Genomic DNA, 144,179 nt, shown 5'->3' on the forward strand with positions numbered 1-144,179 from the left:
TGGATAATTATTTTAAGACCTGAAATACTTCTTATTTATTTTCATTTGAGGTTTTTTCCTGAATGTTTATTATTTTAAGGGGTGTATATTGAATATTTCAATCTTGTTGCAGCTTCCAGCAAACCGTATTAAAGGAATATTTGTTCAGATTTAAAATGCGTGATTTTAAACTGTATTTAAACCTGGAGATACTCAGAAAGTTTAGGTTAAGAAAAAAACGAAACATAGAAAAGTTATGTAAAATAAATAAAATTTTATTAAATTAATTTGATTTTAATAAAGTTATGTAAAAACAAATTCAATGATTTTTCATAATTTCATGGTAATTAATGGTAACTAATCAAATACATGCAAAAGAAGAACATACCAAATACCAATTCTTAAAGAAAAATAATTCTGTTTTGACCCCACTATGCACTATTATTTTTTATTATAGCATGCAAGGTTAGCAGTTGTATGCACACTTTGTTGCAGGTAAATGACAGGGTTTGGTAAAGTGCTGGCCAGCCGATGCAGTGCGTAGGGCCTGGAGTCCACGGCGACGAAAACATGAACGGGGCGGGGGAGCAGGTCGACATCCTGTCCTCCAACTGCTTGGTAAAAGAGCGCTGGAAAGTGGTAAGTGTGTGTCTGTATTTAGGTGGGATTGTGTTTGTGGAATAAAGATGCCCAAATTATCTGTTGCCTTTGCAGCCTCATCGCACAGGACAAAACGGTCCACATATGACAACGGATGCTTTCAAATCAACTCAGTCTGGCTTCTCTCCAAAATGCGCCCAAACCATTTGGTTGTTGGCCAGTTCATAGCATTTCTCCTTCAAGCAGATGTCCTTAGAAATGATTTGTGGCTCTTTTACTGTAATAATATCTTTGATGGGGATAGTAGCGGTCCTTAAAACAGAGTCTGGCTTATCAGTGACTGGCTTAAACTTAATTATTTCAGAACTCATGTGACAAAGCATGTTTAAACCAAGATTAATCAATATGCTTAGTTTATGCTACTAGAACTGAATTGCTTGGAATTTAATTAAATCTTTCATGTTAAATAATATGTTTTGTGATTAGAGTGGCTGAAGTAACTCATGTCAAACAAATCGTGCCAGAAAATCCTCAAAAGCTGTTTAGGACTACGGGACTTTCTCAGATTTTAGATGATGTTTATTTATGATGATGTACAGTATGATCTTGAAGATTCTGGTCAAACTTTATATTAGGTGGCCTTAACTACTATGTACTTATATCAAAAATAAGTACAATGTACTTATTGTGGTCATATTGTGTTGCAAAACACTTTTGCTGCCATTGAGGTGGGATATCGGTAAGGTTAGGGACAGGTTTGGTGGTATAGGTTTAAGGGTGGGTTAAGGTGTAAGGGGTGGGACAACAGTGTAATTATAAATGTAATTACAGAAATTAATTACAGCTGTAACTACATATAGGTATTTTTAAAAAAATATGTTCAATGTAAATACAGGTATGTACACAATAAGTACATTGTATCATATTATTAATTTAAATGGAAGTACGTAGTAGTTAAGGCCACATAATATAAAGTGGGACAAAGATTCTTTATTGGCGTCTGTTTCAATGAAGAACTTTCCATTGCACAGAAGTTTCTCTATGTTGAATAAAGGTTTTTTGGATTATTAAAATGTTCTTCACGTTAAGAAAAAAATGGTTCTTTCAAGAACTGATTACTGAAAGGTTCTTTGGAGATCCCAAAATGGTTCTTTTATATCATCACTGCGAAAACCCCCTTTTGGAGCTATTTTTAACAGTATAGATTGTGCAAAACCAGCTCTGAGTGGAAAGCATGTGGAATAGATGACACACGGGTTAAATCAATGCTCTGCCATCACTGACCTTGCTATTGTTTGTGTATTCAGCTGAAGAAGATTGGGGGAGGAGGGTTCGGGGAGATCTATGAGGCCTATGACCTGTTGACACGAGAGAATGTGGCTCTTAAGGTGGAATCTGCCCAACAACCAAAACAAGTGCTAAAGATGGAGGTTGCTGTGCTAAAGAAACTACAAGGTGAGGAGATGGAGAGGATGCAGATATATTTAGTGTCTTTTAGCATTCTTACAATTCGATGCTGATACACTACCGTTCAAAAGTTTGGGTTAGTAAGATCAAAAGTGAATCCTTAAAAAATGTAATCATGGTTTCCATAAATAAATTAAGCAGCACATCTGTTTTCAACATTGATAATAATAATAAAAAAATAAACTCACAGAAATCAGAATATTAGAATGATTTCTGAAGGACCAGACCAGAGAAATGACAGCTGAAAATTCAACTTTGCCATTTCCATATTTGTAATAATTTCACAGTATTGATTACTGTTTATTCTGTATTTCTAATCAAATAAATGCAGCATTGTTGGGCATAAGAGACAAAAAATGTACAGACTCTTCAAACTTTTGAATGATGTACAGTACATATTTCATATTTGTCTTGACATAATGAGGCAGCAAGCAGTATGGTGTATGTGTAACAGTTTGTCTGTTAATATGACCACCATAATCTTTTTTTTTGGATGTGCTCATATGAAACACACACAAAGATGCACTGTGACTTTCATGCCTGTCATGGCAGTTTGCCTCAGCTGTAGTTCAGACATACCACTGGGAGTCTGTAAGGGTAATGAGCGTGAAGATCTGAAGAGAAGTGGGATTTCTCTCTCCGTCTCTTTTTTGCTGCTCTCTTGCTCTCTCATGTCTTCATAACCTTCATGAAGGACATGCTGGAAATGCTTGCTGAAATGTGCGAGAGTGTGTGTATCGCATATCCATGCAGAAAGGAAAATGTCAGCTGTAATAAATGGGACTTATAAGTAATATCTATGACATTACTGCTTTTATTTCTTGTGCAGGAAAGAATCATGTTTGCAAATTTACTGGATGTGGAAGAAATGACAAGTTCAATTACGTTGTCATGCAGCTGCAGGTACAGTATTTTTATTTGTGTTTTTATGCATATTTGTGTGTGTGCGTGCGCGCGTGTGTGTGTGTGTGTGTGTGTGTGTGTGTGAAATCTGAGTCTTTCTTTCTGTAGGGAAGGAATCTCGCTGATCTCAGAAGGAGTCAGCCTAGAGGGACGTTCAGTATGAGCACGACTCTACGGTTGGGGAAACAGATTCTGGAGTCCATTGAAGCCATTCACTCTGTGGGCTTCCTGCACCGAGACATTAAACCTGTATGTCAAACTGTTGGTGATATGATGTCTTCTCTTTCCCAATCCGATTACCTGGCTCCTGTCAGCTGATCCTGGTTTCTCTCCCATCCTTAGTCTAATTTTGCCATGGGTCGATTGCCGTCTACCTGTAGAAAATGTTACATGCTGGACTTTGGTTTGGCACGACAGTATACTAATACGAATGGGGAGGTGCGGCCTGTAAGTATTGCTTTTGCTTTGTTTTCTGATACAGTCTTTTCCCTTCTTTATATTCTCTCAATTACAATTACTGTTTGTTTCATTTATTTCATATTAATGGAAATTGCCTAACAAGCAGCATTTTTCACATTTCTGTTTTGTGCGTGTGCAGATTTTATATATAGTTGTGATGTTTTGTTTCAAAAGTTATTTCTAGGGATGTACTGATATTAAAATTCTGACCAGCTGTGTGTGTGTGTGTGTGTATATATATATATATATATATATATATATATATATATATATATATATATATATGTATGTATAATAACAATGTTTTTAAATTTGTTTTATTAAGATTTTAAGTAAATATTATGTACATTAGCAACAAAGATCATGTAAAAGCATTGGAAATTACAACAATTAATAAGGGCCAATAATCAATATGGTACCAAAGTATCATGCATTCCTGTTTATTTGATTATTTTTCATTATTTGCCTTTTACTGATGAATTTTATTATTTGTGTGTTTGAATTCATTTTTATGTTTTGTTTTCTCAGTTTTGTTTTGCAGTTGTTTTGGCTCTCATGTTGAATCGCATGCTCCCCCGCCAAAGATGTTTGTCCCTGTTACCATAGCGACAGTCATATTGTGAGTTTTCCAAAATCTTGAAAAGATTCCTTCCTTACCCTCTAAAGGCTCTCAGAAATGACCCACTCTTCCCTAATGGTTGTGCCCTAAATACTAAATCCTGAAGCACAGCCCCTTTGGACATATTCTCACCCATGCCGTACTGTCCCATACCTACATCCTCCTCTATGTAAGAGTGTCCCTGTATGTGTGGGTAAATTAATTGTGCTCAATCAGTCTAGGAATCCCAAAAGAAGTAAAAAGGTCATAAAAAAGTTTCTAAAGCATACAGAACTCCTGTCGCGCCAACCTCCCTTATATTTCCCTCTCATGTTTGCTTTGTTTTGATAATGTGTTTACTTATTCCACCCTAAAAGTCTAAAATGAAAGTGATATGAATTCTTATTATGAGTCTCTTTTAAATGTTCTGCTTTAGCCCAGGACGGTGGCTGGGTTCAGAGGGACAGTGCGCTATGCTTCCATTAACGCTCATAAAAACAAGGTAAGTGTAGTCTTAAGCTTCAAAGAGAACACCTACAGACTGCACGCAATCCTTTCACTGATTGTCTAAAGCGTATTACGCACAAAATTTGGTGAGCACTGGCTGCATTTGGCAGTTTGATTCTGATTTATTGGCATTAATGAATCTTAAGTGGGTGATTCTTGGCCAGAATTAGCTACATTAAGAACCATTTTTTAACAAGAGCACAGTTTTTAAAAATGTTTACTCTTTTTAACAGGAAATGGGTCGTCATGATGATTTGTGGTCATTGTTTTATATGCTGGTGGAGTTCACTGTTGGACAATTACCATGGCGTAAGATAAAAGATAAGGTAAGACACTTGTATCACACTCACATTAGCCAGTCACTATGAACATAATGGAACTGAAATGAGTGAATTAATCCTCATTGTACTCAGTCTTAAGAGCTTTTGTTTTAAATATTTAAAGCTTTCTGGGTTGTTTTTGCTGTTAATTGTGTTCGTAATGTGCATCTGATGAACAGGAGCAGGTGGGACAGATTAAAGAGCGCTACGAGCACAGGATGCTGTTGAAACACATGCCTGCTGAGTTTCATATCTTCTATGACCATGTGCTGGATTTAGATTACTACACCAAACCTGATTATCAGGTAAACCATTAATTTTTCAACAAGAATGAATTAACTTCATCAAAAGTGACAGTAAAGACATGTATAAAATGATAAAAAAAAAGTTTTATTTCAAATAAATGCCGTTTCCTTAAGCTGTTCTTTTTCAACAAAAACTAAAAAAAAATGTATGTTGGCTTTCACAAAAAATATTAAGCAGCATAACGGTTTTCAACACTGATACTAATAAGAAATGTAAATTTCTGAAGACCGGAGTAATGGCAGGTGAAAATTCCACTTTGCCATCACAGGAATAAATTACATTTTACAATAAAATAAAACAGAAAACAGCTATTTTAAAATGGCAATTATGCCACAATATAACTGTTTTTACAGTTTTTTTAATCAAATAAATGAAACCTTGTTGTGCATAAAAGACCCTAAACTTTTGAACGACAAAGTAAATAGTTTAAAAATTTGTACTTGAGATATAAAATGTATATATATAAATATATTTGTTTATTTTATGCAACTATTTTGAGTTAAAAAATTATTTTCTTTCTTCCTTCTTCCTTTCTCTGGTCTAGTTGCTAATGTCAGTATTTGAGAACAGCATGAAAGAGAGGTTGATAACAGAAAACGAGCCTTATGACTGGGAAAAATCTGGAACAGATACGGCCCTCCCCACCAGCACACACACGCCACCACAACAAAACACACGGCAAACTGCTGCCATTGTGGGGTAAGAATATGTACACGTACTCTTACAACAGTGTCAGACCATTTGCACAGTGAAATGGGATTCTAGACTCTGAAATTACTCTGGAGTGACTTTGAAAAGACTCTGATGTGGTGCTGCTATGGCTTTGAACTGTCTTTCTCAGGATGGTGAATGTGACACCGTTACCTGGTGAATTGCCGAGGGAAAACACTGATGATGTTCTGCAAGACGAACACCTGAGTGACCAAGAGAACGCTCCACCTGCTTTGATACCCAGCAGGCCTAGCGAACCTGCTCCAGCCCCACCTGCTGGTGAAGGATGGGATGAAACTGACTTCAACCGTAACAAACTCAGGATCAGCATCAGTAAGGTATCATTTTTAATATATTATGCCAAATTATTCACATACATTTTTTATGTCTAATTAGTATAAAAACATTATTTTTGATCAGTTGAGTGTTTAATACTGCTGGTCTTCTCAGACGCAAGTAGCAGCAGAGGATGGGGAGGAGCCTGCAGGAGGAGGGAGGTCTGTTTCCCCGGCGAGGGGGGGGGGAGCAGACGCTCAGGCCCGCCCTCCAAGGTACCGGAGAGTCAACAGCCCAGAATCTGACCGCCTGTCTGCTGCAGAGGATAGAGGAGATGCCTTAGATAAACGGTGAGGAGAGCATGTGCTTGAAAATGTATCGCTCTGTTCTTCTGGCTGACATTTAGCTTTTCTAAAGGTCATTTGACCACATGTGTCTTGTTAGTGAGTAGAGCATGCAAAAGTGGCTTTCTGATAAGAAAACATGTAAAGTTTCTGTTTTGTACTACAGCATTTTGCTCTGGCATTTTGGATGGCTTCTGTGAATTTAATGAAAGGAAAGTGCATACTGTTCTTAGTATGGTATTATATGGCATTCATAAGATCAAAGGGGCTTGGCATGATAAAGAAACATTTTATTTTCGGAACAGATTAAATTAAAAGACGGAAACACTTTTTATTGGATGTAATGTTGCATGATCTTGGTAACCCTTTTTGTTGAAATTTATGATTGTCTAATCTTTCATTAATTAAGTAATTATTAAATGATTTTATAGGACTATTAATCAGACTCACTGGGATTATTAGTATTTATAAATTAATTAAGCAATTATAGTTATAGTGGAGTTATGAAGCAATTATAAGTATTTATTTTTTTTTAATATTTAATATAATAAACAATGACCATATTTATTCATTTCTAAACTAATTATTAAAAAAAAAAAAATTGTCATATGATTCTTTAGAAATCATTCTAATATGCAGATTTGGTGCTCAATAAACATTTCTTATTGTTATCAATGTTGAAAACAGTTGTGTTGCTTAATATTTTTCAGAATGGCATTTATTTTAAATATAGGTTTTTTGTAACATTAGAGTTTTTACTGTCACTTTTGAATTAATCATCCTTGATGGACAAAAATATACATATTTAAAGAATGTACTAACCCCATAGTTTTGAAGGGTAATGTTCCTGCAATTTAAAGTCTGTAGTTAAATGTGTTGTTGTCCAGTTGATTCTGTGTCTAAGCCTTTGTGTGTTTTGTGGCAGCTCTCGTTTGGACATACTGGGTTCTCCATCCAGGCACGTCTACTCTTCCCAGCCTGCTCAAATGTTCTCTTTAGAAGCTGGGCAGGGAGAACGACTGGCCGGTGGCCACCATGATGTCTCTGCAGATGGTGACCAGGAAGCCCACAGCAATGCCTTCATCCGCTCAGTCCCACTGGCAGAGGAGGAGGACTTCGACAGCAGAGAGTGGGTGATGATTGATAAAGAAACAGAGTTGAAAGACTTCCATCCTGGGGCAGAGCCCACCACCTCAGGCACCACGGATGAGGAACCAGAGGAATTACGCCCCTTTGAGGACCACGAGGAGAGGAGAAGGAGAGGACATATGCACGTTATGGGTGGAGCTGAGGCTGTGGTACGACCCAAAACACAACGTGGGATGATGATTGTAGCAGAGGAGGAGGGGGCAGGACCGAGCCCTGCCCATTCACCTTGTCACTCATTGCCTCATACCTGCCCAAGAAGGAGGGAATCGGAGCCATTTGGACCCGATGGACCGGTAAGGCACACCTGAGTGTGTTTGTGTGTGTATGGGTTATCCTGATCACTTAATATGTTTGATGATCTTTAGCTCCATCATAACAGATTTCTGAAAGATTAAGTCTATTTTGAAATATAATTTATCACATTATCACACACCAGCGGTCCGCAAGTCCATTGTTATTATCAAAGTCGGTGTGTATTTTAGTAGGCAATTCATTTTAGTTCTGTAATGTGACATATCTGAGTGACAAACTACATAAAAGAATGCAATTTCAAAGGAAGAGCAAATTATAATTGATTACTTATTATTTAGGCCTTTTTAAAATAAATAACAAACACAGATAAACAGTTTGCAGTTTTTGTTTTCCTTTTTTTTTTTTTTTCATCTGTGTGAACAAACACATAGATGACATTTTCTGAAGTGACAGAATTTCCAGGCACAAATTCTAATGATAGACATTCCAATAAGGATTCACATTACTAAATGCATGATTCGGAATTGATTAATCAAGTTTAATATTAATTTGTACATATACTACAGTTCAAAGGTTTGGAAAGAAAGAAAAGTACTATACTTTAAACTGTAATTTATTATTGTGATGCAAAGCTGAATTTTCAACAGCCATTACTCTGGTCTTCAGCGTCACATGATTCTTTAGAAATCATTCTAATATGCTGATTTAGTGCTTAAGAAATAATAAAACGCCGAATAAAATAATTAATTTCTTAAAAAAAAAATAACCTCAAACTTTTGAATGGTAGTGTACATTTTTTTGCATTTCAAGTTGTATTAGTTAATGTATTATGAAGGAACAAAAATGAACAATGAACAATAGTATAAACGCTCAAATGAATAAACATAGTAAGAGTATTGTTGCTTTTTTTGTGATACCTAATGCATTAAGATTCTGTTAAGAAGTTTTTGGCATCTTGAAAATCTCTATGTACTAGGTGCTTTATTATCTCTGTGTGTGTTTAGGTTGTGTCAAGGCTGTAGTGTTGGGAACTTCTAGCATTTGTTCTTAGCTGCTGAATATTTTTACATAATTACATCACCAGTACAAGAAAGGCACATGTAAGCCTCTGATAACTTGTACTGCAAGATAATTAACATATGTTGTTTGTATGTGAGTCTTTGTGTACACCCTTGATGTATGGTATGTGTGTTATGTAATCTTGTGCATGCGTGTTGAGCTGCATGTTTTAGGGTTATGTGGTAGTGTATATGTGTGTGTTTGTGTGTGCGCGTCATGCTCAACAATTCACAGCCAAGCTTAGTTTGCTCATTGGTCATACAGGAGTCTGTGTGCACACTTTGGCTCCTTCACAACATATAGAGCATACAATCACCCGTACATAAGCTTAAACAAGCCTGTCTTTAGCTTTCAGACAGATGTGGGCTGGTCTTGACCTCTGAACGTGTTACAGCACATCTATGTGTTTGTACCACCCATTTGATGTAATGTTTCGTTTATCTCTTGTTTTTTATTGGTGTGTTTTTGTGTGTGCATCACACACAATCTTAGACAAAAAAAACACACACTTTTTTTCAATACTTCGCGTTTAAGTTTTTTCTCAGCCTGATTCCTCTTTTCCTCCGCTCTTATTGGTCTTTTTCAGTTGGAGGAGGACAGGCCACACCCACATCACTCATTCCCGAGGCCCGCCCATTTGAGAAGACTGGCATCTTACATGTTTTCCTCCGCTACCATGGACACGGAGCCCTTCCCCCACGACCCCGCCCTTGGGGGAGCGGCCATTCAGCGCAGCCGCTCGGCTGAAAGCAGCCCTGCCCACCGCCACGCCCATCGCAGACACATGCCCCTTATGCCAGGCAACCCCAGAGCCCGGCATTCAGTACTAAACCTTCCACGCCTACACATTCAGCAAATGTTGGCTAAACTTATGAACAAGACATGATTCCCCCACCATCAGCGTACACAGACACATGTGTGATGCCACTTTTTCGCCCATAGATGAACAAAGTTTAGTACGGGCAATAAACTTGGTCTGTAATTGTGAGATTTGTGTGTGTGTGTGTGTGTGTGTGTGTGTGTGTGTGTGTGTGAGCCTGCATGCGTGTAAGCGAGATATGAGATGCTCTCCAGCTGACGTGATTTTTTTTTTATTGGATATTTGAAATTAAAGGGATAGTTAACCTAAAAATCCTAATTCTGTCATCACTCACCCTCATGTTATTTGATCCCTTATGACTTTTGTGGAACAACTTTGTTGTTTTTTGCTTCATTAACAAAAACAGCTCTTCAAAATATCATCTTTTATGTTCCACAGAAATTCATAAAGGTTTGGAATGACATGATGACAGAATTGTCATTTTTGAATTGTCATTTTTCCCTTTAAGCACTTGGGACGATTGGAGAAAGATAAATTATATTGTATTCTCCAAAACAATGCTATACTGTACACTACAGTTTTTGTAAAAAAGAAAACCACAAAGACAAAAACACATTTTACCTCCATCAAGGATGTTTCGTGCAGAGCTGCTGGTGTCTGGTGGGACAGGCACTTTGACTAAAGTGACGAGAATATATTTTTTTTTGTTATGTTGTTGCTTAGGCGTCTTAGATTCCATCATCTTCTGTGTAAGAGGAGAGTTGTGATGCAGGCTGGATAGTGAGATTATGTTTTTCAGGGTTGAATGTCATTGAATTACAATGAATGTCGGCCTACTGCAGATACTCAAAAAGTATGTGTTCGCCTGCTGAGTGTTAGTAGCGGACACTAGAAGGACAGTGAGTGCTTGCTAAGCTATTTTTTGCACAGTTTATTCGCATCAATACGATCTCAGCACATATAGAACCTGTCAAACGCCACAGCGCACACCTCCAGGCAGGATATATGGTTTGACAGGATACAACATGACAGGATGTCAACTGATGGATCTCTTTATATAGATTCTTGTAGTCTTCTTTTGTAGCTGAGAGAAAGCATGACATTACCCACATACAGTGTATCCTCACAGGGTTGGACCTGTAAAATAATCTAGTTGCTTGGATCCTGCATTTCAAGGAGAGTATTTTCACTGTATAGAAGAGAAAATGAGAAAACAAAGATAGAGAGGTGCGAGTATTTGGCTTGTATTAAATGCTCTGCACAGCTGAAAGTATGTAGACATATTTCTATTAAATGAATTTGGCTGTTTCAGCTACATCCTTAAATCAACTATACAGCCATGCAACCTCCTTAGACGTTTTTAGGTGAATGGCCTTGGTTTAAAAACAAAAGGCTTAACAAATGAATGTGGGGTTGGTGTGTGTTCACATACTTTTGGCCATGGAGATTAATTGTGATATCACTTGTGTCTTCCAGATTAGCTATAAAAAGATATTTAAAGATAATTTTCTCCACCATAATGTTTATCCCTTAGTATTACAGAAACATATGCATATTGCTTTCAGATGATATTAGGTTCCATGTGAACTTAAGCTGTGTTCATAAACGCGACATCCTTGATGTCAAGAAGTTTGACTAGTAGGGAGTTGAGAATTGATTAAAATTCTGGAATAGAGATATATTAAATAAATGAAGTGCAATAGAGCTTAAGGCAGGGGTGCCCAACCCTGTTCCTGGCGATCGACTGTCCTGCAAAGTTTAGCTCCAACTCAAACTTTGCAGGACAGTCGATCGCCAGGAGCAGGGTTGGGCACCCCTGGCTTAAGGCAATAGATGTGTGAAAGGAAGACTGAGCCTCTTTCTTTGGTTTTGTCACACATACATTAGTGGTTCGATACACATATGCAGATATTTGAACTATAGTTTATCATTCAGCAAATGAATGTTGCCGTTTTTTTGTTCCTGGCCATAGACTTGACATGCTACTTCAGTGTTTAAAGTCATAATAGTCACATAAAGCAATGCATAAATAAGCTTTTGCAGAAGTGCAGCATCATTGTCATAGAAATTAGATCACACATTGTGTCATAACCAGGCGTAACGCAATAAACTGACAAGTGTTTTTGTGATAACCTGCAGAAGCCATGATACAACGTTTTGTCAATTATATAGTTTTTAATTCTAGTCCAAAATTATGCTCCACACAAAACTGTACATTAGACATCCTATGCTCTGATCAGTGTTATTTGACTATTTATATACTATTATAGTAATTATTAGTATTTTGAATTAGCTTTTTTTATTTTTAAATTACTATAGAGTTGTACTCTTTACTGTTACTAAAAAGTACTACAATTGCTAAAACTGGAATAAAAATGAAGCTAAAATTAAACCTTTTTTATTTGTCAAGGTGGCATCTCTAACTTTTATTTATATTTAAGTTTCTCATCTAATATTTATATTGTATTTTATTTTAGCTTCATTCCAATTAATGAAAAGTATTTTTAATAGTTTTAGTTTTACTTAAATACAACCCTGCCTCTGATTGGCTGATTGTGTCACATTTTAATGGACACACTTTGGTTGTACCTGGTTGAGACACAGTGTTAGATACTTCCTATGAAACATAAAGTAGCATTTACACAATGAAATCTTTATTATGCTTTATGTGTACTGTAAAGTCCTCCAGCCTCAGTTCATTTGAGATATATACATATCTGTGGGAGGAAATGAAGATTGATGGTTTATCGGTGTATTAATGTTTCACTTCATTCATGCTGTAAAAATGCTATATGACTCAATGCTGGATATCAGTGCATATGCGAATCTTGCTGAAGATGCAGAGTTTCTTAAACAATAATTTGCCTCGCTGGGCCAACTGCAATAAACTCTGGGTAGTGAAAAAACACATGTATAAATACAAAAAATACAGTATTTCATACTGGTTTTGAACTTAGTGTTCATAGCAGTTGGCTCCTGGTGTCTGTGCTGCTTTGGGTGTTTTAATGCAATTTACACCAATCACTGTTTACCTGGAATAACCAGTGTACCGTAATGTGTGTGTTCAGAAGAGTTTGTAGTCTGAACTGTGTGAGACAGCTGATCCAAATGTCTTCCTAATGGAGAAGATGAGCACAGACTGACATAGAAAGACAAAAGCTCAGCTGTAACGGAGTTTTTTATTTTATTTTATTTTTTTATGCAGGTTAATGGTAAGCAAACAGATTTCTTCATATCACATACACTACAGTACAAAATTTTGGGGTCTGATATTTTTGTGTTTTAGTCAAAAACACAAAAACAGTAATACTGTAAAATGTTATTATAATTTAAAATATTTTTTTCTGTTAGAATATACTGTAAAATGTCATTTATTCCTGTGATGGCAAAGTTGAATTTTCAGCAGCTATTACTTATTATACTTATCACGTGATTATTCTGATTTGGCCCTCAAGATTTTTCTTCTTATTGCCATTATTTTGAAAAGAGTAATTTTGTGAAAACCGTGATCCTTGATTTTTTGATGAATAGAAAGTAAAAAACAAAAACAAACAGCATTTAAATAAAAACCTTTTGTAACATTATAAATGCCTTTACTGTCACTTTTGATCAATTTAATACATCCTTGCTGAATAAAAATATTAATTTCTTTAAAATATGTATCTTACTCACCCCAAAATTTTGAAAACTAGTGTATATGCATATTCTATCACATTCAAATCTTGAAAAGACAAATATCTTGTTATTGGAATGTTATTTAAATTCTGAACATTTTTTATGAAGAAGAAAATTTCCCAGGAAATGTAGTGTTTCCAAGCTGGTGAAGATTTAAACCGTGCCAGTGTGCATAACGTGAGGCAATGTGTTCAGATAGTTTGAGGAAGGTTAGAGGAAGTTTCACAAATGTCTTCTCTGCTTTACTGAGAGACTGTAAATTATGTTGTCCATTACTTCTAAATGGTGTTCCATGTAGTACCATATTTTATGCTAAATTCAATTTTCACTCAAGCCGAACGGCTTATCAGCTTCATGCAATTCAACATTCATGACCTCTCACATTCTCTGTCTCTAACTGGGTCAAACTTGAGCTTGTCAAAACTCCCCAGATAAAAACCTTGAGCTCTGAGCAGTGTACAACAGCGTTTAGCAACATCGTTTTGTATAGTAAAAAGTTCAAATGTATTCTTTTATGTATTTAATAATTTGAGGAAAACCTAAAAAAAACAATAGGTGGCTTCTCATAGATCAGTATTGTTATGAATAAATTTTAATGAATTTTATGAGTCAAAATTTATATCATATGCTGAACTTTTTATTGCTGAAAAATGTTACTCATCAGCTGATCCCAGACCTACTCATAGAAGCATTACATGTGTGAATCAGGGTCAACCTTCAACAGCAAGAGTCTTTCAAGAAATAGCTAGTGCAATAAACACTATAGGGACTGTATAGTAGACTTGTAATATGTACAAGCATGTATTTTAGGCTTTTGTAAAATTGTAACTCTTTGGACAGATGGCTGAACATGCTGCTGTACTAACACATTCCTCTTTCTCATCGCTCTGTGTGTGTCCACTGCTGTACATACTGTTGGCTGAGCACTGTCTTTGAGTCTACACTTGAAATCACAAATGGGCTAAATCATTTTAAAAAAAAAAAAAACCCAGAAAATATTACACTGTAAAATGGACTTTTGTGCCTTTTTAACCATGTATGTCATTCTAAAAAGACAATCCTGCAAAGCTTGTATACAACCAAATCACAAGTAAATAATCGGAAAAATTACTAAAGTGTGGACTCTTCTGTCACAGTTGGGTCAAATTTTTTTGAATAATAACTTGTGATTATGATAAGACTTTGATATTATACAATATATAAAAAGTAAATTAAATTATTTATTTATATATATATATATATATATATATATATACACACACACATACATACATACTGTTTTTTCTTGCATTGCTACAGGAGGCAGCAGTCGCTGAACCTTCGCCTTCTTCCTCTCAGACACGTATGAAGCGAGTTGACTTTGTGTCTGGTGTGTTGATGTTTGATGATCTGAGAGAGGATGGTGTGAAGACTGGAGGCTCAGGCAGTGATAGAAGCCCTCGCAGTAGTGAGGGAAGTCCAGAGGGCGCTCCATCCACCCTACTCGCCCCAGCCCACCGGGACCACGACCAGGAAGAGGGCTCACGCACGCTGGTGCTTGTGTCTGCTGGTAATGGGCAGGTTTCACCTGGAGACGGGCAGGGAACTCTCGCCGCGTTGACACCGCAGGGCGAGCGACCTGTACCGGATGAATCCGAACCTGGGGCTCTCTCCTCCTTCATTAGATCGGAGCCCAGGCCTATTGTCATGACATCTGCAGCTGTGATCACCAGCGGTTCTTCCTCACCGCCGTTCACCAAGGTGGAGCGCACTTTCATCCACATCGCTGAGACAACGCATCTCAATGTCATGACAGCTAGACACCGTCCGCCTGGACTGGAGGAGGTGATGTCTACTGAGCGTGAGGAGATGGGTGGAAAGAAAGAGCAGAGAGAAAGGGTCAGTGAACGAGAGCAAAAGGAAAATGAGGGGATTACATTAGAAAGAGAAGAGGATGAGGGGAAAAAGGAAGAGAGTGAACCTGAAGAAAAAGTAAAGAAGAGTGACAGAGAGGAAGCAGAGGCATTGCTTTTAGCCGAGTCACATGACCAGCCAGAGACTACAGTTACTGAGGAAGAAGAAGTCTCCAAAGAAGCCAAACTGGAAGTCAGACCAGAGGGTGTCTCACCAGAAGTAGACCAGCAAAAGGAACAGGAGCAGGAAGAGAGTCCATCACTAACACCTGAACAAAACAGAGATGCAGAGGTGGAAGATGAGAAAGATTTGTCTCCACCGGAGGCAGAGTCACCAGATAGAAAGCCACTCCCACAGAGGCGGAGCCGTATCCCTGTGCTTATGTCAGAGGAGGAAACAGGCTCGGACAAGTCATCGCAGATGAGTCAAGAACAGTTGCAGCGAACTCGCAAAAGCCGACAGCAACAGCTGGCTCGTCTCGTACTGGAGCGCAAACAAACCCACCTGATTCGGTCTCGCTCCGCCTCCTCGCCCTCCCCGACACTCTCAACCACTGCATCTGAAGATGAAACCCACCAATCAGACGACTCAGCGAGAGGAGAGAGAGGAGCAGATGGGAAAATTAGGAGCAGGATCCCTCGTCCAGTCACACCTATCAGGTGGTCATCCGACCAACTGGGCGGCACAACCCTTCCACAAACCCAGAGATCTGTGTCTTTCATTCAATACAGGTGGGAGGAGCAGAATTACAACTTAATTGTTATTCATTTGAATCTGCATAACTAGTCAAAAGTTTGGACACACTGAATTTGTTTCTTCTTATTTTTTTTATATTTATATTTACATTTACATTTATATATCTATATTCATGTTTTTAGATTTATGTATGTTTTCGGGAAGCCAAACAGTTTAAATATAATAATAATTTTATGTTATTAATATTCTTGTTCTTATTATATCTCTACAGAAATACATTACTATTGTAATATAACTGCACTGTAAAATAAAAGTAATATTTAAAAGTAATGATTATAATATTTATTATCATTACTTAATAGTACAGTAGTAAAATTACAATATTTATGTCTTAATTTCTTCACTTGCAATAATTAAACCCATGAACTGGTAACATTTTAGTATAGGGACCAATTCTCAATATTTTACTAGTTGCTTATTAGCATGTCTATTATTAATATATTGTCTGTTGTTTAATACTTATAAAGCCCATATTCTGCATGGCCATATTCTACATCCCTAATCCTACCCAATACCTAAACATAGCAACTACCTAACTAACTATTAATAAGCAGCCTATTAGGTGTTTATTGAGACAAAAGTCATAGTTAACGGTTTGTTAATGGCAAGAATTGGACCTTATAATAAAGTGTGACCCATAAACTTATATACTGTGGCGGAAAACTGCAAGGGAGACCTTTACAATTCTGTGACAACAGTTTTACAAATGATTCCCTTTACAAATTAAGTGATATGCTGTTATCATCCATTCACTAAAATGTTAGAAAATATGTAAAAGTGAAAATAAATTGTACATTACATTCCTAAATGCATGTTAAACTCTCAACACATGCAAAGATGGAGCATGCAGCATTTTCTGTGAAATGCTTCGATTTGAGATACTGAAAATACCGGATCATGAGGCCCTCACGTGTAAATTAACACAGTGCTGCACTTCACTCTGAAACATGCGGCAACAGACTCTATGCCTATTTAATTAAATCGCAGCCTTTTGTGATTTGAGCACTAAAGCACTCAAGCACTAAAGCAAATCTGTTTTGTTTTTAGTTCAGTTGACAGACAGTGTTCATCATAAAATGTTCTTGCTGCAAATTTGTGAACATTGAATGGTCTACTTTAGATTTTGCTAGGCACCATTACTGACAAACTATATAACGAAAACTATGCAGACTGTCCTATGATACCTCTGATTGATATGACTCATTCTTTCCTCTCGCCAACAGAGCCAACAGTTCTGTCAATCCCAGGATTCAAAAGTCTGCAAGTCTGCACACAAATATCCATCAGCAGCCACCTAAACCTCAGCTCCGTCCCTCGAAAACACTTCCACCCCGTCCTCCATCTTCAGGCCCTTCCCAGTCACAGGGAAGTCGGACCGCCACACGTACCGTTACTCGTACCTCAGCTGTTAATGCCACCCGAAGCATCAGCACTTCCCCTCGGAGCTACGCCACCTCTCGCACCGACAGCCCTTCGCCTCAGCGCATTCGCCGACAGCCTGCAGCCAATGAAACGCAACGACAGCCCAAACCTCCTTGCCCAACGCAGTCCAAATCCAAACCTCAGGATTCTACCCCCAAAAAGAGCAAACCCCATCCACCAACCTCATCGCAAAAGGCAAAGAAAGATCCACTGGAGACAAAGACTAAAACAAGATAAGACTTCATTTCTGCAGGTGATTTTCATCCTCAGCATCATCATCATCATCACAATCACGCTCTGAATCATCAGTGTTGAACTGTACTTCTCATTAAACACAACAAACTCAACCGAACAATATAGATGGATGTGTTCGTTATTCAGCCAAGTGACTGCAGCAGCTACGAAATACCTCTAATGAGGAGAACCTCTTGACATTTATGCACACAGACACACACGCACACAGTGTGTGTACGGGCGAGTTGTCATTAATGAAGGGTGTTGGACAGATGAACACACCTCATATGCCTTAAAATAATAATTGCTGCCATCACAACAAAGCTTCCACAGGCTCTACCCTCTTGTCAATGCCACTATCATTTTCATTAATACAACCAATCACATTGTACATGTTAGTATCGGGTTCTAGTACTGCAGCTTCAAAGCTTTTAAATACATGCTATTTATTTTAATTTGAAATTCACTTCCAAAAAGCACGTTTTTGACCAACATCACAATATCAGAATATGGAAAAAAATAGCTTTATTGAAACTTACAAAAACCTAAAATGTTTCAAAAGTCCCAAATGCACTTATTACTCAGCAAACTGGTGTTTGGGACAGACAGACTTTTATATCAACTTCTGCAGTCAATTTGTGTGTGCTGAAATTTGTATTTATCTCAAATAATAATAATAATAATAGTCATATGTACCAAAACGTGGTGGTTCTGTGCAGAAGATGCAGAAAAATATTCTAAATTGAATCTCTACACAGAACTAAAGTGACTAACTTTGCTGCTACAGTTTGATGTCAATCATACAATCATCTTGTCCCCACCTACTGTCTCTGATTGGGTCAATCCATCCGTGACGCTTGTCTGCTAAATTTATTTGTAACCGAATCCTGGACCAGCGACATGCATTTGGAAATGCTCGTCCGCTTCTGTTTATTGTCTTTTGCAAAACTGTAGATAATGTAAGCAGTACTTTTGGAAAAAAGAAAGTTATATTTTTGTTCCAAAAAACAACAAAAAGATTAATGGATGAAAATATCACTAACTTAGTTGCATTTGTCTCAGTCTCAGGCTGAAAATGCATAATTCTGATCTGTATGCAAACTTTACAGTTCAAAGAACGTTTGAGGAAGCTGAACGAAGGTCGAAGAGAACATGAAAGCTTCTCAAAAATCTGACACACCAAGCAGCATAAAGCAGCAGGAACCAATAATGTGTGTTGAAGCAGCATATGTGGGGTTTGTAAATGTGCTCTAGGATGTTGTTTTTATGCAGTACTGCTACTCCTGAGTGTCCACAGCATGTGTTCAAAGGCTGTTAATCTGACATGGAGTTTAAATGACTAAGGTGCTATCAAAGAGTGTTTCTTCATGCCTGCTCTAGTCACTGGTGTTTTTTCCATCCTGTGCTTGGATTAAAACTCAACAAATATCCACGAAGACTGTCACATCAACGGAAGACAAAAATGTCCTAGTGCACACTAGCCAGTGTTATTTGTGAGTTAACTTACAGGAAGTGCTTCATTTGGACCATGCCCACTGCAGAACCATTGCATGCTGTTGTTTGGATGAAATATCAGGAAAATACTCTGCGGTATATTCCAGAATGTTCCATCTGCAGAGAACCCAAAAGACTCTCTCTGCTCTTAATATCGACAAGATATGAGGAAAGATGTCTCCTCCTGGTTGATCATCTCTCTTCAGTGAGTTGCTTTGAGAAAATTTTGAGAGAATTTGCATGAATGTGTTTCATGAATCATGATTGACTAACTTATACTAGGGAGCAACCTTTCTGAGTTATACAATTAAAAATTATTGGAAATTATCAATGATGCCATTCAATAAACGCAAGTTTCGATTGATGATTTGTGTCTTTCTTTCCAGAAAAACTAAGTGGATGTTCTGCATAGGGAATCTGCATGTCCTGGCTAGAACACTATGTACATCATCGTAGATCTTACTGTCCTTCAGACTAGTTCAGGGATAACTTATTAAAGCCGGATGGTTCTGTTAACCATTTGACGCTAAATGTAATTAATAATGGTGGAAATACAATAGCTGTGTAAGGTCCACACATCCGGTCCAAAGAAGGTTTCCGATGGTGGATGAAGGTTTCCTGCGTGTTCGGTCTTTCCAAATGTGCAAAGTTCTTCAATTTAAGTTAAACTCTAATCTGACTGCATTTTATTATTTAATCTGACTCCATGTTATTATGACCTCGTATTTAGCTTGAAATACAAATTGATTGCTTGTCCATTTCTAATTTATTATTCTGATAATAAATGCATATTTCAGAATGCATATCTCAGAAGTTCAAAGTGTCTGAGGTTCTGTAATCCTTACAGCTGGTTCTAGAAATGTACTGCAGTTCAAATGTTTGGGGTTGGTAAGATTTAAAAATATTTCTTAAAGAAGTCTTATGCTCACCAAGACTATTTGATCAGAAACACTTTCTATTTTAATATATTTTAAAATGCAATTTATTCCAAAGCTGAATTTTTAGCAAACATTTAAGGATCTCTCTTGATCCTTCAGTAATCGTTCTAATATGCTGATTTGGTGCTGAAGAAACAATTGTTGTTACTATTAATGTTGAAAACAGTTTTGCTGCTTAATATTTTTGTGGACGATTAATAGAAAGTTTGAAAGAACAGCACTTATTTGAAAAAAAACAAAACTTTTGTTACATTATAAATATCCTTACTCACTGACATTCAGTGCATTCATTTCTTTTAACATTTTTTAACTAACAGCTAAAACACATTCACTGAAAAGGTCGTTTTAAAGTCTAATCTTTGAACAGAACAACCTATTCCAGCACAAACAGTAGTCAAAATGGGATTGGGGCTTAAAAAAAAAACAACCTTTTAAAAATTGTCTAATCTTGCCTCTATAGGTTTGGGTTCTCTCTGCATGATTCAGAATTGAGGACTGAGGGGAACAGCTATTATGTAAAGTCAAACATGCCGAGCTAGCGAGATCATAGATCGCAATTGGTCAGTTTGTGTTACTGAACTGGTCTTGTGTAATAAATTGATTGTATAATACCTGTCAGTTGCCATTACAGTTATTTCATATTAAATGCTCGTCATAATCCTCCTCCCATCTGATTATTCTGATCAACATTTTAGTGTGAAAGGTTTCTACAGTGAACCCCCATGCATGGTGAAATGTCTATCCCCATTTCCTCTGAGGATTCTACAGCAATCGCTCTGATGCTAAACTCTTATTCTGCTTATTATTGTTATCGTGACAGTATAGTAACTAGAGAGACATTGTACTGTACAGTATATGATAAAAAAAATGGATGGTGAAAGCAGAAATGTGTGAATTGACAGAAACAAAGTTACTCAGCAAAAACAAGGCTCTCTAAAGGCTGAAGGAAGCAGAGAGGGAGGAAAGGAACGATGAAGGGTGTTTGGGGAGGGGCTTCATTTAGCCTTTATTTATGAAGTACTGGTCATGTCCTCCAGTAACCTGCTGCTGAAGCTCTTTACCATCACAACACTCTACAAAAATCATCCGCACACTTCAAAAATCAAGCTAAAGCAGAGGTGAGTGTCATTTCACTCTTGGATTTAAAAAACAAAAAACAGTTTGAATTGTGCTTACCCATGTTTTTAATAATTTCTCTTTTTTCCCTTTCTGTGCAAATATCCTCAAATGAATCAACACCAGTATTGGTGAAAGTTACTTTTAAAAGTAATGCATTACAATAATGCTTTACTCTATAAAAACTAACTAACTGCGTTATTTAGTTACTTTTTATGGAAAGTAATGTATTACGTTACTTTTGCATTATCTTTTTGTCACCTGGGCTGGGCTTGCTTATTTATTTTTAATAACAGAAAACCCAAAAGTTATATTTTTGGCAACTGTAAAGGCCCTTTCACACAAGAGTGAAATTAATCAGCCTCAGGCTGAAGAAAATGCCTCTGCCTCTACACTTGCTCCCAATTGGCAGGAAAGGTGTCAGTGAATAAATAGGAAAACAAAGTAACTTGCGGTACTTATTTGAAAAAGTAAAGATATTTTCTTGTTAATTTAAAAGTAATGCGTTACTTTACTAGTTACTTGAAAAAAGTAATCTAATTACGTAACTTGCGTAATGCATTACCCCCCAACACTGATCAACACTTTATTCAGCATCCAGTCAATAAGCTAAATACAGCTTCCAGCTTCCAGTCACTTAGTATATTTATATATAGCCTATTGCCCATATCAGTGTGTCTATGTACACTAAGTGCAAACAGACCACCTTGTTGGCAGAGACTATTTACACTAACTCCACCCACCAATGTGTGATTGGGATAGTCAACACTACTAAAGGCGTTTACCAATCAGTAGCTGCAGTGGCGTAGATGGTAAAGCATACATTATATGTGACCCTGGAGCACAAAACCAGTCTTAAATCGCTGGGGTATGTTTGTAGCAATAGCCAAAAATACATTGTATGGGTCAAAATTATCAATTTTTCTTTTATGCCAAAAATCATTAGGATATTAAGTAAAGATCATGTTCCATGAAGATTTTTTGTAAATTTCCTACCGTAAATATATCAAAACTTCATTTTTGATTAATAATATGTATTGCTAAGAAATTAATTTGGACAACTTTAAAGGCGATTTTCTCAATATTTTAGATTTTTTTGCACCCTCAGATTCCAGATTTTCAAATAGTTGTATCTCAGCCAAATATTGTCCTATCCTAACAAACCATACATCAGTGGAAAGCTATATATTCAGCTTTCAGATGATGTATAAATCTCAATTTCGAAAAATTGACACTTATGACTGGCTTTGTGGTCCAGGGTCACATATTGGTTTTGATGCGATCGACCAAGGTTTGAATCTGCCTTTTGCAAAACTCCTCACTTTTCAAATCTCATATCATATCGGAAAGTCTTTTATTTTCAATTAAAATGAAGGAAATAATCAAAAAGTTGAAAATTAAGTATGGGTAGGGTTAGGGTAGATGTAGGGAGGGCTTTATTGTCCCAATAAGGTGTCATCTATTTAATTATTTTAATTAAAATAATAATTTACAAGCAAGAAGTGTAGTAAACAACACCGGTATATGATCAGAAAAGGAAGTATCACAGAGCTCAACGTCAGCAACAGATAAGCCGTAGGTCAATATCAAATCAAGTGTGTGACCAAGACAATGAGTGGGGCCTTTTACCCATTGTACAAAATTCAATGAGGACATAAAATTTAAAAAGTCCTTGGCTAAAGCATTAGTAGCACAACAGACATGAATATTGAAATCACCCAGCAGAATGATGTGCTCATATTTAGTTAAAATTTCCCCCAGAAACTCAGCAATTTCTTCAGTAAAATTATTAGTTGCCGGTGGTCTATAAATTAATATAATCAGCACAGGTCTAGAAGAATTTAAGCAGATTAGCTGAGATTCAAAACTGGTAAAATTAACAGTAGACAACAGCCTACAACGTAAATTGTTCTTAAAAATCGTCACCAATCCTCCTCCTCGTCCAGTAAGACGGGGAGTGTTAAAAAAGTCAAAGTCAGGAGGGACTAATTCAGAAAAAAGACTTAAGTCACCTGTTTTTATCCAGGACTCGGTCACGCAGAAAAAATCCAGGTCGATTGAAACGATAAAATCATTACAGATGAAGGTTTTGTTGACCAGGGAGCGGTGGGCATTAGCAAGGACCATCCTGAGCCAAACTATGAAGAACTATGAATCGAGCGTAGATAATGATGATTGGCCTTCCTTCTGTAAATGTCTGATAAACTACATTAATATTCTCCTACACAGTGATATATTTATGTTAATAAGACATTGTGGTTCTGCAGTGTTGCCTTGGCTGTTCTGCTTTTATTTTGAAAAGCGGCGTTTTTCTTCTTCTGATTTTTTTTTTGTGATGTTAAATTTCCCGCTACTCTCTCTTCACAATGTGGTGCTCACGCGTCGTCGGAAGAACAGTAAAAACTTGTAAACGCGTTAGTTATTTATCATGTTCATCCATTTGAATCCTGTAAAGAAAGAGTTCACATTGTGATTTACTTTATTATTTTTGTATTGTTCGTATATGTTATTTCTAAGAGCTCCGAGCTGTGAGAGTGTGTCGAGCTAGAGCATGGTATCTGATGGCGGAAACTCTTTGATTAGCGCCCTTGGAGAGCGGAATGAGGTATGAAGGAAAATGTGTGGAGTGTGTATTATTATCATCAGAAGAGGTTTTGTTTAAGGAAAAGAGAATGTCATTACCTCATTTGTTTATGGGTTAATTGCACACGTCATCAATATAAAAACAATATATTCTTTCTGTGAAGAATTATAATGTATTGTATTTCATTTAAAGGATGTGATATTTTATTTGTCATAAAGGCTTAAAAACATTTCATATTGGTTATTAGTTAAAATGATTTGTATTGTGTGTAAACATGATTAATATGTGAAAACGATTTATGTGCAAATTATTTGTGAAGCTACATAGAAGCATTCAGTATTTCTTCTGTTTATTCTGTAGTTTTCACGGTGTTCATGGTGCTTGTGGTGCATTGCGCTCGTTGAGAGGAAGAAATAAATCGACACCCGTTTGAAACTCTCTGCATCTGGATCAATAAATCCAAGGGGGCCGCTACACCTTCGTCAAATCCGCGGAGAAGTGCGTCGCAATTAACGACCAAACTGGTACATCCGACAAGTCGGGTTGAATACACGTGATAGGATCCAATGATCGCTGCAATATCCACAGACAGCGATCGGTGTCAAGCAGGTAACGAACCCTCGCAGAATGAGATGGACAGCCCAAAGCCAGTGCCAGCTTTATCTTCACGGCAACACCTGCCCGTTTCCTGCGCCGCCTTCGTCGCCGCCGCTTACCCGTGACATCAAAGATTTGCCAGTACTGATAGCCAGGAGGGTTAGAGAACTTAGGTGGTGAGTAAAAACAGTAGTTACTGAGTTCAGCATGTGCCGCAGAAGACCCATACGGTTTGGACATAGATTCAAGATTCAAGATTCAAGAGTTTTATTTGTCACATACACAATTATACAGGGTATAACCAGCAGTGAAATGTAGGTATTAGATTGAACATAGATTGAAGAATGTCCATCAGTTGTTGACGGTCATAAGTAAGGAGAGAGTGACCATAAAAGAACATAGAAAACCATAAAAAAAATAAAAACATAACAGGAAACACAGGGAATAGATAGCCTGCCATGCACACCGGCGCCATCTTTAAGTATCTTGAAGTAAAATGTCACTAGGGTGACGCGGAGGAGACGATTTGTTGAATGAAGTCGTTATTTTTGTGTACAAAAAGTATTCTCGTAGCTTCGTAAAATTATGGTTGAACCCCTGAGGTCACATGGATTATTTTACTGGTCTCCTTGCTACATTTCTAGTGTAGAGGTAATCACGTTCGCCTTACATGCGAAAGGGCCCCAGTGTGGGGAAGTCGTGGCCTAATGGTTAGAGATTCGGACTTGTAATCCAAAGGTTGCGGGTTCGAGTCTCCGGCCGGCAGGAATTGTAGGTGGGGGGAGTGAATGTCCAGCACTCTCTCCACCCTCAATACCACGTGCCCTCAATACCAGGTGCCCTTGAGCAAGGCACTGAACCCCCAACTGCTCCCCGGGCGCTGCAGCATAAAATGGCTGCCCACTGCTCCGGGTGTATGTTCACGGTGTGTGTGTGTTCATTGCTGTGTGTGTGCACGTTGGATGGGTTAAATGCAGAGCACGAATTCCGAGTATGGGTCACCATCAGTGATGCCGGTAACGCGTTACTTAGTAGCGCGTTACTCTAATATGACCAATTTTTCCAGTAACGACTAATCTAACGCGTTACTATTTCCATACCAGTAATCAAATTAAAGTTACTTGTCCAAGCCACTGTGCGTTACTATTTCTTTAATTTTTTTTAAGCAAAACCTATTTGGTTTCTTTTTGCATCTCGGGGAGTGACATCACGTATGCGACAGGTCATATTTTCAGGACAGCTCACCTACCAAGCGCCGCGGCTAGCGACACACGAACAACAATGGAGGGAGGAGAGAGATATGCGTTTTCTAGCTGGAAATATAGTCACTATTTTGAGTTTGTATCAGCCAAAGATGATAATATTAAGGTTCGTTGTACACTCTGTGCTGGCGACAAAGTGTTATCTAGCTTTAAAAACACTACGTCAAACTTGAAGAAACATTTGGAGTCGCAGCACGCCACAGTGAAACTTTCAGAGAGAGTCCCACCTGGTGGTGCTAAGCAGAGAGCTGTGACCGCTGCAGAAGGTCTTCCACCACCCAAACAACAAAAACTGGACTTCAGTACAAAACCAGTAAGTGGTGGAGAAGTTAGAAGTTATATGAAGTCAAGAAAGACTGTCTTTATTTATTTTTATACAAATGTGTATTTCTGTCAGGAAATAGTTTTTAAGTTCAACTTAAAATGTCAAGAGATACATTGTTGACGTTACTGTTAAAATGCACCAACAATAAAGTAAGCATTGGCAAAACCGGTTGTCGTTTTATGTTGGGGGGGGGGGGGGGGTGTTATTGGCAGCTGCTGAAAGTAACTAATAAAGTAACTTGTAATCTAACTTAGTTACTTTTAAAATAAAGTAATCAGTAAAGTAACTAAGTTACTTTTGAAAGGAGTAATCAGTAGTCAGTAATTCGATTACTATTTCAAAGTAACTGTGGCAACACTGGTCACCATACTTGGCTGAATGTCACTTCACATTTCTGGAGTTTATTGTGTTAATCACATTGCTGTCTATGAGAGGGTCAGAGAGCTCTTCAATTCATCAAAGCTTTCTTAATTTGCATTTCGAAGATGAATGGAGGTCTTATGGGTTTCGAAGGATTTGAGGGTGAGTAATTAATGACCGAATTTTCATTTTTGGGTGAACTATCTCTTTAAGCAACTTTATCGCCATCTCACCACTGTGATGTCAGTTCTCTGGATGCAGAGGGAATCTTTGGAAATCTGAGTCGGGAGGAGAAACTGACTGTCAGTATACCAACTCGAGATGATGGGACTCCTGCATCTTGTCACATGTTTTCTTATCCTCAATTTCATCTGTTTACAAATGCTTCCAACAGTCTTTTTTTTAGTCTTTCAGTGGGATTTAGTGTGTGACAAAAGAGCACTGAGCAGATTGACAACCACCATCTTCTTCATTGGGGTCATGTTTGGAGCAGCTGCGTTTGGGAGCTTGAGTGCAATGTTGGTACAACTAAATTGGTTAAAGGGATAGTTCACCCAAAAATGAAAATTTGATGTTTATCTGCTTACCGCAAGGGCATCCAAGATGTAGGTGACTTTGTTTCTTCAGTAGAACACAAACAAAGATTTTTAACTCAAACCGTTGCAGTCTGTCAGTCATATATTGGCAGTCCATGGGATAACAACAGCTGATGCTTCTGCTTCTTCTTCTTCTTCTTGCTTTACGGTGGATTGCAGACTAAGTGCATTACCGCCACCTATGTCTCAAATGGACCATTGAAACTATCTACAATCTCAATTAGGAGTGTCAATGGTCCATTTGAGAGATAGGTGGCGGTAATGCACTTGTCTATTTATAATATACTGTATATTTGTTTGAAAACAGCGTATCCATTTATTGAGGGTGACACAGAGCAGTATATGCAGTTTGCACCCAGCGGATATTCTCCAAAATGGCACTATGGTGAGACAGATGAAACAAATTGTTGAATAAAGTCATTATTTTGATTTTCTTTGCATACAAAAAGTATTCTTGTCGCTACATAAAGTTCAGATTGAACCACTGATGGCAGATGGACTATTTTGACGATGTCTTTCATACTTTTCTGGGCCTTGACAGTGTTATTTACTTGGCAGACAAAATATCTTAAATTGTGTTCCGAAGATTTTACGGGATTGGAACGACATGATTAATGACAAAATTTTCATTTTGGGGTGGAGTAACCCTTTAATTTCAGCCGTCCAAAGAATACTTTTCCAGAAGTGGTATGGCTTTTTTAGATGTTTTTGGCAAAGTCTAATCTGGCCTTGTTTGCACCTTGTGGTGAACCCACTGTATTTGCTCTTGTGAAGTCTTCTCTTGATTGTAGACTTTGACACGACTACCTCCTGGAGAGTGTTCTTCACTTATCTGGATGTTGTGAAAGGTTGTGAAAGGGGGGGGTTACATATTAAAGAGCTGTAATCCCTTAACCTTTCCTCCAGTTTTGATGATAATACCCTCAAATTAAAGCTCAGAGTTTGTTTTTAAGTCCATATTCATTATACAACTGTAATTTGAATATGTTTTGGTCAACAGCTAAAATAATAAAAATTGTGCCTGTGTCCAAATATATATTGACCTAACTGTATGAATTTTGATATTGCTGTAGGTGGGTTCCAAAGATGTAGTAGAATTGTTTTTAAACCCATATTTATGTGTCATCATTTAATTAAAACATTTAAAGATAAATTTGAAGGGAGATGCTGCATGATTTAATCAGTGTTGTTTTGTCAGAATTGTGTGGACTCACTAATCCACATACAAAGCAATACTATAGGAATTGCTCACAGGCCTTTCACACTCAGATATCCTCACTTTGTCATTTTGGCCTATGACAAGATCTATTGCAACAATGCTTTCTTTCTTTTGCCATTCAGATAAGTCAGTGGTCAATCTAGAATCTTGATATGGTGCTTAAGTAACATTTTATCATCAATGTTGAAAACATTCGTGCTGCTTAAAGTTTCTGTGGAAACCATTATACATTTTTAGTCTTCTTTGATTAAATAAAAGTTTAAAGAAATTTAAAATAGAAATCTTTTGTAACATTAAAGATGTCTTTACTGTCACTTTTGATCAATTTATTGTGTCCTTGCTGGATTAAACTGAAGAAAAAATCTTACCCAAACCCCAAACTTTTGAATAGTAGAGTAAAATTACTTTTGAATAGTAGTGTAAAAGTGTAAAGTAGAAGTTGAATTAAAAGTACATATATGCAAAATGTAGGCAAAACAGGATGGGCTATAACTCCTTTATGGCACGTCTTGGTGTGTCTGTGGCTCCTCTGATCCTGCTGTCGGGTGATATATGGAGCCATTTCTCTCAAGTCATCTTGTCGTCTCTTGGACTCTCTGCTGCTTTTGTGGCTTTTCTTTTACCCGAGACACGAGGGAGGTGTCTGTCGGAGACTATAGAGGATGTCGAGGGAATCAGGTTATGTGGAAAAACCATGTACTCTTTGTAATGTGTGTACGGGAAACTGAACCCTTAAGTATAATAATTTGCTTTTGTTTTAAATTACAGGAAAGGCATTGATGACTTCCCACTACAAGAAATGGATGAACAATGAGGCAGTAGGTTTAAAAAGACAATTTAATTGTGCAGAGCACAAAGATGTAGTAGAATTGTTTTATTACAATAAATACCCATATTTATGTGTCATCATTTAATTAAAACATTTAAAGAAATTTGAAGGGAGATGCTGCATGATTTACTCAGTGTTGTTTTGTCAGAATTGTGTGGACCCACATATAAAGCAATACTATAGGAATTGCTCACAGGCCTTTCACACTCAGATATCCTCACATTGTTGTTTTCTGATAAATCAATAAACACACCGTAATTTGCTTTAAAGCAAAAAAAGGAGCTGTATTAGTTTCATAGTAAGACATTTTCCAGGAAAAATTACATTTTGCCCTGAGTAATATTTTTACAGAACAAAAAATTATTTGTGCCTGGAAAAAGTGTTGGGGAAAGTTACTCTTAAAAGTAATGCATTACAGTATTGCATTACTCCATAAAAGTAATGCAATGCAAATTATAGAAAGTAATGAATTATTTTACTTTTGTTTTACTTTTTGTCATCTGGGCTGGGCTTGCTTATTTGTTTTTTAATAACAAAAACCTCAAAAGTTACATTTTTGGCAACTTTAAAGGCCTTTTCATGCCAGAAGTTAAATTAATAAGCCTCAGGCTGAAGGAAGTGTCTATGCTTTATTTGAAAATGTTACTTATTTGAAAAAGTAATTGATTTTTTTTTTTAATCTCTTGACAAAAAAAGTTGAAAGCATAGCGAGCCGCGGAAGAGAATGTTTCTCGAGCGCTTTCTGCGAGCGCGATTCGAGACGGAGTGAACATGGACAAATGCGTTTCATTCATTCGTTCATAACCACGTCAACCGTGCACATCCCATACTACGCCAAGTATGATACTTGAAACCTGTTCATTAACCAGTAATATGGACTCTTGTCCTAGTGCTTCTCAAAAAGTGTTTATAAAATACAGAATGTAAGTGTTTATGTCTGTGGAGGAGGATATGAATAAAATTATTTCTTTCTTTGGACCTATGCACACAATGTAAAGTGACAAAGGCCTTAGCTTTGATTTAATCCTCTTGATACACAAATTTTGTTAACCACAAATCCTTGTGAACCATAATGAGCATGGTGGAAAACAGCTGAAAGGTTCTCTAAACCCAGATTAGTGCTGATGTTTGTGATTCAATGAAAACAAAAGTTAATCTTTACGATGTCCATACGAGCAACCCAATCTGTCAGCATCACCTAAGAATGTGTTTCTGCTTTTCTACTCTCTCTAAATTAATCTGTAGGCATTTAAATGGCATATGTTGCTAGTTTTTGTCAAACATTTATGACAAATAAACCGTTCTAGTTTTATCTAAGAAAATCCTTCTGAACACTAGTAAAAAACTCAACTTGACAACTCTTTATTACATAATCAGAGACTGAGCTTGGCTTTTTTCTGCAACTACAGAAATCAAGTCCCTTTAAAATATCTACCAAAAGAAAATGGATTAAAAAGGACTGAAACTGTTTATGATAAATTTATTTATGTTTGAGCAAATCATGTATACTAGCCAAAGTGTGCTAGTGTGACAAGATATCATCTGTAAGGTAAGGAAAGGTGTCAATGTCCATATGCATTAACCACATGAACTGTGCACATGGCGAGACACTCTTTTACAAGCATTAACAACCACATGAACTGCGCACATGGCGAGACACTCTTTTACAAGCATTAACAACCAAATCACAAATCATTTACCCCTGCTAAGTACCCATAGTACTATGGGTAGCAGATTGCCTGAAGATATGGACACACATTAAACACAGACATACAACCACAGCAGTTTTTTTTTTAAATGACCAAAGTACAAGATGCATCTGACTTAGTTACTTTAACCTTTGATAGCCCATAAAAACTCACCACATAAACCAGGGTATTTTGAAGGAAGACGCTTAGGACAGTCAGTGAATCAACAAAAAGCATGAAGTTTGAAGATCTAATTACGGAGATCAATGGCTTTGGCAGGTTCCAGAAGATGATGGTTTGCATCAGTTTTGTAGGACGATTCACTATACCGTGTCATTTTCTATTAAGCAACTTTATCGCTGCCATCCCGTCTCACCACTGTGATGTCAGTTCTCTGGATGCAGAGGGAATCTTTGGGAATCTGAGTCGGGAGGAGAAACTGACTGTCAGTATACCAACTCAAGACGATGGGACTCCTTCTTCTTGTCACATGTTTTCTTATCCTCAATTTCATCTGTTGACAAACTCCTCCAGCAGCTCAGAACTTCCAGTAGTCCAGTGCCAGAATGGATGGGAGTATGACAACAGCACGTTCATCAGCACTCTCGCCACACAGGTGAGATTTCAGTGAAGACAGTGTGTTATTGACCCTTTTTTGCTAGGATGGGCCTGTGTGCTGACAAATCCAGCAAGTTAACTCTCAGAGTTAATACTGTAAACCTTTTTCCATTGAATCCACTAAAAACAAGAACATTTCTTACTATTAAAGGACACTATACTCAAATACATTGTTTAGCTAAAACTTAACATAAAACAAAATAAAACTAAATTAACTGAAGCAAGCATTATTAAACTAGCAATTCTGTGAAGTGCAATTTATAAAACAGTGAAATCAAAACTCTGCATGTGCAGAGTTAAAGCTTTTCAAATAAAGTTTTTCAGTCACGGCTCATCCTCATCATAACCATTTAATTCTTCTCTTCAGCACTCCAACATTACAAATCTGGAAACAAACTGGGGACTAAAACTCTGACGCCCAAATTCAGTTCAAACCAATTATTTGTTTAATTTAGTAAATTTCACTATTAGGTTTTAAAGTGTAAATATGTTGTTAATCCTCCCTTTCACATAAAAAAAAAAAAAAAAAATCAATCTTTTAGTTGGGTGTGATGCAACATTTGAAAGGTTGCAGGTTCAAACCCCATACTGTCACTTCAGATAAAAATGTAACGATAAAACTAGTGATATATTTCATCCACATCTGAGTTTGAAAGTTCATTAAGAAAAATTATTTTCCATCTCTCTTTATTTTAAAGTGGGATCTGGTATGTGATAACAAAGGTATGAGTAAAGCTGTGACCACCATCTTCTTTGTTGGAGTGATGTTTGGAGCAGCTTTTTTTGGAGGCATGAGTGACAGGTGATGTTTAAAAAAAAAACAGAACTGTGTGTTATGATCAATATTATGAACGATTTGCATTTTATACAAGCATGAAATGTTCTGTATCAATAAACCTATCTTCTGTTTGGCATGTAGATTTGGCCGTAAACCGATGCTACTGGTCTCCTATATATCAGGAATGGCTTTTACATTGGCCAGCATCTTTTCTTCCTCCTTCATAATGTTTGCAGTGTTGAGATTCTTTAGTGGATTCACAATCACTGGCATCGTTATTGTCTCATCTGTGCTCAGTAAGACCCCTATCTCAGGTCCTCAGATTATGATTGAATGTGAATATAAAACAAGTAAAAGGGCCTTACCATATATGCGTGTCTTTCTTCAGATGTGGAGTGGGTGGACATTAAGCACAGGAGGCTTGTATGTATAATTGACAGTATGGCATGGGCTTTTGGGAGCACCTCATTGTCTCTTTTTGCGTTCTGTATCAGAGACTGGAGATGGCTGACAGTGGCTATCACGTCACCTTTACTGCTATCCACAGTCCTCTGGTGGTAAGGGATACTGTCCAATCAAAAGCACAACATTATGGTACAACATTCCCATAATTAGTCAATTAGTTGGGTAACAATGTCCTATAGAGCAGATGTTTCTGATGTAGGTGGGTTCCAGAGTCAGCTCGGTGGCTGATAGCCAATGGGAGGCCAGAAAAAGCTCATTATTATCTTCACAGATGTGCTGTCATGAACCGTAAGGAAGAAGTTATCTCAAGAATCAAACCTAAGGTGACATATAGGCCTATAATGCTGGATTGAAATATGGTCCCTTTTTTTTTTTGAGAATTGTCTGTCTGTAGGCTATGTCTCTGTCTTTCTTCTATAGGCTCTCTCTATAATAGTTACAGATGAAGGAAAGAAAAACTATTCGTACCTGGACCTTGTAAGAACCCCGAAGATGAGGAGATTGGCTCTGCTCACAGGAACCATATGGTGTGTAAATGAACCACAGTTCAATAGTGCCTGCCCAATTTTTCATAGACTTCAGTCCCAGAAGAACTTTTCCCATTAATTTTTCCTATAGGGATTTTTAAAATGTCTTTGCTAAAGACAGTGGCGGGCCGTGCATTGCACACTTAGGCTGTCAGTGGTGTCATACATCAATTACTCCACCTCTTAATAACAATGACGCCATGGCTATAGAAACCACAAATATTATACAGAAATGCAGTATAACAGGGCATTGCGTCACAGACAGGTATCTGTCAAGAAACCCAATTAACAATTCAACATGTTGCCACAGCTGCGCAATGTAGCCTACATCATCTCTAGCTAAAGCATAACCTAATAAAATGACAAAAATATAGTCCACTTGATGTTCTTACAAACATTTATTAACTAAAACATATTCATACCTTGCCAATAACATAGGTATAAACCAAATAAGGTGATTACGTGTGTTTTTAATTTGACCTAAAATTTAACAAATTCGTACGGCCAGGGCCGGTTCTAGACATTTGGAGCCCCTAGGCAAAATTTATGCTGGAGGCCCCCCACCCCCAATAAAAAGCACTTGAAACAAATATGATTCCTAACTCCTTTTTATTTATACAAAATTTAATTAAAAAATTTGTATATTTTTACTTATATTTTAGTATTGGTCAAAAGTTTGGACACATTATTTTTAATGTTTTTAAAAGCAGTCGCTTATGGTCATCAAGTCTGCATTTATTTGAACAGAAATACAGAAAGAGCTATAATATTGTGAAACTAAATAAAAAACAAAAAAACAATTTTTTACAAAAATGAAAATAATGTTTTTCTAATTTACCATACTTTAAAATATCTATTTCTGTGAGTCATAGCTGAATTTTCGGCATCAATTTAACACATCTTTATGAATGAAAGTATTAATTTCTTTAAAAAAAGAAAAAAAAAGAAGAAAAAGAATAAAATAAAAAAAAATTACTGGCCCATCGAATTGCAAACTTTTGAACAGTATTGAAAATATTTCTATTTTACATAAATGCTGTTTTTTTTTTTTTTTTTTTTTTTTTTTACTTTTTTAATATCTTTGTATTTCACAATATTACTGTTTTTTTTTTCCTTGATTTTTTTTTTTGTAATAAATGTATAGCTTGATAAGCATAAGAGACTTCGTACCAAAACATTATAAACTGGAATGTGTCCAAACTTTTGACCGGTACTGTACGTACATATTAATCAAACTTTATCTAAGGTATCTTTTTTGTTTTGTTTGTTTGAGGATGTTATTGTAGCTGTGATGATGTTGTTGTTGTTTTTTTCAGTAATTGAAGCACTGATGTTCATTTACATTAAATGGTATGTAGAACTGTGAATAAATTACTGAAAAAAGCTTTAATATAGACATACTCTACTGGAAGCAGTGCAACCATGTGTTTTAGGCCAGCAGAGAATGCTTTGCTGGCCCTGACACACCACTGGCTAAAAAGCCATTAAATAAACTACCAGCTAGGAGGTGAATCACAACATTATACAAATTTTGATTTAGAGCAAAAAAGTATTTGAAAATCAGACAAAAATTCAAAAGGCACAAGACTGTGCTTAACAGCTTTGAATTTAAATTCATTGTAAAATATGTGTATATTAAGAGTACAGAGCATTTGCATGTTTTGATTGTCTGGTTGGTTAAGATATCATTGCAGAATCATGGGAAATGTAGTTTCTTCTATGAATCCCTGCTATTAAATACAATTATTCAAAAAACAAGTTGAAATAATGCAGGCTGTTGGCTTCACTATAGACTGCACTAGAACAAGGACAGAATATAAATAATCTATTAATGGCTTTTCACTTCTTACAGGTTTTGTGTTGCCACTATAACCTATGGTATAAGCCTCAACATCACAGGATTTGGACTAAATATGTACCTCACTCAGTTTGTGTATGGAGCCATTGAGGTTCCATCTAAACTGCTGGTATACTACCTGCTGGAGAAGATTGGTAGACGTAAAACTGAAGCAGGAGCTCAGCTGTTGGCTGGAATTAGCCTCATGATTAACATATTCATACCCAAAGGTGAGACTGCAAAACCAACATATGATTATGATTATATGTACAAGAGTAATGGTGCTACTGAATATCTTGGAAAAGGAGCATGATTACTTATATATAACAGATTGATAAGACATTAAGCATATTGATAGCAGCTCCCCAATATCTGCAATATGCAATAAATTATAGGCCCAATGCAATATTGTGATGTTAAGCCAAATTTGCACCAATTTAACTTTATGGCTATTAGACAAGAAATATGGCTATTAGACAAGCTCTCTATTGTGTTATTGTGTTTTAATTATGTTTGAACTATTATGTTTTAACATTGTGTGTGTAAATATATGGGGGGCATATCACAGGTTTCAGTATCCTATTATGCTGCCTTGTAAGATTAAGTGACACTGCTGTATGCTACTGTTCACATCAGACCAAAAATGCTTTTCAGGATATAAAATAGAGAGTATTAGACTAGAGGTCGACCGATATTGGATTTTACCGATACCGATAGCTAGGTTGAACCACTCTGGATAATACCAATTAATCAACCGATTTTTTAAATGGATAGGCCTACTGAATGTAAACTAAAATAGTGCTCTACTATTAAAAAAAAAAAAAGGATTGAACCATACTTTGTAATTAAATAAAAATATTAATATTAATTATATATTGATCATTAAATTTAGTTCATAGTTCATTAATGTTAACAAAAGCAACTTTTGTAAATGTTGAAATGAACACACTCTAACAAGGATCAATGCTTCTATCCTACAGCTTTTATCATTCTTAGTTAATGTTACTAATAGACTCTTATTGTAAAGTGTTACCATTTCATATCAACAGTCAAGCTAAAGATCGCCATCTTTAAATATCTACACAAAGGCCATAGTATTGAAATTACATACATATGGATATTGTATACTCTCACAGTTTAACTGCTTCTATTCTAGAACACTTGATGAATATCCAATCACAGTAACAAAATATGTTAAAGGATTCATCGGATGCTAAATTAACTTTTCAAGTTGTTTGAACATAAATGTGTGTTGGAAGTGTGTGTACACATCCATCCTATAATGATAAAAATCCACAAAGTCTTTTTTGTAAAATCCCTGTTTTAAAATCCCCTTTCTCAAATCAGGCCATTCTGAGATTCCTGTCAGAATGACATAGTTCTGCAGACCGCTCCCATGATAGTTGATTGACAAGGCCGTCTTACCTTAGACCTGCCCTGAGTGAGCTGAGAGCTGTCCAGCATTATGTCGACTCCTGTGCTGGGGAAGGCAAGATGTCCCCAATTGAGCGATTAAGGTGTTTTGTTGTTTGATGTAATAATGAAGATAGCAGTCATCATTTACTCCCGACATCTGAGCCACTGGAGACACCGAGGATAAACATTACTTTATGCATTAATTCATTATGCATTAATGTGTCTATAGCCACTTTTCCACCATCGCGCTGAACGGTTCTCTTTGCATAACTGTTCCATTCCGTGCCGATCCGAGCCGGCCGGTACAGTTATGGTTCCGTTTTCCACTGCAGGGCTGATAGCGGATCTCTTTGGAATGCAATTCAAATGCGTCAGTCATTGCAGTGGTAACACAAGTGTTTACATGTAATATGAGGTGTAAATAACCACCGCGTTATGGAGGATGATTAGAAATTTCTTTAGATTTTATTACTAATTTGTGTTTACATTGCTCAAAATAGTGTGCTTAGTGCACTACGGAGAAACTAGCAGCCAGGCAACAGACAAGTGACAGATCCTGAGTGGCGACGTCTCGCACACGCACTCTACCAGCATGGTTCAGCACTGTTGTCTAACCGTGCCAACAATTCTGGGCCGAGAACGGTTTGTAATCGTGCCGCGCCGTACCAGGATCACATGGCAATACAACTGGAACCGTACCTGCTTCACAAGGAGTGGACTGAAGCTGGAGTCAGTGCATCAAGAGTCACCACGCTCCGACGTCTTCAGGAAAAGGGCTACCAAGCCACTTCTGAACCAGAGACAACATCAGAAGTGTCTTACCTGGGAGAAAAATAACTGGACTGCAAAGTCCTCTTTTCAGATGAAAGTAAATTTTGCATTTCATTTGGAAATCAAGATCCTAGAGTCTGGAGGGAAAGTGGAGAGGCACATAATCCATGTTGCTTGAAGTCCAGTGTGAGGTTTCCACAGTCAGTGATGATTTGGGCTGCCATGTCGTCTGCTGGTGTTGGTCCACTGTGTTTTCTGAAGTCCACTGTCAACGCAGCCATCTACCAGGAAATTTTAGAGCACTTCATGCTTCCTTCTGCTGACTTTATGGAGATGCTGATTTCATTTTCCAGCAGGACTTGGCACCTGCCCATACTACCAAAGGTACCAAAAGCTGGTTCAGTGACCACGGTGTTACTGTGCTTGATTGGCCAGCAAACTTGCCTGATCTGAATCCCATAGATAATCTATGGGGTATTGTCAAGAGGAAGATGAGAGACACCAGACCCAACAATGCAGATGACCTGAAGGCCACTATTAAAGCAACCTGGGCTTCCATTACACCTGAGCAGTGCCACAGGCTGATTGTCTCCATGCCACGCCACATTGATGCAGTAATTCATGCAAAAGGAGGCCCAACTAAGTATTAAGTGCATAGAAATTAACATACTTTTCAGAAGCCTGACATTTCTTTTTAAAATATCCTTTTTTTATTGATCTTATGTAATATTCTAATTTTCTGAGACACTGAATTTTGGGTTTTCATTATCTGTAAGCCATGATCATCAAAATTTCAAGAAATAAAGGCTTGAAATATTTCACTCTATGTGTAATGAATCTATATAATATATGGGTTTCACTTTCTGAAATGAGTGACAAAAAATATTGACCTTTTTCATGAAATTCAAATTTTTTTAGATGTACCTGTAAATATTAAACTTCACTGGCTAACAAATGCATTAATGTGACAAGCTGGATATAAACTAATGCAAATAGATGATAATCATAACAGTAAACATTTTGGTTGGACTAGAGTGTTTTGGTCACATATATTTAACTGCTTGAGGTGCTGCTAATCGTGCTGTTCGCATGAATTGCTTTCTCTCAGACTTGATACTGTAGCAAACAATCTGCCGTTCTTACTCTACTAGTGCAGCATCTAGCTGACAAATTAATTGCTAAGTAATGATATGAAAGCATGCACTATAGTATACTATAACACTATAGTTTGTTATTGATGTTTTAAATCCGCATCTGAAGTGTTCCGCTTTGTTCTGTGCACAGTAGCCTATCACACGTCTAAACAAATAACATGTGCTGTCAGTGATCTCTGCCTCTAGATGCTGCTCTCATACTGTATAATGTCAGCAGAGCTTCAGCCACTCCAACAACCCAGAAAAACTATCGGCATGGATTTTTGCTGGTAACTGATAGTTGCGTGGCCACCAATCAAATATTAGTGCTGGTTAATCGGCAAAACCGATATATCAGTTGACCTCTAGACATCACCAGAGTGTAGGCTATTTGGATAGCATTAAATCCATTCTGTGTCAAATAGTGGGAGCTAACTTTTAATACTGCCTTTTTCGGATTTGGTGACCCTGCTGTATGTCCGTTACTGTTCAATTCAGGCTAGAGATCACCAGAGCGAATTTGGAGAGCATTAAAGCCATTCTAGCCATAATTAATAATTACTATATAGCACTTGTCCAATAACCATTTAGTGATATTCACTCACTGAATAACCTAACCCAGGTAACACAGTGTACAATCGAGCAAGAAGTGAATCAATTGAAAAAGATTAGGCTGGGCAGCTGTGATATTTGATGCTAATGCTATTGAAAGTGAATTAGTGACACTACCTCCCTGAAATGATTTTTTCCAAGGTGGGATGTCCGAGATACGCCTCCACCTGTTGGCATAATGATGTAACTGCAGAAACAATCAATTAAAGAGGACATTAGTTGCAAAATTCACTTTTATATGGTGTTTGAACATAAATGTGTGTTGGCGGTGTGTACACAACCACCCTATAATGATAAAAATCCACCCAATGCATTTTTTTAAATCCCCACAAATAATAATCACTGTCTCAGATCAAGCCGTTCACTGATTCTTGGCAAATTGACATCACACAGGCCCAGGGCTCTCCCACAACTTTTGACGAACACTGCTGTTTTAGCATTGACTCGCCCTGAGTGAGCTGTATGAATCTTTGCAAATCGCCTTTCCTAATAATGTGCTAGTTTGCAAGTTCCGCGATGAATGCAACTAAAGTTTAGAGTCTCAAGGTGCGTTCCATTCAATCGTAAGTGGACTGCGAAGAGAGGGGCAGGGTGTGCAGTAGCTCATTAGCATTTAAAGGAACATGCTTCGAAACGGGTCGCTGTAAACAGAGGTGTTTTTGCTGGAAAATAGCCATCTGATGTCCCCTTTAAAAATTCTAACTGTGAGAGGCTGCATGGTCGATTAGATTTGTGGACCAAAACTATAATGGATAACAATAAACAATAAACATAGAGATGGCATAAGCCAGTACAACTTGAACTTACCAGAATGGCCACTAGACTAAAGGATACATTTCATTGTTTTTTTTGTTTTTTTCAGTCATACGGTGTTCATTATCCTCTCTTTCACATTATAGATCAGTGGGTTGGTCGTACTGTGGTGGCAGTACTAGGTAAAGGTTTCGCAGTTGCTGCTTTTTGTACAATTGTATTATACAGCTCGGAGCTTTACCCAACTGTCCTCAGGTAACAGTCAAAAACAGTTAACATAATATCATACATATGTATTATTTGATATAAATGTAAAATAAAGGAGTGAACTTATATTTTAAAGTTGCATCACTCATACATTTCTTTATTACATATCAATGCTTAGTATTTAACTAAATCATTTATTTGACTGAATCCTTCAGGCAAAATGGGATGGGCTATAACTCGTTCCTGGGCCGCTTGGGTGTGTCAGTGGCTCCTCTAGTCCTGCTATTGGACAGTTTTTGGGGCCACTTCTCTCAGACCATCCTGTGTTCTGTGGCACTCATTGCTTCTGTGGTGGCCTGGCAGTTACCTGAGACACGAGACCAGTGTCTGCCTGAGACTATAGAGGATATCGAGGGAACTAGGTAAGGCATAACCTATAGTATTTTGTTCAAATCAGCCCATGTTTTACTCACCCTCAAAGCATCCTAGGTGTATATGAATTTCGTCCTTCAGACGAATCCAATTGTAGTTAAATAAAAAAATTTCATTGCTCTTCCAAGCTTTAGAATGGGAGTAGGTGGGTGTTTTTGCTCAACGGTCCAAAAGTAGTCAAATAAAGAGCACGCATCCATAGTAAAACGTGCCTCACACGGCTCCGGGGAGTGAATAAAGGCCTCCTGTAGAGAATCAATGCATTTTTGTACGAAAAATATCCATATTTAAATGTTATAAATACTTTTTCATATTTCTGCCGACTGTTATACATGCAAGCTGTTCCAGAGGACATACGAAGAGCAAGGATAATTTTTAATATAACTCCGATTGGATTCGTCTGAAAGAAAAAAGTCATGTACACTTATAGGATGCTTTGAGGGTAAGTAAAACATGGGCTAATTTTCATTTTTGGGTGAACTAACCCTACTATAGAAGACTTGTATTAACACACTGCTGAACACTTGAGTAATTCTGTTGAGTCAAGGATGTAATATTGGAACCAAAACAGATGTAGGTATGTTTAATCTAAAACAATCTGTAAAGTTGACATTGTGTGTTCATTAACCAAGTCATTTTTTATCATATTGAATAGGAAAAATCTCATTAAACATCATGACAAGCAGGAGGATGAGGAGAAAATGACAACAAATGAACCCACTGAGGACCACTGAGATTGTGCGTACATTCAGTCCTAAATTAATCCAAAGTTGTTTAGCGTTCAGATCCCGGGAGAGTAAATGCACACAAAAAACTTGAAAGAACAATTTCAACGTTTTTCTAAAATATATGTTTTATTATTCACACAAGGATTTACAACTTTCTCCAGTGTAATAATTATAGATATTTTCTAAGAATAAATGTGAATGAATCAATGGAAATTGTGAGTTTGTGTTGTGAAAGAAAAAAAAAGAAAAAATGAGAGAGAAAGAGCCTATATGTGCTCATGTTTAAGTGACTTTTGTATGACTTTTTTTATAAGATGCTAGTGGCCATTTCTGATCATCAGAATACATGCAATATGCAATGACATTTGCAAATTACAAATTTGCTATTTGTCTTTACTGCCTATGTGAAAGATCTTTACACCTTGCAAGTTTATAAACATGTAAAATTATTTCTGTAACAAATAAAGAAAGAGCTTTTCCTTTGTGACCTAATGTTCACTTGGCATTTCTTTCTCATAAATGTAACAGACCACCTTTCCAATGTTCACACCTTTTGGTCCAAAAAGGTACCCATAGCAGTATGGGCTGCCCTCATGCTGCAGGAAATAGAGAAAATACAGCACATTATTATGCAGTCTGAAGCAATGATAAACCAATCATTGTGGTAACTATTCTACAAATATTACACAATATATAATTTACTTTACATAGGATTTACATTTCAGATTTAGCTACGGTTTTATTTATGAAACTGAATTATTTAATAAACAACAACAAAAAAACCTGACAAAATTAAAAAATGCATTTGACAACATCTCTATCAGAGTAGGGAAGTTGAACAGGTGAAAAAAAAAAGTACACCTCCATAATGTATACTTAAAGTGCTCTATTTTCGCTCACCGATTTTGTACTTAATATATTAAAAATGATTCTTTGGTACTTCTTAAGATAAACTTAACTGTGCTATTTTGAAACGCCATGAATATGAACTAAAATGCACTTGTTACATAGGCTACTATCTCTGTATTTAAAAAATGTATAGTCACCACTTGTAGTACACTTGAGTGTTCTAGTGTATGAAATATGGTTCAAGTGTACTACAAGTGGTAACTAATTTTTTTTTAAATACAGAAATAGCATTTTAAAAGTGCGTTTTAGTTCATATTCATGGCGTTTCAAAAAAGCACAGTTGAGTACATTAGGTGATCTTAAATTTATCTTAAGTACTAAAGAATAATTTTTAGTATATTAAGTACAAAATTAGTGCGCGAAAATAGATCGCTTTAAGTACATTATGGAAGTGCGCTTGTTTTTCACCTAGTGAAGTCGCAGTAACTGCTTTATGCAGTAGGTTGTACAGCACATGTGTGAGTACCTCTTCATGGCCACCAGAGGTCAGTGTTTTCTTGCATCTAACACAGCGAGGACGAGGCCTGTTCCAGTTGCAACCCAGTGACATCACCTTCTCAAAACAGTTGTGCTGCTTAAAATTTTGGTGAAAAGCATTCTTTGATTAATTAAAATTTTTTTTTTAAAAGAGCAGCATTCAATATTATAGATATCTTTACTGTCACATTTGATCATTAACCCCAAACTTTTGATATATTTGATATAAAATATTATTATTAATATACTTAAAATGCAAAATATAGGCAAAACGGGATGGGCTACTCTTGTGGCACATCTGGGTTTGTCTGTGGCTCCTCTGATTCTGCTGTCAGATGATATATGGAGCAATTTCTTCAAGTCATTTTGTCTTTTCTTGGACTTTCTACTGCTTTTGTGGCTTATCTATTACACGAGACATGAGGAAAGTGTTTGCCGGAGACTATAGAGGATGTTGAGGGAATCAGGTAAGGTTATGTGGAAAAACCATCTGGTCTGGGAAACTGAACCCTTAAAGTGCCCCTATTATGGGTTATGAAAGGTTCATATTTTGGTTTGGGGAGTCCCCAACCACAGGTTGACATGCATTCAAGGTCAAAAAACACTTTCGTTGTCTTAAATGCATCTATTTTTACCTTATTCGCCCAACGACTCCCAAACTATTTTGTCTACGATTCATTAAACCCCTCCTTTGTGTGACACTAATCTGCAGTGATTGGTCTGATTGGTCGATTTCATTTTCATTTCATCATGCCTGTAATGCCTGATAAAGCAGCATTTGTGAGCTCAGTGCTACATTGTGTACAGCCGGTACTGGGGAAACCACTCATTTTACTGCTCCAACAGCAGCCCCTAGTGGCAAAGAATGAATTTGCATTTTCATTCAGACCAAGGAGTTCAAGTTTTTCCAGGGCAATGTGCTCATTTTTCATGTTGATATCAACATGAAACTGCTTGGGATTCATTTTAAAAACGACTCGTTTAAATGATTCAGAGTCAACTTAGAGACAAGATGTCTCCGATTAAGTGATTGAGGTGTTTTTGTTGCTGGCTGTAATAAGGAATAAAGCAGTCATCATTTACTCCCGACATATGAGCCGCTGAAGACGCAGAGAATTAACGTTACTTTTGCTTTTAAGTGAATGCTATGATATCCCGATCAACCTAAATGCGTCTATGTCCGCATGAATCATTTGTGATCCAGCCTCACCTACAGAAGAAGTGAGTATAACGTTTTTTTCTGAATCTGTAAATCGCCTTACCTAATATGTGCTAGTTAGCCAGTTTCGCAGCTAAAGTAAACAGTACTGGTCATCACCCCACGGAAGAGAGGGGTGGGGCGAGCAGAGCTCATGAGCATTTAAAGGGGCATGGACTAAAAAACGGCTTGATGAATACAGAGCTGATTTTGACAGGGTAAAGAAGGTGTTTTTTACACTACCATTGAGAAATTTTAACCAAAGTATGTTATAGACTTTTCATTAAGAACCTAATGAATCATTAATTTGTGGAAAATGGACATTCGATGACCCCTTTTAGATATTTTTTATGGAATCTGAGAGCTCTCTGACCCTGCATAGACAGCAAGGCAACTATGTTCCCAGGTCCAGAAACGTAGTAATCGGTGAAATAGCCCATGTGACATCAGTGGCTCAACTTCAGTTTTGCGAAGCTACGAGAATTCTTTTTGTGCGCAATGAAAACTTTTCTCTAAATGAATCTGTATCATTTAGATGGCATTTTTTGATAGTGTCAAACATTTTTGACAAATAAACCATTCTAGTTTTATCTAAGAAAATTATTTTTAACACTAGCCAACAACTCAGCATGACAACTCTGACAAAATATGTAGTTTTATTACTTGATCAGAGACGGAGGTTGTCTTTTTTCTGCAAATCCAGAAATCAAGTCCCTATAAAATATCTACCAAGAGAAAATTATCAAAAGGTACTAAGACCTTTTATGTTTATGATATATTTATTTAGGTATGAGCTAATCATATACTAGCCAAAAAGTGTAAGTGTGATAAGAACATCTGTAAAGTAAGGAAAGGTGTCAATGAGCACGTTTACATGCACACCAGTAAGCTGATAACTCACAAATATCAGCTTATTAAAATAACCAGGTTTCCCCGTTTACATGCACATCAGGTAACCTGACAATGCAAGTAGCCTAAGCTGTGTTTACATTACTTTATTAATAAATCAGTTTATTTCCCTTAAGTGATGTCAAAATATAATCTTTTGCGTATAGTATTCCATAAATGCAGTGTTTTGACTGAAACACTTCTACTTCTGCTGCACAAGATGAGAAAACTTTTATAATTTTCTGAGTCGTGAAAGAGTCTGCTTTTGTGATGTATTTCCTTCTTTCTTTACTGCAAAATTTTTGCTCTGTCTAGATGCACATAGGCTATCACACATGCGCACTTCAATAAGCCAACAGAAAGCGGGTTATTGCATTTACATGCCACGCAAAATTGGGGTAAGAGGCAAAAAATCTACCACTGTCGACCAGTTTATGCGTACGCCGTTTATGACCTTACTCCGATAAAAGAAAACGGTTACCGCGTTTGCATGACCATGTGCATTTTCGGCTCGCCAAAAGCCGGAGTGTCTATTTACACTAAGTGCAAATAGCCCATCTTGTTGGCAAAGGCTATTTACACTAACTCCGCCCACTAACGTGTGATTAGGTTAGTCAACACTGAAAAAACATGCTCGTTCAACATCAGTTTTAGTGGCGTAGGTGGTAAAGCATGTGCTTTTTGACGCGATCGACCCGAGTTCGAGTTCGCTTTTTGTCTAACTTTTTATTATCCCTTTTCAAATCTCATATCGCATCAGAAAGGCATTTATTTTCAATAAAAATGAAAGAAATAATCAAAAAGTTAAAAATGAAAGTATCGGGTAGGGTTAGGGTAGGTGTAGGGAGGGCTTTATTGTCTCAATAAGGTGGCATCCATTTAATAATTTGAATTAAAACGTCTCAGGTTACGCATGTAACCATGGTTCCCCGAAGGGAACGAGACGCTGCGTCCGAAGACGCTTAGGGAACGCCTTCAGCGTGACCGCGCTCTGAATCATCTGTACAATCAGTCCAATGGAAGGGCGAGGCGTCACGGGCGGGTGACGTCACGACCAGGAAGCTATAAAGGCACGTGCGGTAGAGCCGGCTTCAGCTTCTAGGAATGAAGCAAGCACTGGCAGGGATGCCGGAAGTGTGGCTTCGAGACACAGCGTCTCGTTCCCTTCGGGGAACCATGGTTACATGCGTAACCTGAGACGTTCCCCTTCAGGAACTCGAGCTGCGTCCGAAGACGCTTAGGGAACGAGATACCCACGCCGCCAGACTGACAAGTCCCTGCCTAGTGTGTACTAGGACGAGAGGACAGAAGAGCCCGGAGCAGCTCGAATGTCGAGGTCATAAAACCTTACAAAAGTGAGGGGCGTGGACCACCCAGCAGCGTTGGAGATGTCCTGCATAGACACACCTGCTAGGAAGGCCTTGGAGGCCGCCACACCTCGGGTTGAGTGAGCTCTGACTCCCATCGGCGAGGGAAGCTGAGAGGACTCATAGGCAATATTAATAGCATCCACTATCCACCTACTGAGGGTCTGCTTAGTAGCAGGAAGACCCCTCTTAGGAGGACCATAGCACCTTTCTCCACAGGGCAGCTCTGTGGATGTACGTGCCCAATGCTCACACTGGACATATACAATTAAGCTTCTGCTGGTCGGGCTCCCTGAAGGGAGGAGGATAGAAGCCTCAGCGCACCGCGGAGGAAACGTGTAACTAGGGGGTGTCTACCCACTGACTGACCACAGACAGGAACGTGGTAGGCCGCAATGGCCGCCACGTACACTTTAATGGTGGAGTGGGTTAACCCTGCGGAGAGACGGGCCTGCAGAAACTCCAGAACTGTACCAATCGGGCAGTTAACTGGGTTGAGCTGGCGGTCTCCGCACCATGAAGTGAAGAGTGTCCACTTCAGGGCGTACAGTTTCCTCGTAGAGGGAGCTCTGGATTGGAGGATGGTCTCGACAACCTCGATTGAGAGACCGGAAGCTATGAGCTGTGCCCCCTCAGTGGCCACACCCACAGCTCCGTGCGAGGGTGGACGATAGTGCCCCCCCCCCGCCTGTGAGAGGAGATCTCTCCGGACGGGAATCTCCCATAGAGTGCCGTCGAGGAGAGAAATCAGGTCTGAGAACCATACTCGGCCCGGCCAGAACGGCGCTACCAGTAGTAGACTGACCTCGTCCCGGCGCACTCTCGCCAGAACTCCCGGGAGCAGAGCGATAGGGGGAAAAGCGTACAGACGAAGCCTCGGCCAAGTCTGCACCATAGCATCCAGTCCCAGAGGAGCCGGAGGAGTCAGAGAGAACCAGAGGGGACATTGTGCTGACTTTATAGTCGCAAACAGGTCCACCTGGCCAAAAACTCTCCATATCTGCTTATCTCCATATCTCCATATCTGCTCTCCATATCTGCTTGGTGAAGCATCCATTCCCCGGGCCTCGGCCCCTGTCTCGACAGAACGTCTGCTCCCACATTGAGATGCTCAGGAATGTGCACTGCTCTTAATGAGAGGAGTTTGCCCTGGGACCACACAAGGATCTGGTGCGCCAGCTTGTACAAGGGTTGCGACCGCAGGCCTCCCTGGTGGTTTATGTACGAGACCACCGACGTGTTGTCGGTGCGCACCAACTCGTGGTGACCTCTTAGGTCTGGGAGGAAGTGTTCGAGTGCTCGAAACACGGCCAGCATCTCCAGCCAATTGATATGCCATGTCAAATGGCAGCCACTCCACAGACCGCGGGCAGAGTGGCCACTCATGACCGCTCTCCAACCGGTGAGAGACGTGTCCGTCGCTAACGATAACTGGCGACATGGAGCTCCCAGCACTGGGCCCTGATTTATAAACCAAGGTTTCCTCCACACGTCTAGGGCTCGCACACACCGTCGAGAGACCCTGATCATGCGAAGTGGATTCCCCTTGGGGAAAATCCCTTGGTCTTGAGCCACCACTGTAGAAACTGCTTGACAGTGAGTGACTGGCCTTCTTTCACTCTCTTGACAGACGTGAGGATCTACACAATCCGAGCAGGGGAATGCATGCCTGCATCGTGGTCGGATCCCACACTACGCCTAGATAAGTGGTTCTCTGTACTGGAGAAAGCACAGTTTTCTTGGCGTTCAGTCTCGACCCCAGCTCTTTCAAGTGTGCGAGAACGACACCTCGATGTTGAATCGCCAGCTGCTCCAAATGAGCTAGAATCAACCAATCATTGATGTAAAAGTGCGGGGTGAGAGTGCAAGGCCAACGGGAAGCCGATATTGGTAAGCTTTGCCCCCAAAAGCAAACCGCAGGGACTTCCTGAGAGTGGGAAGGATGGAGATGTGGAAGTATGCGTCTTTTAGATCTAACGTGACAAACCAGTCCTCGTACTCGATCTGCTAATGTTTTGAGCATCTTGAACTTCAGTCTGCTGACTGAGCGGTTCAACTGATGCAGATCTAAAATGGGACGCAATCCTCCATCCTTCTTGGGACCTATGAGGTACCGGCTGTAGAACCCGGACTCTCTTTCGTGAGAAGGGACCACCTCGATGGCCTCCTTCCTTAAGAGAGTACTCTACTTCTCGTTCCCTTACCAGAGCCTGCTCAGGGCCCACCTGAGTGGGATTCACCCCGTTGAATTGAGGCAGAGGAGAACCAAACTGGATTCTGTAGCCTCTCTCTACAGTATGCAGGACCCATGGAGACACATTTGGCAATAGCCAAATAGTCTACACTAAGAGAACCAGTCTCTCGAGACTGGCTTCTGGTGTACCCAGAGCGGCTAGCTCGGTGTCCTGGAACGGCACACCGGCAGGAGATGGCTGAACTAGCTGCTCTAGAGACCCCCGAAGGGGTGGCGAGCTTCTCAGTTCCGCTACGTTTCTGGATGGAAGTAACTGAGAGAAGCGCTCGCTGGAGACCGCTGCGCCCTGGAACACAGACCGATCTCCCGAGGGCACTGAGGAAAGACGGGCACCGTGTAGCGCGGTGTACGCCAAACTTCCCCAGAGGGGCCTGCCCTCATGAGTCTTGGACCATAGCATCAGGACTGATTCAGCTGAAGTCTCCTATTGAGACGACGGTCCTCAGACCCACATCATTTATAGGAAGACTAGACTGATAGAACCAGAGCCTGCTCAGGCAGGACCCAATGAGACACGCTTAGCAGGGGCTCCCTCACCGCCAGGTGCCTGCTGAGGGAACCAGTCTCTCCAGACTGGCCTCTGGTGTGCTTAGAGCTGCTAGCTCGGTGTCCTGGAATGGCACACTGGCAGGAGACGGCCGAACTAGCTGCTCTAGAGACCACCGAAGGGGTGGCGAGCCTCTCAGTTCCGCTACATTTCCGGGCGGAAGTAACTGAGAGAAGCGCTCGCTGGAGACCGCTGCACCCTGGAACACCCTGGAACCCTGGAATTGCCTCTATTTGCAATAAGTAGTATAAATAGCAGAAAATCTTGCTATTTTAACAGAATCTATAGCTGTTTGCACTTAGTGTGAATAGCATATCGTTTAAAAATACTGCTATTTTCACTTGGTGTAAATAGAATTCTTTGCTATTTGCACTTAGTGTAAATAGTATCTGTCACTAAAAAATATGCTATTTGCACAGTGTAATGCTATTTGCACAATAGTAGATTTCTTAAATAGTACCTAATTGCTATTTGTCCTTAGTGTAAATAGCATCTATCGCTATTTACACTTAGTGCAAATAGTGCCTATTAAAGCTGCAGTCCGTAAATTTTTGGGGTTAAAAATGATCTGAAATCAATATTTGAGCAAGTACATAACCAGCCAGTGTTCAAAACTATCACCTTACTTACGGTTAGCTTATAATAATGGTGAAAATTCTTATTTGGGACATATATTCCAAGACGTAGGCTATAATCTGTGACCGCTGCACCCTGGAACACGGCAGGGGTGGCAGACCGATCTCCTGAGGGCACTGAGGAGAGACGGGCACCGTGTAATGCGATGTACGCCGCTCTTCCCCAGAGGGGCCGGCCCTCAGAAGTCCTGGGTCATAGGCAGCAGGACATTTTAGCCAAAGACTATCCAGCGAGAATGACGATCCACAGATCCGCCTTCTGCTAGAAGCCTTTAGCCCGGAAGCGCGATTCTGACTCCAATATTATCGGGAGTACGAGAGGTGATGCTCCCTAAATGAGGAGCTGGACCACGGTTGGGGCTGCTCCGCCCAGCAGCTCACCTCAACCTCCTCAGAGAAAAGTCCCAAGAGGCTCCTATATACACATATGTATGTGTATACATATATACACATCTAACTTCTCCTAATTAGATTAAATAAAAATTTTAATTCCTCAGAAATTAAATGCAGAAAGACAACCAGACGAGTAAACACTGTCTGATATGAAAAGGATTCATAACAAGAATGAGAATGACGTAATGCACGCGGTCGCCTCGGCAACGCGCGCTGCAACAGCGAGCTCTCACTCAAAGGGGGAAGAACCGCACCGTGGGCTTCCAGCCCCAAGTGAGAGTGCTAGATCTGGGGAATGCAGGTGGAGATAGGGCGAACCCATCTCCAACCCATCCGCCAGATCCATGTTGCAATCCCCGCGATCTCACTCGCTGCCATGCCTCAGCAGTGGCGGACCGCAACCACGAGATCTTACGGCGGGGAAAAGCACGATCAGCCCTTTATCTTAGAGCTGACAGCGCGAATATAATTATGTCGTCATTCATAATATGCTTGTGCAAACACTGCAGCTTTACAAAGCTCATCGACGTCTTTCACGTCCACCTCCTCGGAGGAAGACAAGCGGAGCGTCGAGCCCTCTCTCTGGGTAAGAAACCGCGGGGCGGGGCTTCCGAACACAGAGAGCGGGCGCTGGATCTGATGATCCATGTGCGAGCCCCACGAGTGCAGCCGCCGCACTGCCGCAGGGCCAGCACCGTGAGGAACACTGGCAAAGGCTCCCTTCTCGAAGAGAGCCCTCCGGGAGCGAAGCGTGCGTAGCGGAAGCCGCTCACAGTGTGAGCAGTCGGTTCCCTCGAGAGCCGACTCCACATGTTCCGCGCCCAGGCAGACCACGCGCAAACTGTGTGTATCCCCGCTCGTGATTGTAGTGAGAGCAGGGAGGAACACACAGCTTGAAGCGTGATCCGAGATCGCCCTTATGCTTTGATTTACTTGTGGCCTTGGACATAGTGCTTTTTTTTTTTTTTTGACAAACAACACCAAATAAGACTCACAAAACAAATATCGGACTGACAGACACACAGAGCGCTTGCTGAACGACAGAAAGCTGAAGCCGGCTCTGCCGCACGTGCCTTTATAGCTTCCTGGTCGTGACGTCACCCGCCCGTGACGCCTCGCCCTACCATTGGACTGATTGTACAGATGATTCAGAGCGCGGTCACACTGAAGGCGTTCCCTAAGCGTCTTCGGACGCAGATCGAGTTCCTGAAGGGGAACTATAATTTACACTCAATACATTATTATTGCATACTGTTTTATAATGTACTACAATACTGAGGTGCAGATAATTGCCTCTATTTGCAATAAGTAGTATAAATAGCAGAAAATCTTGCTATTTTAACAGAATCTATAGCTGTTTGCACTTAGTGTGAATAGCATATCGTTTAAAAATACTGCTATTTTCACTTGGTGTAAATAGAATTCTTTGCTATTTGCACTTAGTGTAAATAGTATCTGTCACTAAAAAATATGCTATTTGCACAGTGTAATGCTATTTGCACAATAGTAGATTTCTTAAATAGTACCTAATTGCTATTTGTCCTTAGTGTAAATAGCATCTATCGCTATTTACACTTAGTGCAAATAGTGCCTATTAAAGCTGCAGTCCGTAAATTTTTGGGGTTAAAAATGATCCGAAATCAATATTTGAGCAAGTACATAACCAGCCAGTGTTCAAAACTATCACCTTACTTACGGTTAGCTTATAATAATGGTGAAAATTCTTATTTGGGTCATATATTCCAAGACGTAGGCTATAATCTGTGATCCTAAGTACAGTATCCACACTGGTGCGGTGACTGACAGACTGACACACATACTCCTCAAAACATTAGATTCATCAGCGCTGGAGCTGTGCCGGAGCACAACCCCACGCACAGAAGATAATTCCGCACAGAGCTGCAATTCCAGGTTTTCAAACAGAGATGGCGACAAAGAGGCAAAACTTACAGAGAGCAGCTTTAAACATAATCGGCTTAAGAATGTGCATGTAAACACGCTCAATGTCCATGTGCATTAACCACATGAACCGCACAAAATGCAAGACACTTTTTTACATGCGTTAACAACCAAATCACAAATCATTCACCCCTGCTGACAAGCTACTACAGATAGCAGATCATCTGAAGATATGGACACACACACACATTAAACACAGACATACAACCACAGCAGTTTTTGTTTAATGACCAAAGTACAATATGCTTCTGACTTCCAGTTACCTTAACCTTTGATAGCCCATAAAAACTCACCACATAAACCAGGGATTTTGTAGGAAGACAGTGAGGAAAGTCAGTGAATCAACAAAAAGCATGAAGTTCGAAGATCTTATTACGGAGATCAATGGCTTTGGCAGGTTCCAGAAGATGATGCTTTGCATCAGCTTTGTAGGACGATTCACTATACCGTGTCACCTTCTATTAAGCAACTTTATTGCTGCCATCCCGTCTCACCACTGTGATATCAGTTCTCTGGATGCAGAGGGAATTTTTGGGAATCTGAGTTGGGAGGAGAAACTGACTGTCAGTATACCAACTCAAGACGATGGGACTCCTTCTTCTTGTCACATGTTTTCTTATCCTCAATTTCATCTGTTGACAAACTCCTCCAGCAGCTCAGAACCTCCAGTAGTCCAGTGCCAGAATGGATGGGAGTATGACAACAGCACGTTCATCAGCACTCTCGCCACACAGGTGAGATTTCAGTGAAGACAGTGTGTTATTGACAATTTCTTGCTAGGATAAGCCTGTGGGCTGAAAAATCCAGCGAGTTAACTCGAATCATTTGAGGACTGCCTTAAAGAGGACATTTTAAAGTGTCCTAATATTGTGTTGGAGTCCCCTACAACAAGTTTAAATGCATCTAAGGTCAGAAAACATTGTAATTTTCTCAGAATATACATTTAATATTAGAGTCATTTCTTATTTCTCAGTTCTGAGTTTAAGGTCCATAAACCCCTCCCCTCCATAAGCCTACTCTGCTCTGATTGATCAGGCGTAATCTGTTGTGACATGATACAGAGAGGAGTATGGCAAGTCGTTTTAGCTTAAAATAAATGAACTACCATACATTTAAATTAATAATTTCATACAATGCACTTATTGTGTGTACATGTTCTTACATTGTAATTATATTTAAAAAAATACCTATATCTAGTTACATCTGTAATTAATTTCTGTAATTACATTTATAATTACACTGTTGACCCATCCCTTACATCTTAACCCACCCTTAAACCTACCCATACCACCAAACCTGTCCCTAACCTTACCCATATCCCACCTCAATGGCAGCAAAAGTGTGTTGCAATACAATATGACCACAATAAGTACATTGTACTTATTTTTTTATGTAAGTACATAGTAGTTAAGGCCACCTAATATAATATGTGACCAAATCCCCGAACATAATATCACAATTGTATGTCTTTACCAATGTCTGATCAAAAATAAATAAATAAATGGAGTCATATGGTGCGATTTCAAATTTGGAGTGTTACAAGCTTTGTGCATAGATATGATCCCTAAAGTTGCAAAGACTAAAGTCCCAAACCCAAAGCGATATTCTGTATAAAAGTTTAGACTGGTCCAAGTATTTACAACACTGTTCCAGACATTTCAACCGAAATATTAGAGTGTGTGCAGTGCATTTTATGGAGGACCGTTTCCTGAACCTGGGAGAGTAGCCTACAATGCCAGCTGTGCACAAAGGCCGTTTCTATAAAGTGGGACAATTCCAACTTTGCAAGGATAGTCTGGCGCTTATGACTCACAGCCTGTATGTTTTCATATTTAAAGAATTTGCCACTGACTATTCAAGCGTGAGTTTTGAGCAGTGTGGAGTACCGCTTGTTGTTTGTCGTTTCTCCGATCACAAATGCAGACATGGTATTCAAATTCTGCATGCATGTTATAGCGCATAATAAACATGATATTTTGTCTGGTAAACTTCATCATTACCAGACATTTTGACCGAGACTACCTTTTCTAGAAGAAACATTTGTGTGCCTTCTTTGCTTTTAAGTATTTCAAGACTATAAAGATAATAAATAAGACTATAAATTAATGTAGTGATTAAATATTGTTTTTTCAAAAACAAAACATATCCTGTCATCTCACTTTTAGGATCATTCTAACACAATGAAAGTGCTATTAATTCATGCTTAAGGGACTTTTATTTTAGAGTGTATCACCATGGGCGGGATTTGGAAAGGGAAATGGGTGCAATCGCGAATCTGTTTTGCATCTAATGAGTATACATTTTTACTAGTAAGAATGCAATGGTAGAGCTCTGCAACTGGATTTCTTACTAGTAAGAATTGAATTATAGAGCTCTGTAATTGGCATTGTTACTAGTAAGAACTAATTCTCTGATTTAATTCTAAATCTCTAATTTAATTCTTACTAGTATGAATGCAATTGCAGAGCTCTCTAATTCAATTAGAGAGCTCTTTATTTACATTTTTACTAGTAATACTTGCATTAAAGAGCTCTCTAACTGTAATTCTTACTAGTAAGAATTGAATTGTAGAGCTCTCTAATTCAAGTCTTACTAGTAGGAATGTAATTGCAGAGCACTTTAATGCAATTAGAGAGCTCTATAAGTCAATTGTTACTAGTGTTTTAAAAACTTAAAACAATAATGATGAAAACGTTAGCCGAGTGTTAACGTAACTAACTGATGAAACAATGGCTACTTGCACTGAGCCTCGTGACCAGGGCCACTGCTGGCCAAATGGGTGGCCTAAACAGAATTGTATTGTTGTGCCCCCTCCCCCAAATATTATGGATGTAAATACAAACAAACAACAACAAAAAACACACACTATAGGCGTCAAAATAGAACTTTAATCAAATATAAAAGTAAATAAATAAATAAATTGTAATTAAATTGTATTATTTACAAATTACAATTCTAGCTCTAGACAGCTACCTATGGCTATTATTTAATTAATGCAGTTGTCTGATTGATTTTATAGTTTCAAGCATTCAGAAATCACACAAAAGAAAATTGAGCAGTTTTACTACAATAAAATCATGCTTAATTTTTGTAAGGGTTGTGATGTCCACATGTTTTGAATATAGAGGCTGTAGCATTTCTATCACAAAAAGGTGGCCAAAAATTAAAGATTAAGTGGATATTTGAATTAGCCTAAATGTTTGGTCAATATTAAAGGACTTGATCATTCTGTAATGTATTACCAGGCCTTTGGCTCCCTTTACAGCCATTTGTAAAAATATGTAATGTAAATATTTAAATAGTATATTTTGTATTACATTATGTATTTTAACAGTGTTTTTCAATGAAAGCATAATTTTATTAATTAATTAATTAATTTAATTTGTGCTTACCATCCCGCGCATATGCGTCTCGTGTGATGATTTCAAAATCCAGACATTTCAGAGACAGGAGAAGAGATATTCTGATGATCACTGTGTTAAGTAAGGGATAATCAACGGCTTGCTGTGCATTAAAGGATTTTAAATATGAGGCGCCTTATTGGACAAAAGAGATCTAAGGCGAACGCAGAGCGACAGTGTGCACGAGAGAGACCGAAAGTAATCGTTAAAGGAGAATATAGTAACACACAACCAAGGACACCAATAAATAATACAGATATTAAAGCAGAAGTGTAAAATAAATAAATAAATATTTTTTTCACTATTAGGTTTTTATAGTGTAAATATGTTGTTTGTCCTCCCTTTCACATCCAAAATAAAAAAATGGTTGCAGGTTCAAACCATGATTCAAACACCGTAGGGTCACTTCAGATAAAAAAATGTCATTATAACACTAGTGATATATTTCATCCACGTCTGAGATTGAAAGTTCATTACCAAAGAAAAATTATTTTCTATCTTTCTTTATTTTAAAGTGGGATCTGGTATGTGATAACAAAGGTATGAGTAAAGCTGTGACCACCATCTTCTTTGTTGGAGTGATGTTTGGAGCAGCTTTTTTTGGAGGCATGAGTGACAGGTGATGTTTAAAAAAAAAACAGAACTGTGTGTTATGATCAATATTATGAACGATTTGCATTTTTTACAAGCATAAAATGTTCTGTATAAATAAACCTATCTTCTGTTTGGCATGTAGATTTGGCCGTAAACCGATGCTACTGGTCTCCTATATATCAGGAATGGCTTTTACATTGGCCAGCATCTTTTCTTCCTCCTTCATCATGTTTGCAGTGTTGAGATTCTTTAGTGGATTCACAATCACTGGCATCGTTACTGTCTCAACTGTGCTCAGTAAGACCCCTATCTCAGGTCCTCAGATTATGATTGAATGTGAATATAAAACAAGTAAAAGGGCCTTACCATATATGCGTGTCTTTCTTCAGATGTGGAGTGGGTGGACATTCAGCACAGGAGGCTTGTATGTATAATTGACAGTATGGCATGGGCTTTTGGGAGCACCTCATTGTCTCTTTTTGCGTTCTGTATCAGAGACTGGAGATGGCTGACAGTGGCTATCACGTCACCTTTACTGCTATCCACAGTCCTCTGGTGGTAAGGGATACTGTCCAATCAAAAGCACAACATTATGGTACAACATTCCCGTAATTAGTCAATTAGTTGGGTAACAATGTCCTATAGAGCAGATGTTTCTGATGTAGGTGGGTTCCAGAGTCAGCTCGGTGGCTGATAGCCAATGGGAGGCCAGAAAAAGCTCATTATTATCTTCACAGATGTGCTGTCATGAACCGTAAGGAAGAAGTTATCTCAAGAATCAAACCTGAGGTGAGAGAAAATCACCTATAATGCTAGATTGACATATGGTCCCTTTTTTTTAGACAATTGTCTGTCTGTAGGCTATGTCTCTGTCTTTCTTCTATAGGCTCTCGCTATAATAGTTCAAGATGGGGGAAAGAAAAATTATTCATACCTGGACCTTGTAAGAACCCCAAAGATGAGGAGATTGGCTCTGCTCACAGGAATCATATGGTGTGTAAATGAACCACAGTTCAAAGGTGCCTGCCCACTTTTTTTAGTGGCCTTGGTCCCAGAAAAACTTTTCCCATTTATTTTTCCTATAGGGATTTTAAAAAATTATTTGATAAAGAGATAAAAGCCTTGAAACAAATTAGCTAAGAGGTGTATCACAACATTATAAACTTAGAATTAAAGCTAAAAATGTGTTTGAAAATCAGACAAAAATTCAAAGTAACAAAACTGTGCTGAACAGCTTTAAATTTTGAATTCATTGTAAAATATGTGAATATATGAGTACAGCGCATTTGCTTGTTTTGATTTTCTGATTGGTTAAAATTTCATTGCAGAATCATGGTTAATGTAATTTATTCTGTGGATTCCTGCTATTAAATGCAATTATTTAAAAAATAAGTTGAAATAATGCAGGCTGTTGGCTTCACTAGACTGCACTAGAACAAGGACAGAAATACTCTATTAAGGGCTTTTCACTTCTTACAGGTTTTGTGTTGCCACTATAACCTATGGTATAGGCCTCAACATCACAGGATTTGGACTAAATATCTACCTCACTCAGTTTGTGTATGGAGCCATTGAGGTTCCATCTAAATTGATGGTATACTACCTGCTGGAGAAGATTGGCAGACGTAAAACTGAAGCAGGAGCTCAGTTTCTGGCTGGAATCAGTCTCATGATTAACATATTCATACCCAAAGGTGAGACTGCAAAACCAACATATGATTATGATTATATGTACAAGAGTAATGGTGCTACTGAATATATTGGAAAAGCAGCATGATTACTTATATATAACAGATTGACGTTAACAGTAAGACGTTGAGACCCATCCCACCTGTCTCTCACATATTGATAGCAGCTCCCCAAATTAGATATAATATCGTGATGTTATGCTAAATTCTGGGACTATCTGTGATCGTAGTAGGCTAGGCCCTGTTGAGACTGCAGCTTGAATTTATGAGTTCAGAATAGACCAATTTCGTATAGACATCACAGTTACGTCACTAGCAGCTGCGTGTGCATGGTGGTGGCAGAAACACACAGTAACAAGTGGAGTGAAATAGAAAAAGTCCACGGAATAAGAGATAAAATGATTTGTTGTGCTTTTGGATGTCAGAATCAAAATGCAAATCATTTTTATAGAATACTGTATTGTCAAAAACTCCATTTGAAGCTAAACGCAGATGTTTAAATGGACAGAATGAATGAAACCTGCTATGATTACTCTACTTTCAAAGCATAAATATGATTTAAACAATTGGTCTACATAATATTCACATATGCGTTACCTATTTTGTCTCTTTTTTGAGACTTATTTAAATAAACTTTATAAAGAGAGAATGACGAGTTGATTTTTCTTATCAGAATTGTGAGATATAATCTTGGAATTACGAGAATAAAGTCAGAATTTTGAAATATTGAAATTGAAATTTGAACACATACCTGATGCCACTGCCAGACAAAAAAAAACGACGACAGCTGTGGTTTGTAAATTTTGCCTCTTTGTCGCCATCACTGTTTGAAAACCTGGAACTGCAGCTGTGTGCGGAATTATTTTGCTTGTGTGGATTGTTCCCTGGCACGGCTTCAGCTGGGATAAATCTAATGTTTTGAAATGAATGTGCAGTGTCAGTCATCGCACCGGTGTGGATGTTTACTGTACTTCGCAATCACAGATTCTAGCCTGTCTTGGAATATATGACCCAAATAAGAATTTTATATTGCCATCTGAACAAGTAAGTAACAAGCCACGTTTGTTCTGACCAACTGAAGAAAAAAGCATTACCATATATCGTGCTACCAATGATGATTTGATCTAAAGATTGGTTAGCTCATTTCACATCAAACCGTGCAAAGTATTATTATTGTTATACTTTATTCTCAAATTATTAATGTTAACAACATTAGCATTGCGTGAGTATGAGTATAGTGTAAATTAGCGTGTAGATTTCAATTTTTGTACAGTCTAATTGTCATGCCATTCGAATTTCATATTAAGAAATTCTTTTGACCCAAAAAGCAAACTATGCTCCCTTCGAACTGGTTTTCTTTAAAATACAAATCTTGTGTAATCCCAGGCTATCTGTAATCAGAAGCACATTTAAAACTGGAATATAATTTAAATTCATTCACATGGGTTTCATAAACACATAATCCTTTCTGGATTACAATCCACCATCAAAACGATACATTTATTCTAGCTGCTGTGAGAAAAGGCTAAATGACCCGCCGCCATGCGATAGCCTACTAGCCGGTACAATTTCTTTATGTTAACAGATGTGACGTAATGACGCAGTGCCATGCTCGAATTTCCCAGGAAAACCTACCCGTACCACTCAAGAAAACATGGTTATAAGCTTACCGTTGTGAATCGGCGATAGTTTTGAACACTGGCTGGCTATGTACTTCCTCAAATATTGATTTCGGATCATTTTTAACCCAAAAAAGTTATGGACTGCAGCTTTAAACGAGTTAAAACAAGCAGACAGAAACGTAAAAAAAAATAGTCAAAAATGCTCGCGTTTGCAGCACACACTTCTTATCAGAAAAGGTTCAATAAAGTATTGTCTTTTGTTGTTATGGACAACAACGATTTCTTGCATCTCACTATGTCGTATATAAAATAATGTCTGTGTGCATGTGTGTTGTGATTAATTCTGGCTGGAATAATTGTTGCCTGCTGAAATTGAAATATACATCTTCATGGCTAGATAGACACGGAGTTTGTCTTTACTATAATGTGAGTGACTCACCCGAAGGGAATCCTGTCTGATCGTACATCCTTTGAGTAAAAGCGTGTGCGGGTCAGCCCATCTGGTTTCGTCCGTTAAAGTTAACCTTTTCAAATAACAATCGTGGCCCCGGACAGTGAGTGACCTGCAGGTAAAATTGGAATTTCTCCAGTTATTGTTAAAAAAACAAGCTGACAGACTTCATAGCTAGCGTTAGTGAAGCGGTCAGGGGAATCTTTTTGCCTCCACCTAAGAAAAAGGGTCTATACCTGGGGCCTGTTTCATAAAACAAGTTTACCAAATAAGCCAGGCTTATTTCAGTTAGTCTGACTTGTTTTGAACCAAATCAACTGACAACGAGTCAGGCAAACTGAAATAAACCTGGCTTATTACAGTAAATCTGATTTATTTTGAACCAAATCTATTGGCAAAAAGTCAGACTAACTGAAATAAACCTGGCTTATTTGGTAAACTTGTTTTATGAAACAGGCCCCAGGCATCCTTAAATCTGGCCCACTCCTGCAGAGTTTAGCTCTAACCCTAATCAAACACACCTGAGCATGCTAATCAGAGTCTTCAAGATCATTAGAAAATCACAGGTAGGATCAGGGTAGGGTTTGATCAGGGTTGGAGCTAAACTCTGCGGCAGATTGGCCCTCCAGGTAAAGATTTGAGGAACCCTGGTCTATACAAACAGCCTAAATTCAAAAATCGGTGACCTAGACAATTTGGTAACCGTGAGTCACTGTTGTTTAAATGTTCACGCGAGAACGCCTTTCACGTTATTGTGGGTGCGCATGCCAACAGTCTGTTGAGGTGCTGTGGAGAAACATATGCGCCGATTTAACTGTACAAAACATTTCATTTACATAAAGAAATATATTAGAAAGTTATTGCTCCGGGTGTTATTGTGTTTTAATCAGTGTTGGGAAGTATTTAAGTTGAATTAGTGATGCTAGTAGTAACTTCCCTCCCTGAAATTATCCAAGGTCATGTCCAAGATACGCTGGCACCTGCTGGCGTAATGATGTAACTCCAGAAACAATCACTTCAAAATTCTAACCGTGAGATGCTGTTTGGTCGATTATATTCGTGGACCGAAACTGTAATGATAAGAGGATAGAATGAAAAAGTACATTAAAACAAACGAACAAGCAAAAAACTAACTGTAATTGTTCAAGGCACATTATAGAGAAGGCATAAGCGCAGTAGCCTAGAACTTTAACTTACCAGAATGGCCACTAGACTAAAGGATACATTTCATTTGTTTAGTTCTGTTCAGTCATACGGTGTTCATTATCCTCTCTTTCACATTATAGATCAGTGGGTTGGTCGTACTGTGGTGGCAGTACTAGGTAAAGGTTTCGCAGTTGCTGCTTTTTGTACAATTTTATTATACAGCTCGGAGCTTTACCCAACTGTCCTCAGGTAACAGTCAAAAAAGTTAACATAATATGACATGTATTATTTGATATAAATGTAAAATAAAGCAGTGTACTTATATTTTACAGTTGCATCCCTCATACACTTTTTCATATCAGTGCACAGTATTTAACTAAATCATTTATTTGACTGAATCCTTCAGGCAAAATGGGATGGGCTATAACTCGTTCCTGGGCCGCCTGGGTGTGTCAGTGGCTCCTCTAGTCCTGCTATTGGACAGTTTTTGGGGCCACTTCTCTCAGACCATCCTGTGTTCTGTGGCACTCATTGCTTCTGTGGTGGCCTGGCAGTTACCTGAGACACGAGACCAGTGTCTGCCTGAGACTATAGAGGATGTCGAGGGTACTGGGTAAGTCATAACCTACTGTATTGTCATGTGTATAGTATTTTCTTAAGGCAACTATAGAAGACTTGTATAGAGACACACTGATGAACATTTGAACAATTCTACTGAGCCAAGGATGTAGGCTTATATTGGGACCAAAACAGATGTTTAATCTAAAACAATCTGGAAAGTTGATATTGTGTGTTCATTAAGCAAGTATTTTTTATCATATTGAATAGGAAAAATCTCATTAAAGATCATGACAAGCAGGAGGACAAGGAGAAAATGACAACAAATGAACCCACCGAGGACCACTGAGATTGTGCATACATTCAATCTTAAATTAAATCAAAGTTGTTTAGCGTTCAGATCCCGGGAGAGTAAATGCACACAAAAAACTTGAAAGAACAATTCAAAAGTTCTTCTAAAATGTTTTATTAGTTACACAAGGATTTACAACTTTCTCCAGTGCCATGTAATAATTACAGATATTTTCTAAGAATAAATGGAGGCGTGAAGGAACAAATGGAAATTGTGAGTTTGTGTTTGTGAAGAGAAAAACAGAAAAATGAGAGAGAAAGAGCCTATGTGCGCATGTTTAAGTGACTTTTGTATGACTTAGATGCCAGAGGCCATTTCTGATTATCAGAATACATGCATCATAGTTTTGATATGCAAAGACATTTGCATATATCTGACAATGTGAAAATAAATCTTTACTCCTTACAATTTTATTAATATGTAAAAAATATTTCTGTAACAAATAAAACAGAGCTTTTCCTTTGTGACCTAATGTTCACTTGGCATTTCATTCTCTGCATTTTCTTTCTCGTAAATGTAACAGCCCACCTTTCCAATGTTCACACCTTTTGGTCCAAAAAGGTACCCATAGCAGGGCACATGGCAGTATGGGCTGCCCTCATGCTGCAGGAAATAGAGAAAATACAGCACATTATTAGGGAGCCTGAAGCAATGATAAAGCAATCATCCTGGTAAATATTCTACAAATACATCATTTACATTACATATAGGATTTACATATCACATTTAGCTACTGTTTTAATTATGTAATTTAATATTTAAAACCAAAAACTGGCAAAATTCAAAAATGCATTTGAAAACATCTCTATCAGAGTAGGGAAGTTGAAGTAGTGAAGTCACAATAACTGCTTTGCAGTAGGTTGTACAGCACATGTGTACCTCTGCATGGCCACCAGGGGTCAGTGTTTTCTTGCACCTCACACAGCGAAGACAAGGCCTGTGCCAGTTGCGACCCAGTGACATCACCTTCTCAGCTGCAGCATTAGACCATGATGACATCCCATTACATCACATTAACACAGCACTGTTTTATTGGTTATCTATATATAAAAAATTATATAAAATGTATATTCAGAAAATTAAAAAAAGTATTTATTTAATAACTTGATATAAACGTGGAATATATAAATATAAATAATTTAATAATACAATTTATATATAATTATAACTTTAGTTATAAACAAAATAACAACAGTCTTTAAAGTCTTTAAACGTTACACTCAAGTCTAAATGATGACCATCATAAACAATACTCATCTTTGACTCTCACCTTAAGCTATTTTAAAACATTTGTCTTGACTGACTGACTGGCTGTAATTCTTGCTTTTTCCCTTTAAATGGACTCAAAATCTCAGAGTGGTCAGACCGAATGCTGCACATATACAGCAGCACAAAGCCATACACACTCTCACACCAACCAACCACAGACATTCCTGAACGTTCTCAAATGTCTGAAAAGTCATGGTTTTGATTCATTGGACTCACCGAAATAAACTGCCTTTCCACAGCCGGGACATAGATAAGTCTCTCCAGCAAACATACGTGTAGGCGCAGTGGAAACTACAAACAAAAGAAAAAACTTTTATGCATCTGTATATCCATTTTTTTATTTTTTTTTATTAATATCTGCATGCATGTTAAAAGTTCATGAACTACAACCACTATATTAGCCATAGGGGACAATAATGACTTGACAATAATGAAGACAATCTGACTTGTATCCTCTATGTCTATTATATCTGATAAAGTTATTACCAAGATCTGTCACTAAAACATTTAAATAACTTCTGGTTTGATGCTTTTGAAGGCCAGATTCAGGCTGGTGTGATTAAAGCTGTGCTGACTGATGTGCTTTGATAAGGATCAACATTAAAGATGACAGACTGTTACCAGTTTTAGATGCAAATGTCTTCTCCTGTGCTCATTTTATCATGGTGCTTGGCTCACGTGTTTAGGAAACACATTACATTCTGAGACATTCCTACAACGGTCCTTAAAACCCTCCCCTAACATTCCTGCAATGTCCTGCCTGTCGGAAAACACCTATTAAGGGGAAATATTTTAGGAAAGGAGCCAATCAACGAAGGCCATTAAAATTCCACAATGTAAAATCCCAAGGGGGTCACTTTAGAAAACCATCCTCCCACCCCTCCATTACAACACACACGTTTAACTATTTCTGTCTCCCACTCAGTGTGGTAATGTGTGTATGTGTGATAAAAGTGCTAAGGAAGTGTTAATGTAAAATGGAATGTGTGGAACAATGCAGCTCGGAATGGTGTGTTTATTTATATAGTGGCTAAAAATAGCATATGGACACTTAAGTCACACTTAACTATGAATGAATGTCATTTCACTACAAGAAAAAATATCAAACCAAGAGGCATCTGCAGTCAAATGATGCTAGAACTTTTCTCAGGTCCCTTTTCTTGGCCATTTTCAATTACTTTTAACCAACTGATGTCAATGTGATTTTAGTAAATGTGAAGTCAGTTCCCTTCAAGTTCAACTGGTGTCCCACAGATGTAGTTCACCACATTAACTAAAGACATACCCAATAACGTTTGATAACCCAAAAGTTTCTAAATTCTTAGATGTAATTTTTTGACTGTATATTATGCTAAACACTTTCACCTCAGAGTATAACAATAAAAAAGGTAATTGTGACTATATCTCAGTATGATATATCATCTGTGTCATTTTGATTCTAATAGATGATTATTGTTCTTATTTTAAGCTTTATTTCACTTTTTTATTTTTTGCTTTTTCATTATTTATTTATTTTTTTTTAAATATTGTTTGATCATTATCTAAAAAATGTATAACTTCTAAAATGAATTTATTGTCACTTTTGATAAATTTAATGTGTCCTTGCTGAATACACTTATTTTTTTCTTACTGACCCCAAATTTTCAAACGGCAGTCTATGTCTTACAGTACCTTTAGGTTGATTAAAACTGGTCTGTGAGCTGGTCCAAGGTGTGGTGGGCGAACCGTCTGAAGGGCTGTTAAATGATTTGTTGACTGGTGTCTGAGGAGGCGTGTCGTATATGTAAGACCCCGCCCCTCCAATATTTACACCTACCAATGAGAGGACAGAACAGTGAGTACCATTCCATTACGGAGCGAGCAAGTGTAAACAGTTGATAAAGCTCATATCAAAGTGTTCCGACTCTCCTAATGCAGATAGCATTAGACAAAAGCCAAAAATATCCTCTTCGGATCCTGATAAAAATGCATCTCTTCTGAATTGTGCACTCACTTGGATGGTATATTACAACCTGAAACTATGAAGGTATTTTTGGTGCAAAATAACTGAGCGTCTGTGACGGCAGAATTTGTAGTTGTAGAGAATAGCCACACATGTGTAATAGTAAATTTAAAGTCACAGACAAAATGTGCAAACTTGTAGGTTTTTTTCTCTCTCCCACAAACACAACACAACAGTTACACCTTCTCAAATCCTTCATTGCAGATACACAAATCCTATTCTACGAATCACAAATCAAGAAACTCGTACGCTCACATGTTTTGCTACAATTTGCTTCAGTGAATATGGTGCAAAACACATTCACACACCTGCATCAAAAATGTGAAGTCAAGGACGAATTTTGTACATCCGCAAATCAGTATGTGAATTCTTGCAATGAATTCTTGTATGTGAATTCCTCGTATTATTCGTCCGTGAATGTGTTTTGCACCATTTTTTACTGCATCAATTTTCTGCACTGAATTACTGCATCAATGTGGCGTGGCATGGAGGCAATCAGCCTGTGGCACTGCTCAGGTGTAATGGAAGCCCAGGTTGCTTTAATAGTGGCCTTCAGGTCATCTGCATTGTTGGGTCTGGTGTCTCTCATCTTCCTCTTGACAATACATAGATTATCTATGGGATTCAGGTCAGGCGAGTTTGCTGGCCAATCAAGCACAGTAACACCATGGGCATTGGACCAGCTATTGGTACCTTTGGCAGTATGGGCAATATTTGGCATAAAGCTTGTCAGCAGAAGGAAGCATGAAGTGCTCTAAAATTTCCTGGTAGATGGCTGCGTTGACAGTGGACTTCAGAAAACACAGTGGACCAACACCAGCAGATGACATGGCAGCCCAAATCATCACTTACTGTGGAAACTTCACACTGGACTTCAAGCAACATGGATTATGTGCCTCTCCAGTCTTCCTCCAGACTCTGGGCCCTTGATTTCCAAATGAAATGCAAAATTTACTTTCATCTGAAAAGAGGACTTTGGACCACTGAGCAACTGTCCAGTTCTTTTTCTCCACAGCCCAGGTAAGACGCTTCTGACGTTGTCTCTGGTTCAGAAGTGGCTTGGTAGCCCTTTTCCTGAAGACGTCTGAGCGTGGCGACTCTTGATGCACTGACTCCAGCTTCAGTCCACTCCTTGTGAAGCTCTCCCAAGTGTTTGAATCAGCTTTGCTTGACAGTATTCTCAAGCTTGCGGTCATCCCTGTTGCGTGTGCACCTTTTCCTACCCAAATTCTGCTTTCCAGTCAACTTTGCATTTAATATGCTTTGATACAGCACTCTATAAACAGCCACACCTTTCAGTAATGACCCTCTGTGACTTACCCTCTTTGTGGAGGGTGTCAATGTTCGTCTTCTGGATCATTGCCAAGTCAGCAGTCTTCCCCATTATTGTGGTTTCAAAGAACAAGAGATACCCGGAATTTATACTGTAGGGACGGTCATTAATTGAAACTCAAATGTAAATATTCTAATATTTTGAGATGCTGATTTTTGACTTTCATTAACTGTAAGCTCTAATCATCAAAATTAAAACAAAAAAAACTTTTGAAATGTTTTACTTTACATGTAATGAATCTAAAATATATGAAAGTTTCACTTTTTGAAATAAGTTGCAAGAAAAAAATTTTTTCACGATATTCAATTTTTTTTAGATGTACCTGTATGTGTGTCTCTCTTATGTCGTCACTGGATCTGCTTTAACTCTTCTGGTGTCGTGGTGTTTAGGAAGACAGGACAACGTTTTTTTTTTATTGTAGATGTATGTGTAGATGATCATATTTGCATGCATTCAGGTAGCCACTGTTAATATGGTTTGTAAGGGAAAACAGGACTGCCTATAAGTGTAATCATCTCTCATGTCTGTGTAGTTTAGATATATCCCATCTGACAGACACAAATCTCTTTATCTTACAAAACCCTTTTCTGTATTACTTTCCTTATTTCTCTCTCTCTCTCTCTCTATTATTCTAAAAGTCACTGCGAGTCAGATGTTGCTAAATGAACGGTGAATCAAACCTTTATTTCCTGTACATGAATACATGCCGCATAAAAAGTAACTAGCACTAAAGACCCAAAAAGACTCAAATACACAAGAAAAACCTTCAACAACTTATCAAAAAATAGCAACAACTTATTATACATACCTTTTGGTCCAAAGAGTGTTCCATAGCAGGGTTTATGACAGTAAGGCAATCCATCATGCTGTGTGTGAGAAAGAAAGAATCTTTTTATTAGTCCATTTTAATTTGATTTACTTAGCAGAATTTCTCATTTCTGTGTAGCTTTGCTGCATACACAAAACAAAAGCTTTTTATTGTAATGAAACACACTAAACAATGAAATACAGAAAACATTTTTCCCAATTCGGTTTAAGTGCTGACACAACCTTAGAAAACAGAAATATTCTGACTTAGCAATATTAATGTTTTTTTCTATAAATTGTTTTATTACTAAATATTAAAATTAGTTATAGGCACTCTTCTACTAAAACCTGCATTTTCAGGCAAGGTAAAATTATCAGAAGTGTGTGTGTGTGTTACAAAATGAAAGAAAGAGAGTCTTGTGTCGTGCTGGATTCATTAGAGGTCATTGTTTATCCTTCTGTTCCTTCCTGCTCCTCCCAGACTGCATAAAAAGACCCAGTCAGGCTCAAGCTGGACTGAAATTCAAGCCTCCTTACACACACACACACACACCCCACACACACACACACACACCTCTATTTAAGTGTGCATGCGTTTTAGTGCATGTGTGTGCACATAACAGTGCTCTTAAAAAAATAAAGCCAAACTAACATGCTAAATTGAGTGATACATATTAGAAAAATACTTTATGCATTTACCATCAAAGATTTTTAATGTGTATTTTATATATTAACAGCAACATCTATTTCAGCATTTCTGTTGTGACATGAGTTAAAAATACAGTTTACGTTCCCACCGAGAGCTGTTTCCCAAAGAATAGAATTAGGAAGAAAAGGCAGTCGACACCTGCAGTGACTGAATACCAACAACATAACCTCCTGCTGTTTTGAACACAATAAGAGACAAGAGCACACAAACAATAAAGGGAACATATTGACTGTAATAAAAGAATAACAAGACTAAATGTATCTTTCAGTGAGACAATGAAGAGCTGTTTGTCCATCCATTTTTATCAAAACAATTGAGAAAGCACTAGAAATTACAAAACCCTCCTTCATTTTAAATCAGAACTCACCTTATAATTAAACTAAGTTTAATTATGTGTGTGACTATTCTGTTTGTGTGCATACAAGCGTGCGCGTGTTGAGAGAGAGAAAGAAGGAGGGAGAAGGAAGAAAGGAAGAGAGGCAGAAAGGCAGACAATTTTTTTCTGGTTTGAATGAACACTTATCTTTGTCCCTCCATTGTCCTTGTAATAGTTCTGGTAAAGACCCACAGTAGAGGAAAAGCATATGCTTACAGATATACCTACTTGTTCAGTAAAATTATCTGAACTGGACTAGCTGTACCTGTGTTTGAAAATGACAGATTACTGCTATTTCTTTAGGAATTTAATTGCGGTTAAGAATATTATGATTTACATTTCCTCTAAGAGGCAAGTAGCAGTAAAGCCCAGGACTAAAAGAATCTGTTTCACTTCCTGTTACCACAGCCAGTCTTCACCCTGCTGTTCTTGTCAATCTCTTTTCTGTTTTATACTGTAAAACTGACAGAAAAAGCAACATCAAGCACTTTTGTAAGGAGTACCGAGGATATTTATTTCTTGTCCTTTCGTTCTTTGCTATTTTGACATTCAGGGTTCAAAAGGAGTATGGGAATGGCTTTACGTAACAGTTTCAAGAAAGCAAACATGCTTAAATGTTCTATCCAATATTAAATAGATAAATGACAAATATATTTGTAATTGTAATCTCTCCCTGACAGTCAGAGAACATTCCAGAGAGATCCAATGAAGTTACTATAAATACTAATTAACTGCATTTACAGTCATTGTAGGAGTTTCAATTTCTCCATTAACTTCTACTTGTGATGAGTGACAAGTCTGCGGGTGAAATACAGACTTACAAAGGAATGGATGAATGATCGTTTAACCCAAACAGGGAAACTAGACAACTCCTAATGTATCAGGCAGGACCCTCACACATGTCAGTTCAATATAAAAGAGAAAGGAAACATAGAAGAAAGAAAAAAGGACAATGAGGGGCACCCAAATAAAAGTTGACAGGGATGACCTACAATCAGTGTCAGTTCAATGGATTGAGCTTGTGTGATCGTCTGCTAAACTATGACACTGGATGTGCAGCCTTCACAAACTCAGCGAATACATTCAGACCAAAAAGTAGGACATACAGAATCATCTGGGATCCTGTCTGTGCTGTCTGATCAAAGTCATCAGCACTAGAGTCAAACTGGTCAATTAACTAACAGATTTTTAAAGAAACTCAAATATTTAATGAACTAAACACTGAAATTCAAACAGGTAGAGAAAGAAAGAAAGAAAGAAAGAAAGAAAGAAAGAAAGAAAGAAAGAAAGAAAGAAAGAAAGAAAGAAAGAAAGAAAGAAAGAAAGAAAAAACACAATGATCAGAGAGATATTTCTTTAATGTCACCTCAGTCTGCAATATCAGCTTTAGTTCTGCTTACCTCCGCATGGCCTCCAGGAGAAAGAATCTTACTACATCGTTCACATTTCAGACAGAAACGGTGCCAGTTTTTCCCCAGAGAACTCACTTTCTCAGCTAGAACAGGGAAAGAGTATAATGTGTTATCAGATCAGCGTGTGTGATATGTAATGCTGAGGTTGACTGCTTTAATTGCTGTAATGTATATCTAAATAACACACAGTTAATAAGACTGCAATTGTCATGTAGTGATAAACTTCTGTTTGGCTGCTTTGCATGTCAGTCAAATAGCCTTTTCCTTTCGTGGGTGGTTTTTGGCCAGTAAAAGCTGCTAAGTGGACCAGACTGTATGTCAAAAACCTAACTTTGTATGAATAGCATCACATGGTCTTCTAAATCAGCATATTACAATGATTTCTGAAGGATCACGTGACAACTGAAGACTGGAGTAATGACTGCTGAAAACTTAGCTTTACTCTCACAAGTCTAACTTACATTTTAAAATATATTAAATAGAAGTTATTTTGAATATAAATAACATAAGAGACTTCTTTCAAAAATATTTAATAAATCGTACATGCTCCAAATGTTTGAATGGTAATGTACTTAGAATCATAATTTATAAGACTGTATAGTTACTGTTATTGTAAATTCATAGATCATTACAGTTGTGTCCAGCTCAGCAAATGCTAAGATGCAGCTTTAACACAGCAACTGCAATTTTGTGTGTGTTTGTGCATTTATTTCTGAAGAGATATCTATAAACAATATTTACAAGAGCTCTAAGAAGACTATCCACACAAAATACTATTTTTTTAGGGTGGAGTCTGCATCTGTGTTTTCAGTTGAACAATGCCGCATCAAAGGAGAGGAAGAACAAACTGGACCATCTGAAGAAATGCTTGAAATAGAGATCCCGTTTCAATCCAAACACTGCTGAGTCAGATCTGTTCCTATCAAGCGGATGTCGAAAAGTGCATCTTATCTCTAACTTTTCTGATCTTTACAAGCTGGTTTTGTGCACAATCAAACGAACAACCATTTCACTGATATTTCAAAAGAAACAAAAATAGAAGCACTGTCATTTAAACATTTGGTGTTAGCAAGATTTTTTTTTCTTTTATTTTGTTCTTTTGAGCTTTCTGTTCATCAACGAATCCTGAAAAAAAGTATTATGGTTTTTACAAAACTATTAAGCACAACTGTTTTCAACACTGATAATAACAAGAAATGATTCTCGAGCAGCAAACCAAAAAAGGATCAGGTGACAATAAAAGACCGGTAGCAATGACTGTTAAAAACTCAGCTTTGTCATCACAAAAATAAATGGCATTTTGAAATATATGAAAGTAGAAAACTGTGATTTAAATTTGAAATAATCTTTTATAATATTACTGTTTTTAATGTATTTTTGATCCAATAAATGCAATCTCTTACCCACCCCAAAAATTTGTAAGCTATTGTGTGCTGATTTTCAGCCACCTCCAGTATATTTAATTTTTTTAAACTTCCATTGCACAAGAAACTGCTTGCATGTGTTCTCTCATTCAAAGACCTCATGAATTAAAAAAAAAATCAATAGTTTGCTTTGAGCAAAGACACAGTAAACAGTCATGGACTTTGGAGCACAGGAGTGAGAAATAGGCTACAAGCAATTCAGAGAAAAACTCACTTGTCAACATTCCACAATCAATCAATCAACAAGGATATTTTCTGCCATTATAATATACCTAGCGAAAGAGCTATGATATGACATAAAAAACATTTTCCAGGTTGACATTGTGCACTGTGCATATGGAGGACTAAACTCACCCCCCCAATGCCCTACACACTAACTAGCTGACATTCCTAGGGTCTGTCTCTCTCACACACATTCCATCACACAAAACTAGTCAGGTCAAACAGAGAGCACACTGACTCAGACATATTCAGAAGTCTAGGCTCAGTGGGGATATCAAATCATCAAGCTCCTCTTTAATGCAGCCAGAATGAGAGTTACTCCATCCGCTAACCTGCAACAGTAGCACAACAGATCCGCTCACTTTGTTCAAGAGTCCCTTGCCAAATTCTTACGTAACACTGTCACCCAATTCTCTTTTCACGGGCTATAGCATTTACTAGCCCCGCGGATACTGGATGTCAGGACAGAATACTAAACAGGAGCCGACAATAACATGACAGACTAGAGAATATCCTCCAGTGTGGCTGTGGGAGCGTCAGGGTCACTTGTGCTTGACCTTTCAATAACAGATTTGCACAGGCTGCAAAATTAACCCTCATCTTCTTTTTGAAAATGACAGTTTTGGGTCCTGGAGATCTCTATGCTGTAGGCAGGATAATAATAATAGTAATTTTGAAATTAGCATAGGTCTATTATTTTACCCTAAATCTTTTCCTCTGACCCAGTTAAACTGACTAGATTCAAAGGCACACACTCTTCAAGTTTATCAAGGACAGCAAAACCATATTTGCAAAAAATACAAATTCACTATTGACAGGAGTACTGATGTGTATAGCAGATAATATTAGTATAAGAAAATTAATATTCATATAGATATCTGAGAACCGAAAGTGAAGAAGAACATCCATGGTGGACTGCTATTATAAAGCATATAAACACACACACACCACCACCACCAACAACAACAACACAAATCATAAAGTGTTAATCCGATGTGTTGTTGAACTATTAAACTGGATTTAAGACCCCAAAAAGAAAACAAAGTGTTCAAATCACACTGCTTATAACCTAATGACTCTATAACAAACAAATACGCTTTTCAAAGCCTTGTTACGTAACTGTAGTTATGTCAAGATTTGCAGAAGTGTATTCCTTATTTTTTTATATATATAAATTTCCCCAGACCTTTTGGCACGTATTATAAATGCCCTGCAATTTAAGTCAATTAGTCCAGTCCAATGATCCAATAACAATGAAATAAACTTGGCTTGTACTTCTGCTGAATGATAATTCTAGTAGAAAAACTCACCGAAAAATACAGTCTTATCGCATCTTGGACAGATAGACGTCATTCTCTAGAAGAGTCTTGTAGTCGCGCAGGTTCGGTTCTGTTCGTCTCTTTTCGTTTCGTCGCCTGTCCCTCAACGCCGCTGCACACTGTGTGCAACATGAGTCGCGCGCGGCGTTTATTTAACTTTAAACAGCCTCAGTGCTTGTCTCATGAATATTAAATACGTTGCATGACGTTACACCAGTAAACTCTGATTGACTGAAAGGTAGCAAATCCTACTACACTGAAGGCTTGGCTTGTAAATATTAATTAGGAAACGTGACTGGAAAGCTTGCCCTCGTTAATATTCATAGCCTTCGCTATAGTGGGATTAGTTAATACGCATCGAGCTGCGTGGCACAGTTACGCCACGCCTTTAGTTTGACCAATGAGAAATGTTTCTTATACGTCAATCAAAAGAAAAACACACAAATAGCTACCCATCAAACTTTCCCGTCTTCCCCAGCTTGTCAAAAAATACTCTGTTTTGTCTTTTGTTGCATGAATCTCGAGACATTAAGCGAGAGGCATTAAAACGAAGCCTTCCTAAAATGAAAAGGAGAAATTAGGCAGAATGTCCAGCTTAAGGCAATTCATTTTTTTTCTATACAATGAATAGTGTCATTCTGTGAAAGGCTGTCATTCCACCTAATAACATCTCCTTTTGTGTTCCAGTGAACAAAGAAAGACATATGTGTTTGGAACAACATGAGCATAAATAAATAATGACAGAATTTTCATTTATGGATGAACTAAGATAAAGCCTAACTTTGTTGTGTTAATGTTTACTGAAGCAGAAACTCTGTCCATCAGTGCTCTCCTCTATTCTTCTGACAGTTTACAGTAAAGATACTGTAATTAGTACAGTCTAAACAGATGCATGTGAATGACAGAGGCATCAGTAAATGCATTTTCAACTACTGGCATCACCACTGAGATAATGGATGATCTCAGTCATGTGTCCATAGATGGGGTCATAGGTCACCTCATCCATGGTACCAACTGTTTAAGGCACAGCTCTCACATGGTCCATTGCATAACACTGTCCATGGACCTTAAATGGACCCTCAAATGTAGCATTAATGGCCATCAGTATTGCAGTATTAAATAAATAATATATTACATAATTGTATAATTTATCCCACTGTTTTGACTTGCTTTATATTTTGAATATTTATTTGTGTGTTCTTATTATTATCATTGTTGAAAACTGTTGTGCTGCCTAGTATTTCATGGAAACAGACACATTTTCAGTATTCTTTTATGAATAGAAAATTAAAAAGGACAGCATTTATTTGAAATAGAATCTTTTGTGATATTAAAATGGTCTTTACTGTCATGTTTGATCAATATTAAAGAATCCTTGCTGAATAAAGGTCTTTCTTTCTTTCTTTCTTTCTTTCTTTCTTTCTTTCTTTCTTTCTTTCTTTCTTTCTTTCTTTCTTTCTCACTGACCCTCACTGACTCTAAACTTTTGAATGGTAATATATATAATTTTAATATACTTTTTATAAACAAGCTTTCAGTAGAAAAGTCACCAGCTGCAACAAATCGCTGAAGAACAGCCTTAATTAAAATTCTCAATAGAGATATAGTCTATAATTGAGAAAGATGTTACGCTAAATACTGCTCACTTAACATTCACTCACTGAAACAAATATCTCCTTTGGTCTGACATTATGCGGTAGGAAGTGGGGAGAGGACGCTGCAACTCTGAATAAACCTGTGTTTTTGAATGCTATCGTTTTTCATTGTATTATAGCGCCCCCTACATGCGTGAAATACTATGTATGTATGGGAAGGCTGGATGTATGTATGTTTGTCTCTTATTTGTTGTCGTTTGTTCCTTTTACCTTAGGTTAATGTTTACCTTATTTGTCTTAGTTTTGCCCTATTCGTTATTTTTTATTTTCTATTTTTATCTCCTTTCGTGCTTGGAATAATTGAAAAGCAGACTGTTTTGTTTGATGTTCACCACAAAAACCTTCTTCTACATTTCTATTAATACATTCACATGAAAATCACTTTTAATATGTGGTTGTTCATGTCTGTTGTTTATGCAACACTTTATGTGAATATTGTTACATCTTATTACCACTAGATGGCAACAGTGACCACCAGAGTTTTCAGAATACAGACAAATCAAATGGTCTCTGGTTCATTACTGGGAAAAAAATAAATAAATAATAAATCACAATTAGTTTTAACTAAGGTTTGCCAGTAGTTCTCACCTCTTTTTGATGTCATGTGAATTTTCCGAGCACTGCATGTATTGTGTATACAAAATCAGTGATTTCTACATCAGGTTTTACAACACTTGCCTAAACAATTTAGAATGTTTCTGGAACATGCTACAAGAGTGATATTATAAAACAAACTGAAACTTAATCAAAATGTTCAATCATTTGCTCACGCTGTACAACAGTGAACATTCTGGCAGTGTTGGCAAAGGTTCTGGACTTTTCATAACAGGCCTGATTCCTGTTTTTTTTGTTTTTTTGGCATCAGTTAGTGCCAGCTGAAGACTGTGTGCCATGTATAACAAACTGAAAGTTTGTGGTTTTAGCTGGTTCTGATTCTTCATTTGAAAAGATATATATGCACTATATGATCAGAGGGGCCATTTCATTTTCATGTTTTTGAAAGAAGTCTCTTTCAAAATGCTGCATTTAGTTGATAATATAATACGATAAAATATATTTTAAATATTTATGATTTTTTTTTAATGTAATTTATTTCTGTGATGGCAAAGCTGAATTTTTGAGAAGCGTCTCGCTGCAGCCTACAAGATCCAGGGGGCGTGGTTGGATCCAGATCCACCTTACATATACCTAAACCTACCCATCTCCACCCCTAAACCTACCCATCTCCACCCCCCGATCCCTAAACCCACCCCATCTCCACCCCTAAACCTGCCAATCTCCACCCCCTAGATGTGGATCCAACCACGCCCCCTGGATGTTGTGGACTGCAGTGAGCCCTACTTGGAATTTTTAGGAGTCATTTCTGAGTCTTTATTGTCACATGATCCTTTAGAAATCATTCCAATACACTGATCTGATGCTCAAGCATTATTTCTTCTTATTATTAATGTTGAAAACAATTGTGCTGGTTAAATATTTTTGTGGAAAATTTCAAACAGTTTTCCCCCCAGATTCTTTGATGAATAGAAAGTTCAACAGAACTTCAACAGAATCTAATATTGTGATGTAGAGGTCAAAAGTACCACCTGTAACTTCCAGTTAACTTCTAAGTTAATGTCTTCATAACATAACACCATGTTTTATCATGGTATAATGATTTTCAGCATTTTTCTTCTTTCAGTTACTGGTTCAACTGTAGTCATCGCCATTGTCTCAAATACGCTTTTATTAAAAACATTTAAAACATTTATGCTCTAGAAAAGCACAATATCAAAAGGTTTTTAATTTTTTCAACAACAAAAATTTCTATTTATTTTACAAAAATGGTTAGAAATTCCAATCATGTTCTGAAAAACTCAAGTTGCTCTGCACTAAATTGTTGGGTAATGAAGATCTAATCATGTCCAATGGCTTATGTTGAACAGTAAACAGTAATAGCATCCTCTAAATCATTCATTATGATTAAAATAAAAACATTAATAAATGTGAATCTACATCACTGTGCTCTGTACAGTCTAAAATCTTAGGCTGAGATTTCACCCAGCCCGTCATTTCAAGAACAAGGACGATTGGCCAGATGTCCTCGTAGGGGCGGGGCAGAGGACACACCCGGTAAGTTCATTGGTGGGGTTGACGAACACCAGCTCTGTTCAGGGTCAAGGGTCAATCTCCATGGGAATGATAGTGAGGATGACGTCCTCGTTGCCACGTTGAACCACCACACGTAAATTGGTGTCCTTTTTAATGGCTGCACTCACATCCGTTGCGGTGGAGATCCGCTGACCATTGATAGAAATGATGACGTCGTGCTCCTTAAGCCCACCTCTGCAGAAGAGACGGAGAAGAGGGAAAAAGCATTTAAGGAGGAAGACTACAGAGCACTATAATAGTTCATTTTGATTAAGGTCTCCTAATCTTCAGAGTTTACGTCACAAAAACTGAAACCTCTCCAGTACAAATCAAATACTGTTGGATTTCCCAGAATTACTCCAAAATAGCTTCCAAAACCAACTCTTAAGGCTGTGCATAATGTATTTTTACAATTGTTGTAGAACTGTATGCTTCATCAAATACTGCAAGCATAATTCAGTCCTTATCACTTTAAATGACTTTTTAAATCATATTTCAGAAATATATAATACACCAAATAAAACATTCACATGCTCTCACAGAGTAACAATCTAGGTTATATACTAGACGTCACAAGTACTTCCTGTTTGTTGGACTGCAAGTGTGACATTTGGTGATCATCTGTTATGCAATTGTGAATCATAAACGTAGTGGTGTCGCGCCGAGAGGAAAGAAGCAGTTGTTTGTATGTCTGGGTGCCATCTGAGCTTGTTCTTAACATGTCCAAGCTTTCTGGAAAACTAAAAATGGATCAGGATGTGGTGGGCAGTGGATAGGACTGTGGTTGTGGAATTATCTCAAAACAGCATTTCATGCACAAGGAATTTCATCATATGAACCTGCAAAACCTAAATTTGCCTTTGAGTACTTATTTGCTTTTGATTTTTAACAAGCATATAATAAAAACAAGACACCCTCAAAATGTTCACGGATATGATGTGGCAGTGACAAGACCTGAGTCATAGGTTTTCTCGTAAATCAACTTGTTAATCATCATGTTGTTCCAAACCTGTTTGACTCATAGGTGTTGGAAAGACATGAGGGTACATAAAAGACAACAGAACTTTCATTTTTAGGTGAATTATTCCTTTAATTTAAATGCATTTTCAGCACCCTACATGCCTCTCGCTCGAGTCAGTAAACACGATGAGCTGAAATAATGAACATCAGCAGGTTTTTTGTGTGTGAGAGAGTGTGTTTTGATAGGTGGGGTTCAAACACAAATTTAAAACATGTGGAGACAGATGGAGCCAAAGACAATATCCTTCCAAGCATGACGGCAAAGAGCATGTGGCCAGTAAAAACAGTATGAATTCTGGCAAATGAGTTGACCTGCACTCTTGACCTGCTTGGCATTATGGGACTTTGAGTTTTGGTGACTCACGCTGCAGCTGGGGTTTTAGAGATGACCTCAATCACATAGGCTCCTGAAGTGATGTCAGGGAAGTCGCGCAGTCGACCTCTCAGCTCTTTGGACAGTCTGTGAGCAGGAATAAACGTAATTACATCAGATCTGTTTTCATCAAAGAATTAAAGAGGTAAAATATTTTCCATCTAGAAAAAACTCTCAATAGCCTCAAATTATAATGCAGTGCTGCTATAAATCACATAGAGTATAAAAACAGAGATCTCACAAAATTACATAATCATGTTAGATCTTCCATAAGATCATGATAGTAACATTATTAAATTAGGTATTCGTTCATTTGATGCATGGACATGGTTATGTACTCACGCAGGAGTTAGGGTCATCATACGAACACCGATGTAACTTTTCTTAGTCACTCCTCGACCTGTGAAACAGCCAGAAAAACAATTAAAATTGCAACACAGCAAATAATTAGGCAACACATTCTATTTCATATATTATTTCTGGATATGAATGTTGTACCTCTGGCCAGTCTGTCATACGACTCAGCGAGAAACTGTCGTATCTTGTCTGATGGAATAGCGAAGGAGATTCCAGCCGTCACTTTCAATGTGTTGATCCCAATCACTTCACCATCCTATAGGAAAAAGAATGATCAGGTATGCACATGATCATCCTGCAGTACAGTACTGCTCTTCATATATATACTGTAAACATTTTTGAAATGTTTTGAATGTCCAGTAACCTAAGAAATGTACATAAGGTGGTAACATCCAAAAAATGGTTACATTTAAGTCACTTATATTCTTTAATTAATTAACCTTACACTATCAGCCAAATATGACATGAGTTTTATAAGTATTTTTTAAATGATGTATACTTGACTCTTACCCTTAGTAAACCAAACAAAAACACATCTCATGATCTTTCATGGCTCTTGCATAACTTATTATATTCTTACATAATATAGCCTGCTAAAATAAAACCATTTAAATAATTTAAAATCAAATCAGTGTTACTACTGCCAACTAAAAAACTACTTTAAAAAAGGCAATTAAAATAATGAATATAATAAAGTTATTATAAATATTACATGAAAAACGTACATGAAGAAACAGAAAAATAAAGCAAATTCAAAATATTAATAAATAATATAATTGTACATTTATAATACTAAAATAACACTGACTCAAATTAATATTTAATGTCAATTTTATTTATTTGGCAGGTAGCTATGTAATAGTGTATATGGCATAATTTATAGTCAGAAGGTTACATACATCACAAAATAAACACATTTGGGATGATAGAAGACTCCTGCATTTGTGTTAGGGTCCCAATCACCCTATCATTGTTTATTAAGATCCTTAACTATGATTCTTTAACTTGGGACATAAACTTGAAAAAAGATGCCTTTCTTACAAATATGATTGATGGTTTGAGTTCCACCATGTTAAATTAGTCTCACTGGGGTAACATTACTGTAACACCAAACACATGCATTCTGGGATAATAGGCCCTAATGATTACCACACAGTCATGCTCTGTGCAAATATAAGTAATGTTTATGCATGCTCATATGGGATATTATTCAACAGTTTTGGAATGAGGAAATGCTCACCAGATTGACCAATGGCCCCCCTGAGTTGCCATACTGTAAAAGAGACATTTCATGTGTTAAGACACCCTTTTGTTTTATGGCTTGATTTGCGTGTGCATGGATGTGTGAGAGAAAATATGCAATAAATAACTTAAAAATAAATATAAAGCAACAAATAACATTTACAGTTGTAGTAATTTGCTCACATTAATGATGGCGTCGGTCTGAATGTAATCCATATCCGAGTTTCGTAGACCCAGCTCTTTCCCGCCTCTCTGTGTGGTGCTTACTATCCCTGTGGTAACTGTATTCTGGAGGGAAAATGGGCTGCCGATAGCAACCACAAATTCTCCTGGTCTGAGGTCAGCAGATCGGCCGAGTAGAAGCACAGGAAGCTTACTCTGTTGGGCAGAAAGATAGAAAAGAAATATATGTCTGTTATGTAGAGAATGCAGCCTTTATTTTAGTATCTTCTCATAAGACAGAAATATCCCAACCCTTCACAATCCTAAAGTCTGCAAAAGTTTATAAAATAACTTTAACTGAAATCCAATAGTGGCCACCAAACACAGCTGTTTTTGACATTCTAGCAACTTTATGACATTGCAAAGTCAGTCATGTGATAAATGCTCATATGCAGGCGTTCCATAATTCTACCCTTCAATTTCCTGAACTGCCATACAAACAGTTCTATTCTAACATCTCTGTGCATCCGCTATCAAGTGTCTGATTCAGATCTCTGAAACCTTATCGCCATGCAATCTTTATGACATCACGGAAAAGAAGGCACTTAGGACAGGAAGGGACAAATCGGAATGCTGTTTTGCCCTTCCTGTGGGGAATCATTTATGGAATCTCCCCTCTCAACACAGGGGCTTGATTAGAAAGATCATTGTGACAACAGAATATGCTTGTTTAGCCATCGCACTGGTGTCTATTTTGTTTACTGACAGCAAAAATAGAGTCAGAGAGTGGATAGCAGACACGCTGAGCTTGATAAACACACCAGATGCACTTACGTTCTCATTTTGTGTACATGGATATGGGCTCTGTATTTTAGGGATAGTTCAGATGACAGCAGTGCGAGCTATACTTCCTAACAGTCAGTCCTAAGAGTCAGCTGAAAGGTTTACAAGGGAAGTATTCAATAAAAAACTTATCATATTTTCAGTATTGCATGGTTTAGATGTTGTGCAATGTCTGAGCTACCTAAGGCCTGAGGATTATATAAAGATGTTCTACAATACTACCACTGTCTTACCTCTAATGTTAGGCTGGAATAATATTTTGTTATATCTAATCAAACAGCATACACAATAACCAAGAAATCATAATGTTTATAACAATAAGAAGAAATTTTGAAAGAAACAAAATGGCTGCCTTGTTGCTGTACAGTTTCAACTTAAGCTATACCTGCCTAATGGAGAAGAAAGAAACTAAGTTCAGAGCTGTAAACTGATCCTGAGCTTTTATCACGAGGTGAACTCTCAGCGAACTCGACCTGTGCTAACAGTGTTTTAAAATAGAAGAGGATAAAGATGACGATGACTTGCAAACTAGACAAAAAATGTATCACTCTCTTCTCTCTATCCTAGGGGGCCAACATGTGCAGTGATAAAGTGGCTAAATTAAAGTTACACCAATGTGATTCTGTTCTTCAAATATGAAGTCAAGACATTGTGCTCATAACTTCCTTTTCAAGCAAGCTTAAGTACAAAAAAACCCCAATAAACTGTAATTCCCATCTCTTAAATGTAGTTTATTAATGTTTATATGTATATCAAAATGCATGAACTAAACCCTCAATCTATTTCATTCCAGTTCTGTGGAATCCACCCTAATCAAGAATCCCACAGATGTGATATAGGCCTATATCCCTGCTATTATGTATGCGTTTCACAATCAAAGAAGGGCTACGCACTGCTCATGCGCCTGGTGGGAACATCAGTGCTCTATTGGATTACCATTGCAAAAATATGAGATCATTCTTCAAACACAAATGTCAGAATTCACAACACTTAATAGCCACAAAGAAGCTAAGTCAGCCATTTTGTCTCAATGTGGCAAGCTAGTCAACCATTTTGTGTTTGTGTGAAATGATATGAAATTTCCATTTAACATCTACATGGAAAAAACACCCTGAAAACTTCCCTCTTCCCTATTTCTTGCCCTTTCTTCTCACCACAAAGATGACTCAGTGTTTATGTCTGAACTCAAAATATAGGCTATTATCAGTATATTAGAGCAGTGATTATACATTGGCAAGATATCAAAAAGGACTGTCACAAGAGCTAAAAAGCTAAATGCTTTGTAATGTACTATATATACCAATGAAGGCACAGCTGCAAACAATCAAAAACAACAAAACAAACAAAATAAATTACAATAAAAACAATAAATTAATATATACTTTTATTTAATATACAGTATACACACACACACACACACACACACACACACACACACACACACGCACGCACACACGCACACACACACTCTCTCTATACTTTTGCTGTATATATAAATTTAGCTGCTTTATCTACATAAACTACTCAGACACACAACAGATGATGGCGACCTGTTTCGTTGGTCATTTCAGTAGGTTGTGAGGTTACCATAACAGGCCATGAACTCTAATAAATCTCTACTATGCGAGATTACAGGTCAGCAGTTCCTTATAAACATTTACCAGCAGAAACACCTGCATCCATCTGGCCTATAAAAGCACGACAGTTACCCAGGTGTCTTTGTTATTGATCCTGCAGTCTGAAAATACCAGTCAATCTGGGACATGTAAAAACAGTCTCACCTTCACCCAATGCCAATAAGACAGTAGAAGAACTTTGAGAAAGAAGACTTTGTCATTGCCATAAGACTTCCAAGATAAGGCTAGGAGTGATATTTCCAATGAAGACATGTCACGAAAAAACAGCAAAGACAGTGTAAGGACTCCTCTCAGACCTTTATGTTACGAGGTGGAGAAATAATACTAAGCGTTTCTTCACCTGTAAAATTGGTAGTGATGTATTTTATTTCTTTAGGTGTTTTTAATTTCCTTTCGGGTTCATTTGAATCAAACAGCAGTTTGTAGAGCTGAAACAGACATTTCCCCGGCCCACAACCATTCCAGTAGTTAATAAGCACTTATGCTGGTGCAAAATGGGTAACACAGTCTGTCGAAGGTTTAGATTATGATTATAAGGTTGTTATGGAACTACACAGAGTTTCCACAGGTTGACGTTCCCATGCACTACTAAAAATGTGTGTCTGCCTCTAAACACCAGTTTGGAGTTAGTCACAATCGGAACAAAAGCAGAAACAGCAGCATTCAAAGACATCATTAACTACTAGCAGTAAAAAGGGACTAACTGGAGATACTGAGATCACCGTCCCACTCTGTCATCATTGTGCCCATCAGTAGGCACCTCATCCTATATTGTGCCACTAATTACTACTACGCTGTGAGACACTTTAAAAGATAAGCGCCAGTTTGCAAGCACTAAATTCTCCACTTGGTGGGTTTGTATTGGATGTGGCTGTAAGTTATTTTCAGTGAGTGAACTATTGACGGTTCTTCCCAAAGGAACCTCAGGGGTTTCTCCTTACAAAGATCAGTAGACTTAATAGAACCCTCAATTATGTTTCATTTAAGTTTAGCCTAATCTTTGTCTTTGGGATTTCTCAGAAAATTCCCTATGAGTAATAAAAACAGATATAGATGTCACAAATGTTATGAAATGTTTGAATCTAATTGATTTTGTTCAGATTTAACTTTCAGACTTTTTAGTTTTTGTGGTCATGTCTGAGATATCAGTGACAATAAGTATATTTATATGCATGCTCAAACATTCAGTACAAATAAAACAATAATGTGCATTTTATATACAAGTTAATAAGGCCACAGTCAGCCCCTGCATTGTGTGATTGCTATGAAAGTCAAAGGTTACAAAAACATGTATTTAATGCTTTAAATATTATTTAATGAACTGTGATATGTATACTTGGACAGATGAAGCTGTAGCTTGAATATAAAAAAAAAATACTGATGAGATCTCATCTAAAACTCCAGAGGAGTCTTACCAGGGCCCTTCTTTTGGGAAAAAAAAACAAAAAAAAAACTTAGATGTTGGAATCTTCTTGACTCCATTTTATGCTCTTGTTCCATTTTGGAAGAAACAATTGAGATGTAAAAAAAAAACTTAATTGTGATTTTCCTTCCTTCCTATGTGTTCTTGGTTTATTCAATCACAGAACAGCTGGAAATATCAGCCTGGAACCAGGAATGATCCCGTATGCTTCAAACTTGAGGCAAGTTTAGACTTTTGAGTTTCTGAGTGTTTGGGGGGGAGGGGGTTTCAGTGACATATTATTTCCACGTCGCTGTCCCACATGGTAGTTTATACTATGTATATCCTCTTTGCATTTGTACACTTCCACTCTTGCTTCCACATGGCCAAACCTGCTTCTCTGTTCCCACGTGTGATTCACATCTTACCCTGTAATATTAAATGACTCATTTTGGCCCAACCAGCAATCAGCCACATTAGTAGTCTGGATGGCATTTTAGGCCACTGGAACATCGGTAATCCAAAGAAAACGTGTGTGTGTGTGTGCACCCTACGTATAAGCCTTAAAGCTCTTAACTTAAACGGGAAACTTTCTCTTTGCCTTGGCTCACGACCAGAGCAGAGGAATGGAAAGGAAGACATGGGAGATTTACAAATGAGTTGACTAAATGTGTGATGGGCTGAGACATGAAAATGATTCATTTTCCTGGAGCTTCTGAGTTCAGGAACAGGAATGATGGGAAGTTCAACAGATCGTGGAAGTTGGATCCTCAAGAGCTCCCCATCTGTACAGTATTGCCTTGAATGTGGGTAAAAAAAATTCTCCACATACCCATACATATGGATTCATTTTCAGTCCCTAACCACATTTCCTCTCTCTCGCTCTCTCTGAGAGGGAAAACACTTTCCCCTCTTTTCTGTTTCTGAAGTCTGGCTGTTGCAGACAGAGTAATGATTTCCCGAGAGACAGACAGCCAGAGAAGGAGGAAGAAAGACAGTGTGAAGGACAAAATATTGGGAAGAAAATAAATAATCTGCTCTATGACTCCTCTCTCAGTTCATCCACCATTCTGCATGACTGAAACTGCATTTTGTGAAATATACCCTCATTTCTTCCTCTTCAAATCAAGGCATGTGCATACTATGCGTGAGTTTAGACTGTGAAGTTTGCAGTTTTCGGGAGTAACTTATGAATTAGTGGTGCATGGAAGTAACAATTTTAACTATGAATACATCAACAAAAACCAAAGCAGCAAGACAATGAACTACAATGATTGTATTTTGCTAAAGCCAAGCAGGCTGAGGAATAATCTATTCACTCTCTGTTCTGTCCCTCATATAAACTCTCAGTTTGTTTGGTTTGATTCCATGAATCATGCAAACCTGATTTATATTAGTAGTTTAAGTAGTGCAATTTCTTTTCTTTTTTTTTCGGGTGCCATGACTCGGAGTCGGTAGTAAAAAAAAAAAAAAAAAAGAGTTAACGGTATACTACACCCAAAAATTGCAATTCTATCATAATTCACTCACCAACATGTTGGTCCCAATATGTATGAATTCCTTTCCTCTGTAGAACATAAAAGGAGAAATTTTGAGAAACGTCTCTGGGCTTTTTTCCATACAATGGAAGTCAAAGGGATGAAGCCATTGTGTGGTTCCCATTGTTGTTCAAAATACATACCACAAAAGAAAGAAAGTTCTACAGGTTTGGAACAACATGTTGTTGATTTTTAGGTGGAATACCTCTTTAAATTCAGCATTCATCACTATGTTTCTCATAGTGATGAGTATTCAGATTAGATTTTTTTCTAGTTTTACAAGCTGTATTTTTCAAAAGTGCAGGTTCACTGTAGTTACCTACTTACTTCTATAGTGTAAACAACTACTGAAACATTAGCTCAAATAGTACAGCAAGGTCAAGGGTTCAATTCCCAGAGAATGCATGAACTGACAAATACCTTGAAAAACCATACTCACAAATGGTTTCAAAGTAGCATTAATTGTTTACATGCAATTTACAAGTTTGATTTCGAAAGCAGTAATTTATCTTCTTAAAATTCTATTCTTGTTTTATTTTGACTGTAATCATTTCAGAATTGTTTTGAGAAATTGGATTAGCAGACCTAAATAGCTAAAAGCTGGACTACTCAAAAACTCGTTTTAACTGTGAATGTAAACATACTTACTGAAAGTTTGACTGTACTGACCTACTTAATACCTCTCAACATGCATCAGAAAAAAAGAAGAAATTGCAGTAATTGCTTAAAGGGATGCAGGCACACACAAGTTCTCTCCAACATACAAACGCACACACACTCATTCTCCTCAGTGTCTTTGCGGTGCCTGATCCTTTTCCAGAGCGTGACCTCCAACTAACTTGTGCCATTCAAACCAATGCCCTTTTCTGCCCCTTTTTATTTATTTTTTATTTATTTTTTTACTTTTCCCACATGCCCTGTTAGTTAGAGGCAAGTCTTCTATCAGAGATCAGAGACAACTCTGTCTCTCTCAAACTCTGTCACTATTGCTCACACATACACACATGACCATATGATGTCATTCGGGATCACTTACTCACTCAAACTGGGGCAAACTCTTTAGCAGCTGGGCATTAAAGAGCCCATTGATTCAATCCAGCATCAGAAACACCAGATGAGAGAGAGCTACATAAAACATCTCAGACTATAGACACTGCCGTGGGATCTGTTTTGGCTGCAGGGATCAGGATAAGTAACAGTCAAGGAATCTGATCTTGGAGCAGTATGCGTTCTTTGGGAACACCAGATCAGATTATTAAACATGCAATCTGGGCTTGCGTGTGCTTTATTTCTCTGGAGAACATATGTTTAAGAGACTGAGTGATTGTGAGGTTAGGATTGTCAGCCAAACATGCTGCCTGGTGTCTATCAGCCAGCATTGACATATATTTTAAGAGCCTGTACAGTGCACTGCACTGACCTGAGTGAGTAGGGGGTTGTGGGTAATAGAAAATTTCGTCTAAGATGCCTTATAAGGATTGCATTGCTCATTTTGTATTTATGGGGTCAGAAATGTTCCTATTTTGGTTATATGAAAAGTCTCCTTTTCAAATATTACAGAGCGGTGTGAATGCAGTAATTGCTGAAATAAAAACGCCAAGTTTGATGTTGCACTATATCCTAAAAGAGAGCCTGGTGTGTTTTGAATTCAGGCTTAAACCTCTTCAGTATAAACAATCAGGATCAAAAATAAAACCGTTTCCATTTATAAACCATGGTGAGGTGGTTTCCTGTGTAAAAAGACATTATAAAACTGTTTAATCTGCCCACCTCAGTACACAAACCACACAGATGTTTGGTCTTTGGTGGGCTAAACATGCTAAGTGCCTGCTGAGAGAATAATGGTCATTAAAACAGTTTAGCAATCTGCTTTCTGGAGCATTACTTTAGCCTTCAAGTCACTGTGGATGTGTGTGCGCTTAAAAACACTTTTATACCTGATGAAGTGAGTACAGCATCTGTTCCTGAGGCCTGATAAACTTTCCCACTCTCTGTAAGTATTTATATATTCCCTTGCCTTTACCTTCCTCAGCCTAATTTACCCTTGCATCTAGCTAAATTGTAGAAAAGCTAAAGGGAAATCCTGCCGTATGTCAATCTGAATGTTGTCATATATTTACCTGCTATTTATCAGCTCAGATTTTTTTAGAAGGATATATGGCACTGATTAGGGTACAAAAAAGAAACTCTTAAAATAACATAAAATATTTTTTAAAAATTGTGACAAAACGTGCTTACCTTTCAAAAAATGTTGACTGTCAACATCAGGATGGCACATTAAATATTATAGATAAAAAATCAAATAAATAAATATTTTCAATATTATTGCTGCTTTAATAAAATGAACTTAACAATATAAACATTAAACAAACATCAAAATTAAACAGGCAAAATATATAAAGTAAAAACCGTCAGAATGTGTATCTAGAGTTGCAATTAGAAGTGCAATATGAGTCTAAATAAAGTCTAAAGGAATGCAAATAAATTTAGTAGATTATATAAAGTTTTCACCAGAAAGACTTTTTTATGCTTTTTCTGGTACTAAAGAAATGTGTATAATGTGTACCATGTTCATGGAATGTGCTATGACAGCAGGGCTGTGTTGGTTCCTCTTACCGGTGAATCAATCTTTATGAGGGCGATATCTGCTTTTTCATCAACATCCTTGATCTTAGCATCATACGAGGCTCCATTTTTAAGCTCCACCTTCACTCGGTTTTTATTTGCTACTACATGGGCGTTTGTCACAATGAGGCCATCGTCAGACACCACAAACCCTGACCCACTCGCCACTGCCATTTCACGCTTTGAGTACACCGTCCTAAACAAGACAGAAAGAGTATGAAAAAGAGATGGAAACGGAGGTAAAGAATGAGACATTTTGTCAAATATTCCTCTTTAATATAGACTAATGATAATGCAAAGAAACTTACTTGCGATACAGTTCAATATGAACCACGGCAGGGGCGATCTTCTCTACAACATCTGCAATGAAATTGTACTTGTATCTCAGGCTGTTGGGGTTATCATGGATAGCTGAAACAAAAAAAGATCTAATGAGAATGTATAACAAGAAATGGACAGTAGGAGACAAACATCTGAAAATATCAAATGACATCACTTAAACAGAATACAGACAGGAAAATGAGACTAGTTGTTAACTAAAAAAAGACAAGTGGTGGGATTTTTCTGTGTAAATATATATATGGGACTTCTGTTGCTTACGTAAATCAGCATCACTCTCTCTCTCTCTCTCTCTCTCTCTCTCTCTCTCTCTCGCACACACACACACACACACACACACACACACAGACAGACACACAGACACGCGAGGGGCAAGATCTGAGGAGTCTCTTGGAGGACGTGTCTGGAAATGTTGACTCCCGTCCTCTGTAATTTCACCATGAAGGAAAAGAAGTGAGATATATTTTTTCCTTTCAACCAAAATAGTTTATTATCAGCACTCACAACCTCGTAATATACATAAAGTGTATGAAAATTGCTCTTTTAATTTCACTCTTTCGTTTCATCACCGTCAGGGTCAGACTGTTTTGTATGCATCACAGACTCAAACGCGCAGACGACAGCAGCTGTCATTTGATCCAATCAGTAAGACAGTCGCTGCAATGATGAAGGGGCCCTTTTAATTATACAGGATCACAGGGACCCCAAGAAGACCTTACTGTTGGAAAGCATGCATTCAAAAGACAAATGTGTCTGTGGCCAGATGTGTTTGAAAGAGTGGAGTGGTTTATGAAGAGTTATAATGTTTGCTCAAGTGTAATTAAAGTCATATCCAGCGTGGCGCTGGCGTGCATTCTGACCTGAGTTATTCAACCTAATTATAGTTTTAACACCAAATCTTCTTTTGTGGAAGGATCATTTTCTTATCCATTTAACTACCTAACTCTTGACTTTTAGCTTTCTTGTGTAAATACACATATATGCCAATAATATATGCCAAATATATATGCACTATTGTTCAAAAGTTCGGAGTCCATGCGATTTTTTTTTTTTGAAGGAAGTCTGCATTTATTTGTTTAAAAAATTGTTAAAAGAGCAATAATGTGGACTTCCGCTCCGCCCGCATGGAGTGAGCAGCACAGAAGAGAGCTCCTCAAATAAACAACCAATTATTGCTAAATAGACTAATCTACCAAGCAAAGCCTTTACATTTCTGTCAAATAATTATAAAAACGAACTTTTCGACATGAAACCGAACTCGTGCAAAAAAGTTAAGTCGACAATCCAGCGTAATACAAAAGCAGAAAGCAATGAAAGAAAAATGGACGAAGATGATGGCGATTCTCCTATTTCGTTGAGTACGCTCAGAGCGGAACTACATATGCATCGAGAGGCAGTGATTAAAGACATTAAATCGCAAATGTAAACCTTCATCTGGAGATGCAAAAGAATCGAGAGGAGTTGAAAGAGGACCTGCGTGCATTACGAGAGGAAATCTTCCCAGAGCTGGCCGCCTTACACAAAGGGCAGGCCGAATCGGCGAATGAGTGCACGGAGATGGGGAAAACCCTGAGTGACACGAAGGACAGAGTAGCAATACTTGAACAGTCTCATGAACGCATGGCTAAAGAACACAAGAAAATGCAGGAGAAATGTATGGATTTGGAGAATTGTAGCCGGAGACAGAATTTAAGGTTCGTCGGGATTCCAGGAGTGGAGGCTGGAAATCCTGCTCGATTAGAGTAGTTGCTCTATAATGTTTTTAGAAAGGAGCTAAGTGGTAAGTCAGATAGTTTACTATCCTTTTTGTGTGATGTCATGGGTAAAAAGGGTTTTCTAAACTTGCTCTGTTCTTTTTTTGTGACTTTTAATCAAAGAAAGGTAAATTGAGTTATTGTTCAAATTGTTCAAGATTTCTGGTTGCTAAGAAATCAAATATTGACACTTTTTTTTTATTTTCTTTTTTTTTTTTTTTTCCCTTTCCCTTTCTACTTTAAATGCTGCTTCCCACAATATTTCTCAAAACTCTGATCATGACTAGCAGGAAAGTAAATGCTGATAAGAAAAAACGCGATCTACGAGACAGGGTTGTCCTCTGTCACCCCTGCTATTCGCTTTAGCTATAGAACCCTTAGCATTTTCTCTACGTGCATCTACGCCCTATAGTGGGATAATGAGAGGGGGAAGGAACATAAAGTATCATTATATGCTGATGACCTTTTAGTTTACATTTCTAACCCCTTACAATCAGTACCAACCATTATGTCAATTTTAGATCAATTTGGGAAAATCTCAGGATATAAGATTAATTTCTCTAAAAGTGTTATATTTTCAATCAACCCTAAACCCAATTAGAAACACTGTCATCTCTTCCTTTTAAAGTAGTAAACTCATTTAAATATCTAGGGATCACCATAACTAAAGATTTTTCTACACTTTTTAAAGAAAATATTATGAGCTGTATGAAAGTACTCAACACACTTTTAGGAAGTGGTCCAATCTCCCTCTTTCTTTAGCAGGTCGTATTAACACGGTGAAAATTAGTATTTAGTAAATTCCTATTTCTTTTCCAATATATCCCAGTCTACATTAATGAGTATTTTTTTTTCAAAAATCTGGATAGAATAATTACCCAATATATTTGGAACAAAAAAAATCCTAGAATCAAGAAAATATATTTACAGAGGATTAAACCGAAAAGGAGGGATGGGTCTACCTCATTTTCAGCTGTATTACTGGGCATGTAATATAAGAGCACTTTCATTTGGAATACAGGAGGGGTCAATAGAATGGTGTGATATGGAAAATAATTCGTGCTCACCTTCCTCTTGGCCAGCTTTAATTTATTCAGCTTTGTCTGGCCGCCACCTAGTACACACATTTTTTAAATATTTACAAGCTCGCAGTTTTGCGCAAAATAATATTTTGTCATTTCCTAATGAACTGCTAACTTCTCAAATGGAGACATTGTTTTTACAGAATCCAAAGGAGGAGTTTCAATTATATATAACAAATTATTATCACAGCTAGAATGTGATGTTTCATTAGAGCATCTAAAAACGGCATGGGAAGATGACCTTGGAATAGATATCGAAGACTGGCAATGGGATGAAGCACAAGAACAAGTTCATTCTTCTTCCTTGTGTATTAGACATGGTCTGATACAATTCAAGATCCTACATCGACTTCACCTGTCAAAACTAATTGAACCCTAATGCCCCTTCCCCTTTATTTATTAATTTTTTTCCCCTTGTTTTTTTTTTCTTTTCCCCCCCCCCTTTTATTTCCCCCCATATAGCAATGCGATGTTAAAATATATTGTTAAAACATGATATGTATATATATATATGCAAAAATCTGTATTGCAGTTTTTTCTTTTTGCCAGTGTAGAAAACTTAATAAAGAGAATGTTAAAAAAAGAGCAATATTGTGAAATATTACTACAATTTTATATTTTAATATTTTTTAAATGTACACAAGTTTTCAGCAGCCATTAATCAAATCTTTCCTTCAAAAATCATATGCTGATCTGGTGCTCAAAAAAGTTCTTATTATTATTAAAGCTGAAAACCACTTAAAAAGCATGTCTTAAACCATTTTATTATTGGCTGTACAGTAATTTGCTCTGCTCTTGGTAGATTGCATAGGTCATTATGGAAATTATCTGGCTCCATCCATGGTCTTAATTTTCACACTCTCAGTAGATCAACAGCAGAACTTTCCACTCCCATCTGCTTTTTTTAAAAGGATTGTGTTCACACACTAATTTGCCCTGTTTAGTAAATCTGGTCCCTTAATTTCGGTAAAAAGGTACTGTAAACCATAAAATGTGTCATTAAATGAACATGTAAATTGCATTTTAAATGTAAACAAATAAAAACAAAGAAATTAAAAAAAAAAATATTAAGTAAAACAAAAAAATTGTGTGGCATTTGATTAATTAATTTATTTATTGGTTATATGTCTATTATTACAAGTTCTGACTTGTTTGAGACATATGAGTGGTGATGTATATATACAGTATGTGAATATTCATGCCTGTGTTTGAATACTGGTGATGTAGTGGTTAAAAATCTGGCTGAAAGTTTGGGAATTTGATTTCCAGGGCTATTGTTGAACAGGAACAAGCAGAAACAGGTGGCTGAGGTGCATTCTGCTGTATTACTGTTGAGTAAACAGCATAAAAAATACCTCAGGTTCAACCCTGAGACTGCATCTACAACCCGAATTCCGGAAATGTTGGGACATTTTTTAAATTTTAATAAAATGAAAACTAAAAGACTTTCAAATCACATGAGCCAATATTTTATTCACAATAGAACATAGAGAACATAGCAAATGTTTAAACTGATCAATCTGACACTTTTACCCACTAAATGAGCTCATTTCAAATTTGATGCCTGCTACAAGTCTCAAAAAAGTTGGCACAGGGGCAACAAAGGGCTGAAAAAACAAGAAATTTTGAAAAGATTCAGCTGGGAGAACATCTAGCAACTAATTAAGTTAATTGACATCAGGTCTGTAACATGATTAGCTATAAAAGGGATGTCTTAGAGAGGCAGAGTCTCTCAGAATTAAAGCTCTCCAATCTGTGAAAGAGTGCGTAAAAAGATTGTGGAATACTGTAAAAACAACCTTTCTCAATGTCAAACTGCAAAGGCTTTGCAACTCTCATCATCTACAGTGCATAACATCATCAAAAGATTCAGAGAAACTGGAGAAATCTCTGTGCGTAAGGGACAAGGCCAAAGACTGTGGTCTTCAGGCCCTCAGACGACACTGCATCACTCATCGGCATTCTGTCATTGGCATTACTAAATGGGCCCAGGAATACTTCCAGAAACCACTGTCGGTAAACACAATCCGCCGTACCATCTGCAGATGCCAACTAAAGCTCTATCATGCAAAAATTAAACCATATGTGAACATGGTCCAGAAGCGCCGTTGTGTCCTGTGGGGCTAGGCTCATTTAAAAGTAAAAGTGACATACGGCCAAGTATGGTGACCCATACTCGGAATTCGTGCTCTGCATTTAACCCATCCAAAGTGTGCACACACAGCAGTGAACACACACACACCGTGAACACACACCCGGAGCAGTGGGCAGCCATTTATGCTGCGGCGCCCAGGGAGCAGTTGGGGATTCGATGCCTTGCTCAAGGGCACCTCAGTCGTGGTATTGAGGGTGGAGAGAGCGATGGACATTCACCCCCCCCCACCCCCCCCCCCACCTACAATCCCTGCCGGCCTGAGACTCGAACCCGCAACCTTTGGATTATGAGTCCGACTCTCTAACCATTAGGCCACGACTTAAAATGGACTGTTTCAAAGTGGAAAAGTGTTCTATGGTCAGACATTCCAGATTTGACATTCTTTTTGGAAATCAAGAACGCTGTGTCCTCCGGGCAAAAGACGGTAGAGACCTTCCAGTGTGTTATCAGCGTTCAGTTCAAAAGCCAGCATCTCTGATGGTATGGAGGTGCATAAGTGCACACGGTATGGGCAGCTTGCATGTTTTGGAAGGCACTATAAATGCTGAAAGGTAAATAAAGGTTTTAGAGCAATATATGCTCCCCTCCAGGTGACGTCTATTTCAGGGAAGTCCTAACCCTAACCCTAACAATGCAAAATCACATACTGCAGCTATTACAACAGCATGGCTTTGTAGTAGAAGAGTCCGGGTGCTAAATTGGCCTGTCTGCAGTCCAGATCTCTCAGCTATAGAGAAGATTTGGTGCATCTTTACACAAAAAATACATCAAAGATGACCACAAACTCTTCAGCAGCTGGAAACCTATATCAGGCAAGAATGGGACCAAATTCCAACATCAAAACTCCAGAAACTCATAACCTCGATGCCCAAATATCTTCAAACTGTTTTGAAAAGAAGAGGAGATGCTACACCATGGTAAACATGCCCCTGTCCCAACTATTTTGAGACCTGTAGTAGGCATCAAATTTGAAATGAGCTCATTTTGTGCATAAAATTGTAAAATTTCTCAGTTGAAACATTTCTTATGTTATCTGTGTTCTATTGTGAATAAAATATTGGCTCATGTGATTTGAAATTCTTCAAATTTAAAAAACATCCCAACATTTCCGGAATTCAGGTTGTATCTGCATTCTGTTATGGAGAGTTTAGGACACTAAAAGGTGCTCTAAAAAGGTCAACTGTGCTTGAATATAAGGAACGCAAATAAACTCTTCAATCTTCAAATGTCTAAATTCACCTTACATTTAGCGTATATCAGACTGACTGCACTGGAGATTTACTCAGGAAAGTTGAAGGCCAAAGAAATCAAAACAAATCCACCCTTTGGCCATGCGATGGAAGCATTTATTTTGTTTTTTCCTCTTTGAAAGAGAGACCTATGATTAGGTGAAATGCACTGACAGAAACAATAAAATCAGACATGCTTGTCTCATCTTGGCCCATGCTCAGGTACTGCAACCCAAGAGGATCACAAAGATTTAAACAAATCTATAACCTCTTATCTCTGACAGAACAAAACCTTTCTAGGCATTTTATAAATTATTAGTGCATATTCTGGCCACTCTTCCACTGCAACCTTCAAAATGAGTTAACCAGTGCTACTGTTGATGCATTTATGGTTTAAGACTCCGTAACCTTTGACCTCAGAGCTCCAAGACTGTAACATCTGACAGTTAATCACATTATCAACCCTGACAGAACCAAAATCATTGTTGACATTCACACTCGCATGTGTTGTGCATCCGATGAAATGCTTGAACATATAGTACAGAATTCAAACCATCACAACTAACCATCCTCTACAGACCAACAGGAAAAGGAAAGAAAAGTTTATTTTATGGTGACAGAATATCCAATGTGGTGAGACTGACCAGCTCCAGACCAACATTAAACAAGGCATTCAATCCAAAATCACATGTTATGAGAAAAGCTACCAAATCAAAGTAAATAAAAAACAGCAGTAAAACTCCTGGTCAAAATGGACAAAGTCCACTTTAAAATGATGCATCAGTAATCCAATAATGTAAAACGCTTAATTATAAAATGGAGAGTTCCAACTCTAAATTCTGATTGGATGAGCTGCGGTTAAAGCCATTGTAAAATGCTGTGTTGCTTGGCAAATGTAAACATCCTAGAGTTAGAGTGTAATGTACTATAACATATCAGAACAATGGTTTGTCCTCATTTCTGTCAATAATAAATTTAACCATTTATTCAACATTTATGAAAAAAGGGCACAAGCTCACAACACATCTTACCTGTGGTTCAAACATTGTGATGCAAACCTGCCTAATTACTTCAGTAAAATTTTTGTAAAATTTTATTTTGAACTACTGGGCTGGTATCTAAACCTGCCAAGAATATGCTCAGCTCTGAACTCAATACATCAAAAGCCTACGTTTAGTCTGCACAGATATGAGGCATTTGTGTTTTCACTGAAACACTGCCAGATTACAACATATGGTCTGAGAGAATGAAATTACATTTGTCCTAGAGATCCTGGATGTCTCTCCTGGGGAGGTGGATACATGCAGCCTGTAGAAAGCAGGTTGGACCATTAATACGAGCTCTACTTTTCTGTTTGATTCCAGAATAAGTCACCTTGAAATTTGCTGTATACATTATTTACTGTATACAAAAATTATTCATATTGCATGTTTAAGAAGAAAAGTAAAGACTTTTGGACAACAGATATTAAATGGTGCCTAAAAGTGTCCGGTTTACTTTTAAAATATATTAAACATGTTACAAAAAGTTTACTATATCCACATTTGGAAGACTCCAACACAATAAATCTTCTAGCCAGATGTTCAAAGAGTTTGCATTTAATCAACTCAGGTACTTCTACCCAAGCCAGGAAATTTTAATAATATTTGCTATTACCGTTCAAAAGTTTGCGGTTAGTAGGTTTTAAAAAATTCTAAATAATATTTTTATTCAGCAATGACAGATAAAATGTTTAGAATGTTAATAAATGGTGTTTTTTAAACTTTCTATTCATCAAAACTAAAATATATCAAGGTTTCCACAAAAAAATTGAAATTATTCATAATAATAAGAAACACTTTATGAGCACCAAATCAATATATTAGAATGATTTCTGAAGAACCATCTAACACTGACAACTAGAGTAATGCTGCTGAAAATTCAGCTTTGCCATAAAATGAATAAATTACATTTTAAAATACATTCACAGAGAAAATAGTTATTTTAAATTATAATAATATTTCACAATATTACTATTTTCGAATGCAGCTTTAGTACGCATAAGAGACTTTAAAAGCATAAAAACATCTTACCGCCCCAAATCTTTTGAACAGTACTGCAGAACTGTATGTGGATGAAGGTGAAGGGTAAATTATTCTATTCTATTCTATTCTGAATCAGCTTCTGCACAGTTCTGGCATATGAAGAGTTCACTCCTGGCTAGCACAGTTCTCACAAAAGTCAATAGAATGGGTGAGGGATGAAACCTTGTGAACATGATGAACAGGTCATGCCCGTGGCTCTGAGTTATAGTTATGGTGTCCAGTTACAGTTGTGCAAGCTCTGTCTGAGGCCTCTCTGCGGGGTTTGTGAAGAATTCAGACTCGAGAAGTGTGTTTATTTCAGTTCAGTCGAGGCCTATGTAGGTGAGCAGAAAGCAGGAAATGAGTCCTTACTGTGGGAAAATCCTACTGGACTATATTATACTACAGAAGCACAAAAACTAAAGGAGAGGTGCAGGAGAAAATTTATTTGCAAGAGTTTGAGGGAAGGGAGAAACTCTTGGCTCCAGGGCAGTGAGAAGAGACATAAATGCATTTGACGAATAATGAAACATTAATAATGAGTCCCTTCTTGTTCTTTTCATGATCCAGTCATAACAGATATGATTCACACTTACGTGCCAATCTATATTCTATTCTCGGAGACAGGCTAATTTCTAGACTGAGCATCTAGGCCTAATTGTAGATCCGTGCGTGTTAGTATCAGTAAAAAGAGTTTAAGCATTTGACTACACTCATAAACAAACATGTCTTTCATAACATGCTAATTGAAGATAGTTAAACAAAAGCCTATTCTGGGCAAACAGAGCACATACACACACATATATACAAAGGACAAAACCTTATTCAGAATTTAAACAATACACATTATCGAAACAAAGAGACAATGAAAGGATGAGATACTTTTCTTACCATATCAAACCATACCTTCACACGCACACAGTCACTGCTGTTTAGAGTTTTAGAATAAATCATCAGCAAAAGATCTAAGAGGCTGAGATTCATTATTTGGGAGTTATAAGCAGGATATGAAGGAAAGAGTCCACAAATAAATAGGTTCGGATGACCAGACTGGTAGACACAAGTGAAAGAATATAAAACAGTGTAAAGTATAAAAGAATGAGTGAAAACAACAGTGAAAATGAAAATCAGAGTAAATCTCACATATATTTCAACCAAATCAATCATCTAGAGACAAATTTTATATGTACTTTGGTATAATTATAGAGAAAATTAAGCATATTAAGCATGAATTTGTGTTAATTTAATGTAATTTTTAAATAAATTATCATTACTACAAAGCAAAACAATATTTTTTATTAATGTAATGCAACAACAAAGGGCTGAACAACAACATCAACAAATGCATTATAAAAAATGTATAGTAGTCATACATCATGGTAGTTTTGATTATGCTACCATTAATTTGTGCAAATTTAAATAACAAAAACATACTGTTAATATCAAGAATCACTGAGAATGTAATATTGTCAAAGTGCAATAAACAAATAAATAGACTATTTTATTAGATTTCTTTTCTTTTCAAAGAGAAACAGAGCAGCCATAGAGACGGGGGAAATATGTGCCTCGTCAGCATTTGTAGGGCTACTAAACAAATCTGCAGACGTCTGGACAGGACAAACCTCTGAGAGCCTATGAAACCCACAGAACTAACACACACACAACATAAAAAGTGCATAAACCACTGCACATACACGACAGAGAGCAAGTAAAAGCCTGAAACATACAGACATGCTGACAGTGTGTATCATGACAGAATTTCAATGCTATGGTTATACATTGCACTGCATTAAAGAACTGTAATTCTTGGTTCTTAATGCACACACACACACACACACACAAAAACGAAAAAAGAAAACAGCATGAGCATTGCCAGCAGAAAAAAAACAATGCAAAGACACAAAATACAATAAGCTCTGGGAAACAAGCCTGAAATGCTTAATGAAAACCATGCAAAAGAAGAAGAACACTGCCATGAACTTAAAACACACACACTGCCCACTACTCTCTCCAGTTCAGGGCCCATGAAGGGATTTCAGGATTACAGCTGTGATCCAATATCACATAAACAAGAACATTCAATTAATTTTTTTCTTACTGCTTATACATAAAACTCACTTCACAGGCAGCTCATTAGGTTTTGGAACAATTGTAAGTAAGTTTTAGATGCCCAATTTTGCAAAATTTTCGTTTCAAGATTCCCTTCGCAGTGACTGCAATCACAGAATGCATTGCAACAAGCTCAGTGAAATGAATAAACTCAAGATGAAAAATAAAATGTTAATGATACAGTAACTTCTATTAAAAAAAAAGTATTACTTTATCCTATTATATTTGTGTGTGCTGTGCATTTTAATTATTATTAAAGGAATAGTTCACCCAAACATGAAAATTTGCTGAATCGTTTTTGGAGAAATTTAGCATTACATCATTTGCTCACCAATGGATTCTCTGCAGTGAATGAGTGCCGTCAGAATGAGAGTCCAAACGGCTCATAAAAAAAATCACAATAATCCATAAGACAACTCCAGTTGATCAATTAATGGAGAAGGTGGACAATGCAAGCAATATAATGCTAAATATAATGCTACATTTCTTCAAATCCATTCTGATGAAGAAACACACTCTAAATTTTTTATGGCCTGCGGATGAGCACATTTTCAGCAAATTTAGATTTTTTGGTAAATCCTTTCAAAGATGATGCCTTTAATTCCTTCAAAGTAGTGTTCAAGAGTAGAATTGGTTCCTCTGCAGAACGTTTCATATCATGTCACTTTACCCTCTAGTAGACAGCAAGGCAGTTTACTAGGTTCTAGAACAGTGCTAATATAATAGCTCAAGGTGCAACATGAGTCTGGAACGAATCTGGTGCCGTCACTCCCATTCCCCTCCTTGGATTAGCGATGTGCAAGCCATTTCCTTTAATCACAATCATGCAAAACAGACTTAAACATCTAGTCTTGCAGGAGGACAACTGAATGACTTACTTAAATCTGTTTCCTGCTGAATGCATAAGACTCACAATATGACCTAAATCTGCAGCAAGTGAAGAAGAAGTGTGCTGAGAAGCAGGCAGGCCTTCAGATCCAGATGCAAATGACATCATGAGCTCTGCAGCATGTGTGTTTTCTTTAGGAGAGGCCAGGACTTGGAAGCCACAGACCTTTCACATCTTGGAACTTTGATTAGAGCCTTTATTAGGCCAATGTGCAGAGAATAGACACATGTCAAGAGTTATGCCAAAAGTATCCTCAAATTTAATCTTCTAAAGAACATGCTGTGGAGTTCTGATACTCAACAGCTGATTTAAGGAGTTTATACTATTGTAGCACAATTGTTTGTGAGCCAAATATTGTGTGAGGATTCACTATCACAAATCCACTATCCAGACCAAGACAACTATCCACTTTCAGCAACAACTTAAGAGCCAGCGTCTGCCAAAATGAATACATTGAGGCTCTTTCAGTAAGAATAATGAAGAAACAGGGAAAAATATAAAGAGAGAGCACATTTCATCTCATTTAAGCATATAAAATAGGAACTTTATTGTTTTTAACGCAATCTCATTACGTTAAAGCCTTTACAACCTGTTCAAATTCATCTCTAATAACCTCACACAAATATGCACATACACAGAAAATAAGATGTGAGAGGCTTCATTTTCAGAGGTGAAACTATATATTCTGAGGGCACACACACATACAATAAGAGCACACAAGCTGCTCTGGTTTTTGTCCATTCACAGTGGTCTTGATGAGTCAGACTGTGTTTGTGTACCTGATGAGCAAGTGCTATGACCAAACTGCACGTGAGGGTCAAAATCCATTAAAATAACTAATTAAGACTGAGTGCAGAGACTTGCGCAATATATAAGATGCATGGCTAAAGTTGGGCCTTTGATCACTTTACCCTCAGTTTGAATTTGTGGATCTCATAGTCCAAATAATGTAGCAAGAATGGCACCATTTTTATCACAAACACGATGAAACAGACACAAACACATGCTTGACTCAAACATATATAGTTTCTGTTACTGCTAGAGACCGAAAGGCATTTTCTTACAAAATGAACAAGATCATAAAAATGGGGTGCATTGCAGTATTGCAGACGATTTAGGCCAATGATGAATATACCATCCGGCAAAGATGTCATCTGCATCTGTTGCCAGCATGGACTCTCTTTTTCACACAACCATATTTTTTTTCCCTCTATCTATCTATCTATCTATCTATCTATCTATCTATCTATCTATCTATCTATCTATCTATCTATCTATCTATCTATCATGTGAAATTCTCTATTTATTCTCTATCATGTGAAATCATGTAGTCCACATTGTTCATTAGTAGCCTATTATATAATACTTAAGGTCTTATACTGTACCACTGTATAAACGTGTAAAAGAACAGGTAAACTGTGCTCTGTTTGGGTCAGGTACTCACCCGTCCCACAAGCTCCGCGCTGTATGAAGAGCACCGGCGGCTGCTGCAGGCTCTGCGATCGGTTATTGACCCGCTTCAGTTCGCATATGTTCCGATAGGAGACTCCGTCACTGCCGCACACCGGGTCGCTGCTTTTACACACGCAGACACCGTGTTTCCCTCTCCTCCTGACGGAAGCGGAGTATCCCACTCCTCCGGTCACGGAGCACTCCAAACTCTCTCCACACACCGGGTCCCCCAGCTTACCCACCCCGCCGCACGCCTCTCCCTCTCCGGACGCGCACACTAGGCAGCAGTTACAGTGATCCATCATCTGTCCTGTCGGACAGTCCTTTGGCATCGACGGACACATGGACTTATCACACTGACTCGGACATCCGCCGATCACATAACGTTTACTGAGGCGCGCATCAGTTTGCAGCGATGTTACCAATACGCAGATGCAGAACACAGTTATCCAAATCATATTGATCAAAGTTAAATAAATAAGGAATGTAAATTGAGAACTTCGCGGTCTTTAATTTCTAACGAGACCAACTGAGCTACCTCTAAGCGGGAAAACCCTTTGGACCGAGCTGTGTAAATTTGGTGCGCCGCGGGAACGAGCACAATGCGCGTCTCTTGAGTTTCTGCTGGCGCAGCGTTTATAAAAGCGCTCCGGATTCCACGCGCACACTTCACGAAGACAACAAGCGCTGTGATTGGCCTGGATGTGGGAAAACTCTTTCAGACTGATGTGCAATCAGAGCAAAGCGGTCTCTGATGCAAATCCAGTTCCTGAAATCGTAGTGAAAACCTACCTCTTTACGAAAACAGTTTATTTTTTAGTTGTTTGGTAACAGTTTTCGACCAAAATAAAAAATAAATAAATAAAGTGAATTGACGTGGCCAAGTATGGTGACCCATACTCGGAATTTGTGCTCTGCATTTAACCCATCCAAGTGTACACACAGCAATGAACACACACCCGGAGCAGTGGGCAGCCAATGCTGCGGCGCCCGGGGAGCAGTTGGGGGTTTGGTGCCTTGCTCAAGGGTCTCACCTCAGTCGTGGTATTGAGGGTGGAGAAAGCACTGGACATTCACTCTCCTCACCGACAATCCCTGCCGGACCTGAGACTCAGACCTGCGACCTTTGGGTTACATTCCGACTCTCTATCCAGTAGACCACGACCGCCCAATAATAATAATAATAATAATAATAATAATATGAATGAATTAGATAAAACAAACAAGCAAGCAAATAAATAAACTGCAAAATTGAAATAACTTTTAAAGGATGTTTCTGTCATTTTGTAAAGGTATAGTTCATCCCCCACCCCCACTGTTACTTCACAGAATGGGTTTGGAAAAAATGTACAACTCTTGCTCACCAATGGATCCACCGCAGTGAGTGGATGCCGTCAGAATGAGAGTCCAAACAGTTGACAAAAACATCCCAATAATTCATAAGTAGGCCTAACTGACACAACTCCAGCCCATCATCTAACATAAGTAAATAGTTGCGTGTTTGTAAAAAACAAAAAAATACAAATAAACTATAAATTTATAAAATACCATAATCCATAATAAGGCCATAAATGCCCATAATCCACATAATTCTTCCTCCAGTAAAAAAGTTGATACCCTGTTGTCCTCTCACATGAAAATCCATAGACATATTTGTTTAGAACTGTTTTCAGTTGTATATGGTTCTTGATGTGTGCATATTTCTCTCCTGATTCAGACAAGATTACTTTTCACTGGAGAAAATTGCCTTATGGATATGTTTATTACAAACACAGTGCAAAAAAAAAAATTTAACAATGAAAGGAGATTTAACAATGAGTTTTATGAAGCAATAACATGCATTAGGAAGGCCAGAGTGTAAGACAGTTTCAATATCTGTAAATATTATTATTAACAGTAATATTAATACAGTGGGGCAAATAAGTATTTGATACACTGCCAATTTTTCAAGTTTTCCCACTTACAAAGAATGGAGAGATCTGTAATTTTCATCGTAGGTACACCTCAACTGTGAGAGACAATATATAAAAAAAATAAATAAATAAATAAATAAAAAAAATCCAGAAAGTCACATTGTATGATTTTTGAAGAATTCACTTCCATTTTATTGCATGAAATAAGTATTTGATACAATAGAAAAATAGAACTTAATATTTGGTACAGAAACCTTTGTTTACAATTACAGAGGTCAGACGTTTCCTGTAGTTGACCAGGTTTGCACACACTGCAGCAGGGATTTTAGCCCACTCCTCCATACAGGTCTTCTCCAGATCTTTCAGGTTTTGGGGCTGTCGCTGGGCAACACGCAGTTTCAGCTCCCTCCATAGATTTTCTATTGGGTTCAGGTCTGGAGACTGGCTAGGCCACTCCAGGACCTTGAAATGCTTCTTACGGAGCCACTCCTTAGTTGCCCTTGATGTGTGTTTGGGGTCATTGTCATGCTGGAAGACCCAGCCACAACCCATCTTCAATGCTATTACTGAGGGAAGGAGGTTGTTGCCCAAAATCTCATGATACATGGGCCCCATCCATCCTCCCCTCAATACGGTGCAGTCGTCCTGTCCCCTTTGCAGAAAAGCACCCCCAAAGCATAATGTTTCCACCCCCATGCTTCACGGTTGAGATGGTGTTCTTGGGATTGTACTCATCCTTCTTCCTCCAAACACGGTGGAGTGGAGTTTATACTAAAAAGTTCTATTTTGGTCTCATCTGACCACATGACCTTCTCCCATGCCTCCTCTGGATCATCCAGATGGTCTTTGGCAAACTTCAGACGGGCCTGGACATGTGCTGGCTTGAGCAGGGGGACCTTGCGTGCGCTGCAGGATTTTAATCCATGACGGTGTAGTGTGTTACTAATGGTAACCATTGAGACTGTGGTCCCAGCTCTCTTCAGGTCATTGACCAGGTCCTCCCGTGTAGTTCTAGGCTGATCCCTCACCTTTCTCAGGATCATTGATACTCCACGAGGCGAGATCTTGAATGGAGCCCCAGTCCGAGGGAGATTGACAGTCATCTTGAATTTCTTCCATTTTCTAATAATTGCGCCAACAGTTGTTGCCTTCTCACCAAGCTGTTTGCCTATTGTCCTGTAGCCCGTCCCAGCCTTGTTCAGGTCTACAATTTTGTCCCCAGTGTCCTTAGCCAGCTCTTTGGTCTTGCCCATAGTGGAGAGGTTGGAGTCTGATTGATTGAGTGTGTGAACATGTGTCTTTTATACAGGTACATGGCTTCTTAAAGACAAACTAACAGGTCTGTGAGAGCCAGAATTCTTGCTGGTTGGTAGGTGATCAAATACTTATTTCATGCAATAAAATGGAAGTTAATTATTTAAAAATCATACAATGTGATTTTCTGGATTTTTTTTATATTCTGTCTCTCACAGTTGAGGTGTACCTATGATGAAAATTACAGATCTCTCCATTCTTTGTAAGTGGGAAAACTTGAAAAATCGGCAGTGTATCTTATTTTCCCCACTGTATATATTTATATTTAGAGTTGCTTTCCATATTGCCAGTTCTCACCAGCTGCTACAGATGGAACACAGAGGAAGAATTTTAGAAACAGAGTGTGGAGTAAAAGAAAGCAATTTTTATTTATTTATTACTTTTTGTAAGTGCAATCTCCCCAAAACCTTTTAAGATGCTACTCAAGACAATCAAAAATGTGTCAAAGGAGAGAGAATTCTAACGACTCAGGTGCCAGTAGTTAAATGAGTAAAAAAAACCACAGGAAGACAAATAAACTAATTCCTATCCAGCACAAACATGCAGTAAGAATGCATTCCCATTGTTGTTATGGAAAACTATCACATTTATTAATCTAATGGTAAACAGACCCCATCCTCCAAATAGCAAATTAATTGAACCCATAATTAAAGCTTGCAACAAACAGAGTTCTTTACTTGTGGCAGGCTGAGCTTCAGCTTCCTGCTATAATTTACAGGCGCTTGAATTAAGCCTGATAAACATTTTTGTGGTAACACATGGACTGCAGAGTTTACGAATGAGAGTGAGTCCAGGAATTTTACAGGCCTATAATGCGTCTCTCAGAGCTTGTTCGCACACAAACTACATGTCTGAGATTCTAGTGGTAGGTCTATATTTATGATGTTGTGTGCAAAAAAAAAATAATTAGTCTAAATACTGACTTTAAACACTTTCACTGACCAGACCCTTGGGCTGTTTTAGTGCTAGCGTCTTTACGAGGGGTTTGGCCATGGGAGAGGCCCCTGGCCCGATGACTATAAGGCTGGGTTGTTTTTGTGGTTAAGTGGAACTGAGAAACTCAAAGAGGGTAATTTTATGGTTTTCCTAGTGAACAAAGACTATTAAGTTTGACAGTTCTGACTAATGGTTTGGTTATCTCTTCAATTTCAATGACAACATCACTGAAACGCAGCCAGCACTATACTGTAGGCAACTTGAAAAGATATGTCTATAGATGGCAAGTGAACAAGAGAAATGTACTTTTTGCCTGTATCCCAATAAAATAACTGTTCAGGCAACATAAATCTGTTAATTAACTTCAGAGTGGTTTTAGCAACTGCTATGCATGAGACTAAAATAATTATTATAACAAAAAGTGCCCAGTGTTACTTTAGTATTATTTACTATACTATTAATACTTTGAGCTTTTATACTCTTTTCATTTAATTGTAGTAAATGTATGTGCTTTTCTCATTTTTATTATAGCATTTCTTTTTTATATAGTTTATTTATGATGATTAATAAATTAATAACCTGGTTTCCTGACATGTTTCTGTTCCAGCAAAAATAAAGCAAAAAATTAACAAAGGGCGCAAAAAAAAAAAAAAAAAACTTTAAATAACAGCATAACTTTGCATGCATGAATTAACATTTACCCCTACAAATTAAAGCCAATGATTATAACTTAAAGTGATGGGTCACCAAAGATTTGGAACGACATGAGGGTGAGTAAATAATGACAAAATCTTTTGGGTGAACTATCCCTTTTAAAACTGTTATTTTGACTGCGGTGCTCTACCTTTTCCCAAAGGCCAACACAATGATCGCCAGCATTATCCCAGCTGATGTCATGGTCTAATAGTTGGTAACATCACATCCTTAATATGACTTATGTCTTAGTGAGGTCAGTGTAAATTTACATGGGACAAAATGCACAGACAGGACATGGAAAACCATGGCTGTATTTAGACAACTGGACATGTTATAAAGCCAAGAATAACATTTGATAGTTTAGTTAATTACCTAATCTATTTAAATAGCATTATAATTAACAAGTCATGTGTCCAGTAATTTACAGCAGTTTAACAGGTGTTTTTAGAGCTGCAATGAGCAATAGTTTTTCGACAGTAGCTTTAAACGTCCAACAGAGGGCAATAAAACCTTCATTTGCACTAACTAATAGTAACAGGAGGAGTCTAGGAAAAAAACAATACCAAAACATTTCACATATATCAATTCATCGTATGGATAGCTAAAATGTGATATTTAAAATCAACAAGATAAATTCAGACTTGGTTTATTGCTTTTTCTTATAATAAATAATATAAACAAACAAGATTAAAACTGTTACAGCACAAAACAAGACAAAAAAAAAAAAAAAAAAAGTGTTAAAACTGCCGGACATTTAAGAGAAAAAGATGCAGGCACTTTTTAGAGAGAGGGCAAAAATGAAGATAAACATACACTGGAAAGCATTTCATCATAGTAGTCATACTTGAATCCCAATAACTGAACAATTATGAACAATTCAACAGCAAACTCTCACTCATATGATCAGACAAGTACAGTCATACCCAGAAACTGACAGGGATGTGGGCAGATTATTTAGCATCAGTCTACTTGGTTTTACTGTATCCAACACATTGAGTTATTAAATAAACTATGGATTTGGTTCATCACTTAGCAGAGCAAGAGACAATAGTATTACAGCTGCAAGAATTCACCCTTATGTATAAGTGTGGATAAAAGATGTGAGTCAATATAAACCCCAGCTTAGTCCACAGGATCAATTAGTCACATTAACAGCACATAGAATAACTTTCAAAAATAGGAAACTGTACAGAAAAAAAAAACAGGAAAAATGAATTATGTTCTGTAATGCTCAGAGAAGGGGAATTCTTGGATATTAACAGGAATCGTTTCTCACAAGCACAGCCTTTTCTGACTCCATTCCATGGGGTAGCGCAAATCTTCACTTCTTCCAACACAATCCCAGAAACTATTTCAGTTTAGGTGATATTCAATCCATATTCCTAATTTTTCTTTTAGCAACTTTCAAAAGGTTTGGAGGTACTTGGAAGAATCTTTGATGTCTGAATCATTGCGGTAGTGTTCCTGATCTAGATGAACATGACTGACGCTCTTTTTATCTGACATAACCTGTTTTAAAGTTCAGAATTTGGTCAACAGGTCAGGTCGAATCAGTTTGGATCTGAACGCCTGGTCATCTATCCCTCCAATGATCCTCCCATCACTTAAACTCGTCACACACATCTTAATATTTCTGTGTCAGAGGTAAAAGTTTAACATAAAACTGTCAGACCTCACTGACAGGAAGATCTGCATTATCCAGATCAAGTTGGGGCAAGGGATCGTCACACATTCCAAAGCTGCTACGTCGTCGCCACGGCGATTCGTGAGTCACTTTGAGAGGCGGGTTTCTTGCAGTGACAGGCGGGCATGTGGGCGGGGCAGGGGCAGCAGGCTCATGAAGTGCTCGCTGTCCCATGCCAGGCCTCGTGGGACCACGGCATTCTGGGTTTGCTGACACGGCAGGGCTTGCCGTCCAGGGGATGGCGTGACTCGTGTGCTGGCGGTAGAAACAGGAGCCGCCAACAATGAACTCCTAAATGGGAAGAATGAGGGACAGAATACATCTATGTAAGTTCTGGTCTGAATAAAGTGATTTTAGGAAAGCGTTAAGATCGATGCAGTGCGGTAATGATTTGAGAGCAGTCTCAGATGTGAGTAAGAACAACCGAGAAACGTATTAGAAGTTTTAGATGAGCTTAGCAGAAGAAGATGAGAAGTACCAGAGACCAGAGCCAGCAGAGCACCAGATCAGAAGTGTTAGTATTCAGAGAGCCCAGCTGTCCCACTCACTGGAAAACACAACATAAGAGAGAACGTGAGAAGCAGAGAGAGGTAGAAGCTGGACTGAACGATTGATTTTCCTGGCGCTAATAACTAAGAGATGTGCTTTCATTTGGCCAATAAGTTTCCTAAAGACACGGTCATTAGCCAGATTTTGGCAACAGCCCCTGTGTCACAATTCTTAAATATAAGAACATGAAGCACACGAAGAATATGAGCTTTAATAGGATCTCTAAATGTAACCTTCAGTAACAAAAAGGACCGTTTTTGTCTGATTAATTTTCAAGAATCCTCTCAGTCCATTCATAAAATATTCAATTCAAAACTCTTCAAAGATTTATCATGCAAAAATATTTTTAATTATATTTATATACCTTAAATTAAAATGTAGTAAACTTGCAAACTTTTAAAGTTTAAAAGTTTGGCGTCAGTAAGATTTTTTATCCTTTTTTTGTTTTAAATTCAGAGTGTGTTAAAAAGATCAAAAGTGACAATAAAGACATTACAAAATATTTATTTTTCAAAATAACTGGTGTTCTTTTAAAATTTCTATTCATCATAGAATTCTGAAAAATGTATCATCGTTTCCACAAAACTATCAAGGAGCACAACTGTTTTCAACATTGATAATATTAAAAAAGTTTGATCAGAAATTATTTGAATTGCTGGGGGAAGTCGTGGCCTAATGGTTAGAGTCGGACTAGTAATCCAAAGGTTGCGGGTTTGAGTCCCCGGCCGGCAGGGATTGTAGGTGGGGGGAGTGAATGTCCAGCGCTCTCTCCACCCTCAATACCACGACTGAGGTGCCCTTGAGCAAGGCACCGAACCCCCAACTGCTCCCCGGGCGCCGCAGCATAAATGGCTGCCCACTGCTCCGGGTGTGTGTTCACAGTGTGTGTGTGTTCACTGCTGTGTGTGTGCAATTTGGATGGGATAAATGCAGAGCACGAATTCCGAGTATGGGTCACCATACTTGGCAGTATGTCACTTCACTTATTTCTGAAGGATTGTGTGACCCTAAAATTAAAAAAAATAAATTTTAAACAATCAAAATGATTTTTTAATCGAACAACTTTAGCATTTTTCCCACATTTTGATCAAATTATGCATTTTAAATGAGTTCTTGTATTTCAGTTCAATAATATATATTGAGATGAATATCAAATATTGTTAAAGACTGAAAAATCTGAATTATTTTTAAGCGACACTGCCCAGCCCTAGGTAGAATGTGGGAGACAGAGACAGAGGTAAATATAAAGAAAGAAAAGAGTGGGGAGACGAAGGTTGAATGACAGAAAGAATATAAGGGAAAGATGGCAAATATTGAGACAAGGTTAGAACTGCATTCTGTGTTTAAGAGTTACTAATTAATCCACGAATATAAAAATATTATCATCAGTTTGAGAAGTGCAACACAACAGAAAAAAAGCATCTTAGTCATTGCTCTAGACTGTCCAAAACATTTTACCTAACAATCGTGTGAGAAAGCACAGACATGTCTAATCTAATAACAGCAGTAATTGAGGACCTGATGTCCGAGACTGGAGGGTTTACCTTACGAGACTAAAAGCTTACTGCAAGTCAGTACAGAGAAGTTTGGATGACTTTTATGAAACACAGACACCAAAATGCAACTCTCAAACACTAAAGCACACATAACCTCATCAAAACACACACACACACACACATCTTATTCAAAATATTGTGCAAATTTGTGAGGTTTGGAAATGTGTAAACAATATGATATGTTGAATGTTTATAACTTTTATAACTTAAAAAAAAAAAAATTAAATAATTTAAAATTAAAATTCTATTTTAAATTTCTCTCATTTAATATGCAGTTGCACTAATAAATAACACATAATGGAAGCAAAATGGGCCATGAATATGTTTTTGTGTTTATTTTAATCAGTAATTACCAGTCTGGATGATCATTTAGAATGGTGGAAAAAAATAAAGTCAAACTTTATGAACCATGTTACACACAACAATAAAGAATAATGAAATACAGAAGAGCAATTTAAATGTGTGAAACATGCGTTTTTGGTGTGTAGCAGGAGACTGCAGTGGGCTGGCAGAGAGGCTGAAGCATTAGAAATTAAGTGCAACAATATTAACCGTTAGTTCAAATCAAGGAGCCACGAGGTTGAGAAGAAACAGATGAGAACAAAACAAAGGTAAAATTAGCAGGAAGACATAGGGTCAGCGGAAAACTGAATGTGTGTCTGGAATGAACTGTTGAATAAGTTTATTTCTGCATTTGAACTGTTAGGTGTGTGTATGTATGTGAAGTTATTCTGGAAAAACGAAGTGGAAAAGATTAAGCTAGGTGAGTACGTCCGCGTGCGTAAAAAGGCTGTGCGTTAGCGACTCCTCTAAAGCGAAGCGAGGAAGAGGAAACAAGGGGCGGATCAAAGCGCCGGAGCTCACATACGTGCTGCCTTGAGTGACACGTGGTGTGTATCTCTGAATACAGGGGCTTGAATGCCTTCTGGCCTGACGCATCTGAAACAACAGTGCAAAGCTACATTAGAGGAAGAAAGGGAGAAAGAGATACAGGCGCCCCAAAAACGTATTTGGACACTTAATGTATGAATGTTATTGTATTAACATAACAAAATATCAAACCAAGTGGCATCTGCAAGTTAAAAAAACAAAAACACTTACTTTTGAATAATATACAGTATATATTGATATATAATTTAAAACAGTCAGTATGAAATGGAAATTCACCCTATCAAGTCTCTAAATGCATTTTATTGTGAATGATTATTGTGATTATCTTACTGTGAACAAGTTTTTTCAAACCATTTATTTTTTTATACAAAATGTTATAACTCCATTGACATGGAAGACTCTCTGGTGACATATTCTTGACTTCGCCAACATTTAGTTCTCTTAAGCACTGCTTTCATCTTACAAATGACTGCAAGCTCGCATTCAGATCTGTCTTCAAACAATCAACAACCGAACAGTACCAAGCTTCCACTGTACTTTTTTTTTCCCCTTTTTAATAATGTTTCACTTGGATATACGTCACAATACAGAAGATAACATTTGTTGCTACTACCATCTACATCTAAATGTTTAGCTTGAATATGTGCTCTTCCATATCCAATAAATGCTACTTGAATTGTATTTGACTTTTATACATTCAGTGTCCAAATACTTTTTGGGGTCACTAGGTTCAGAGGGGAGTGGGAGAAAGTATGAAAGGAACAGATTGTGGTCCACACATAAGTGTACTCTCTGATTCCAAAGTGCAATAACACTTCTGAGCCATTACCAATCTTAACCCAAACCACTGCAGTCATATTATTATTCACTCGTGTGTCTGTATGCGCGCGCATATGTGCATGTGAGAGAGAAAGCGATAGAAAGGCACATGATAGATATATATACACATATATACACATATACATACATATATATATATATATATATATATATATATATATATATATATATATTTCACACACTCTCCACATGTTCTCGGCTTGACTCATGAATTCATGCTCCATTGTTTTGCTCAGAGGCAGAGTGACTACCTGCGTTTGAATGCATGTGTGAGTGTGTGTGTGTACATACAGAGGCTGCGGACCGGCCTGGGCCCCTCTGAGCCACAATGGCTCCTGAAATAGCCTTGATCCAGCTGTGCATCTCCTCTGGACTATCAGCCTGAAACAGAATGGTAGAAAAAGATGGAAAGTTCATACATAATTTAAAAGAAACACAAAGAGATGCTGCAAAAGTTCTGAATGCTCAAGATTTGAGCCTGCAGATGTCTACATGGTTCAGAGATAAAGTGTAGAAACTACATACAATAAAGTCATACTCATTTTCACAACAGAGAGAAATTTCCATTTCAACACCCTTTTCAGAGAATCTTGAGATCTTTGGTCTCAGAAGTTCATGCTGATTCTTGACAAAACTTCTGACCTGGACATAAAATGTTCTGGAGGTTGTGACGACTTCAAAGAGGTTGTCTCGCATGATGATTTCACTGAAAGTGAAACAGGAAGAGAATAACTTGTATATGAAAGGAAACCTAACATGCCCATTTTTACAATATGTAATATAAGTCTCAAGTGTCCCCAGAATGTGTCTGAAGTTTCAGCTCAAAATACCCCACAGAAAATGTATTATATCATTTTGAAAATGCCTATTCTCTTTCATATCTTATTGCACTTAAACTGTCAAATACATGCGTTACAAAAACAGTCGGTTATGTCTGTGAAGGTAAACAGCTGGGAAAGAAATTGCATGTTTATTTTAAATCTGTGAGGCAGCAGCGTAATATACAGTACATAAATCAATAAATCCACAGCTCTCTTGTCTCCTCTGAGTCTGGGACTCTAAATATTTTTCTGTGTTTGTTAGTGCAGCCAAAGACAGAACAGTTAGCATGCTTTGCTCAAACTTTTGCCATGGCATTAGAACTGGTACATCGTCGTAACTTGCAAAAACACAATGGCAGTGCCATGGGCGGAAACTTTCAGATTAAGGGGTGGTAATATTATATTAAGTTCCTCTTTCTATGTCATGGGGGAGCGAAATCTGAGTGGCTTTTTTGTTTCCACAAGCTTGCAGAAAGGCGTATTACAAAAAAAAAAAAAAAAAAATACTGGGTTGTAATTTTTCACATTTTGTAGGCTGGTAGATTTACGGGGGATTTATAGCATTTTAACACAGAAAAGGTCAGATTTACATGATGCGTCACCTTTAAATCTATAACTATAAATGCACACAACCCTTCAAAAGTTTAGGGTTAATAAGATTTTTTGGGGGAAAAAACACTTTTAATTGGTTAGAACGCATTAAATTGATTAAAATTGCCAGTAAAGACATTTACAATGTTACAAAAGATTTCCATTTCAAATAAATGCTGAATCCTAAAAAAAACATTAAGCAGCAAAACCAAAACTGTTTTAAGCATTCATAATACTAAGAAATGTTTCTTAAGCACCAAATCAGCATATTAGGATGATTTCTGAAGGACTGATTAATTGAAGGATGACTTCTGTGACACTGAAGATTGAAGTGATGGCGTCTGAAATGTCTGCTTTCATCATAGGAAAAAATTATACTTTAAAACCTTTTTTTTTTTTTTTTGAAGTTATTTTAAATTATATTTTGAACTGTAGTGTAAATGCACAATCCAATTATTTCTTATTAAGAACCGAAGGATCCATATTCATAGGAATGTTCAGTCAAATAATAAGATTTCAAAGCATATGATTGGGAGGCATTCTGTTTGTACCCGTGTTTGCACTCCTGCACCTTATGGACCTCCTTCAGAAGAATAATCCGCAAAGGCTCCTTCTCCTGAAAGAGAAATGAAGTGAGAAAAGAAAGATAAGTCTCACAGAGCCAGATCTACTGCCATGGAGTGCCACTTTACAGCTTACTCTGTCCAAGAACCACCCAAATGGACTAAGTTCTATCCTCTAACAGCCAGACACACATGAACATATGCAGTTGAATCACACACAACTGGCAGCTGCCTGGAATCTCTCTGGTATTGTGCTGTTCATGTTGAGACAGAGCGCCGGTATGTGCTTTATCTTTTGTTCAGATTTAAAAAAAAGAAAAACTGAAATGCAAAAGAAAAAAACCCTTCAATTCATATTCTTTCTTTCATAAAACAGCAGACCTAAGGCCATTCCTAACAGTAGAGAGGCCTATACCTTCAATAAATAAATTTGCTAGTACAATTTAGCTTAGATGTCAAGATCAACAATCGCATGAAAAAGTAGCCATTCATCCTAAAATTTGAATTGTACAAGGCTTTGAGCAGCCTTCAACACAAACTATCAGATGTAACTGCTGCATAAATCGAGAATAAATACACAACATACCAGATCAGACTTGAAGTAACTCATTGAGTTCTGCTCCAGAACAAAATATCTCCTTTTCCAGTTCTTCATCTGATATAAGAGGAAAACAGTAACATGTAATGAATTCTCTCCAGTAGTCACCCAGTTTCATACATTCCACAAATAAGATTTGAAATATAATACTTTTTGGTATTTTTGAACACACACACACACACACACACACACACACACACACACGTAACTCCACAAGACCTAGGTCAAAAAAGTCTCTCAGACTCACCAGAGCCCCTTGTTTGACGCAGTATCCTGCTTTAATAAGGGTCTGATCCTGCCCTGCTCTGGAGTGCAAATATGAGGGATGGTTTGGAGCCTTCCTCAAACCCACTTTCTCTCCTCCAACACTGTGTCCCACCTCTCCATCCTGCTGAAAGAAGGGAAAAAGCAGACATAAGAACATGCAGAAAAACACAATGCTCTACAATTTCAAAACTAGCCATAGGGTTTTATTTCTTTGTCCATTATTTCAATTCAACTGCTCACTTGTGAAGTACTAGGAGGCTACATGCCATTGAACTACCATGTTCAAGGCCCAGAAAGGTCGTAAGGACATTGTTAAAATGGTTCATGTGACATCAGTGGTTCAACCTTAATTTTATGAAGCGATTAGAATACTTTTTGTGCGCAGAGAAAACAAAAATAATTATATTATTCAACAATTGCTTCTCTACCGTGTCAGTTTTTGATGCACGATGCCCACAGTACCATGCAAGCGTGTGCGTTCCTCTGCTTGCAAACAAGGTGCATCCGGGTTTTACGTCAAATGCCGGCTCCTGCGTCAGCAGCAACACGCATGCATCGTGGTACTCTTGTGAATGCGCGTCGACTGACACAGAAGACAAGAAACAAAAAGTATTCTCGCAGCATCAAAAAATTAAAGTTGAAAGATTGATTGACATGGACTATTTTAACAATGTCCTTACTACCGCTCTGGGCCTTGAACGTGGTAGCTCTCTGGCTGTCTATGCAGGGTCAGAAAGCTCTCAGATTTGATCAAAAATATCTTAATTTGTGTTATGAAGATGAACGAAGGTCTTACGGGTTTGCACAACATGAGGGCAAGTAGTTAATGACAGAATTTTCATTTTTGGGTGAACTATCCATTTAAGCCGATGTGAGTGAGAATACCTGTGTCTGTGTGACGACAGCCACTCCTGCAATGATCTCGGTCTTGTATGGGACCTGTTTCTTGTTTCCATTTGAAGTCAACTTCTGACTCTCAGAGTGAACAGCATCAGAGGACTTAGGAACCTGGGAGAGACAAAAAAAAAAAAGAAAGAAAAAGAAAATGACAGAACGAACGAGTGAGAGGGAGTTTTCAAAGACAAGCAAAATCAGGGCAGCAGCAAAAGACTGAAAATGCAAAGCAATGCAACAAAAAAAATTGAGGGATAAACGTGAATGGAGCACAGACGAATTAACCATCAATTGTGAGACTCACAGGATAACTCAACAACGGCTTATTGTGTAGCCCTTCAATCCATCAGCCCACGCTCCAAGAGTGTCTGGCCTACAGTGAGAGCTTTTCCTGCCATTGCATGTGGAAGTGTGATATATTAGTGATACAGAGAGAGTGAAAAAGACCAGAGGAGACATTGTAGGGTACGTGTGAGTGTGAGAGGGCATTCTGAAGCGATGTTGACTCAGAGGTGAGGGTCGTTCAAACAATACAACTTCCCGTTAGTCAGCCAAGTGACTCGGCATCAGGATGAGGAACGCAAAGTTTAAACAGGACAGAGTTTTTTTTGGAGAAACTTTCAACTTCCTGTGCATGCATGTATGCATTTGCCTGCACATACACTCAGAGAGAGGGTAAAGATTCCAATTAGGAAACTTTGTTTTATTGTGTGGGTGTTTTCTTATTGTACTTTGCTTGCAAATGCTTGAAATTAAAAATTTGGGTTACGTCTAACAGATAAACTCCCAGAGAATCCTAATCAGAATCTCCTGCCCAGTGAACAAGTCTGCAGTGTTGACAGAACCACTGACACTGACTGAATGAACTTGTTGAATGCTTTCATTGTTTCTTTAAATGTTCCTGTGTGCAGCAGTCTGGGATATCAGATTAACATGTGAGCTTGTTTAATAACAGCTAGATAACTAATGCAAACAATCAGGGCTTTAAAGAACCCTGAAAGGGAGACACAATAGCTAATTTAATATATATTTGCACACAATGAAAACGTAAAACAAGGGTAAATTAACACTTTTGTTTAAAAAAGTATTCAGCACACAAATAAAAGTGACAGTCAAAACCTCTACACTGTTCCATCTATTTAATCTATTTTTGCTGTTCTTTTCAACTTCCTATTCATCAAAGAATCCTGAAAAAAAGTATCACAGTTTTGCCCCAAATTTTAAGCAGGACAAGTGTTTTCAACATTGACAAAAATAAATATTTATTGAGCAACAAATCAGCAAATTAGAATGATTAAATAAAACATTAAAACGGAAAACATATTTATAATTGTAATAACTTATTTTGTTTTTACACTGTATTTGTGGTCAAACAAATTCAGCCTGGCTGAGCATTAAAAAAAAATATTTCAAGCATTATGGTAGAATGTAATGTCAGATGGTCTGATGTAATTAAATTATTACATTACAGTACATTTTAACTGCAATAAAGGAAAATTATTTTATTACAGTCATAAGAATAAATATGCGATTGATTACAATACACAATTCATTTTATTATTTATTTGTTTAATTTGTTAAATTATGAAATAAAAGAGCAGTACATTTTTTGTATGGGGTTATAGATGGATATAGATAAATGCATGCTCACACTTGTGCATTTTGAGTGTGCGTACTCACTGTGATTTTGGTTGCATTATTGAGCGCGTTGACCCATTCCACAAGATCCTGCTGATCATTAGCCTGCAGGAAGAATTTCCTCATTCCTGCGTTGATGACTGCACACAGGCAGAGAGAAAGAGCTTAACCCCATTTCCCATAATGCAATGGCCATAACTCTAATTTTGCTGAGTAGTTCTGAGAAATATCAGTGTATCAGAAGGAAGTGTATTTTTAAAATGCCCATAAATCCCAAAAGCTCACAGATAGCCTGTTTTAGAGCTCAGCCAACTTTATGGATTATCTGCTTATGCTCAGTCAATAAAGCAGTGCGAATCAATTTCAAACTAAAAAAAGCTACCACAAAATGGAAAATGACTAAATTTTTCCTGCAATGTCTGTTAATTCAGTGGCTTTCAGTGTTTTTCTGGGATGAAAAGGAGAACGCTAGAATTATCTGCATCACAATAAACTCCATTGTGCATGTGTAATATTCATTATGCGCAGCTGTACTGAAATTTTTGCCTTCCACCAATAGTTCTCCCTCGTGCAAGTGACATCATTCCGTGTCCTTGTATGGTTCAAATTTTGCTGATAGCACATTTCTAAGTGTGTGTGATATTTTCCTCACAATGACATTTTGAAAATGACTACTTTTGTGACTCACATCAAAACATTAGTCATGAATCACTGACAATCCTTAACTCTAGTGAGCTGTTGCAAGTGAGTGAGTTGAACCTGTGAACCAGATCAGACCGGTTTGTAAACTGAATCAACTGATTCATCTAACCCAAAATACATTTTTGTCATTTTAGAGTGTCACAGCCACAGAGCGGCAAGAGTTTTTTGTTTTGTTTTTCTTTCATTGTGCGTTTCATGGTAGAAATATAGTTATATGGGCTTGGAAGCTGAATAAATAACTCATAAATTATAAATAATGAGTGAACTGTTCCTTAAACTATATCTCGATAAAAGCAACTGTTAAAAAGTTAGAAGGACTGGTGGTTATTTTTGATGAACTAAACCAATAAACAGGATTTCATAAACACTTCAATATGAAGTTCAGATACTACAGAAGCATCCTGCAGAGAGCAAGATTTTAGAAGCACATGTGCACACATACACACATCGATCAAGTGACCAGACCACCGTTTCCTGTTTCCACTCATGTTGCGCAGAAGGTTACCATGTGCACAGCAGTAACCGTACATGCAAAGCAAAACAAAAGTTTGTGTGTATAAGCTGTGAGAATGAGTATGGGCTCAAAATCATCTCAAAGTGTGTATGTGAAATAGAACAGATGGAAATAATGATGGATGCATCAACATAATATTACAATCCATTTTCAGAATTACAAAAGCAGTGCTTACAGTAAAAACATGATCTAAAACTAACCGTATAAGCTTTCTGTTTAGCACCTAGCCAGTATTTAAACCACAAACCCTTCAGTCAAGCACTGAGACTTGAGCTGCAACTCTCAAGGCCTGTTAACATTATGTGAGATCTTGAAAATAACATCAAAGTGTTACATGATTTGAAATATGATATGAAAATATGCTTGTCAGTCAGAAAGTGTTTCACATTTCCAAGCAATTTAAAAATAAGTAAATGTGACCCTGGACCACAAAACCAGTCATAAGTAGCACTGGTATATTTGTAGCAATAACCAACAATACATTGAATGGGTCAAAATGATCCATTTTTATTTTATGCCAAAAATCATTAGGATATTAAGAAAAAATCATGTCCTATGAAGATATTTAGTAAATTTCCTACCATACATCTCTCAAAACTTAATTTTTTATTAGTAATATGCATTTATAAGAACTTATTTTTTTTAAATCAAAATTTAGATTTTTGTAAAACCCTCAGATTCCAGATTTTCAAATAGTTGTATTTCAGCCAGATATAGTCCTATGCTAACAAACCATAAAACAATGGGAAGTTTATTTGTTCAGTTTTCAAGTGATGTATAAATCTCAGTTTAAAAAAAATTGACCCTTATAACTGGTTTTGTGGTCCAGGGTCACAAATGTAAAAAGTTATAAATAAAAAAAGGAGTATATTAGTTATGGAAAAAAGTTAAATAGAAGGCTTACGCTTCTACAATAAAGACAGAAAAATTAGATACTGAACTAAATCTAAGGCATCATAACATTCCAAAAACACCAGTTATATTATAATCAGAAATCTGATAACTTTGTACCAGAATGAGGGTGAAGTACAAGTGCGTTTAAATGTGAGAAAGTCTTACCAAAGCAGTACTCCGCTTTTGGCCTCTGTTTGGTGGCATCACTGACCTAAGACAATAGTGGGAGTGGGAGCCTTGTAGCAATTTCTCAAAAAGCAATGACGCACAAATGGTAGAATGTGTGAAAACTGTTGTATGTTTGAAAAGGTGGCAGCTTACCTTGGATATGTAGGTGAGACTGAGGGAACCCACGTGTTTGGCACCTACAGGCAGGTTCTAGAAGACCAAGATCCAATATTATTCTCAGATAGTGAAACAGAACTAAATTACCCAATATCCATTTCGATTTTAGACAGATCATACCTGCGGGTTGTCCATGTACCAGACCAGACTACCCTGCTGAGTGTCCAAGATGAAATACCGTCGCAGGAATTTGCCGCTGTTCTCCAATTCTTCGATATCCAGGAAACCGCAGATGCGGTTCTGCCGGTCCACGTAAGGCATGTCCCCCTCTCTTCACACTACTCATTCCCCCCTCTCTCTGATATCAGTAACTGCTCAAGACAGAGATGGAGATGGAAAGGAAGGAGGAGCATGGGATTCAAGATTTTTATTCGTCACATACACAATTATACAGAGTATAACCAGCAGTGAAATGTAAGTCAGGTCCGCTCCAAGGACAGTGCAATTATATAGTACACTAATATTAAGAAATAGAAAAGTAGAAAAAAAATAGGATACAAAGATTGGAAAGAGAGAGAGGTTAGTCAGACTAACAGTAAATGAGCTGATGCACTTATGCGGTTTTAAAAATCCCCCTTCCTTCCTCGATGACCCCTATGTATTCCTTTCTCTCCCTTTCTTGTGCTCTTTCAGCTGAAAAATATTTTCTTTCTTTGATGTGTCAAAGTATTCTGCACAGGATATGAATCACAGCGCTGCTTTGAACAAGACCTTTTTTTTTTTGATTAGGAGGAAATAAAAAAAAAAAGTTATAAAAAGATCTTTTAAAAAAATTGTATATTAGAACTGTTAAAAGTGAAAAGTTGCATAAGAATAAGAAAACTAGATTTTGGGTAAAAAAAAAAAAAAAAAAATGTACTTTCAATTAAAAACATTATATATTATTGTATATTCAACAGAATTTGTTTTGTCCTCAATTAATTATTTTAAACTTAGGAGCGGTAACTCATAATTCACAATAGATCAAGAAGAAATTAATACTTTTATTCAGCAAGTATTAGGTATTAAATTGATAAAAAAAAAAACTTGTACATTGTTACAGAAAAAATCTATTTCAAATAAATGAAATACAATTTTAAACTTTCCATCCAAAAGAATCCTGAAAAAACGTATCAGGGTTTCCAAAAAGATATATAGCAGTACACCAGTTTTCAACATTGATAAATGTTTCATGAACACCAAATCAGCATATTAGAATGATTTCTGAAGGATCACGTGACACTGAAGACTTGAGTAATGGCTACTGAATATTCAGCTTTGCAATCAAAAAAATAAATAAAAAAATAAGACAATAAAATAAAAACAACAGGCATTTTAAATTGCAATATTATAATCACAGTATTGCTGTTTTATCTGATTTCCGATCAAATTTAGTGTACATATTTTTGCAAAGTGCTCTCTCAAGCTGTATTACATAACATTCAAAAACATTCTGACAACACGTGAATATGGCACATAACGTGTCGGCAAAACCAAGAATAAATCCACCATTCCACTCTTGTATTCTGAGGGCAGGGGCATTAATGGCATGAGTGTAAGTCATAAACAGACACAGGCTGTGAAGGAAGACAAGGCCTGCTGTGTCATCGCCCTGCAGAAGCAACAATGACCATGAGTCACTTCACCAATTAGCATGGAGAGCTGTTCGGCCCCTCCCTGGGTTCCAGAGCACAGAATCAGCCTTGTGTTCTGGAATGCTCATAGGTTCTAGAGAAGCCCTGTTCTTCTAAGTCTTAGAGTATGCACTGCAGGCCTTTACCATGAAAAGCAAAACATGACATATACAGCATTTGGGTTTGAACAAAAGCACACATATCTCATTCTGAGCTGTTATCTGCTGATGTGCTGCTTATCAGAGCCGGCAAAAGCAGGGTAACAGCTGGAGAGGATTCAGATGCCTTATTCTCGCTCTCTTCCTCTTGATTTTCATATTAGATTAGGCAGATAGTCTCCAAGACAGGTCTGGTCACATTCTAGACAGGATTCGTTTTGTTTTAGACTAGACCAACCACATTAACACACACATACACACAAAGTTAAGAAGCCAAACTCCTTATCTCTGGATCTTAGACGTGTGTGTGTGTGTGTGTGTATATAAGAAGGTTAGAATTGCATGTTGAGCTTAATTTGTTTATGTTATTTGATGTACTTCAACACAAGCAGACACACACACACACACACACACACACACACACACACACACACAGAGAAAGACACTTACTACACAAGTTTAGGTTAGTTTGCATGCACATATCCTTCTTTGAATCCCTGATTAAAAAACAAATCTGCTATTTCACTGACAAAGATGAACGTCATAGATAAGGCACATGATAGACCACTTTAACCCGGACTGTGTGTTTGCATGTGCACAGCACAAGACATACTCTCTGTGACCTAATTCACTCATATATTATTATAAACCAAAGGTTGGCATATTTGTGCAGCATTTCAGGCAAAACAGACAAGAGCGCACACCTCACACATTTGTTTTGAACCATGTAAGGTTGTCAGAAGGGTTGCACCAAGCTCTTGCCCTTGAGCTGTTTCAGCAATTGCAAACATGCACATAGACACATTAAGGTTATTATAGTTTTTACATTTTCAAATTTGTGTTTGTTTTAAAGGGTTAGTACTGTCATCAGTTACCCTTACAATTACCTGCCATTACAAACCCAAAGACTTGTTTTATGTTTGAAACACAAAATACAATACTTTTCTGTCCAATATTTAGTAAACAGCTTGAATGTCGTTATGAACTTTTTGAAGCGTCAAACATTTTGATAGAACAGACCTCAGAAAACTCTCAGGTTAAATTAAAATATCTTCATTTTTGTTTTGAGGATAAAAGAAACATTTTATGGGTTTGGAACGACATGGAGCATGGACATTCATTTTTGTGTGAACTATGCATTCAGTCTTATTTTTACACTGACTTAACATTTCGGTTTAGTTTCATTTAAATTACAGTTTAGTTTTCATTATATGGCTATATTTCATTTTAATTTTTTAAGTTTGATCTACAGCTGTACCAATTATAGTCAGGGAATCAGGAACTAACATTTGCTAAAATTAGCTAAATCTCAAAGGTTTCTTGATAGCTTTGTTCCATTTTTGAGTTTTCTAGTTGCTTCCATTAATAATTTGATTTCAGTTTACGAAAATGTATTTTGAAATCTTGGCACACACAGTGTAGACTGTGCACATCTGTACAGTAAACGGATCTGTTCCATCTGTATTAAAAGATATCTCAAAGACATTCACAAGAGAAATAATGGTCTTTCCTTGATTTCTCTGTTGATCATAACTAACCTTTGGATAAACTTCACCAGCATAATGGAAACAAATGAAGACTAGAGTAAGGTGGTAAAAATATGTTGAAATCAAAGAATGCTTCCCTAGAATGTAAAATTAATGTCTTATGCAAACAATTCTGCATGTCCACTAAAACATGTAACATCTCTATCTACAAAAAGTGATGTCCTCAAACACAATCACCTGCTGTTATGCAACATTTCAACACATTTTAGGTCAGGTGTCCATTGGTTGGTCTGTGGTAAGGGCAAGCCAAAAACAGAATGCTTATGATAACACAAAACCATAAAAGAGATGTTGCCAAAATATAAGCAATAAATTAAATAACAAAATACAAATATGTACTATGCTAATTTTCATGATTGTTTCCACGACTTATATATATATATATATATATATATATGGGATCATTTTACAGTTACAATCAGAGTTACAATCTAACTCTCTCTCTCTCTCTCTCTCTATCTATCTATATATATATATAACAACTATCTTTTACGTGCATATATGCAAACCAAAAAGATCTTTACTTTTACAAAGATTTACATAACTGCCATCTTTAAATGATAAAGTAAACGTAATCATACTCTTTAAATGGGGCAATTCAGAAAAGTCAGATAAGATACCATCGAAATAAGACCGAGATAAGAACGAAAACTTACAATCAATCCATCAACACATAACGACTCAAATCTGATCTTGTTTAAAGAAATCAACATTTATGTTGTGATATTAATGATATTGTTATAATGGCGATGGAGGCATGCTCAGAGTTACAATCTAGCTTTATATGATAAATATTATCCTTACTAGATTAACTCTATTTGATCATTACAAGGATGTGTCTAAAATCCACGTCTGTTAGTTAGCAACAGCGCGGAAAAGCCCAACCTCGCCCTGTCTCCATTTAATCCTGCCTTGAATCTACAGCAGGATCCGTGTTTACACTTTAACACAGCTCCATATCCATAAACGCACTCACACAGAGACAGATATCCTAGAAAGGGTGATTTCTCAAACTACTCACTCGGTTTGTTATCGCTGAAGTGGTTCGGTTCAGCCCATCTCCAGCTCGTGCTCTCGTTCACAAACTTCACGAGTGTTTTTCCTGCGGGAGCGGAAGTGGCTGTATACGTCACTGCGTCAGCTTAAATGTGTCTGTTTTTTTCTTTCTCTTTTCTCTCGTTTTCATTTTTTCATACAGGCAGTTGTAAAATATTATTAGGGGTTCGAGCACGTAGTGCTGAAACCCTTTTGTAATTGTTAGGATTTTTTTTATTATTATTCACTAAAACTGATCGTGCAGTATGGAGCGATTTTTGTGCCAATATTTATCAAACAAATCCAGTGTTTTGCAAATAAACACAATCTGCTTTGCAAAGAAAAACTCGACTTTCAAACAAACGCAAAGTGATTTTCAAATACAAAACTGTTTGAGAGAAAATGAAGAGGTATTCACAAATATATGTATTGTGTGTTACAACTGTGAGACTCATTTGCCTTTTTATGAGGAAACTTGGCTTGATTTTCTCACAAATGCGACAGGCTGATTTTCTCACACGAGTGCGGGCTGATTTTCTCACATGTGCAATTGAGCAACTTTCTTTTCCAAAACAGCAGATGGCGCTCTTGGTCAATTTACGCTAGTCTCCCGAGACCTGAAACACCTCTTTACCTTTTCAGACCAATATGAGTGGGGAACATTTGTGGGGAACACATTTACATATACGTTTAGCATGTAGAGGATCATTATGCAGCACCCAACACAATTATGGGAATCAAATGGAAACAATTAACAGTTTAGTTGTAATGGCACAAAAATGAAAAATAAGAAAGGGGGCCATCTTACCCCAACACTGGGGTAAAATGACCGCCTAACTGGGGTAAGAAGCCCCCAGGGGCATCTGATCTTTACAGAACATTTTATCTAAAGGCCAAATTAATTCTAATAATTTTATTTTCAGGAAAAAAAAATCATTAACTAAACTGGTAAAATTGTGCATCTTGGCAATGTAATGTGAATAAATTTACTGAAAAGGAGAGAGAGAGGTAAAACAGATAAATAAATATTTGCATGATTACTTCCAACTTTAACTTTACACTTCAGAGGAAAAAAATTAAATCAAAAATTATTAACTTAAAAAAAATTAAATCCGCAGCGAACAAATATATGTATAAACTTTGCATATTCAATGTAAACACACAGTTCAGCTTTTTCAGATATCGAAAAATTAGATAAATTGACCTCAAAACGGTTCTAATGAGATTACTCTCACAAATACCATTGCTCAGGTGTAATGTCAAAATGAATTAGTGTGCACGCAATTTATAAGTAACGTGATGTGACATACGGCCAAGTATGGTGACCCATACTCGGAATTTGTGCTCTGCATTTAACCCATCCAAAGTGCACACACACAGTAGTGAAGACACACACACACACACCGTGAACACACGCCCGGAGCAGTGGGCAACCATTTATGCTGCGGCGCCTGGGGAGCAGTTGGGGGTTCTGTGCCTTGCTCAAGGGCACCTTAGTCATGGTATTGTGGGTGGAGAGAGCTGCACATTCACTCCCCCCACCTACAATTCCTGCTGGACTTGAGACTCGCACCCTTTGGATTATGAGTCCGACTCTCTACCCATTAGGCCACGACTTCCCAATAAGTATAAATTCTTCACCAGTTCTTTGGCATGACTGAGGGGCTATATAGCACCGCTACCATATACAGAACCTGTTAAGCTCCTGTATGGTTCTTCAGTGGTTCTTTGGGGTGATTAAGGTGCTATATAGCACCACTGCCATACAAAGAACCTGTTAAGTCCCTTTAAAGGTTCTTTACGAGCCAAAGAACCACTGTTGGTGCTGTTTAGCACCATTTTTTTGAAGAAATACAATGCAATCTGCCACCTCTTATGGTTCTACATAGCACCATTTGACAAAGGTGCTGTATAGCACCTTTAAAGATATGGTTCTATATTAAAAGAGGTTCCCCTATGATTACGAGCCAAGAACCACTTTTAATGCTATATAGCACCATTTTTTTAGAGTGAATTAAACGGATGTGTGCAAAGGTTTTATTAGCCTATACTGCTGCTACTGCAATCTATGATCATTAGGTTATCTCAAACAACTGTGTCAACAAATATATCTAGTTATCTATCACATCAAGCTGTGTCTTTTCCACGATTATGGTGCTTTATAGTTTTTTTTTTCTTTTTCTCAACACAGGCTTTATGGAAAACATGGATACAAAAAAATAAATTTAATACATTGCACATACAGAAAGACACAAATTGTATTACATTATATGACCAAATCACCAAACACCAATGACTTGTACATAAGGGTACTGTCATTTTAGACGCGTCCAAAACTGTTGCTACAGAGATGGAAATACAGTTTTTAAATAGGTGAATTATGCATCCATCTTTGTTGCCACAGTTTTGGAAGTGCCTTTTTCTGTTCTAAAGAAGGGGGTGTCCCAATACTTTTGTCCATATAGTGTATGTACAAATCATTGGTGTTCGGTGATGAGTTTTTGGCTCAAAGTCTGCATTTTTTTTTTTAGTCAAGTCAAGTCAAGTCAGCTTTATTGTCAATTCTTCCACATGTACAGTACATACATACATTTATGTACTTATATTATAAGTACACGTTACTTATAAAGTACAGTACATACATTTAAAGTCACACCAGAGGTGTTCAGCTGGGATTAGGACTTGGCTTTCTGCAGACCAGTCAAGTTCTTCCACACTGACTGAATCAATCATTTCTTTTAGAGCCTAGAATCATTTCTTTTAGAGCCTTATACACAGAGGCGCTGTCATGTCAGACTAGAAAAGGGTCCTGTCCAAACTGTTGCTATAAAATTAAAAACACACAATTCTCTAGAACAGGGGTTTTCAACCTGTGGGGCGCGCCCTGGTGCTGGCCTGGGGACAGGTCAAGGGGGTCGCGAGCATCAATTAATTCAGAGACATTGCCTTGAAGATTTATGAATACGAGCTTTCAATTCTTCAGCCATCCGCTAGGGGGCAATCTGACTCCCGCTGTTCGGCGACAGTGAGAATGGTGTAAAATAGGGGTGTGCGATATGACGATTTTTGATCGTGGATGATAAAAATGTCTCCACGATCTGCTTTTGAAGAAATATCGTAGTATCGTGCTACAGCACACATTCTGTCAAATACAGTTCTGGTCTCCGTCTCTATATACTGTACAACACGACATACAGCAGTAGAGTTACTCTGACAGGACACTGCACTTATTCGCGATCGCAAAAGTACATTATTTGCACACAAGCCTTGCTGGTTAAATGTTTCATTCGCGCGCTGGTCTGAGGTGCCCTTTTTCTGAGCGCATACACCTGAAGGGCGCGCACTAAAAAGCCTGTCTAACAGCGCCAGATTACTCAACTAACTTATGTTTTGCGCTAATACTATCAAAACACACAAGCTTTACATACAGACTCAGTTGGTTATCTCTAAAATGAAAGTAAATAGTTAAGAGAGAAACGGATGCGTGCCTGTATATTAGATGCGTGCAGCTCTTAAAGGGACAGGACACTAAACATGCTGTCGACTGTCATTAAAGGGATAATTCACCCTAAATTTTAATTTCTGTCATTATTTACTCACTCACGTTGTCCCAAACCTCTATTAATTTCTTGTGCTGAACCCAAAATAAGATATTTTGAAGAATGAGGGTAACCAAACAGTTGCTGGTCCACATTGAATTTGATAGCAGGAAAGAAAAATCCTATGGAAGTCACTGAGGACCAGCAACTGTTTGGTTTTCCACCTTCTTCAAAATAGCATTTATGTTCAGCAGAAGAAAGAAACTCATTCAGGTTTAAAACAACTTTTGAGTAAATGATGGTATAAAAATAAAACATTATGACAGAATTGACAGACAGATGACAGAATATTTATTTTTGGGGGAACTAGTCATGTAACGTTAACAAAACAACAAAACGCAAAGAGAAAAATCACTCACTATTCTTGACTGAAAATCTTTAATACAGTTTAGTGTCCTGTCTCAGATTTACACTGAATCAGGTAAACTGGTTATATGTTTATGTTTCTTAATGCTATGCACTGGAAACGCAGCAAACAATATGTGAATGATGTTCGCACACTACGTGAAATTAGACAAATTTAGGGGGGCGCATGTTACATGTAAAAAGGAAACTAAAACCATTAGGTGGCGGCAAGTTACTGATTTTATCACTGAATCATTCATTGAATTGATTCATTTGAACGGCTGATTCATTCAGGAACGAAGCAAGTCCCAATGTGCATACTATCCACCCTATCTGCCCTAAATAGTATTGAAAATTATTAATATCACATATAATTTAGGATGGATAGTATGCACATTGCGACTCAGGCACTAGTGACTTTATGAATGAGTAATTGAATTGACTCACTAGATTTGTTTAAAACGCAGATTCATTCATAGCGCTGTGTTTGAATGGAGATGTATGTGCGGCGGCTCAGTTGTGAGTTTGTTTGAAAATATTTTAGTTGACGAATTAGAGCAAAATCAGGCAATACTGGTATAGTCAAACAATGTAAGTCACTTAATATTAACTTTTTGTTCATTGAAATCAGTCATTGTTCTTATAGGCCAACAATCCCCTGCTGTTACAGTTACTTTAATGATAACGTATGCTACTATGTACCATTTTAATTTCTATAATGTTAAGGACGTTCCTGTCATCTGTTTGCAGTGTTACCCGAATATGGCGTGATTATCAAAAAGACTGGGTGAATTTATGAATGAACGCGTGAAATGTCTGTCACAAAACTATATTGTTACGTATCCGCGCCCTTTTTTAAGTTGGTATACGCAAATCCTTGACCTTTCCTAGTGGGTAAACGGGGTATACCTGCATATCACGTAGACTACACCATGTAGTATGACATACTATCCACCATGTTGTCATTATCATGTGACCTACCAGTGTCAGTTGCACCCCTTCACTGCCATTCAGAAATCCTTTTCCCCAAACCTTACATATATTTGCTGCTTTTATTGTGTGTACTAGAGCCACCTTGGCCTTTATATGGCCTCACTACTAATTAGAGGAGGAAATCCTTATGACAGATCAATATCCTGGATCCTGAAACTACATAGGCTAATTGTGGAAAAGACACAGCTATGTATCTGTTGACACAAAGCTTATGACAGTGGTGTGATCAGAGACAGATATTTAATTCAGCTCAATGTGGCAGTGCTTTTCTGTTCAAAGCACATTTTTGTTCTTTAAAACTTTATATATTTTGAAATTTAGCCATTATCTCCTCTACCGATTTTGAAATGCTCTCCTTATTTTGGAGCTACTTTCATGTCTCTTGTGTCACATCACAGTCTTGCTCTCTTTTGTTTCCTAAATTAATTTATATTTTTATACAGTATTTTCTGTAATGGTAAAAAAGAAAATATGGAAGTATTTGTACATTTTTCACAAGTATGTTCTGTTTTAGTGTAGTTCTTGTCAGGGCCAGATTAAGGCAAGGATCTACTGGGCACGTGAACGCAGACAGACTCCATATACCAGCCATGGTTCTAGTGTTCCGTGTTCCTGTGTTTATTTTGACCTAGTTTAATTTGGTCCTATTTTCCCACCATTCGTTTATTTCTATGGTTACAGATTATGTTCACCTGTACCTCTTTATTAATCCCCGTTTATGTTTATGTCTGTTCATTGTCCAGTATTAAGTTAATGCAAGCTGTTATGTTCCCCTTTGTTGCACCTGTGCTTTCGAGATTGTTGTGTTTATTATGATTAAATACTGCAAAGATCTTAATCTTCTCTTCCTTGCCTGAATGTGACAGCATTATGTGTAGGCTACAATATATTGTAGGTAGTATGTGTACAATATACAGTTGCATGCGAAAGTTTGTGAACCCCTTGCAGAATCTGTGAAAATGTGAATAATTTTAACAAAATAAGAGAGATCATACAAAATGCATGTTATTTTTTATTTAGTACTGTCCTGAGTAAGATATTTTCAATAAAAGATGTTTACATGCAGTCCACAAGACAAAAAAATAGCTGAAATTATTAAAATAACCCCATTCAAAAGTTTGGGAACCCTTGGTTCTTAATACTGTGTGTGGTTACCTGGATGATCTATGATGCTTTGTGATGGTTGTTCATGAGTCCCTTGTTTGTTCTGAACAGTTAAACTGAGCACTGTTCTTCAGAAAAATCCTCCAGGTCCTGCAGAATCTTCAGTTTTCCAGCATCTTTTGCATATTTGAACCCTTTCCAGCAGTAACTGTATGATTTTGAGATCCACCTTTTCACACTGAGGATGATTGAGGGACTCAAACACAACAATTAAAAAAGGTTCAAACATTCACTGATGCTCCAGAAGGAAACACGATGCATGAAAACTTTTGAACAGAATGAAGATGTCCAAATTTTTCTTATTTTGTAGAAATATATATTTTTTTCCATTTAGTTCTGCCCTTCGGAAGCAACAGAAGCTACTTGCATGTTTCCTGGAAGACAAATTAAGTACAATTTACCTTGATCTTCAAATTCAAAAAGTTTTCACCCCCGGCTCTTAATGCGTCGTGTTTCCTTCTGGAGCATCAGTGAATGTTTGAACCTTTTTTAATTGTTGTGTTTGAGTCCCTCAACCATCCTCAGCGTGAAAAGGTGGATCTCAAAATCATACAGTCAATGCTGGAAAGGGTTCAAATATGCAAAAGATGCTGGAAAACTGAAGATTCTGATTCTGGATTTTTCTGAACCGTTCAAAACAAACAAGGGACTCATGAACAACCATCAAAAAACAGTCGTGGATCATCCAGGTAACCACACACAGTATTAAGAACCAAGGGTTCCCAAACTTTTGAATGTGGTTATTTTAATAATTCCAGCTATTTGTTTTGTCTTGTGGACTATATGTAAACATCTTTTATGGAAAATATCTTACTCAGGACAGCACTAAATAAAAATAACATGCATTTTGTATGATCTCTCTTATTTTGTTAAAATTATTCACATTTTCACAAATTCTGCAAGGGGTTCCCAAACTTTCGCATGCAACTGTATTTAACATAATCACTCCATAATCTCACTTTGTGTGTCAACAGAAATATCCATAAATTAACACAGAGTCAAGAGTAATAAAAGTTGCATAAAATTCAGCTGTGTCTTTTCCACGATTATATGTTGCTCTATAGCTTTTTCCCAGCACAGGCTCCAGGATATTCATGTGTCATAAGGAAATCCTTCTTAGGCTGGGCTTGACTATTTAAGTGATGATTGAAAATTTGAAGACAAACTTGATCAGAAGAGGAAGATGGACTCTCTGAATATTCTTCTCTGTCTGCTTCTAACTGCCTTTCAGGGTAAGATTATTATTTATTGTCAATAGAAAACTGTGCAATTTATGCAACAATTGCTAACTTGAACATCATGTGTTTCACTCAAATATATTTTTTTTTCAGTTCAAAGAGCTGGCTTTGTAATCATAGACATAGAAAAACATTTAACACATTTCACATAAAGAAAGACAGGCTTTACATTACATTAAATCTCATGTCTGTTTATTATATTACAGCAAAAACCATTGGGTCATGGACAACATGTAAGTATCCTTCAACATTTTATACTGTGGGACATTGGTTTTATGCATGTTTTCATATGATGTTGAAACTTAAATTAAATAAACTTAAATTCACATGATATATTTATTTTGTTTTATATAGATGACTGGCTGTATTCCACGGAAGATCCTTCATGTATCTATCTATTTGTCTATCTGTCTGTCTGTCTGTCTGTCATCTTTTCCGTCTGTTGGATGCAATAGGGTTATAGGGCCAAATTTTATACATATAATTAAGTCAACTTGTAAGCAACATTTGGTCAGAGCATTGCACCAGAGTACTAACAGCATACTGTATAGTTATTACGTCATTACATGCCTGATGTAAGATTGTCATACTGCTTGCTGGAACATTATGTTCCACTCAAATTATATATACTTTCTCAGTTCATAAAGCTGACATGAATTTAAAAAATAAATAAAAAAAATGTTGGAGATACAGACAGAAAGGTATCATGAATGTCACATTATAGCAATGAATGTTAATGCATGATTTGCCAGTATAATTGCATTTCTTAAAAAAATTAAAATCTTTAGAAGTATTGCAACAATTCTTAATAGAACCATTAGGAGCAATTGGAGCCAGAGAATGAATTGGTAAATTCTTACTCATAATAATGGCACCTCTTTCTCTGTTCTCTAGATGCCTATTCATGCAGGTATAACTGTGGATATGACTTTGGCACTTGTTCGTGTACTCACTCTTGTCAGTACTATGGCAGCTGTTGCTATGACTACAACAGTAAGTTTCTCTAGATCCGACACTTCAAGATCAAACACTATCTCTCTTGTATTGAGCATATGGGTCATTTCCAAAATTGAAATTGATTTCTCTTCCCTATATACAGGATACTGCTCAGCAACAACCGACTGGCCAGAGACAACAGGTGCACCTACATCTTTATTATCTGTTTATCAAATTCAGATCTCTTTCTAGTTTCCTGAGTGTAGAAGGAAGATTATATATTTGCTTCTCTCTCTGCTAGCTTTACCCTCCTGCAGGTATGACTGTGGATTCAACCATGGCAGCTGTTCATGCAACTACAACTGTCACTACTACGGCAATTGTTGTCCTGACTACGACAGTGAGTTGATCAGACACTTCAAGATATAGATAGATGCAAATATCTTTTGTATTGCATGATGCTCTGTGATGCTCCAGAAATTAAACTGACTTCTAGAATTTTTAATGCAGTTTTATCTCTTCACTTTATACAGGTTACTGCTCTACAACTGACTGGCCTGACTGGCCAAGTACAACAGGTGCACCTACATCTCTTTTATTTGTCTGTCAAATTCAAACCTTTCCCTGGTTTCCTGGATGTTGATGGAGTCTGATGTTCCCTTTGGCCATACATCACACATATTGATGGATTATGTAGTCGTACATGTATTAATACCTTCGTTGCTAATATGTTTCTCTCCTCTAGATTTCTCTTCCTGCAGGTATAACTGTGGATACAACCTCGGCAGCTGTTCATGCACCTACAACTGCCATAACTATGGCAATTGTTGCCCTGATTACGACAGTGAGTTCCTCTTGATCAGACACTACAGAATTAAATCTTGTAAACACAAATACAAAACTTTCGAACATATGGATCATTGTATTTCCTGTGATGAAATGAATTTTGCTCAGTCAAAAACTTGGCTTTACTGAACTTCCTACTTTAGTTTTATCTCCTCTCTTTACACAGGCCACTGCTCAACAACTACAACTGAAGAGACAGCTACAACAGGTGCTGCTGCTGCCATTCATTTAATTTAAGTGACCCTAATGACATTAAAAATATATACAAAGGCAGAAATGATCCCAGCATTACTCTTCTAATAAAATGTACACACTAATCAGTAAAGGACTCTATAATGTGTAATGCATACATTACAAATGCACTGATGACTTCTCTCTCCACTAGCTCCCTCCTGCATGTATAACTGTGGATACTACGTTGGCAGCTGCTCATGCACCTACAACTGTCATTATTATGGCAACTGTTGCCCTGACTATCACGGTGAGTACCTCTTGATCAGACAGATGTGATGAAATACATTTTGCTGAATCAAAGCAGAATTGTGGCATTATTTTTCTTCTACTTCAATTTTATCTCTTCTCTTTACATAGACTACTGCTCATCAACAACTGAAACTTCAGTAACCTGGGACGAAATAACAGGTGCTGCTGCCATTCATTTGAATTTAAGTGACACTGATGAGATTAATGGCATGATTAATTACATTTAAATGTACAACAATCAACAAAACAGTTATGAGTACAGTGTGACTTTTCTAACTGAATATACACGCCAATAAATATTTAACACAATAACATATATATCACAAGCCTGTTGATGACACTGTAAAATCTTTTTTTTTTCTCTCTAATAAAACAGTTCCCTCCTGCATGTATAACTGTGGATACAACCTCGGCAGCTGTTCATGCACCTACAACTGCCATAACTATGGCAATTGTTGCCCTGATTACGACAGTGAGTTCCTCTTGATCAGACACTTCAGAATTAAATCTTGTAAACACAAATACAAATTTTTCGAGCATGTGGATCATTGCATTTCCTGTGATGAAATGAATTTTGCTCAAAAACTTGGCTTTACATTTCTTCCTACTTCAGTTTTATCTCCTCTCTTTACACAGGCCACTGCTCAACAACTACAACTGAAGAGACAGCTACAACAGGTGCTGCTGCTGCCATTCATTTAATTTAAGTGACATTAAAAAAATATATACAAAGGCAGAAATTATTCCCGCATTACTCTTCTAACAAAATGTACACACTAATCAGTAAAGGACTCTATAATGTGTAATGCGTAAAATGTATGACTCCTTGGCAAATCATATTTTAATGTTATGTTTTTGATTAGACACATTTACTCAAAATAAGATGAGTTCATTATGCTTTTTAACTTTTTATTCATTTATTTATTTTTTATTGCCACAAGATGTGTTTTAAGTTGTGACTGTCTTTTCATTCTGTTTTCAATCCATTTTTCACCAAGGACCATGTGGTGAAGACATGACCGGCTGGTTTGGTGAATTATTCAGCCCTCGGTACCCTAGTAACTACCCTAATGGTGCACGATGCACATGGACCATTCATAGCCCAGTGAACTTGACTGTATTACTGAACTTCACCGATGTTCAGTAGGACACTTTTTATATTTTACTTCATACTTTTCATATTTATAACTAGGTTATTGCCACTGGACTATTTCCACAGAATACTAAAATTATGAAACTATATCTGTTTAAATGTTTTTGAACATTTTATATTTTCAAATATTCCATGTTTTCATATGTTCTTGGACTAAAAGTGGTTGAGGAAAAACAATATGCATTTGCAATTTATTTTCTCTGTCTTCTCTGCTTGCTAGTTTGGAAAGATGCTGTGATTACATCCAAGTATATGATGGTCCTTCTACCTTCCACCCCTTACTGGGAGAAATACGGGAGTACAGGAACCAGTCTTTCAAATCCAGCAACAATGATCTAACTGTGTTTTTCTACAGTGATCACAGTGTAACATATAGAGGATTTCATGCAGACTGGATCTCTATAGGTAAGATATTATATATATAGTAATTAAAGATATTATATATAGCCTAAAGAATAGAGTGGCTGTTATAGTTACCTACAAAATGTGTATCCGATATGAATAAAACAAGTCGCCAAATTACAGGCTAATTGATTGTTATTGCTGCTTCCTTAGACATCAGTGTGTATTTCACAAACTATAAAAGTTTTGTTTTGATATAACTTCTGTATGTAAGTGTCTGAAACATAAAATAAACATTATATGGTTGAAAGCACTGCATAGTTGAGATTATATGACAAGCTATAATCCGTCTGTCTCTGGCTCAGTGCCAACCAAAGCACGAAATCACATTTGAATCACAGGTATGTGTGCATTTTTATTTAGCCTACATATTACATATATTTACATACAATACACACACATATTATGTAAACACAAACTTTTATCTTGGAAGTGATTAATTGTGATTCATTGATTTTACAGCCCTAAAGGAAGGTTGATCTCCCTGTTTCTCTCTCTTCTAGACCTCCCCTCCTGCAGGTATAACTGTGGATACAACTTCGACAGCTGCTCATGCAACTACAACTGTCACTACTACGGCAATTGTTGTCCTGACTACGACAGTGAGTTCCTATATGAAACATTGTAAACACACATACAAGTCTTTCCTGTAGTGCACATGGATCATTGCATTTCCCATGATGAAATGCTTTTTTCTGAATCAAAGCAGAAAAGTTACATTACATTTTAGTTTTATCTCTTCTTGTTACACAGACTACTGCCCATCAACAACAGAAACTCCAATAACCTCGACAGAAACAACAGGTGCCGCTGCCATTTGAATGACACTGATGATCATTAAAATGGATCAGTTAAATGTACAACAATTTCTGTAAAGACAGTAACAAGCCCAGTTTGGCTTTTGGTCCCTGATCAATATGTAAGACAATATATCACACATCTTGATGACATCATGAGTAAAATCTGTTCCTCTTTCTACTATAACAGGTCCCTCCTGCATGTTTAATTGTGGATACAATTTCAGCAGCTGCTCGTGCAACTACGACTGTCAGTACTATGGCAACTGTTGCTATGACTTTCACTGTAAGTTCCTCAAAAACAGGTGAAACAGCCCTTTACTCGTCTAACATAAACTGTACAAGAGTAAGTACAATACACTCTTAAAAATAAATGTGCTTCACGATGCTAGGAGAACCTTTTTGTCTAAATGGTTCCATAAAGAACCTTTAACATCTGAAGCACCTTCCTGTTTCACAAAAGCTTTTTTGTGGCGAAAGAAGGTTCTTCAGATTATAAAAAGGTAAGAAATAGATGGTTCTTTAAAGATCCTTTGAGTGAATGGTTCTTTGTGGAACCAAAAATGGTGGTTCTATGGCATCGCTGTGACGAACCTTTTGAAGCACCTTTATTTTTAAGAGTGTATGTCAGGCATAAATATGGAAATTATTATTTTGAAGAAATCTCACATTGCCGTTTTCCATACAATGAAATCATACTGTGACCAGGGGCTTCATTTATTTGTAAATTAATATGATAAGATTCAAACATGATCTTTTGGTTCATACTCATCCAGTTTTATTCTCTTTATTCAGGGTATTGCCCATCGTATCCAACAACAGGTAGTGTTCACGATTTATTTTTTTTATTTTTTTGTAATCCCCGAGGCTAAATTCATATATCATTTGTTTCTGATGACACTTGTTTGTAACTGTAAGATTTAACACAATTCTCTTTTTTAGATCCTCACCCTCAGTGTGGAGGACACCTGTATGGTTCTGGACTGTTTTCCAGTCCAAACTACCCCAACTATTACCATGACAATGCCTACTGTGTGTGGTATCTCTCTGCTCAGCAAGGACAGAGGATCTTCCTGACATTTGCTGATGTGCAGTAAGTGACAGATCAGTGGTGACTGGTGCAAAGCTGGTGGAATAATATTTGCTATTCGCTAAGTTGATGAAAACATCATATTCATATTCACTGAAATTTAACTATATACTAAAATTAACGAAATTATTACTAAAAAGTTATTTGTACTTTATGAGTAGTCTGATTTTTTTGTACAGTTTATTTATGCAGTGCAACTAAGAACCTGCAGGTGGCACCAATTCCAGATGGCTCCTTTAATTCTACTGTGGTTTAAATTGTTTATTTTTTCTGGATCAGGTACCATTCTGCCTGTTTCTTTCAGATTGGAGCGCTGCTGTAACTGTGACTACATCACAGTATATGACGGCTCTTCCACTGGTCATTCACAGCTGGGAAAGGTCTGCTTCAATGACACCACACACCAGGTGTTTCACTCTTCTTCACGATACTTGACTGTTGTCTTCAGGAGCGACTACTCTGGTGTCAGCCATGGTTTCAAGGCCCTTTTCACAAGCTCTCTGACTGAAGATCAAGGTAGTAACTTGTGAAAAACTTTATAAGTTCTATGCTGAATAGCTGTCACATCTATTTCATCCCTCCTCTGACCATACTGGAGTTTTCTCATTACAAAATTAAAAGTATTTTAAAAACAATTACACACAAGCAATTTAAAACATGCAAGACCTGTTTTTTGTCTTGTTTTCTGAATTCAAATAAATAATTTAAATGCACACAATTACATGATAATTAGAATAAATAAATAAAGGGGAAGTCGTGGCCTAATGGTTAGAGAGTTGGACTCGTAATCCAAAGGTTGCGGGTTCGAGTCTCGGGCCGGCAGGGATTGTAGGTGGGGGGAGCACTCTCTCCACCATCAATACCACGACTGAGGTGCCCTTGAACAAGGCACTGAACCCCCAACTGCTCCCCGGGCAGCATAAATGGCTGCCCACTGCTCCGGGTGTCTGTTCACGGTGTGTGCGTGTGTGCACGTTGGATGGGTTAAATGCAGAGCACGAATTCCGAGTATGGGTCACCATACTTGGCAGTATGTCACGTCACTTCACTTCACTTCAGACTCTTATATTGCAGGTCGAGTGGATTGTTCATCAGACAACATGGTCATTGTCATTCAGAGGTCTTACCTGAACTCACTCGGGTTGAGTGCAAATGACCTTTATGTGGATGACCATTTTTGCAGACCCACTATTAGCAGTACTGAAGTTATGTTCAGCTTCCCACTCGACACATGTGGGACCTCCAAAGAGGTATGATCTACACATTAGTAAATTAGTGAAAATTAGTAGCTGCTTATCAGCTTTTAATGCTTGAATTTTCTGCATCAGATTAGTTAGACACCCTAATTGTATGCATTGTTGAGAGGCATGTTTATCACAAACATCACTTACTCTTTGCCTCACTTTACCTTTAGATGATGAATGGTTATGTGTCCTACACCAACAATGTGCGGGCCTCTCAGTCTCAGGCGGGTGAAATCACTCGTCAGTCACAGTTCTTGCTACACGTGGGCTGCCGAATGGAGCCGGACACCATGGTGCAGATATTCTACAGAGCCAAGGAGAGCATCAATGCCAACATCACAGGAACGGGCCGCTTCAATGCCAGCATTGCCTTCTACACCTCCAGCAGTTTCTACCAGAAAATTTATGACTCTCCATATGAAGTGAACCTGAATCAGCTTCTGTATGTTCAGGTGGAGCTAAACAGGCATGACTACAGTCTGGATCTCTTCCTGGACACCTGTGTAGCGTCTCCAAATCCCAATGACTTCAAAGATCGCTCCTATGACCTGCTGCGTAACGGGTGAGATGTTTTCATTCTTAAATGTGACTCCCTCCAACATCATATCATATGTGACAGTAGAATCTTTTTTTTTTTTTTTTTTTTTTTTTTATAAGGACAACACATTAATCAACATTTCTTTAAATGTACCAGTGTTAGCCAGTTGGCTAATTTTCAACTGTAGTCCTTTGGCAAGATGTTTCAAAACCCTGTAAAATATCAAGAACAATAAACAAAAAGCATCATGACAACAGTACTAACACAATAACAACAATCAACATTTTCACACAATCATCCATACAAGTACATACAACGACAACACACAAACCTCAATGGGTAAATAAGCGTGCTGGAAAACAGCAATCATACATGAAGCACAAAAGAGTCCATTATGGGTTAATAAGATAACACACACCTAGATTTTAGGCAGATAAAAACATACCAGACAATTAGTGATCCAAAACATACATTTAGCCACCTGACAGCGAGCAAAGGTCATGGAACAAGTTAACAGCAGTAAGATTTATAAATTAAAAATTATCACATGTCTGTTTTTTTAAAAGCCAGGCTTTAAGACTTTCTCTGAAGGAATGATATATGGTACTCTTTCTTAATTCAGTTGGAAGTGTATCCCACATCTGAGAAGTTCTTACAGAAAAGCATGATTGGCTAAAGGAGGTGGGCCTGAAAGGAATTTCACAGTCTCCTCTCTGAGTAGATCTTGTAGATCTGGTGTTTAAATTTTTCTGCTTAATAAAAATATTAAATGGTGGAGGAGCTTTTCCATTTAAAATCTTGAACATCAGACAGGCATCAGTGTATTTTATTACATTTTTCCAATTAAGAATATTATATTTGCCCAGAATATTGCAGTGGTGGCAAGTATTGGGTTTTCTATCTAAGGATTTATATGCCTGCTTGTACAGAGAGAGAATAGGCTTTAGTGTTGTTCCTTTAGCTTGAGACCAAGTTATCATACAGTATGTAAAGTGAGGAATAATCATTGAATTTATATATAATTTTGCTGCTGTAGTTGTTAAACAGTTTTTATATACCTAAAATTAGCAAGATTATATTGTTATTTGCAATACTTTCTTCACTTGTTTTTTGAAGGATAGAGTGGAATCAATGGTAATACCAAGATAATTAACACGAGAGACTACCTGGATGATTTCTCCAGACACATACATTTTGGGATCACAGTCAATTACAGAGTGCATTTTTGTGAAAAACATAAAAACAGTCTTCTTTACATTAAGAACCATATGTGAATCGTTAAGCCATTTGTTTACATTTATCATTATTGCAAGTTTAGAAACTGCTTGTTCTTTGGTTTTTGCATGGACACAAATTACAGTATCGTCTGCATACATCTGAACATCACACCCTGTACATACAGAGGGTAAATCATTATAAGTTGAAAAGCAGAGTCCCCAGGAAGGATCCCTGAGGCACACCCATTTCATTAGACAGGAAGAGTGAAGTTGCACTACCCACCCTAACACACTCAACTCTGCCTGTAAGATAAGACTTCATCCAATTTAGCACATTAGGGGAAAAATTTAAATTGGCTAGTTTACAAATGAGTATTTGATGATCGACAGTATCGAATGCCTTCTTTAAATCCAAGAATATGACCCCAACAACACCTACTTTGTCCATTTTCAAACTGATATTTTCTAAAAGGAAGCAATTTGCTGTCTCATTAGAATGGTTGGCTCGAAATCCAAATTGCATTAGGTGCAGTGTGTAAGGGCTACTATTAAGAACTGTTCAGCAACGCATTTCTCTGCAATTTTGGAAATAACGGGTAAAATGCTAATAGGCCTACAGTTACTCACCACAGTCGGGTTCCCTGATTTATAAACCGGAACAACAATGGCTGGCTTTCAGTCCTTCGGAAACTTCCCTTCTGTAATAGAGGCATTAATTAACTTTGTTATTGGTCCAGTAAATAAATCTGCATGCCTTTTAAGAAATATAGAATCTACTCTAAATATATCTTTAGACTTGGAGGTTTTAAGAGAGTTCAGAAATATATTAACTTTAGATTCAGAAACCTCCATTAGAGACAGGGCAGATTGAGAGATGTCTATCTGATGATTAATTTGATCACTTTTTGAAATAATACTAAGAATAGTCAGGTGTCAACCCAGCAGACCTTCATGTTTAGTACGGGGATCCCATAATACTCTGGCATTTTTTACAGTTTGAAAGTAGTTCAGTTTTCATAATTTCTTAATTACTGGGTTTAAACCTGTTATTTTCTATTCCAGCTTATAGGTAGAGCTATATTGATGATATTAAAAACATTGTTTTGGGTTTTATTTGGACTGCCAGTTTAAACTCTGGAAAAGTTTCTAGTTGACCAACGCTTACCTAACCAGCAACGTCGAGTGCTATTTTGTTGTTGTTCGGGAGGAATAGAGCTTATAAATTCTGTCTACGATTTGGGCTCGTAGACAGCTTTAGCAAGAATTCTGTTGTTCCTAGTCTAAATATGTTCTTGTACTCATTAGCATTAATAGTTTGACTGTAGATTAAACTGTATCCAATAGTTTTCCTCTTCTTTTGTATTTTGTAGATGTCCCAGAGACAACACATATTATTCCTACACCAGTGGTCAGCACTATTACGCTCAGTTCAGTTTCCGGGCTTTCAAGTTCCTCCGGACTCATGCCTATGTGTACCTGCAGTGTAAGGTGATCATCTGCCCTGAAAACGATTACAACTCTCGCTGCCGCCAAGGTTGCCACTTCCGTCGCAAGAGATCCCTTGACAGCACCTACCACACCAACACTGTAACGCTGGGGCCAATCAAACTCAAAGGTCAGAGGCCAATAGCAGATATTATTAGTGTTTGAATCGTTAGTACTGAGACTTTCCTAGTGACTGTCCATTCATTTCTCTATCTGTCAAGGACAACGGCATGGTGTGAAGGATTCAGAGTAGTCAAAGGAACTGGAATGGATGGTATGAAGTGATTGTCTACTTGATCATCACCATAATCCTTATTAATCAATCTTTATTAACCATCCAGCAAATTAATCCAAACACAAATTGTATTTCTGCAATTCAATAAAGCATTTCTAAACAGCAGTTCTTATCATTAGTGTCTGAATTGTTTATATTCTCTTGTATTCCATTCAATATATTTATAATTGCCTTTTTGAAATGAATTAACAAAATGCAAGGTACAAAATACATTGACAAACATGACATTTCGCATTCAAAACATGTTTTGTTCCCACCCTGTTATATTGAATTGTTTTAGGAAGTTTAGATGTTATTGATTTCTATATTAAAATTAATTTTGATATTTTTGGAGGGAATAAAGGTAACACTTTAGTTTACAAACCAATTCATACTATTAACTAGTTGCTTGTTAGCAAGCATATTGGCAGTTAATTAGTACTTATAAACAGTGTTGTGCAAGTTACTCTGGAAATGTAATTAAACTACTGATTACTCCTTTTAAAGGTAATCAAGTTACTGTTCTGATTAATTAAAAAAGTAATTAGTTATATTACTTATAAGTGTTTTCTTTTTCTGTACATCAATGAAATTTACATGAAATGGTATGTTTTGTGTTGCCTGGCCACAACATGCCAGCATAAACGCTCCTGATAAAATATTTGCTATTAAAGCATCACCATTCACAAATCACTGTTATTGTAACTAAAAGCAAGCATATGTGGCCTATGGGAACTTTGACCAGATCTAGGTTTAAAGGTTCTTGACTACGCCACCTGGTGCCTCTCACACCAGGATATACTTTGTACCCTAACTGCTAAATACCCAATCTAAGGCAAGCAGGTTCGCAGAAATACACCAAAGATGAACTAGACAGAGACGTGCTTTCAGTAGAAAAACAACAACAAAACTTTATTGTACAATGGTATAATTAAAAGAGCCACACCGTCATACTAGAGGCACAGTACTAAAGCGAGGGACCAGACCTGGTATTGGCTGTTACAAGAGACAATACGATTAACAATTTAATTGTAAAATACTGATTCACAATGAAGGCAGGTTACCTGTCCGGGATAAGCGTGACATTCACCGCCCGTGCTCTGGAATCTGGTACCCACGATCACATGCAGTTACACACGCGCACACACGCAGGCACAACCACTACAAACCAACGATTCAATCAATATTGTGAAGTGCAGTTTACCACTACAATACGTGATACAGTGCGCGGGGACGGAACCAGGAACCTCTCTTGTGAGCAGCTACTCTAGTCTTCTAGAAAAAGGACAAGAAAGTTATCACTAGCAAAGTGGATAGAGAATGTAAAACTATACACTACTAGAACAGCCAATACCACATCAGTCAGACAGAACATTAGACGGAAGCTACGGCAAAATAACCACAATAAAAAGAAAAGATATAAAACTTAATTTAGGCAAGGCAAAGCAGCAGGAGCAATCTGCCTTCTTGATGCTGCTGCTTCAATGCGGTGCCGCTACCCGGCGAGTGCTTTGCCGAGACCTTCAGTAATACACCGCACGATTACCCGGAAGCGTCTGGCAATCAGTCAAACACCTTCGTTGCACAGGAAAACCGCATACCCCAGCAGTAACAAGGCTGAAAATGTATCTGGACACCAGAGAATCTCTCTAAACCCAACAGTGCAGACTGTTTTATAGAAACTGGCCTAGACGCCAATTAGTTGTTTTTTTTTTTTTTTTTTTTTTTCTTTTTTTTCTTTTTTTTTTTTTTTTTTTTTTTTTTTATTAAATTCTTGCTCAGAAATACAAATGTAACAGAACATATGCCAAGGCAAACATCCAGGGGTTCAAGGGTAGCCAAACAATACATAGCGATTACAAATCATAAGAGAAAGAATAAAGAAAAAAAGTAAAAATAAATGAAAAATAAATAAAGGAGATAAATAAATGAGAAAAAATAAGACATAAAATAGATAAACAGATCACATAACAACTAATATACTCTTTTCTCACAACATAAATAAACAAATACAAATTATACAAAAACACCAAAAAGTGAGCATACATTTAAAGTTTTAATTGCCTTTTTGTTATAGGAGGTAGATAAAGATTTAATATAAATTTTAATATCTTCTTGAAAATAAGAAAAGTTTGGGGTAACTTTCATGACCTTGCATTTGTGGATAAAAAACTTTGCAAGCAAAATAATTAAATTGCAGAGAAAGTAAGCATTTCTATATTGCTTCTCAAAAGTGAAAATTCCAAACAAAACATCCTTAAAGAAAAGCTCAAAGTCATTGTGTATGAAATTTACAATGAACTGGCAAATGTCTTGCCAAAGTTTTCTTGTATGAACACAATGCCAAAAAAGATGCAAGACAGTCTCTGGTTGCAAGTCACAAAAAGTACAGTTCACATCTATGCTTAGATTGAATTTTGACACAATAAAGGTTTTAACAGGATAGTACTGATGAATAAGCTTAAAAGAAATCTCTTTAACCTTATTTACCAATAAATACTTGTTAGGAAGCGTCCAAACCTTTTTCCACAAAATATTTTCCACTGATCTATTCCATTTTGAAACAGCTTGAGGAGTGGAAACAAAATCATTGAGAAAAAGAAAGCGAATATTTCTGTTATTTTTCAAAGTAGATTTAAAACATATCCCACCTACGTACGTGTCAACTGGGTTTGGAAGAGGCATTTCAGAACTTGTCAAAGCACTGTTATAGCCCTTAAATAACATAATTACACCATTCGGAATAGCACCAAATACAGTGGCAAACTGTTTTGGCGTAACAGGAAAATTATAGTGAGAAAGAAATTCTTGATAAGTAAACAAGTAACCATTCTGATGAAATAACTGACTAACCCGATTGATACCATTCTTAAACCAGTTCTCAAAAAATAGGGAATTATGCTTATAACATATATTCTTATTATTCCAAATGAAGTAACTAGTTGGAGAAAAATTGTGCTTGAAAATCATAGACCATGCTAAAAGTGCTTGTTTGTGGAAATTAGAAAGAGCAACAGGGATCTTCTCAATACTGTAGTTACATAGCAATAGAAATTTCAAGCCTCCCAACTGTGAAAAGACATAATCTGGTATAATATTCCAAATACTGGATGTGTTTTTCAAGTAATTCCTCAACCAGTTAATCTTAAAGGTATTATTTAACGTTGCAAAATCAACAAAATTAAGACCACCGTTACTATAACTGTTGGATAAAACAGATTTCTTGACATAATGAGTCTTATTTTTCCATACAAAGTTACATAATTGTTGATCAATCTTTTTACATATTACTTTATCAGGTTCTAAAGAGATGGCTGCATATGTTAGACGTGAAATGCCTTCAGCCTTAGAGAGGAGAATCCTTCCTTTTAGAGATAAGTCTCTCTGAAGCCACTGATTGAATTTTCTTTTAGTTTTCTCTAAGATAGACAAG

The 144,179-nt window shown here is 37.4% G+C and overlaps 6 protein-coding genes across 11 annotated transcripts; 3 read left to right on the forward strand and 3 right to left on the reverse strand.

Moving 5' to 3' along the window:
* Positions 1–510: 510 nt before the first annotated feature.
* ttbk1b (tau tubulin kinase 1b) lies at positions 511–19,588 on the forward strand (the record flags this gene model as incomplete). The annotated part of the gene is made up of 14 exons (XM_079386628.1): positions 511–618; positions 1,887–2,034; positions 2,876–2,949; positions 3,058–3,198; positions 3,292–3,396; positions 4,443–4,508; positions 4,747–4,839; positions 5,013–5,138; positions 5,684–5,838; positions 5,981–6,188; positions 6,301–6,476; positions 7,396–7,912; positions 14,725–16,049; positions 17,298–19,588. 14 exons carry the CDS (start codon positions 511–513, stop codon positions 17,731–17,733), a joined length of 3,678 nt encoding a protein of 1,225 aa, XP_079242754.1. The 3' UTR covers positions 17,734–19,588.
* Positions 19,589–30,973: 11,385 nt separating this feature from the next.
* LOC306850438 (solute carrier family 22 member 7-like) lies at positions 30,974–40,281 on the forward strand (the record flags this gene model as incomplete). Its single annotated transcript, XM_079386094.1, has 9 exons — positions 30,974–31,354; positions 32,055–32,158; positions 32,276–32,430; positions 32,523–32,691; positions 32,799–32,922; positions 33,020–33,126; positions 34,979–35,193; positions 39,795–39,903; positions 40,071–40,281. The coding sequence occupies 9 exons, from the start codon at positions 30,974–30,976 to the stop codon at positions 40,279–40,281; spliced, it is 1,575 nt and encodes a 524-aa protein (XP_079242220.1).
* A 3,005-nt stretch (positions 40,282–43,286) lies between these two features.
* LOC306850665 (solute carrier family 22 member 7-like) lies at positions 43,287–61,514 on the forward strand. Of its 2 annotated transcripts, XM_079386440.1 has the most exons (11): positions 43,287–43,622; positions 52,295–52,376; positions 55,559–55,662; positions 55,780–55,934; positions 56,027–56,195; positions 56,303–56,426; positions 56,524–56,630; positions 57,117–57,331; positions 60,685–60,793; positions 60,951–61,157; positions 61,373–61,514. In XM_079386440.1, the coding sequence occupies exons 1-11, from the start codon at positions 43,570–43,572 to the stop codon at positions 61,449–61,451; spliced, it is 1,404 nt and encodes a 467-aa protein (XP_079242566.1). In that variant the 5' UTR covers positions 43,287–43,569; the 3' UTR covers positions 61,452–61,514. The 2 variants fall into 2 exon arrangements, with proteins under 2 accessions (XP_079242566.1, XP_079242565.1); XM_079386439.1 differs by lacking the exon at positions 43,287–43,622 and having other exon boundaries at positions 51,944–52,376.
* A 36-nt stretch (positions 61,515–61,550) lies between these two features.
* On the reverse strand, positions 61,551–72,664 carry LOC306850666 (cysteine-rich protein 3-like). The gene is made up of 7 exons (XM_079386441.1): positions 72,319–72,664; positions 69,351–69,445; positions 66,867–66,924; positions 64,395–64,535; positions 62,940–63,014; positions 62,334–62,428; positions 61,551–62,057 (listed from the first exon to the last, which is right to left on the reverse strand). Exons 1-7 carry the CDS (start codon positions 72,359–72,361, stop codon positions 61,923–61,925), a joined length of 642 nt encoding a protein of 213 aa, XP_079242567.1. The 5' UTR covers positions 72,362–72,664; the 3' UTR covers positions 61,551–61,922.
* Positions 72,665–75,688: 3,024 nt separating this feature from the next.
* Positions 75,689–101,062, reverse strand: LOC306849977 (serine protease HTRA1A). The gene is made up of 9 exons (XM_079385375.1): positions 100,376–101,062; positions 87,620–87,722; positions 87,303–87,507; positions 79,288–79,482; positions 79,103–79,135; positions 78,004–78,118; positions 77,848–77,905; positions 77,497–77,592; positions 75,689–76,307 (listed from the first exon to the last, which is right to left on the reverse strand). The coding sequence occupies exons 1-9, from the start codon at positions 100,839–100,841 to the stop codon at positions 76,139–76,141; spliced, it is 1,440 nt and encodes a 479-aa protein (XP_079241501.1). The 5' UTR covers positions 100,842–101,062; the 3' UTR covers positions 75,689–76,138.
* Positions 101,063–105,872: 4,810 nt separating this feature from the next.
* LOC306850403 (pleckstrin homology domain-containing family A member 1-like) lies at positions 105,873–123,033 on the reverse strand. Of its 5 annotated transcripts, none has more exons than XM_079386029.1 (13): positions 122,929–123,033; positions 118,710–118,900; positions 118,566–118,622; positions 118,410–118,455; positions 116,177–116,274; positions 114,488–114,610; positions 113,583–113,726; positions 113,324–113,392; positions 112,726–112,790; positions 111,405–111,468; positions 111,054–111,143; positions 109,900–109,970; positions 105,873–107,217 (listed from the first exon to the last, which is right to left on the reverse strand). In XM_079386029.1, the coding sequence occupies exons 2-13, from the start codon at positions 118,848–118,850 to the stop codon at positions 107,013–107,015; spliced, it is 1,173 nt and encodes a 390-aa protein (XP_079242155.1). In that variant the 5' UTR covers positions 118,851–118,900; positions 122,929–123,033; the 3' UTR covers positions 105,873–107,012. The 5 variants fall into 5 exon arrangements, with proteins under 5 accessions (XP_079242155.1, XP_079242152.1, XP_079242151.1 ...); XM_079386026.1 differs by having other exon boundaries at positions 111,301–111,468; positions 122,929–123,021; XM_079386025.1 differs by lacking the exon at positions 109,900–109,970 and having other exon boundaries at positions 111,288–111,468; positions 122,929–123,031.
* Positions 123,034–144,179: the final 21,146 nt, after the last annotated feature.

The sequence above is a fragment of the Barbus barbus genome (assembly GCF_936440315.1).
Source record: "Barbus barbus genome assembly, chromosome: 30".
Classification (NCBI taxonomy): Eukaryota; Metazoa; Chordata; class Actinopteri; order Cypriniformes; family Cyprinidae; genus Barbus; species Barbus barbus.

Excerpts from the sequence above, each read along its gene's own strand:
- LOC306850403 (XM_079386025.1), bottom strand. The coding sequence starts at position 118,850 with ATGCCTTACGTGGACCGGCAGAACCGCATCTGCGGTTTCCTGGATATC. Across the intron at positions 111,469-112,725 it reads GTGCAGGAGTGCAAACACGG|TGAAATCATCATGCGAGACA; the intron begins GTACAAACAGAA and ends TTTCACTTTCAG. Across the intron at positions 111,144-111,287 it reads AAAATGAGTATGACTTTATT|GCTGATAGTCCAGAGGAGAT; the intron begins GTATGTAGTTTC and ends ATTCTGTTTCAG.
- LOC306849977 (XM_079385375.1), bottom strand. The coding sequence starts at position 100,841 with ATGATTTGGATAACTGTGTTCTGCATCTGCGTATTGGTAACATCGCTG. Across the intron at positions 79,136-79,287 it reads AGACCGACGCCATCATTAAT|TATGGCAACTCAGGGGGGCC; the intron begins GTGAGCAAATTA and ends TCTCTTTTACAG. Across the intron at positions 78,119-79,102 it reads GGGGGCCATTGGTCAATCTG|GATGGTGAAGTGATTGGGAT; the intron begins GTGAGCATTTCC and ends TTTTTCCTATAG.
- LOC306850666 (XM_079386441.1), bottom strand. The coding sequence starts at position 72,361 with ATGACGTCTATCTGTCCAAGATGCGATAAGACTGTATTTTTCG. Across the intron at positions 64,536-66,866 it reads AACACTCTTTGGACCAAAAG|GTGTAAATATTGGAGGGGCG; the intron begins GTATGTATAATA and ends TCTCATTGGTAG. Across the intron at positions 62,429-62,939 it reads TGGAAAGGCAGTTTATTTCG|CTGAGAAGGTGATGTCACTG; the intron begins GTGAGTCCAATG and ends CTAATGCTGCAG.
- LOC306850665 (XM_079386439.1), top strand. The coding sequence starts at position 51,996 with ATGAAGTTCGAAGATCTTATTACGGAGATCAATGGCTTTGGCAGGTTC. Across the intron at positions 56,427-56,523 it reads TCTCAAGAATCAAACCTGAG|GCTCTCGCTATAATAGTTCA; the intron begins GTGAGAGAAAAT and ends TTTCTTCTATAG. Across the intron at positions 56,631-57,116 it reads CTGCTCACAGGAATCATATG|GTTTTGTGTTGCCACTATAA; the intron begins GTGTGTAAATGA and ends CACTTCTTACAG.